Source organism: Phyllopteryx taeniolatus, chromosome 5 (assembly GCF_024500385.1).
Source record: "Phyllopteryx taeniolatus isolate TA_2022b chromosome 5, UOR_Ptae_1.2, whole genome shotgun sequence".
Lineage (NCBI taxonomy): Eukaryota > Metazoa > Chordata > Actinopteri > Syngnathiformes > Syngnathidae > Phyllopteryx > Phyllopteryx taeniolatus.
Window position 1 is genome coordinate 17,038,280 of NC_084506.1, and position 144,179 is coordinate 17,182,458.

The 144,179-nt window shown below is 41.1% G+C and overlaps 1 protein-coding gene and 1 long non-coding RNA gene across 9 annotated transcripts; one reads left to right on the forward strand and one right to left on the reverse strand.

Annotated features, from left to right (window-relative positions):
* Positions 1-28,240: 28,240 nt before the first annotated feature.
* Positions 28,241-110,019, reverse strand: sema3d (sema domain, immunoglobulin domain (Ig), short basic domain, secreted, (semaphorin) 3D). Of its 8 annotated transcripts, none has more exons than XR_009788505.1 (20): positions 95,851-96,454; positions 95,496-95,740; positions 88,957-89,120; positions 86,176-86,238; positions 85,971-86,087; positions 84,616-84,709; positions 84,222-84,350; positions 81,889-82,025; positions 79,324-79,438; positions 77,167-77,236; positions 76,916-77,060; positions 75,745-75,967; positions 74,746-74,834; positions 74,486-74,527; positions 71,795-71,952; positions 68,256-68,320; positions 68,010-68,149; positions 61,605-62,068; positions 46,252-46,277; positions 28,241-29,519 (listed from the first exon to the last, which is right to left on the reverse strand). XR_009788505.1 is itself a non-coding variant. In XM_061773234.1 (19 exons), exons 1-18 carry the CDS (start codon positions 95,880-95,882, stop codon positions 61,649-61,651), a joined length of 2,448 nt encoding a protein of 815 aa, XP_061629218.1. In that variant the 5' UTR covers positions 95,883-96,455; the 3' UTR covers positions 28,241-29,519; positions 61,605-61,648. The 8 variants fall into 8 exon arrangements, 3 of the variants coding, with proteins under 3 accessions (XP_061629218.1, XP_061629219.1, XP_061629217.1); XR_009788509.1 differs by lacking the exon at positions 95,851-96,454 and adding an exon at positions 109,738-110,019 and having other exon boundaries at positions 28,242-29,519; XR_009788508.1 differs by having other exon boundaries at positions 28,242-29,519; positions 88,957-89,117; positions 95,851-96,452.
* LOC133477897 (uncharacterized) lies at positions 68,050-76,926 on the forward strand. The gene is made up of 3 exons (XR_009788510.1): positions 68,050-68,171; positions 74,351-74,381; positions 76,899-76,926. It is a non-coding gene; the product is annotated as an uncharacterized LOC133477897 (long non-coding RNA).
* Positions 110,020-144,179: the final 34,160 nt, after the last annotated feature.

The window sequence follows — 144,179 nt, forward strand, 5'->3', positions numbered from 1 at the left end:
AGGACCTTGAGCGGGGTGGATCTTTGTGGATAAAGAGCCATCAGACAGTGGGAGGAGAGCAGAACTAATCCAGTAGTGAGTGGATGAGGCCTGGCCGGTATGCTAATGTCCTTTTGGGAGCCAGCGTCATGCCAGTCTCTGCTTACCCAACTCCCCTTTGTGGGATTTTCATCACTATGCCAGGGATCTTGTAACGCAATCTGCCATTGCTGAGAAGCAATTGTTGATGAGGAATTCAGACTGAATGGGCTGCTTGGGAATTTACCCCGCACTTCCGCTTGCCATATACTTTGCATGTTAACTATACAGGGGTGTCCTTGATTTACAACTGAGTTCTGTTCCTACGGCTGCAACATAACCCAAATTTGTATGGAAGTCAGAATCCACAGCAGTCTATTAGTAAGCTAAGCTAACGCAGTAGTAAATATTTACATTGTGGACATCGGAATGCCATCATCTTGAATCGCTACACCTCATTTCACTTTTTGTGAAATATGGTCAATCATAAGAGAGGAAGAACATAAAACAAGAAGAATCATGTGGAACGTCATATGACGTGACCAACCCAGAAAACAGTTTTGCGAACTTTCTGTGTGTGCAGTGGTAACTACGATAACTACAGGCTGATGACATGATGGGTTGAATGCGGACTTGCTAGAATATTATTTTCTTCATCACTGGTGTATTCGGACAAAAGTTATACACATCTATATCATTTATTTTTACATATATCATATGTAAACACGAACAAAGCCTAAACAGCGGATGTTGTCATCTTTGATAGGTTTTGAAGACATCTTGTGTAAAACAAAAGACAGTTTCGACGTTTAATATTTCCACATTTGCTTTGTCACGATCTCCTGTCATAGGGTTCTGCCCGTGACTTGAACCGGAAGGAAGTGCTTCATCCTGTTTTGCCGAATGTGAAAGTTGGGTATGCATAACCCCTATAATAACAGGAAGCATGCTGATTCATTTAAAACAGAAAAGACTCTGACAAGATATTGTCAAAGTATTCTTTCCAGTGTTTGTCCCGTGCCATGATAGTTAGAGATGATTGAAAATAGTCACATGTGAGCTGGAACCTATCCCAGCTGACTTCGGACTTCGTCCACACCCATGGACAATTTTGAGTCTTCAGTGAACCTACCATTAATACAAGTAGAAACCCATGCAAGCACAGAGTGAAGCTGCATACTCCACAGAGGAAGACTGGAGCTGAGATTCGAACCAAAACGTTAGAACTCTTAGGGTGACGACGAACCACTAATCCCAAATTGTCTGATAAACTGAGAGATGAACTAAATAGATAAACTGAATAGCACTACTCTTGTCAAAGGATGGACATTCACTTGACTATCTTTTGGGTTATTCACAGTTTAAAGGAAGCAGATTGTTTCAAGGAAGGGGGTGGCCTCTTTCAGAAGTCGCAACTTACCTTACGGTCTAAACTGTCTTGGCCTTCATCCTAGTACATTTCAAAGTGGAGCCTGACAATATTCATTGAAAACCGAAGCACCACACCCAGCTCAGTTCACTTAAAAAATACAGTGCCCGCCTCACCACACCTCTTGACCAAACAAGTGCCCCGACCCCAAGCTTCACATCTTTCAACTCCACGTCCCCCATCTAGCAAAGACAGTACACCAGTCCCCCAACTGCTTCCATATCTCACCACTCTCCAAATTCACCACTCAAAAGCCACTTTCTCAATTCCACCTTTTCTATGGTGTGGCCCCTCTGACCTCCACCTACTCGCTACACAAGCATGGAAACATAATCCTCTAAATGAGAGGATTTGGCTCAGCAAAATCAACCACAAGCTTCTAGACAAGCAAATTAACCACATTTGCCGCCCACCTACCCTTTACAATACCAGCCCACTGAGCTCACCCCACGCATCCACCCACCCAGCTGGAGTTCAGATTAGCCTCGCGGTGGGGCACTTTGGTGGTTTCAGGTAAAACACATGAATCATATTTATCAAGGTCAAAGCTAACGTTCCTGTTAATCAAAGATGTTGGAGACAAAAGCCTTTCCTCAGAATTGGTGCAACACAATAGTAAAGTCATATTTGCAGTAAGTATCTATGAAAAACATTTCTATGCTCTAAATTAATACATTGCAATGAAAAACAGTCATTTGGCCGGTAACTGATTGTGCCTTCTTGTGATGTATCCTCACTCCGCTGTGCAAACTAGTTTATTGTACACCGTTCGAGACCTTGAAAGGGACCGTCATAAACAGAGGACCTCTTATAATGAGAATTGCATTATTTACTATATATTTTACTTGCATCAGCTTGACATTTTATTTTTTTCCTTTCATAGTAACTTACTGTGTTCCAGTGTTGAGGCTCACAAGGTTGTGTACACGAGCATGTGATCGTTATGCCACTCATAGATTTGAGAATAAATATGTTGACTACAAAAGCATATGATTGTGCCACGCATAGCTTTGAGAATGACTAATTTTATGACTTAAGTGTGTGATTCTTGTGCCGCAAATAGCTTTGAAAATTATTTTGTCGACATGAGTATTCGATTTTTGGCCTTTATACTTTAATATGCCACTCAGAGCCTTACCGCACAACACATAGCTGCCAACAGGGGTCTTAATGTTGTGAGTTAATTTGGTGTATATATTGTTTCCTGTGAATCGGAAGAATAAAGATAATGAAATGCAGTGTCTCAAGTAATAATTTCTCATTTGCAGAAATTTTACCACACTTCAGACCTTTGTCCCACTTTTCCAGCATTTCTTTACACAAGCGCTGAGGCGAAGTGGACTTGGCAATTTTATGTCTTCGGGGTTAGAGCCATAGGAGTGTGTGTGTGTAAGGGTATTCTGCAATGCTGGGACAGGGAGGTGATGTTTAACACACTTATCCCGCCGTGTTGTCACTGTCTATTTGTCAAACGATACTAATGTGAAAGTTAACACATTTGCCGCAAATTCCTCCTCACTGAATTCTATATAGAAAGCAGTTGGATTAAATGGTCTCTTTTGTTAGGATGTTTGTGTAAAAGAGCCTATACAGGGGCCATCCTGCCTCTATTACTCTAATTCTACCGCAGAACGTTGGAAAATTGCCGGGTCTACATTCTGTGTTAGGTCAGTTTATAGCAACATGACAATAGACTGCATAAAAGTGTCAGAGTGGATTTTCTGTCTTTGTGCCCATTTGTGGACACCGTCAATCTCAATCCTAAACAAGAACAAAGTGTCCCACTCTGAATATTGGGTTCCACCAAATGACACCAATTATGTATTTATATTGTATTCATTATTTGACCATATGAACCTGCTGTTATAGGAGACAGCTGTGTGTGCAGGGATGGATGTAAAAAGAGCATGTCTACTCCTTGCAAACCACAAACCCTTCCCAGTCCTGACCAGCTCGCCCCAGGCAATGTTGACAACATACAACAAGAGAAACATGTGCATCTTAGCCGCAAAAGCCATGTAGCACAAACTGGGACAAAACAAAACCATAACTTCTCTGACATTGCCGCTGTTAAAACAAATTGTGGCAAACTCTTTTCCACGCCAGCTCTTCAATTTGAGACGACACGCGAGAGTGGCACATGCACAATTCATGACTACATAAACCACACGCTGTTGGTTATTTACTGTTTCTTAATAAAAAATGGATGAAAACTCAGCAAAGACCTCAGAGCCATGAATTAATTACTGCCAACATTCTACTATATGAGCTCCAACACTGAGCCAACCATGCCCTCATCATGGCGACCGCATGCTCCTCGATAGCGTTTGAAGGTCCACGAACAAAAATGTTAACCCATAACTTTAAGTCGCCATTTTATAATTCCAGGACATGTACCAGCATCATCCATCAATATTTCAATTGCCGGGGCTACCTGATTCTCGTCTCCATGGGGATCAACAAAAACATACACACAGGCTCTTTTTGACTGAGTCGCATTTGGCGGTAGCGCCAGTACCCGCAGACTGGCTCTACTTTCCATTCTCAGGGCTACAATGACAGCAGTATTCCTTTTAGTAGATGTGCCACCACTTTAGGTCAAACTACATCAATAATATAAAGATATGTTGATGATAGGACATTGCCAAACCCTTTCCGGTTGTGGTAAAAGCATCACCACATTGGGTCATGTTCTATTTTTCATTATATTACCATAAAATTGTCTCGAACCCACCAGTATAAAAGTGACACCCACTAAAATTCAAAACAATCTGGACTCCCCCCCAAAAATAAGAGTTGAAGAAGCAGACAGTAAGAAAACTAAACTAAAGCTAAAACTAAAACTACAGCAGTTGTAATTGTTTCCACAGAACAGAGAACATATGTCTGAGTACTTATATGTGTTACTGCCGTCTTTATGGTTAATAGCGATGATAATTTCTGTTATGGTGTTTTCTATTGTACAGTATGTTAACATTGTTGGGCTAATAATGGCAGTGATGATGTACTACTTTGACTAAACATTCATGACATTACGATCTATGACTCTACACTCCACTTGCCATGTCTTTGTTACGCTCTTGGAGGTTCACCCGAGCAGCCATATTTAAATCTGGTTGTGAAGCAGAAAAATGTATGGAAACAGTAGGGGGAAATGAATCATAAAGTCCTAAAAAACAAAGCCCTGCTATGTAATGGTATTCTTTCGAGAAGTAGACTTAACACTAGCTTCTCAGCAAACCTGACTGGCTACATTTATTTCCCCACTCTCAACATTGTGGTCGCGGTGGAAGACATACAGCAGCTACTTTTTCTCCACTGTACACCTCTATGGTCACTTTCTATTGGCTTGGTATACAAATTCAGTCTACAATAAAAAATGATGTCTTGCACATCTACGACCTGTCAATGGTAGCAAGCAATGTTCATGTTATCGGACAAACTGTGTCACCTCTTCACATCAATTGCCATGGTATGCCCTGGTTTATTGGGTGGCGAAGGGGGGTTAAAGGCTTTGTCATTAAAAAGCAACACCAAAATCTTGGGATTATACTCCTGCTGAGTCTTTCATTATGGGTCAAATCAAAGCTAGCTGTGTCACTGCATTAAAACTAACCTTCTGTCATGGAATGTCATTGGTTTGAAAACTAACTCTCATCACTCACATCAAACTAATGCAATCAAGGAAAGGATTGATTGATTTATTGTCTGAAACTGGTCATTCTGTTAGTTGACACTTCCTCTATTTGTATTCTCACAATTATTAAGTTGTAAATACTGAATGTCTGTGGATTTTAATCAAATTGATTTTCTTAACTGAGCCGGAACGAGCACCTAATCAGCATCCGTGGAGCCCTTAAACATTGCATTTGGACAACTGATGATAGAAAAGACTGACCTTGTCGAGAGCCGTGGAATCTGAGGGGCATGATCCATCGATTCTCAGTCATCTTTTTTAATGTGGCTCCCGGTGTTAAGGCGAGGTCAAAACAAAAAAGAATATATGTGGCCGCAACCTTCCGCCCAGATTTATAACCTCACCTAGTACCTTGACTCGCACATAAACCCACTAATCTTTGTGTAGCCTTGGACTGTCATGAATACTATACCACCTTTAACTCATTGAACTGGACAAAAGAACCATTTGACCATTGTCCATGTTTACTACACGGATGTATGTTTTTGGGAGGGGCGGCGGGCGATTACTCGAGTTCTTGAGATCTATAGGATAATCGATTCTAATAAAAATTCGACAGTGACAGCCCCACTCGAGTGTTAACACTTCACGGACAAAAACCAACACCACAGTTAAAATGACTGCATAAAGGGCCACAATACAATAAAGCAAAGCAAATTTATTTATATAGCACATTTCATGCACAAGGTAAGTCAATGTGCTTTACATGATTAAAAGCATTTAAAAACAAAGAACAAAAAAACAACATATAAACATTTAAAACAAAGAGGGGAAAAAAACTATTAAAACAGTGTACAGTGCAAGAAATATCATTTAAAAGTGGAAATGCTCTAAAAAGTATGGAGAAAAAGAAGAGTTTTTAACCTGGACTTAAAAACATGCAGAATCGAGGCTGACTTGGGGGCTGACTCACTTCTATTGGCAACTTATTCCATTTGTGTGCAGCATAATAGCTAAACGCTGCTTCACCATGTTTGCTTTGGACTCTGTGCTCCACTATTTGACCTGAGTCTGTCGATCTCAAAGCCCTACTGGGTTTATATCCCATTAGCATTTCATTCATGTATTCAGGACCTAAGCCATTTAGTGATTTATAGACCAGTAGCAGAACTTTAAAATCTATCCTAAAGCTGACTGGAAGCCAATGTAAAGACTTTAGAAGTGGAGTAATATGCTCTGACCTCTTTGTTCTGGTCAGAACCCGAGCTGCAGCATTCTGAATGAGCTGCAGCTGTTTGGTGGACGGTGGTTTCAGGCGAGGGGGGATGGGAGGAAGATCTTGGCGTGGTGTGCGTTGGATTCCAATATTGACAATAGTCTTCATCCTGTCCGTCACACCTAGCAGAGAATTTAGGCTAGGAGAGAGTGAGTTTTGCGTTGGGCTTTGCTACAGGGAGGGGTGTGGGAGATTCAACATGCTGGCTCATCTCATTTGTCATTCGCTCCTCCGATTGTTTGAATGACGCTGATGAATCCGTCTGCGCCTCGTGTCGCCTTATCTCCTGTTCCTCCGATTGTTTGGGAACAACTGCAACTTTTTGTCCTTCAGCCGTGTCACCAAAGCCAGTGTTTTCTTTTTGGGCCACTGAATGACGTACACAGTAAAAAATGTTGGCAACCAATAACTTAATCCCTTGTCTATTTAGACAGAAACCGTCTGCCTTGTAAAGATGTCTGCGCTCCCAAAAAATGCAGACATTGTCAGTGAAACTCACGGATAGTGCAGTACACACTTCTTTGAGCCACTTACTTAATTGACTGAGCCTAGAGAAACGTTCATCTCCAAATCGTACAAGTGGGAGAGGTCCACTAATATAAACCTCAGCATCCAAACATTGCACTTTTGTTAGGAGATCAATGAAATCTCGCTTCAGTATCTCTGATTGCTGCTTGAGAACATCCAGGGCCCCTGTGTGTATAATGACATATTTCACAGTTGGGTGCTGATTAGTGATCTCCATGATTTTTCTTTTAGAGATATCAGACACCATGTCCTTGGTAAAACACAGTATTTTGGTTTTCTTCTCACTGCAAAAACGTTCCACATCCTTGACAGCCCCATCACCAACTATTAACGTTTGGGGTGCCATTTTTTTCCTGTTATTATTATTATTAATCAGTTTATTTGAAAGGGGACAATGCAATTTCATAAAACAGATGAAATACAGAATTAGCCATAAGGCTAGTTTTCATCTGTAGTCCCCTGGCCATGATGTAAAAAAGCAGTAAGATACATCTACAAGACAATATAATACAGGATACATAATCAAAGACTTAGTCGTTTGATTATGAGGAAGGAATCTATGGATTCCTTCCTCATAATCAAACGATTATGTCACAAAAAGTCTAATCACATTATCATCAATGTGATTAGTATTCTATTAAGAGAGAATAAAACCACAAATCATTTGATCATAACAAAAAAAAAACATCATAACATACTTGTCCTTTAGTGTTGGCAGCTATAGGTATTGTATGATTTAGTTTCATACCTTTCAGGAATGATGGGGGATGAGCATTCTAGCCCAGGGTCTTGTGAAAGTGGCTCAAATCTATTTGTAAGTCTGATGTCAATGTTTGCATTGACTCGCATCCTTTTTTCTTGCCCTTCGCTGCAGCGACCATCCACGGCCGCTCACTCGGGGTTGAAGCAGCCCGCAACGCAGGCCAGTCGCATTCCTCGGTAATCTGCTGGTGTTGTGTCCTCCCTTTTAGATGTTGTCCTATATCTTTGGGCTTTGCTCCCAGTAAATTCCAGGGAGAACTGCTGGATGGTCCATTCCCGTTTCCACAGTCCCCATCCGTCCTCTTTGTTGAGATAAGTGGCTGTCTGGTAGCACACTTCAACTCACCATTTTGAGACATCGGTAGAGTGGTTTCATTCCCCGACTGTCCATTTACATCGACATACACTTCAAGACGGTGGATTTTCGTTTCTAGGATTGACATCCTCTGCAGCAGTCCGCGATAGTCCTCAGTGGAAAAGGGAGGCATCTTGATTGCTGGTCTTGTTGCTAATAGCAGGCTTGTGCTAATTAGCAGGCCACACTCACGTAATGGTGAGAGGGTATCAGAAAATATTGGAATATAGCAACAACTGACTGTATCTACAAAAAAAAGTACACTCCCACAGGTTTAAAAATATCCAGGACTCGCTGCTTCTATTTTTGTTTTTGTTTTTGTTTTTTTGTTTGTTTTTTAGAAGAAAAACAAGCTTATCAGCAAGAAAAAATGTAAACAGAAGCGAAGCAAGCAAAGCGAGAAAAAAAGCGTCTGCGCTGTACGAGAGCGAGAGAGAATATCACCAGTCTTTTGCCATGTTCCCAAAACGACTGCAAAAAGTGAAAATCCACAAAAGTCTGAATGAAATTCTGAACACAGATTTCAATTTTATACAAGCCACTACAAGAACAAAATCAGAGGTATTGAATAGACAGTGTTTTGTGTAGTAACTCATTACTAAAGTTAATTTACTAAGTCGTTCTCCAACAGAATGCTTGGTAGCATGCAACTTGCAGTATATTTTAAAGAGAGAAAAACACATTTCGAAGTAGATCATATTGGGGAAGCATTGAAAGACCCTTTTAAGTCAAACTCAGGAAATGTAGCCTCGAACAGTAGTCTTTAGCCTCAAAGGGCATGTAGAGGTGTGGGGCGAGTGGGTGGATACGACAAGCATTACCTGAGGCAAGCGTCATCTTTTTCACTGGCTGTTTTGACTGAGATGAGACGAGAGAGGAGTTATTTTTCAGCCCACATTGACCCGTATAACAAACACTTCCACCAGTTGAGACATATTTGAAAGACCAGATCACAGCAAAAGCTTTTTATTTATTTATTTATTTATTTTATTATAGTGAGGGTCTAACTTCTTTGAGGCCTCGGGGCTGGGGAAAAATTGCACCAATTCTGCATCAATTCATCCAAAGGGAAATTGCAGGTCATTTTAAATTATTGCTGGAAATGATTCAGAGATTGGATGCAACACATCCCTCTCTATTGTCACTACAGCTGTTCTTTTTCACCTTTGCCGAATTAAGTACTTTAACATAATTAGCAACATCAGATTGATCTAAAATCAGACTCAGAATCATCTTTATTTGCCAAGTATGTCCAAAAAACACACAAGGAATTTGTCTCCGGTAATTGGAGCCGCTCTAGTACGACAACAAACAGTCCATTGACAGTGAACACTTTTGAGACATAAACACATTGACCAAAAAAAAAAAAAAAAAACAGTCACTGAGCAATAAAGGTTTGCTAGTTATCTGGTAATGCCGGTACATTTTATTTATGTATTTATTTAAAAAAATGTTTTGACAATTGTGCAAAAAGATGCAGAGTCCTCTAGCACTTAGAGCAGTTCGAATGACTAATATTGCTTGCTCCATGAGAGGATCCGTTCCTTAATTTTCAAGTTTGTACCATTCACAAATACAGCACCAGTGCTAGATTATCAATGGACTAGATTAGAATATGGAGTGCTTTGTCCATTTTCAGCAGCAGACTAATAATAATAATAAGGACTAATAATCCATTTACCATTTTGGATAAAGATTACAAAGCTAATATTTAATCAATTTACAGTAAACACTGCTTACAGAATGTGTTTAACTTAGGTCATGTGAAAAGCATATTTGCACAAGAGCACCTTGTAGTCAAGTGCAGGTCCCTATGCAGATTTTGTGTTTTGGGTCTCACTTGTATGTAGAAGACACCACCAACATTGCTGTAATTTAACAGGCATCACATTACTGATGAGTGAGGGTTTCAGCTGCAAGCCAAAAACTGGTACAACGCTCACGACCTGCAGGAAAAGAATATGGTGTCATTGTATGACTCGCTGAAGTATCTAGTCCCCGCTTTGAGAGAAAAGGCGTTCTATCTGGAGGGAAGAGGCCAACAAAGCAAATCAGTATCTTACTACAGTACTGGTCACAACCTCTTTGTTTTGTTTTTTTTGCTTTAACTATTTAGAGAACCAATACAAAGATAACAGGACATTGCTTGGCCACTCAAGATGGAAGTGCCCCAAACCAGTAACCCTGGAAGGAACCCTTGGCCTTATTTATGTACCTAGATTCTCAAACTTCACTGCTCTCGTCTCACTTACCATTCCCTTCCCCAATCTGTACATCAAAGCACTTGGCTTGTTTTTGCTTGGGTGCCTCATTATGGCACTCAGAGTCTTAAGTGAACTACGGGTGGACGAACATAAAGGGAACCTTTGTTTTCACTGAGTGGACACATTGTAATAATGCTGCCGCTTTGCTCTCCAACCCAAACAAAAGAAAGCCAAGCAAACCACAATGACATCCGCTGCCTTTCTATTCTGGTGCTTGACTCTGTTAGATCCTACACCCCACAGCTCTGCCCCAAGTCAAGTCGAACTGCCCAACCTGCCAGCAATACATACCAGTGTAAGGCATCGCTCATGTCCGCCTGGTTCAGGCCACTGTACTATAATACCATATTTTTTCCTTATCTGTTGAAATCAAATGGACAGGGTGCTCCAGAACAACTCTTAATCAGAATTTTAGGGACTACTGGTATATCAAAGTAGAAAAACCTGTTACAATTTAATTGTATCCAGATCCTTTGGTACATGTTCCTTGTCAAATTACGTTTGTAGTTCTGTGGCAGCCACTCAATGACTTGAAGCTGGTCCTTGGTTTATGATGGTCCCAACATGACAGTTTTAAGTTATGAAGGGTGCACTATGAACTACTTCGCATAGTGGTCTAAGAATGCCATCAGATGGCATAAGAAGACACATTGTTTTTCTTCTGCTTTATTTTTCTGGCTTAAAATATTTACTGTCATTGTTACTTTGCTGCTGCATTAGCATAGGTTACTGATAGACTTACCGTATTTTCACGACCATAAGGCACACTTAAAAGTCTTAAATTTTCTCCAAAATGGACGGGGCGCCTTATAATGCGTCGCGCCTGATGTGTGCACTGAGTTCCAAAATCTGTAAATGTTGTTGTGTGACTTTAATGGGCGCTCCGCTTGACTGACTGGGAGCATTTCATGCCGACACGCTTACGAAGCACAGTTTAAAGTTATCAGTTACGTGGAGGAACATGGGAATCGAGCAGCCGCAAGAGAATTCAAGATCAACAAATCCATGGTTCGCAAGTGGTGGAAGCAGGAAAACGAGCTTCGACAAGTCAAGAAGACAAAGCTGAGTTTCCGCGGAAACAAGCGAGGTGGCCCGAGTTGGAAGACCAACTCGAGCAATGGATTAATGAGCAAAGAACATCCGGGAGAAGCATCTCTACAGTCACCATTCGACTGGGGGCAATAACTCGGAGCTTGCCATCATTCCGGGAGGCTTGACGAACCGCTGGACATCCATGTAAACAGGGCGTTCAAAGTGAAGTTGTGAGCGGCGTGGGAGCCATGGATGACAGATGGTGAACACAGCTTTACTAAGAATAGGAGTTAGCGCCAGGCGAGTTACGCCACAATTTGTGAATGCATTGTGGATGCTTGGGCTAACGTGTCTGCTTTAACGTGTTCGAGCTTTCGTAAAAGCCGGCATCATTTCTGCACAGCAACGAGACTGACTCAGACTATGACGAGAGGGAACCTGGCGTGTTTGATTGAGAACTTGCCCAGCTGTTCATTTAGGATACAGAAGATGAGGACTTTGATGGATTTGTGGATGAGGCTTGATCAAAAAATAACTTGAGTACATTGTTAAATACTTCAATAAAGTACAACCGAACTCAGTTTTGATCCCGCTGCTTTTTTAAAAACATTGTTTTAGCGTGCATGAATGCTACAGTATGGTTTAAGCTAGCGTATGTTTTACCATGCTTGCACCCAATAATACCGTGCGCCTTATGTATGTTAAATACAGAAATAGACCCCGTAACTGAGATTGCACCTTTTAATATGGTGCGCCTTATGGTCGTGAAAATACGGTACATTGCATGCTGACTTGCATATAAATCCAGGTTGCATCCTGAGGACGGCCCGGAATATGGACCCCCATAGAATATGGACCCTCCACCAAAATTTGCACAAGTATCCTGTAAACAGTGTGAAAATAAAACAAAACAGTCATAATGGGGTTAAAATTAGCTGTTACAATGCCCATGTTCATATTTATTAATATCATAATTATGACTTATTATATTATTATTGTATATATTCTAGTATTTATTTATTATATATTATATATTATATATATATACATAATATTTCAGAGCATATTCTGCTGCGGAAAATGGACAAAGCAGTCCATATTCTAATCTAGTCCACTGATAATCTAGCACTGGTGCTGTATTTGTGGGTGGTACAAACTTGAAAATTAAGGACCGGATCCTCTCATGGAGTCCACCGATGTCTGGACCAATCACTCGAGGAGATTCTAGAGTCCCTGAACCAGAGGGTTTGTCGTTCTAAGGATGAGGGTCCAAGTATTTAGAGTCCTGGTGCTACCAGACATTAACCTTGGATGTAGTCTGGACTCCTTTTGGTACCAAGTCCCCAAGGACAGTTCTCAGCTACTGATGGGCTGACTTTGTGTCAAACCAGTAATTGGACATGCTCTCTGGAGAATTGTCCGAGTCGTAAATGCCTTTCTGCGAGGACACCTAACTGGGGGTGAAAACTCAGAGGATGACATGGATAAGCTGAAAAAGACAGACCCTGAACATTCGCAGTGGAGTATACCCTGGCAGAACGAGAACGCCATTTTGAATTGTCGCACAAAATATGACCAAATGATGTAAAATTGGGGGATAGTTACTGTTTGATTAACTCAGATGACAAAATCAGATGTAATATTTTACTGGGATACGAAAAGACAATGGTAGTCACAGCATAATCCATGTTTATTGAAGATATTAGGGGGATTTACAAATGTGCAAAAGAGAGACAGAGACGTATCCTTTGAACAAAGAGTGTAAACGGCTTTTGCTGTATGTTTTTTTCCTTCTTGCTATAATATTAAATCATCTTTAAACTTTCCTAGGTCTCCTAACCAGGTATTAAATAATTTTAGCTAACCCCAATCTAAGCCAAAGTCAAACATCAAATAATATGTTCCTCAGTGTTGCTATACTAGCCATGCTTTTCAATGAATTTGCTGATTTTAAAGTATGAGATAAGATCATCCTTTAATGATAACCAGAGAGGAAATTCAGGCATTTGAGCAGCACACAGCAGATATAGCATACTAAGAAACTGTACCCCGCCTCCTGCCCGATGACAGCTGGGATAGGCTCCAGCACGCCCGCGACCCTAGTGAGGAGAAGCGGCTCAGAAAATGGATGGATGGAAGAAACTGTTACACCAACTTTACTATTTACAACTAGCATTGAGTCGGTTATATATGGATATCCTATCCAGTAAAAAAATAACTTCAAGTAGCTGATCAAAGTTCATATTGGTACATATTTCTTTAGTTCTATTCCAAGCCACCCATCTGCAACAGTTTTTCCGCTCTTCAGAGCATGTTGTTTCCACGCACACCACAGCTGAATGTTTTTGTCTTGTTGCTTTAACATTGGCTGATAAGGACATTGTGCACTGATTCAATGTGAATATGTAACAACCCATAATTGAGAGCACAGTGTTTGCTACATTGCTAAATTGAGTAATTAAACAAACCTGCAGCATTGTATTATCATCCTAAACTCTGTCCGGCTCTCTGTGGTATGCGGTGTGCCAGCAACTGCACAATGTATTGTGTTAAATTGGGCAAACGCTAAATGAAAACAGTGCCTCGATTCATCTGTTTTTAAAGATCAATCTCACAGGACGAAAATTGTTTTACCCCCCTCGAAAAAAAAAAAAATAATAAATCAAAATTTTATGAGTTGGGCAATACTGTTCATTTTCCTTCTGGAAGCTGTTGAGTACAAGTGATCATTTAGTGCCTGACATACACGCACACACAGCCAATCCTATTATCGTCACCCCATCCCATTCCTGCACTCCCTCGGGAAGGTGGTTAGCTCAATAAGGGGGTAGGTTGAGTGACAAATAATGGCACACTTGAAAGAGTCTTCCCCAAACAAAGACCCCCAGGCCATTAGAGCGTTTATGACACCCCGGCCGACAAAGTTATCAAACAAAGTAAATCCCCAAGGACAGATTATGAACGTGTGATGAGGCACAACAAGCATTTTAAATGGCTGCTAAGAAAACTTTTTATCGTAGGCACATGCAGAACCTTAAATTAAGGTATCTTATAACATCATAGCGGTGAAGTTTTGAATTTTGTATTGCCTGTGGCTGAACAGATATTTTATATCAGCAGACCTGCAACTAGACACAGGACGGTTACCGGTTTCAAGGTATACCGGACTTCTAAAAAGTCTTGGTTTCAAAATTGCTAGAGCTTACACTCAGTGGTATGATTTATTTTATTTTATCTCCCCCTACCATTATTGATTCGAGCGTCCAATGAACCCTACGACTTTTGGGAATTTTCCAGATACCGTGGCTTGGTAGAGGAAGTATATGCAAAAACACGTGCTTAAGAAGGGTGGCTGCTATAGGAGGCAATACTTCCAATACTATATCACTTTTACGAAAGCGGCACCCATCACTTTCCGACAAATTCAAAGTAACGTTCAGATCGACGTAATATTTTACAAAAGATGGAGTTGCTATAACTATCCTGTCCAAGTTATGACAATTTTAAATTTTGGACATATCCATACTATGTGTTCTCCTCCATGCCCTCTGAACTGTAGCCAACAGCCAATGAACATATTCTATCTTGCCATATTAAACAGATCTGCAATTCCACTGGTAAATCTCTTTAATAATAGTTGTATGTGGTGGATTTTATGAATTATGTTGCTGTAAACACTTTCTGTTTTGTTGTTCCATGTGACGTTTTCATTGGACAAAGACAAAAGTTAATTGGTGACTCTTCTGGAGACAGTTTGACAGCCTCCAATTAGATGACGAATAATGGTTTAATCCATTCCATACTGTTCTTAGCATAATTCGTCATGATGCGAGCTTGGATACTTCTGAGTTCCAGGACGTTTTTTTTTTCTCTCTCTCTCTGTCAGTTTCTGGCAGCATCACAGAAACTTCAGCCGCATCATGCATTTTTGTTTCTTTGCATAAGAATCTGCAATGCACTGCACTTTAAAAACTAATAAAGACCATCCATTATCTTTAAAAGATCTTCGAAGATGCAGAAAATGAACTTCCCTAAAAGTCAGTGACACTTAAGTTTATAATAGCCTGGCAGTATAGTGCAGTAAAAGCAGACAAGTGTGTGATAACGGCATTAGATAATGTGCTCATGCTTCCCTGAGACACGTCAATTCATCGTAACTTAATTAGCCTTCCCTTCATTAACATTATCTAAATAACATCCTGCTAAAAATTAATGACTCATTTGGCTAATTAGGATATCTTAAGTGAGGACTGAGACAGACTGTTTGGCAACTTAAGCACATGCCAAATGATGGCTGGTATGCTTTGTCCTTCAGCCTCGTGCAGATGGATAAGGATTCACATTTAAAGTGGCACCCAGGAATGTGTGTTTGGTCTGTGTGACAGCATGCGCAGGCATGTCCACGTGTGTGTGCGTCTGGGGTTGGACATGATGCTTAATGCAAAGAAACTGTTCCTAGAGCCTCTGTTTTTCCACACTACCTGAACATACAAAAAATGGTAAACGTGACACATTGGCAAAAGCACGCATCCGGTAGGACGTTTCGGTTCACCGGTAGGACGTTTCGGTTCATCTATGATGGCTCCGCCAACTGAACCTACATTTGGCTCTTGGTAAACTGTGAGGAACGATGACTAAATGGTAAACTAGAGGGAAAAGGAAGATGGAAATTAAGGGATGCAGAGGGAGTAATAGCATCCAGACAGAAGGCATGGGGCGACAAGGGAGAATGGGATCCAGAGATGGAGTGGGGGGGGGGGGGGTTAAGGACAACCACATGTACAAGAACAATACAAAGACAGAGGTTCAAAAACTCTCAAATGTATCAACAAAGAAGTAAAAATACTTCAAAATCAAAGCTGTGAAATTTTTCATGCCAAAAATGGCTCCTTGGAGATTGCATTAATGCTAATCAGCAACTTAAGAGAAGCTCAACAACGATAGAAAACATCATCAACAAACGCCATGCCTTTGCTGAATGAATGATGGCATATCATTCACATTTTTTTAAATATGCAATGTTAATCCGATTCTACTGAGAAGTGTTCTGCTTTCTAAATTGACGGGCCACAGTCACATTGTCTTAATGTGAAGTCCAAAGCTTTGGGGTCATGTTAAAATCCTTTCCAAAATCACAGTCTTCTGTAGAACAAGAACATCTAGATTCTGTAGGGTTGAAAGTTAACCAACGCAATGTCTCACACCAACCCATCCTCCAGTTGTTTATACAGGTGGTCGTCGGTTTTACAACGGTTCATATGGCTTTTCAGGTTGCAACTGACGTGCTATTAACTAGTTTGCGCAGCGACATAAGAATTCACGGCACGAGAGGAAGTATTTTTCATGCTGTAATCTTCTTTTCTGTTCGGCTTGTCCCGTTAGGGGTCGCCACATAGTGTCATCCTTTTCCATGTCAGCCTGTATCCTGCATCCTCCTCTCTAACACCAACTGCCCTTATGTCTTCCTTCACTACATCCATCAACCTTCTCTTTGGTCTTCCTCTAGCTCTCTTGCCTGGCAGCTCCATCCTTATCCTTCTACCAATATACGCCCTTTCTCTGCTCTGGACATATCCAAACCATCGAAGTCTGCTCTCCATCGAAGTCTGCTCTCTCTAACTTTCCTTCTCCTGTCCACTGAGTGCCTGCCTCACCTCTTCAAGAAAAGTTGCACAACTCTCTTCCTTTCTCAACTTCCACCACATGGTTCTCTGTTCTGCCTTTGTCTACTTAATCTTCCTCTCCACCACCAGAGTCATTTTGCACACCACCATCCTATGCTGTCTAGCCACACTCTCCCTACCACTATCTTTACAGTCCGTAAACTCCTTCAGATTACATCGTCTGCACAAAATGTAATCCACCTGCGTGCGTCTACCTCCGCTCTTGTAGGTCACCCTATGTTCCTGCCTCTTCTGGAAGAACGTGTTCACTACAGCTACTTCCATTCTTTTGGCAAAGTCTACCACCATCTGTCCCTCCAAGTTCCTTTCCTGGATGCTAAACTTACCCATCACTTCTTCATCACCCCTGTTTCCTTCACCAACGTCCATTACAATCTGCACCAATGACTCTCTGTCTGGGATGCTCAGAACTACTTCGTCTAGCTCCTTCCAGAATTTTTCTTTCACCTCTAGGTCAGATCCTACCTGGGGGCATAGTCACTAATCACATTACACATAACAAACTCAATTTCAAGTTTCAGCCTCATCACTCAATCTGATACTCTTTTCACCTCCAAGACATTCTTAGCTAACCCTTCCTTTAAAATAACCCCTACTTCATTTCTCTTCCCATCTACACCATGGTAAAATAATTTGAACTCTGCCCCTAAATTTCTAGCCTTACTGCCTTTCCACCTGCTCTCCTGGGGACACAATATATCAACCTTTCTCCTAATCATCATGTCAACCAAGTCCCGAGAGTCCCAACATTCAAAGTCCCCACATTCAGTTCTAGTCTCTATGCTTTCATTTTCTTTTTCTGCCTAATACTCTAATATTGATTGTAATTATGACTTTACTACAGCATTCTATGGACTTGCTCACAAATTCGGCTTGTGTCACTGCCGTCAGGTTGGAACATTGTCCATCCATCCATCCATTTTCTGAGCCGCTTCTCCTCACTAGGGTCGCGGGCGTGCTGGAGCCTATCCCAGCTGTCATCGGGCAGGAGGCGGGGTACACCCTGAACTGGTTGCCAGCCAATTGCAGGGCACATAGGAACAAACAACCATTCACACTCACAGTCATGCCTACGGGCAATTTAGAGTCTCCAATTCATGCATGTTTTTGGGATGTGGGAGGAAACCGGAGTGCCCGGAGAAAACCCACGCAGGCACGGGGAGAACATGCAAACTCCACACAGGCGGGGCCGGGGATTGAACCCGGGCCCTCAGAACTGTGAGGCTGACGCTCTAACCAGTCGGCCACCGTGCCGCGTGGAACATTCTCATTTAAAAAAAATTAAATAAAATCTAATCGTAGATTTTTCAGCAATCTTTTTCATGGGTTTTCAAAGAATACAGGCAAGTCCAAATTTAAAGTCGAGCGCCTTCAGTTTAGTGCTATGTTGTGCCACAACATGCCAAGCTGTACTGAAGAGGACTACTGGAAGAGATGCAGCATAACCAACAGCAAGAAGAGGGCACCCCTTGAGTGTGATACAGTTATCACATTTTGTCATTTTCATATTTGTTGCTCCCACAGAGCAGACAGAATATATGCCTGTGAGTATTGTATGTTCTGTATGTGTTGCCGCTTCGTGTGTGTGTAAAGTAGCAATTTTTTGAAGTTTTAAAATGACATGTAACATATACTAGTTACTGTTAGCCTGTCTGTGGTGTTTTGCATTTTATGTTCATTAAGCTAGACTTTCGTTTCGTTAGACAAAATTTAATAATTTGATTGATCATTTTGGTGTTTAAATACAATGTTTATTTTGTTTTGTTTTGTGTAAGTTCTACAGAAAAATTCAACTGGGAGTGACAAACAGTTTGAAGCAAGTACACTTTACCTCTTATTTGGAGTGTGCTCGTGAGAGTTTTCTTTTTATTTCCTCTGTGATGTTTTTATCCTCCCATTTCTTGACGAGAGAGTTACAGCAATACTTTAAAACTTGTGTTTTAAGAAGTTAAAATATGTTTAAAGTGAGTTCAAACAAATTATATGGTCTCTATATGTCAGATTTTCACCTATTGCTGGTGGGTCTGGATTGTATCCCCTGCGATAAATGGTTCACTGTAATTCCTTATGATGCCAGCTACATTACACAAAACTCCACCGCGACATTTCTTCCAGCTAAGCAGTACCACATTGGCGGAGACCTGATAGTGTCTGCCTCTCGAACAAAGAGGCTCTAGTGAGAGAAATATGCGCAGACACTGAACAAGAAGGATTGTTCATTGGCCAGAACAACCACTTGACTCCCATTTGCTGTGCATGTTGGTGACAGACTGCGCCGACAGCACGTTTCTGCTTAGCCATCTTAAGGCCCAATTAGCGCCAACACTTACCGACCATAACACGCTGAAAGACGGGAAATAAGTGGCACAATGCTTCTTGACATAACTATTGAAGATAGATTGATTGCCTCCACGTTTACACAACGATGATGAATGTTTGTTTCTTTTAGTGTACACGGAATGAAGATCCCCAAAATGACTAACTTGTATATTTTTCATACAATGGTGCTATGAGAAGTTGAATTTGTTCTCTTACCACGTTCGTAACTAAAAATATCTTTCCTCATTGAAATCATTGGAAATGTCAATCTGTTCTAGCGTCCCCTAAAATGTTGTAATGTTTTGATGGGCCTGTATTTTGGCTATTTAGACCTCTATAGAGTGACTCTCTAACATGGACTTAGTATAAAAGTAATGTTGTAACAAAAGCATGTTGGCTTCAATTTACATTTTCTCACTTTGCCAGACAACATTGGCTTTTTGTGTTACAGTCAAAGTGAAAAGATTGATGAAGATGCAATTTGTTTTTTGGGACAACTATCCATTTGGTGTGTGTACTGTATTTGTTGATGTTGGACACCTCCAAAATGATTTACATCCAGTCATTGAAGGAGTGTTTTTATTGCATCATCATGTTACAGAGGCTCTTAAATTGGGTTGCAATTCATCTTACTGTGTGTGTGTGTGTGTGTGTGTGTGTCTGTCTGTCTGTCTGTCTGTGTGCTCACCAATTTAACTGTGGAACCTAGAAGCAAATTTTCCTCATCCAAATGAATTATATTTGGAATAATTCGATACAGACTGAAAAGTGTGTTAAAAGGTTGTTTTTACACGCATTTTAGCATTATTAAGTAGGGCTGAATGTGTTAATTTAAAGGGCCATTTTCTCCAAGAGAAGCCTTTTTTCCACATTGTGTAGAGAGAAAAAAATCCATTCTTTCAGTGTGTGGTTTCAGGATAAAGCAAATCCCAGAGGGGAAGGAAAAATCCAATAAGCAAAACTTGTTTTTACTATTCACTGTTTATTCTTATTGAAGGGAAAAAAAAATTATTATAATTGGAAGAAGGATTTTTCTTAAAAAAACTAAATAAATAATACATTTTTTATATTTTAAGCCCATATTGCCCAGCCCAATAATTAAACGTCATACCGCAGTAAGCAGTCAACCATTTGTCATAAATTGGTCTAAATCTCTTTTTTAAAGACGTTCAAGTTCCTCTGACAGTAACGGTTGCAGTTTAGTATAATATTAATTATACCTTGAATGCAGTGTAAAACATAAACATATACATAACATATCACATGTGAGAATAAAAAAAAATATATTGGGGTGTGATGTTAATTCAGATTTTTCAGTAAGGGACATTTTGTGTTTGTGTGTATTTTGGATCACTTTAGAGATAGTAAAATTATTGCTGTCAAATGTCAAAACAGGTTAAATTTGACTGTGACAATATGTAAGTGTGAAACGTCTCTTTTCCAGAAAATTTTGTTCAAATTCAGATGTTATTATTATTGAGTTATTATTTCTGTAAAAGAGATACTGCTGTTCGCGTCAATGTCGCATGTGTTTGAATTCCCCCTCTCTCATTACAAGCTTCTACAGATTCCATAAAAGCCACAAGTTTATGGGAAAACAGTGAACACTCCATCATTCCATTTAGTGGGCTGCATGCCATCATAAAGAGCCCGCCGACACACTTGCAGTCTCTCCGAGTTACTACCCCCTTATTTACCACACTTTTACATCTCGTAATGATATCTCGTGTTGTTTTCTCACCCCGAGGTGAATTTTCACTTATTGCCATGGTGTCTGTTACAGAGTACAACAACAATACAGTAACTCACTTTACTACCATGGACAAGGGCGTGATGTCTCCACCTTGGCAACATGTGATCCGAGGTAACAAAACAGGCGTTCTATGGATAATGATACACATGAAAACCACATAGGAGTAAACGATGCTTACATGTATCAAATGTACTGTCGATATCTTGTCAATAAGTATTGCAACTTGCGCAGTCATGGGCAGTGTCCAGTGGCAATGAAGTATCTGATATATATAGAAAATAATGGTGGAATGCCCCAGGAGAAGTTTAACATTTTCTAGATAAATATTACCTCAAAAGCAACACGGGACGGTAGCCTCAGGGTTTGCATTTCTGGCATGGATCAAAGTTCTGAGGTTCTGGGGCCGACTTTCAGCTACAGCTTTTCTGTGTGTAGTTTGCATGTATTCCCTGTCCTTGCATGGGTTTTCTCAAGGTTTTCCGGGTTCCTCCCACGTTTCCAAAAACATGCATTTTAGGTTCATTACAGACTCTAAATTGTGCTTGGGTGTGAATGTGAGAGTTACTGCTTGTTTGTCTTTACGTGGCCTACAATTCGCCCATTGCCAACCAGCCCTTTGGAACCCTAGTTACAGAGTACAACAACAATATAAAATACTCACTCTACTACCATGAACAAATGTATGAACAATCCACCTTGGTGAATTGAGAAGAGAGGTAACAAAACAGCCTTTTTTGGATAGTAGAAACTGTCTAACATCAAGAAAACAAACGCACGATAATCTTACTTACAATCTGTCCAGGTTGATTGTATTTCCAGCCACCTGGAGATAGTTTAGCATCTGTCACCAGGACTTCTAAATCACCTTTGTGCGCACGTTTCCTCCTCTAGTTTAAGGTGTGAGAAGTAGACATGTTGGTGTTTATGATACAATCACCTTGGGGAGCCGAGCGTTGACGTGGGCTGCTCTCGAGGGGGTCACAGGCGTTGGCGTCGGGCATGCCCGTCTGATGCCCGCCCCTGTAGGGAGTGAACGGAAGAAGACTACAGGGACAGTGAGAATGTGTAGGTGAGAAATCACAGATGTGAACGCCACCTCTTTTAGCTCAAGCAGAGTCATGTAGCGATTTTTAACAGTTTACCAGATTTTCTTTTACTTTGTATTTATCTATTTAACGAAATCCTGCTGAGGATAAATCGAATGGATTTCAAAAGTAGCTCTACAAAGAAGATTGCAAGACTGCCTAGTGTCAGATTAACTACTTCTAAAGCAGGGATCACCAAACCTTTTTGAACCCGAGCTACTTTTTGGTTACTAATAAATGTGAAGGGCTGTCAGTTTGATACACTTTTCTGAAATACCAAATTTTCTCTATTCAAAATATTTGCGGGCAAATCATCTCGTTTGTCTACACAAACGCTATGATTTGGTCATTGACAATACTGATCTTTGAACTATACTTATTTTTTTACATTTCAAAATTCATGCCAATGCAAGTGTTATTTAAGAGAGAATAGCAACAAAAAGATCACAGGTTAGTGGGGTTATTGTTTTAGATTAGCAAGACAAAAAAAAAAAATCCATTTTACTGTTCTAGAGGGACAGACTGGGAACCAAACCTCCATCATCAGGTTTGTGAAAGACAATTTTGGTTTGGATTGTGTTTCTTTGAGTAATTTAGCAAAACATGATGGCTAACCTGCTAGCTAGCGTCAGCTCTACCTTGTGATATCCATTTTAAAGTAAAAAAGAGCGTATCTGCCATTGTGAGCAACAGAAAAGTCAGTAAATTAGCCAGTCCCTCAATGGTCTTGTTAACTGTCTTAGTTTCCACCATGTCTATTTTTAAATCAACTAAACTGTTGAAATTAAAATTATTACTGGTGTTTCATTTCGATTTGAAGCAATGTACCTCACGGGACATCTTTTCGAATGTCACTTCATACATTCAAACTACAGTGGTGGTGAAGTTTAAAATCATCTTTCAAGCCATTTCCCTGGTTTTCCCAGTCGCTCTGCCTTGGTCCAATGACAGTAATGGTTTGTTTACTAGTACTACCAATCAGTTGTGCAACCCGTGTAATGTCATGTTGAAAAGGTCTGATGTGATGTCCTGTGGTTTCCCACAGATGCACTAGTAGCTGAGGTACCACACTTATTTATTTATTTTTTTTACGTATAAGACTAATTGTTCGCTCTGCTGCCGGACACGCCACATCTTCAACCCTCACTGTCAGTGCAGTTGTCAGTCCAGCGCAGGTCTAGTTACTGCACGTTTTCACGTTTTGGCTTGAGATAATAAAGAGTAAAGGCAGGCCGGGTCAGATTAGAGCGGCCGGTCGGTGTATATTTTCATACAGCTGCAGACTACACTGACGCGCTAATGCCGCCGAGATGCTTCCACTCACTCGAGTGTGTTGACAGGACATACACGTTCTCCATTCTGGCTATTTGATATGCTGACGCCTGACCAGACAGTCTGATAGGATTGCGGAAAATGGCAAGGATATTACACTCTGGACGGGAATTTGTCATGCGAGATGATAATCATCTTTTTGTAGTTTGACGCAAGAAAAACCATGTCAAGGGTAAAGGATGTCTTAACAAATGTAGATACCCTGTCAGAAATTGTTACACCTAGTATTTTTAAACTCCTGGCCAGTTTCTAGTGGTAGTGATGTTTCCAATTTCTATACGGAATAAGTTGGAATTGCCCTGAAAGCAGTGGCGCTCTCCGTGGATCTCTTAGTGTTGCAGTTTAACGGCTACGACAGTACATCAAAATATGGCTGAATTTAGGCCATAAACAGAATTTTGTTTTAACTGACAATAAGAATAGCCAATAATAATGCGAGTTGCTCCATGATGAACCAATTATATGGCATCAATAGAACCATGCCAAGTTAGGTTGACACACAGCACATTAGCAACGAGATGTGCTAATTTGTATAGCCTACTGCTGCAGTGGGACAGCGCTGAAAAAAGAAAAGAAAATGGGTGTTTCCTCAGAAGAAATGACAGGAGACTCAACGGATGACATTGTTGACAAAAAAGGCCTGAAAAGTTTCCATCTGAAAACAACAAATTGTATCCAAGAAGACAGGCTACCAGTAAGCACCGTTGAAAATAAGGGATTTAAGTGGATATTTAAATAAATGGACTCTGGTTACCAACATGGACCTTGGTTTCCTCATATTCGGTTTTCCAATGTAGCCAAGAATTTTCATTTCGGTGCATCATTAGTATAAACGGCGTGTGAAAAAAGATAACGCAGTTCATGGAATGAATGATGAGCAGCATAGAAAAACGCCACCGACGTTCAACTCCAGCCATATCGTTTGAGGTGTCACAAAAGCAAAAAATATTAGCGTCAAAGTCACTGTTCTAGCTTGACAAGTTTTCACAAATGTTCTATTGTAACATGTTACACAAAAATCTTGACAACTTTTCACAAAAAGCTCTTTATTTCTGCGTTTTTTCGTCATAAACCGGTTTGAAAACCAAACCATGTTCTGCTGCAAATTGCTAAAGAATGGAAAGAGCTACAGAACTAACTTTTTTTTCTGGTGAAAGAAGAGTACTCTTTCTTTTGGTATTGTCTGGGTTTTGAAAGATTGGTCAAAATTCTCTGAAAGGGCTGGCAATATGGTGAACTGTGCTTTGAACACAGCTGGCATTGAATCAGTAATTGACACTCCATTTTTTAGCTGTGTCTAATTTACCATATTTTCACGACCATAAGGCGCACTTAAAAGTCTTGGACGAGGCGTCTTATAATGCGGCGCGTCTTATGTGTGCAAAGAGTTCCAAAATCTGTAAATGTTGTTGTGTGATGAGCGCTCCACTTGACTGACTGGGAGCATTTCCTGCCGACACGCTGCTTATATAGAAGAAGGCGGACGTGACTGAGGACAGCATGCGGACATAAAGGGGGAAGGGGGAACGTGACAGAGGAGGCTAAAGACACGCCCCCAGTAGGTATATAGTTCCTGTATGTGCATCGGTTTGGCTAAGGACCTCTGAAAATTGCACCTACAAAGAGACATGCTTACGAAGCACAGTTTAAACTGCAAGCTATTAGTTACGCGGAGGAACATGGGAATCGAACAGTCGCAGCCGTGAGAGAATTCAAGATCAATGAATCCAGGGTTCGCAAGTGGAGGAAGCAGGAAAACGAGCTTCGCCAAGTCAAGAAGACGAAGCTGAGTTTCCGCGGAAAAAAAGAAAAACAAAACGCGGAAACAAGGCGAGGTGGCCCGGGTTGGAAGACCAACTCGAGCAATGGATTAATGAGCAAAGAACAGCTCGGAGAAGCATCTCTACAGTCACCATTCGACTGAGTGCAATAACTCGGGGCTTGCCATCATTCCGGGAGGCTTGACGAACTGCTGGACATCCATGTCAACAGGGCGATCAAAGTGAAGTTGCAAGCGGCGTGGGAGCCATGGATAACAGATGCCGAACACAGCTTTACTAAGACTAGGAGGCAGCGCCGGGCGAGTTACGCCACAATTTGTGAATGGGTTGTGGATGCTTGGGCTAACGTGTCTGCTTGCACTCTTGTTCGAGCTTTCGTAAAAGCCGGCATCATTTCTGAGGAGCCGCACGGCAACGAGACTGACTCCGACAATGACGAGAGGGAACCTGGCGTGTTTGATGGAGAACTTGCCGAGCTTTTCATTTTGGATACAGAAGATGAGGACTTTGATGGATTTGTGGATGAGGATTGATAAAAAAATAACGTGAGTACATTGCTAAATACGTCAATAAAGTACAACCGAACTCAGTTTTGCTCCCGCTGCCTTTTCAAAAACATTGTTTTACGTGCATGCATGCTACCGTATGTTTTAAGATAGCGTATGTTTTACCATGCCTGCGCCCAATAATACGGTGCACCTTATGTATGTGTTAAATACAGAAATAGACCCTGTAAGTAAGACTGCGCCTTTTAATACATTGCGCCTTATGGTCGTGAAAATGCGGTAGGCTATTAGGTTTGATTTGAAGCCTGTAGTTTGTTTGCCCTGCTCCCCACTGTTATTCACACACAGGCCAAAACCCTGTTGTTTACCAACATGCAGACACACATGTCACGAGACATCTAACCTCCTATATTTTATTTCTCTCTCTCTGTGGTCAGAATAACACAAAATAAATGGTTTACCAGCAAGACAGCACGCCATATTTCACTTGAATTATTATATTATTTGGGGCAGGGGGATAAGTCACTTTCAGATCAGAAAAAAAGTTTTATGTCGTGCCATTAAATAAGCCCAAAGCCGACCATCTCACTCTGATGCTTGCGGATTTTAATTCCGCATGCCAATGGTGGGCCAACAAGTCCTGTGATGACAACTTTACAGCCTCGCTGAGCACGGAGTGGGACAGCAACCAGGACGCTAACTTTAGCTTCAATTCTCACACAAATTATATTCCCCAGAACAGATGACGATTGCAGATGTTTGCCATTTTTTTACTGGGTCATCTTAATTGCATATTGGACTGACTGAATAAAAATAGGGATGAACAATAGAGAAGCGCCGCTAACATACATCATGCCAAGTCATAATGAGTTGTTGGCGCAGTACTGTCCTGTTTTCCAATAGAAACATTTATGGGCCAAACAGAATTGAATTGTATTGTTGTGGCTCAGTGAAGTGATGCCTGATGACACATTTAAATATTTGGTCTACATTTCATTGTGGTGGATGTGAATATGAACTGGCTGTGTCGAAAGTGTCGAAATGATAACCTCAATTCCACTTTTGATAGATGATAGAAACAGATCTGATAGGTCAGTGGAGGCGTGCCGCTAGAAGAGTTCACTATTGATTAACTATCCCTTGGTCTGCTGTATTGACATATTTTCAAGTTTCTCTGTATGACCTTGTTGTGTGTGATGACCTTGATAAGTGGGTGAATTGACCAGACTTAAGTTATGTACTCTTTCTAACATCATCCTTAACAGAAAATCTAGCATTTTCCCAAAACCCAGCGATATGGCCACAACTTCACGCTTTCACATAACGACACAGCATCCCACAATCATACTATTAAATGCGTGATTACATCCGTGTCAGGCATCTGGTGTGAAGTAAAAGACAAAAAAAAATTGTCAAAGACAATTGAAAAATTATTGTGAGTTGTCCCTTAAGCCGGCTGCACACCAAGTGATGCAGTGAACGCCAATCCAAAATTGGATTGGCGAACGCCATGTTGTACTTTCATACTTTCCTAACAAATATTATGTTTACTGATACCAAGCGAGATCCAGCCGGCTACCGCCTCGCCACATAAATATATTGTTTTACAATAAAGCAGTGGTGCCTTGAGATACGAGTTTAATTTGTCCCGTGAACACACACGTAACTCAAAACAGTCATATCTTAAATTATCTTTACCTATTGAAATTAATGGTTTATTCTGTTCCACCCTTCCCAAAAATGCAACAAAATGTTTTATTTTTAATAAGAAAAATAGCACTCTATATTATTGTACAGTAATGGATTAATTATCGTCACTGATGGTGTAGTGGTACACTCGCCTGACTTTGGTGCAGGCAGCGTGGCTTCAGTTCCCACTCAGTGACGGTGTGAAAGTGAGTGCGAATGGTTGTCCGTGTCTATGTGCCTTGCGACTGACTGGCGACCAGTTCAGGGTGTAGTCTGCCATTCGCCCGAAGTCAGCTGGGATAGGCTCCAGCGCCCCGTGACCCTAACCAGGATAAACGGTGTTGAAAATGGATGGATGGATGGATTAATTAGTGTAAGGAATTAAACCGTTTTTGTCATATTTTTCGCTTCAGTTCAATAGATATTGTGCTGCTCCTTGTGGTGTGCACACTAACACAGACACACACAGAAGTGTTTCCCAAGTGACTATGTATTCTCCTGTCGTATTAATTGTTTTCTGCAAGGGATACAAAAATATGCCTGTGAGTGTTGTTTTATTATATATCTACATGCGTTGCTCCACCAGTTGTTTAAATATCCGTGGCTTAAAGGATTAAAACACGCAATAACGATGCTTTGGATGCTCTTCATTAGCCCGTCTATAATGTTTTCCATTGTTTATTAACATTAAGCGAAACAGACTTTATTGAGACAAAACTCTGGTCTTTTTAAATACACAACATCAGAATCAGAATCAGAATTATCTTTATTTGCCAAGTATGTCCAACAAAAACACAAGGAATTTGTCTCCGGTAGTTGGAGCCGCTCTTGTACGACAACAGACAGTCAATTGACAGAGAACACTTTTGAGACATAAAGACATTGACAAAAAACAGTCACTGAGCAATAAAGGGTTAATAGTTATCTGGTAATGCAGGTACATTTATTTATTTTTTAGACAATTGTGCAAAAGATGCAGAGTCCTCTAGCACTTAGAGCAGTTCGAATGACTTATATTGCAATAGTCCGGTGAAATGACCATTGTGCAAAGGGCGCCGAGACTTCAAGGAGTGTATGCAGTTTAAAGTGACGAGTAGCGCGATAATCTGGGACAATGTTGATTGTGCAAATGTTGCAGATACTCCTCAATCAGTGTGCAAATGGAGCAGATGCTACTCTGGCATGAGTGGCCAGTATTGGTCAACAACAGATATGCAAATAGTGCAGCGTGGTGAGACTACTACAGTGAGTGCAGGAGTAATATATAATTGGCCCCACAGAAATGTGACAACGAACTCAAGTCAAAAAAATTGCCAGCGTGTTGTAATGGAATTGTAGGTTAGGTGTTTAAGAAGTTGATCGCAAGAGGGAAGAAGCTGTTGGAATGTCTGCTGATCTAGTTTGCATTGATCGGTCTGCTGGTGACCGGGATGTGGAGGGTCTGAGAGGATTTTGCACGCTCTTGTCTTAGTTCTAGCAGCGTGCAAGTCCTCAAGGGTGGGTAGGGGGGTACCAACAATCCTTTCAGCAGTTTTGATTGTCCGTTGCAGTCGGAGTTTGTCTTTTTTTGTAGCAGCACCAAACCAGACTGTGATGGAAGAACACAGGACTGATTCGATGACCGCTGTGTAGAACTGCCTCAGCAGTTCCTGTGGCAGGCCGTGCTTGTACATGTAACATGTACATGTAACATGTAATTTGTTTTATGTTAACATGAAGTTTGAAAGTTAACTTTAACTCGAGTGGTAATAAACGGCTTGAAGCTGTCACGCGTTGATTCAGACGGGACCCAAGAGCAGGCAGAGGCAGAAAGGTTGTGATGAAAAGTTTATTGAAAAGGGTCCTTGAGATATGCTGGCGGGTTGTTGAGGCAGGGAATGTGTGGCAGGCGGTGGTCGAGGACAGGCGGCTGGCTTGCCGGCGTGGTGACGGGAGTCGACTTGACGAGGAACACGGAGGGAACACTGAGGACAAGGAGAAACTCTGGCAAGGTTTTCCGGGTTCAGGCAGGCTTAAAAGCAGGTGGTAACGAGGGCTGATTGGTGACAGGTGCGCGGCCGAGGAAGGTGCTGGAAAGAGAGAGGGGAAGGGAGAGAGAGAGTGAGAGGGCGCAAAGCGCCACCCAGGCTCCAATAGTAGAACTCCAGAGCAGCTCATGAGAGAAGAAGGTACGGGATTCGGACAGGCAGGAAAGAAGGCAAAACTAGGCAGGTGTACGTGTGCAGGATCTCTTTGTGTAAGACAAGAACACGGATGAGATCGAGGTAATAGGATATAAACGGCAGCAGAACGTGACTGACTTCCAGGAGTCGTGGAGTCTGGGACCGGCTTAAGTATGACACTCGCTTGCATCTGGTCCTAGCTCCAACTCCTCTCTTCAATCAACACACATACTGCTATATTGTCTTGACAGCCACTGGGATCAGGCCATTCTTGTAAAAGAGATTTTTGGTGTCAGTGAGGTTTTCCTCGCTAAAGAAAAGGTTTAAAAAAAAAAAAGGGTGATTCGCAAACTGTAATTTGCCTGCGATTGTCCGTCTAGTACAGTCGCAGGTGTGCAGCCGGCATTAAATACAGTACAGGCACTATCACGTCTCAGTAACGGCTGTGATACTACCTCAGAAGTGGAAAATCGAGAAGTTGACCTTTCCATGTTCCATGTTCAATTGTTACTGTACCAGTAAACGTGTAGACACAAAACATGTCAACTAACGAGATTGCACATTGACACTGTGTGGTCCATGTACAGTTTCACTGGTACTTTTTGTTGACAAACACAGTGTTGATGAACACCAGATGTATTACTCTGATTGCCTCTTATTTTCTGATGCAGTGGTTTTTGGGTGTCAGATTGAATTCTTAGCATTGGATCCAAGTATGAGGAATGTCTGCTTGGCCACCAGTCTTCCAGTGAGGCGACATTTTTAGCTTGTTTTTCTCCTTCCCACTGAGCCAAAGTTGGTGTGCTCTTGAACGCCTCCCATCACTCCCACACTCGAGCTCCTCTCCACTCTGCTTGCCTTTATTGTTCAAAGAAGTATAGTTGGGCAGCATCTGCTTGTGGCACCGAGCATACGTGTTTGTCAGTAGTATCGCCACTATTCAGTATTGCATAAGGAGAAAACTTGCACAGTTACCATAAAGCTGATGTCTATTCCATGGCCATTTCGCCAGGTGCTGTGGAGTGTCAGACAAGGTGTTCATTTACACACCAGGAGCTCCACATGGTACCAAGCAGAGAGAAAAAAAAAACATGCCTCTATGTATTGGAGAAGAAACAGAGGGTAACAAAAGAAAGTGCTAAATGTGAATAAATATTTTCTCAGCACACCCGAGGTCATTGGCACACGATGCGACCTCTTAAACACACAACGTAACACATATGGCACTTGCATTCAGCATGTTAATAGCATTCCTTCTCCATCTACTGGCAATAGCTTCAGACATCCCATATGTACAACGTACAAGGGTCTAGTGCATGGATTCTCAAGTAGTTCATCGACATGAACGTTCTGGGTGGTCAAAAATGAATGCAAAATATTGATCTGATATCATAGCTATGGTCATTTGATTGACTTTACTGCTACAGTACTTTGTAGCTTGCGAAAACTTGCAATTTCAATTGTAGTTAATTGACTTTTTTACATGTAGTTACTGTCTTCCTCAATTTCATTGTATTTTCTTTGTACATATACTGTATTATAGGTGGTTTTTATTTTTAATCGTCCCAAATCAGTCTATGAAACTTAATGTTTGACCAGCTACCTAAACTGTTAAATTAGCTTACCTGTCTTTGTGAGTTTTGTAGTGACGGATGAAGTTCAATGTTGTTGTTGTTGTGTCTTTAATGCACGAGTTGCAAACCATGCAGGTCGCCATCCTCTTTTTGCAGACTTTATCGACAACACAATCCTTAAAGCCAAATTTGATCATCTTTGGAGCTTCTTCCATTGGCGTTCATGCAGGTGGCTACGTCACACTGGCAAGTGCGCAACAATGCAGAGTGAGTTGCCAGGTTGGCGCAAATGACCCCACAAAATGTTTCTTAAATTTAAAAAAATAATAACATTAAAAAAAAGGCAAACTGTCTCAATTAAAATGCAGGTTTCCAACTCTAAACATGATGACTTGTCAAGTCGTAGTTCAAGTCAAAGTCAAGTCGAGTCTCTTGGCTGCCAAGTCAAAGTCAAGTCAATTCTTTCTAAAGTATTTGGCAAGCAATTCCTGAGTCATAAAACTGGCAAGAGATGGGGGGGGGGGGGGGGGGGGGGGACTCGAGTCAAATGACTTGACTCGAGTCCCCCCCATCTCTGCCCCCACCAGTCAATGCCGTGGCTGCAGACTCCAAACACGGGTCATCGGTCTGGCCTCTGCACCTGGTCAATGAGAGCAAATGAGTGCTCAGCCGTCGTTTCGGGACAATGGTCGCAGTGTGCGACACCATGGGAGGCCCCCAGACCAACTGCGGGGCCCCTGTGACAATGTCCATGCATCCTGTTGCTGTCAGCAGCCCACCTCCCCGTTTTGCTCTCTTTCAAAAAGAAATTCCGACCCAAGCCCCATTTTTTTTTACTTTCCTTTAAATTTTGCCGACAGCAGTGGTGTCAAACTCTGAGTTTGACACCTGTGCCATACAGCGTGTTGTGACCATGGTTAATGTAACTGTCATAAATGCGTAGGCCGTGACCACCAAACTAAATTATTTCAAGTTCAAATTCTGAGAACGCATGTTTTGGGTCGTGTTTTGCCACAGCAGGAAGCTAAAAATACAAGAGAGTGAACAGAGAAGCTCGAGAAGAACAAAAAATAAATAAAATAACAGGAACATGGGATTCAACCTTGAGCTGTACCTGCACAAGTTTCTTGGCAGCGCTCCGGCAGCTTTCTTTCAACTTTCAGGGATTATTTCACAATGTCAATGCAAGAGCAACTTATTGATTTATTGAATGGTATCTGACCCTGGATGGAAGTGATAGCTGAGATCAAAGGTCCACTAAAAGCCTTGTCTTCTGTGGTTCAATTATTTTGTCATAGTGCTTTTTGACTTTTGCTTTGGTTTTATGATATTTATTGGTTTGAATATCCAGCATAATTTTCCGTCATTATAAATTTTGCAGAAATTATTCTATTTATTTGTATAATACTTGGCACATAAATAGTAATAGTAGTAACATTTTGACTGTAGTATTACGTTAGCATATGTTAATGATAGTGTACAAATTCAGATTCCGTTGTCAGCATAGGAATGGAACTCCTACTCCTGTACTACCTGTACACAGTTTGTTATTAATCTTTGTTTACTTGACATTTTTGGCATTGAAATGTCAACAATGTAGTTAACTTATGGAACACAGAACTGAAACTGAACTGAAAAGGTGTGAATCCCTTGCTGTGTTAAAAAAATTCAGGTTTAAAAACAAAATACTAGAAATTAAAGCAGATATGAATAGGCGAAACTGTAGAAATGTCAGAACTCGTGGATGTGTTCAATTAAGTGGAAAAAAATGTATGTATAAGTACGTATATGTGTGTGTATGAGGGTATAATATGTGTATGCATATCTATGTACGTGTGTGTACTGCACATACACTCATATTTACATGTATAAGTAAGTGCATTTATATGTATGACTATCTGCACAAAGGTTTAGAGGGGTGTGTGCCTTTTTCTTTTCTATGGGATATATTATATGAATAGCCTATTATTATTTAAACATGACTAAGGTCAAAATATATAGAAAACAAGATGTAGGACTACTTTAGATACTAGAAGTTTCTAAGTTCTCTTTTGAACATGTAAATTGTCCTTGACAATGACTATCGATGTTCTTTTTCTTTTAACCCATTTTTTCTTTTACTTTCTAATTATAATGTTTTCTGTTATGTTCGTATGTTCAAAAAACATTCAGTGAATTGTATTTTAGTTGTAAGAGCAAGCATGTGAGACTGCCCTCAACCACATCCTAAGCAAAAAGCTGGGGAGTCTGTGCAAAAACAGGTCATGTAAGCCGTAAAATGTGTTTTTATACGACCCGTTCACCTCTGAGGAAGGGTGGGGGGAGGTGGAGGATAGCCTCTAAATATATCTTCAGTGATGGTGGTTCGTGCAGGTTCCCATCTCTCTGCCCTGTAACTGACTCCATCCTTTCAGACGACCCGCGTCGTAAAGTACGACCGCGACTTCCCGCTGGTTTTGCTGCCAGCCTCAAATGAAGCTTTTAGTGAGGCTCAGGAACACCCTCAGCCAAATTAGCTCTGTCACCAACTTCCTGCCTCCACATCGGATGGAAAATCGTCAGCGGTGGCAAAAGTACTCACAGTCACATAAAGATGATTCTGATTCTGATTCTGACTCTGTAGTTAATTTGAAGTACAGGTATGAGCCCATTATGACAAAGGAGTACAAAGTTGTTGTCCATTGTAGGGAGTAAAAATAAATATCAGGTATCTACACTTTCATCCACCAAATCCATAGTTTTTCCATAGCCAAAAAGGTTGACTGTCCTGAATTGGGGAAGACGAGTGGCGACAAAGCAGTCACTGGAGTCTGCTTTGTGATTAATGGCTGCGAGTGTGACCCTGAACTTGATGGTAGAACTTTTTACATTGCGAGGTAGCCTACGCACAAGCACGCACACACACACGAAATAAATAACTCGTGGTCAGGTGGTGAGAACGTACAGGCTGAGTTATATTGCACCATCAGCCTTGAATTGTAGGTGTTCTTCTCCCCACATTTATTTAAAACTTTGATTCTTCAAGGCTACATGTAAGTCTTGGACATTATATAATTTTAATGTTGAGTTGCCACAGTTTGAAAAGTGCTTGAATGTTTAAGAAAGGGCTAGAAATACTAACTGCCCTGGGATTGGCTGGCAACCAGTTCAGGGTGTACCCCGCCTCCTGCCTGATGACAGCTGGGATAGGCTCCAGCACGCCCGCGACCCTAGTGGGGAGAAGCGGCTCAGAAAATGGATGGATGGATGGATAGAAATACTAACAAATGCATAGCTCACTGATTAGATGTCTACTCGGTACAACATACCATGGTTTCCCTAATTAGTGGTTGCAACCCGTAAAAATGCCGTGTCTTAATTATTCTGTGGCTGAGTCGTCTGAACTTGAAATAGTCTCCTTCCAAAACAAACTGGGTTAATTCCACTTCATATTTTTTATTTATTTATTTATTTTTACATCCTCTTTTATGTTTTCGACACTTATCAATTTTCTATGCTGCTTATCCTCATTAGGGTCGTTGATGTGCTTAATCTTATCCGACCTCGCTTTGTGGGAGAGGCGGAGAACACCAGGGTCGGGACACCAATAGTTGCCAGCCAATCACAGGACACAAATAGCAGAACATAGACATACAAGCATTTGTATTCACCTTCATACCTAAGGACATTTTAGTCTTCAATTAACCCAACATGCATATTTTTGAATCTCGGGGAGAACTTGCAAACTCCAAACACTAAGGCTGGAGCCCGGATTTGAACCCCAAACCTCAGAAGTGTTAGGGCGGACTTGCTATTTTTCTTAAAAACACAAAACCCAAAAAAAATTGTGTGTGTGTGGAATGGATTAATTAATTGCATTTCAAGTCATTTCAATCGGGGAAAATGATTTGATACTAAATTAAGTACAAGCTTGGTAATTAAATGTATCCGTCATGAGTCAAGATACCATTGCATATGCATTAGCCTAATTAATTACCTTTTCCTCTTAGGTTTTTGTTATTAAAACATTTTTTGTTTTTGTTGTATATTTTAAGTAGGTGCAACATTCAAAATTTCCCCACAGCTGTAAGGTGCTGAAAAATCTAGAAAAATTATACAGAAAGTACTTGAAAAGTGAAAGATTTATGAACGCTGTGTTAGCCCGTGCTCTTGCATTTGTTGACGGGCGCTGTGTTGGAATCCATCTTTGGTTCAAGGTGATGTCATGTGGTTAATGTCGAGCCTTTTCACCCATTCGTCAGACGTCTCCTGCGGAACAGCCCATCCATCAGCGGGAGTCAGACCAACTCTTGGGTGGGTTACCTTACACCGCAAATCCCGGGTCTCTTGTTTATTTTTACCCCCTTGTCAACGTCCATTTTACCCCCTTTTCCTATCGATGCATCCAATACTTCCTTCAATCCGCAAACTCGCTCCCCGCGTTGTATCTTTATCTTTTTTTTCTTCCCTTCTCTACTTCTTTCCCCCTCAGGCACCATCACTCTTGTCTCTCCCGCCCTCACACGAGCTGGCCAGTAAAAACAGGAGCAGGCTCATGGGAGCCCATTAAAGACAAGAAACGCAGCTTGAGAGCTCTGCTTGCAGAGCAAACGACCACAGGCGCACAGTTCACCACTGAGCAACAAAAGCCAACTGTAACCTTCCCGTCTACAAGCCAAACAGCACGGAGTACAGTATTAGGAGATATCCAAGTACTCACTTTTCTATCCTTTGGATTCTCCCTTAAAGTCTAAAGATAATCTGGGCGTTTATGAGCCTTATTTACGCCTATTTCCAACCAAAGCCGGGGTCGAGCCAATTATCTAATGGCTCAAAAGCAGCCTGGCCTATACTGACCACTATCAGCATCCGGAAACATCCCGAAAACAAGTCAATTTAATCAAGAACAAAGCCAAATTGAAAGCAAAAAATGTAACAGTTAGGGCTGAGGGAAAAAATTTAATAACTCTGCTAAGTCGACTTCAAAAATAGGTCGACGCAGAATTTCTGCCTTGAAGGTGCGCCGGGAACAAAAAAAGAAAACAAATAGTTCCGCCCGGAACAGTGTTTGCGCTGCCGGAACCAATGTTTCACATGGACATTTATTGCAGACGGACACAGTGTTGGGCCATTGATAAACTTTTGTGAAAAACGAAAGAGGAGCATCTGGAAGTGATTTTTAAGACACTGTTAGATGTGTAATGTACACATAACATGATGTATGGGTGACCGGAATGGTGGTTAGCGTTTGTTTTTTTTTTTACCTAAAATGGTAATTGCTCGCACTCTAATGCTAATCGCAAATGCTAACTGTTTAGCAAGCTGATTTTGTTGTCTCAAATTCTGTACAGAGTTTAGGCTATACCATACACTCAGGACCGACATATGCAGTTTTAGTCCAGAATAAAATACATGTTGGTAGTAAAAAAAAAAAAGGCAGTGATTATCTTTAGCATAATCAATTCTAAAAAGATTTGATTGATAGAAGTATGTTCATACTCATGCTGCTGTTTAGGTTGCAGCTGTGTGTGCAGCTATATTCAGTCCTACGATAGCCCATGTGACCATAAATAGCCAATCAAACTGTTTGTTTACTGAAAGAGATTTGTGGGATTGATGACACTGTTTGGATTGTTCAAAAGTTCGGAAAGTTTTTGAAAATGAATGGACCGACCAGTACTTTTTAATTGTTTCGTAAACCAGCATAAAATTTTTTAGCATATCTTTTATCTATAAATGTGGTAACGTCCAAATAAAACAGATCCTTTGACCAAACATATCCACTGAACTTGGAGCCCAAAACACACAAGATAAGCATAATGAGATTTATCCATGTTCATGCATTGTTGTCTTTTAGTAGGCTGAAAATACGGTAATCTACAACCCCATTCCAGTGAAGTTAGGACGTTGTGTTAAACATAAATAAAAACAGAATACAATGATTTGCAAATCATGTTCAACCTATATTTAATTGACTACACTACAAAGACAAGATATTTAATGTTCATACTGATAAACCTTATTATTTTGAGCAAATAATCATTAACTTTGAATTTTATGGGTGCAACACGTTCCAAAAAAGCTGGGACAGGTGGCAAAAAAGACTGAGAAAGTTGAGGAATGCTCATCAAACACCTGTTGGAACATCCCACAGGTGAACAGACTAATTGGGAACAGGTGGGTGCCATGATTGGGTATAAAAGGAGCTTCCCTGAATTGCTCAGTCATTCACAGGCAAAGATGGGGCGAGGTTCACCTCTTTGTGAACAAATGCGTGAGAAAATAGTCGAACAGTTTAAGGACAATGTTTCTCAACAATTGCAAGGAATTTAGGGATTTCATCATCTACGACCATATCGTCATCAAAAGGTTCAGAGAATCTGGAGAAATCACTGCATGTAAGCGGCAAGGCCGAAAACCATCATTGAATGCCCGTGACCTTCGATCCCTCAGGCGGCACTGCATCAAAAACCGACATCAATGTGTAAAGGATATCACCACATGGGCTCAGGAACACTTCAGAAAAACAATGTCAGTAACTTTAGTTCGGCGCTACATCCGTAAGTGCAACTTGAAACTCTACTATGCCAAGCAAAAGCCATTTATCAACAAAACCCAGAAACGCCGCCGGGTGCTCTGGGCCCGAGCTCATCTAAGATGGACTGATGCAAAGTGGAAAAGTGTTCTGTGGTCCGACGAGTCCACATTTGAAGTTGTTTTGGGAAATTGTGGACGTCGTGTCCTCCGGGCCAAATAGGAAAAGAGCCATCCGGACTGTTATGGACGCAAAGTTCAAAAGCCAGCATCTGTGATGGTATGGCGCTGTGTTAGTGCCAATGGCATGGGTAACTTACACATCTGTGAAGGCACCATTAATGCTGAACGGTACATACAGGTTTTGGAGAAATGTATGCTGCCATCCAAGCAACGTCTTTTTTATGGACGCCCTTGCTTATTTCAGCAAGACAATGCCAAACCACATTCTGCACGTGTTATAATAGCGTGGCTTCGTAATAAAAGAGTTTGGGTACTAGGCTGGCCTGCCTGCAGTCCAGACCTGTCTCCCATTGAAAATGTGTGGCGCATTATCAGAATCAGAATCATCTTTTTTTGCCAAGTATGTCCAAAAAACACACAAGGAATTTGTCTCCGGTAATTGGAGCCGCTCTAGTATGACAACAGACAGTCAATTGACAGAGAACACTTTTGAGACATAAAGACATTGAGAAAAACAGTCACTGAGCAATAAAGGGTTGGTCGTTGTCTGGTAATGCCGGTACATTTATTTATTTAATTTTTTTGACAATTGTGCAAAAAGATGCAAAGTCCTCTAGCACTTAGAGCAGTTCGAATGACTAATATTACAATAGTCCGGTGCAATGACCATTGTGCAAAGGGTGCCGAGACTTCATGCGAGTAGTACGATAGTCTGGGAAAATGTTGGTTGTGCAAATGTTGCAGATACTCCTCACTCAGTGTGCAAATGGAGCAGATGCTACTCTGGTATGAATGGTCAGTATTGGTCAAGAACAGATATGCAAATAGTGCAGCGTGGCGAGACTACTACAGTGAGTGCACGAGTAATATATAATTGGCCCGACAGAAATGTGACAACAAACTCAAGACAAAAAGACAAAAAACTGCCAGCATGTTGCAATGGAATTGTAGGTTAGGTGTTTAAGAAGTTGATTGCAAGACGGAAGAAGCTGTTAGAATGTCTGCTAGTTCTAGTTGGCATTGATCGGTAGCGCCTACCTGAGGGAAGGAGCTGGAAGACCCGGTGACCGGGATGTGGAGGGTCCCAGAGAATTTTGCACGCTCTTGTCTTAGTTCTGGCAGCGTGCAAGTCCTCAAGGGTGGGTAGGTGGGTACCGACAATCCTTTCAGCAGTTTTGATTGTCCGTTGCAGTCGGAGTTTGTCCTTTTTTGTAGCAGCACCAAACCAGAGTGTGATGGAAGAACACAGGACTGATTTGATGACCGCTGTGTAGAACTGCCTCAGCAGCTCCTGTGGCAGGCCGTGCTTTCTCAGAAGCCGCAGGAAGTCCATCCTTTGCTGGGCCTTTTTTAGGATGGAGTTGATGTTGGTCGCCCACTTCAGGTCCTGAGAGACTGTAATTCCCAGAACTTGAAGGTCTCGATGGTTGACACAAGGTAGCTGGACAATGTGAGGGGCAGCTGTGACGAAGGATGGCTCCTGAAGTCCACGATCATCTCTACAGTCTTGAGCGTGTTCAGCTCCAGGTTGTGTCGGCCGCACCACAGCTCCAGCCGCTCCACTTTCTGTCGATATGCAGACTCGTCACCGTCCTTAATGAGGCCGATGACAGTGGTGTTATCTGCAAACTTCAGGAGTTTAACAGCCGGGTGCGTTGAGGTGCAGTCGTTCGTGTAGAGAGAGAAGAGCAGCGGAGAGAGGACACAACTTTGGGGCGCCCCAGTGCCGATGCTGCATGTGGATGAGGTGGCCTCCCCCAGCCTCACCTGCTGTGTCCGGCCCGTCAGGAAGCTGTAAATCCACTGGCAGATGGCAGGTGAGACGCTGAGCTGGAGAAGCTTGGATGAAAGGAGTTCAGGGATGATGGTGTTGAACGCTGAGCTGAAGTCCACAAGCAGGATCCTCGCGTAGGTCCCCGTGCTGTCGAGGTGTTCTAGGATGAAGTGCAGTCCCATCTTGACTGCGTCGTACGCAGACCTGTTTGCTCGGTAGGCAAACTGCAGGGGGTCCTGTGACGCTCTTGAGGTGGTCCAGCATGAGACGTTCAAAGGACTGAAGCGTTTATGAAGCGTAAAATACGACAACGGAGACCCCAGACTGTTGAACAGCTGAAGCCGTACATCAAGCAAAAATGGGAAAGAATTTCACCTACAAAGCTTCAACAATTAGAGTCCTCAGTTCCCAAACGTTTATTAAATGTTGTTAAAAGAAAAGGTGATATAACACAGTGGTAAACATGACCCTGTCACAGCTTTTTTGGAATGTGTTGCAGCCATAAAATTCTAAGTTAATGATTATTTGCTAAAAACAAGAAAGTTTATCAGTTTGAACAGTAAATATATTGTCTTTGTAGTGTTTTCTATTAAATATAGCTTGAACATGATTTGCAAATTGTAATTGTATTCTGTTTTTATTTATGTTTAACACAAAGTCTCAACTTCATTGGAATTGGGGCTGTATTTATCATACGGACAGATTCGATTTTCCAAGGAACATAAAACATCCTTTTATCAGAACCACAAATAAATGTCGTGAAATGGAAAATATTTTGTTTGAAAGGTCGGCTACACAAATTTAAAAAATTTGAGATTTGGACTTGGGCTATAAATCACTCATTTTATTAATTTGCCTGTGATCCGAGCCAAAACCTGCAAATAATGTGCCTGGTTTCTTGTGACACTGCGCGTGACCCAATGTAAGACTTGGAGCCTGAATTCACACCGCATTATTCAATTGAGACAAAATGTTTTGCTCTCAAGTGGCACTCTTGGGATTTGCATCATGAAAGCTTGAAGAGAAAAAAAGCATATGGAATTGGATGTCTTTAGATCGGAATCAGACCTAAATTTTTGCCATAGTATTGTTTCAGTATCTATATCCAGGTATCGCATTGAAGTCAGAGTTTCAGTTTTGTGACAATGGGATGTGTGGCACTTGAAACTTACATGGGAATAGACAGCCAAAAATATAGGATCTAAGCATTGAATCTGAATTAGACGCTTGGAGCTGCAGTGTAAATCCAGACTAGGACACGATATTAAGTGGAAGTTGGGGTTCCATCCCTATATTACAAAACTAGATTTTCTATTTGTAATCGTCCAAACACCGTCAATAAGATAATTTGTCGTTGCTTGGATGAATGTTGTAATCCTGCTTTAAGGACAGCTGCATAAGGTCTAACCTAGGACCTTCTTCCCAAACTCGCCACACACGTGGACAGGATTTCTACCCTCTTGCGAGACTTCGATGTTGTGTGTGGTCTGTAAGTCAATGCCCTTGTTATGAGGTGCTATGTGCTCGAGACGCCCACCTCGGGATTTACATGTGATGGGGCGCGGTGGGGCAGGGGTTTGGGGGTCACAACTGCCAGGTGCTACACTCTCTGCAACAAATGGGGACATGCTTATTGTCGCACAGTGAGAGCGGAAAAAAAGAAAAGCAATAATTAAAGTCTCGGCCATCATATCTAAAAAGGGGTGTTGTGTTACAGCCACCAAGCTATCGTGAGGCTAAGGTTGCCGGGGTGGAAAAAATGGTCAATTGCAGGGTTTTCTTGCACAGGAATAGCATTTCCTCCTTTCGCTTCCGTATAATTGTGCCCTTAGGACAGCATTTCCCTCAATTTCACCAACCCTAACCTAAGCACTATAACCTTGACTGAACAATAGGGTCCTTTAAAGGTGTGACCATGAAACACACGCTAGGTATTCAGTTACATTTTAGAGTCTAATGTATTGGAACTCACTAAACATTGTACAATTTGGAACGGACCAAAATGTTAAGGAGTAGTCGCACAAAAACTTCACATCATAGTGTGACAGTACAGTTGTTTTGGATTCACCCAGTCCTCCCTTGAACGTCACCAGTTGGCTCAAAATGCTGCTGCTCACCTCCTAACTGGAGTACGTAAGAGGGACCACATAACTCTAGTCCTGGCCTCCCTCTACTGACTGCCTGTGCATTTTAGAATCCTTTTGAAGATTCTTCTATTCATTTTTAAATCTCAAAATGGTCTTGTTCCGCCTTACCTCGTTGAGGTACTCTATCCCTCTGCGAAAATCGACAATTATTATTTCAGCTTACTGAGTCACGTGCATTAGTTGTGAAAGTCTTCTTTGTTTGTCTTCATGACTATATTATACTGACCCCCCAGTCGGCCAAGTCGCGCAAACCAAAAGGAGTCGCAACGAATTAATCATGATGCACAAACTTATTAATTCTTTACATTCTATACAATGATGTTATTATTATATGTTTTATAAAATATTATAAAGTGCTCATCTTTTTAAAAAATAAATAAATAAAATAAAAACTTGCGGCACGGTGGGCGACTGGTTAGAGCGTCAGCCTCACAGTTCTGAGGACCCGGGTTCAATCCCCGGCCCCGCCTGTGTGGAGTTTGCATGTTCTCCCCGTGCCTGTGTGGGTTTTAGGATTTGAGATATGAGTGTTTTGAGTTAAGAGTGTGGCCATGCAACAAATTAAACTTGTATCTGTATGCGTCATTGTACTATAGATTTGGCTGTCACCATATTCCATGACTTCTGATTTCAAACTCAATTTGTTGTTAAAAATATATACTGTATAATGACAATGAAATGCAGGGGAAACGGTGTATACGTAATATGATGTGATTATGCAAACAGTATATTTGATTTTTAGTCATAGCGACCCTCTGATGGAAACCATATCTACAATGTGGCCTGCGATGAAAGAGATTCGGACACCCCTGACCTAAGTAATGTAATGATGTGCCCCACGTATATTTCTTGAGTGACTTTGAAAACATGACATCACAAACCAACAATGAACCTGACCTCATGATCATGTTTGCTGTATAAATAGAACCATGTTATATGTAATCATGTCATCGTTAAAGTCTGTAAATGTGCTTGGTGACCCAAATGGTCCGTTTCCAGAGTTAGTGTTTGGGAATGGCTGATCTCAGCGGCACATAAACGCCGCATGCACTTTGTTTTCCACCAGGGGTCCGGCAGGCCGCTCTGTATTAACGCGCAGCAACTGCTGGCTAGCGGCAACCTAATCTGCGCTCTCCTCAATTAATTGAGTTATCACATGTGGCGGAACACGATCTTGTACTTGGAGCTCCGTGCTTTCCTATTGGCTTTCAGTGCTTCATAAAGATCAAATGGAGATGTCTGACGGCACCTGCATGCCTGTGTGTATATGTAATGGAATCCCCTTGACAACTCCCTGGAGACAGGCTCGACACAGAATCTAAGAATAGCCCCTCCCCTGTATGTATTACCACCAGTCAGTGGGACCCTAGTTTCTTTTACCTGGCATATGTACATTATTGAACCTTATTTACTAAGATCCCAAATAGTCGGTGTTCACTCACTGTAACATTTGGCAACAGGTGTAGAAGTGGTGAAGAGAACTGGTGAGACTTTTGCGCTTCAGTTAGCGCCGATGGTTTTTACCATGGAAATATTCAGTGTTAGCGGAAGAGGCAAACAAAAATATTACTGAGTTATAGAAAATAAATCCAACACTTATACAGTTATACATTTTGTGAAAGCCAGCAACTGCATAAAAGCCATGATTTGTTTGATTTAACTCACGCTGAGTGCGTGGGTAATATTATGTTTAAAGCTTTGGACAGCACACTGAAAAAAACTGCCCTGGGAGAGGCCAGCACCAATTGGCACAGCGCACTGAAATGACCCAGATGCAAGGAAATGCAGGGTTTTGTCATAGGTGAGATGGCAGGACTCCATCCGTGACTGGCTCCACATCAGCCATCAGATCATTCAGAAGCTCCAAAACTGCATTGTTGAATAGAGGAGATGTCGTGCACATTTTTTTTTCTGGCATTTCAACAATGTTTACACAAGCGTAAAAGAGCCATACGCCCGTGTCACCTCATTTCACCGACACATATTCCTTACCGCAATAATCGCAGTCATCGTGACACAGACAGTATCGGTTTTCACCTGTCTTTCTGACACCATATTTAAAGACGCAGCCACCACAAGTTGTGTCAGTTTTGTCGAATTAATCTTTTTGCATATAGTCTTTCCAGAATACGTAAAATGACTTGCATGGCCATTTTGCCCGTTTGGCAGACGCAATCCTGGGTGCGCCCAGTTAGTAAATGAGCTTCCAGTGCAACATGCAAGTCTGCGCCCATTTTTTCACACGTAAACCTTTAGTAAATCAGGCCCATATTCTTGACCCACACCATAATCCCCTCCTCCATCTCTAATGCAGAAACATGCTCTCATAAATAAAAGCTGCAACTGACATGCCAGGCATGCGTGGGTTATGATGCTTGGAGCCTACACTCTTATTTTTAGAGTGAGCAAACAGTGGTGCAGTGCTAAAGTTGTCTGTTATCACTGGTGTCTGATGCTTTGAGTTTTAGTTGGTAGGCAGTGAAGAAGGGAAGGAGGTGGACAAACAAGGGGTAGAGAAGGATAATCATCAGGACGTGCAGGTTTGTTTGTTGACGGGTTTCGTTTGGGATGCATGGGCGCCTTGGGCAATGATCTCTGATGAAAGGCTCGAGGTGTCGGGTGTATTTCACATTGATTAAAACTCTTACTGACTTCACTGCCCCAAAAGAGCTCAAAGTGGCCGTCCCAAACGTCCCAAGTGTGGTGGAGTTCCATCAAAATTTTGGTTGAAAAAGATGCCATAATTTATCTTCAGTAGACATAACTCATTCACTGCCAGTCCTCCATGTTAACATAGATATTTGAATTCAACAGCCGTCAATGGCAGTGAATAGACATCATTTCAGCCAGCATCAGATAATTAATGTTGGTACTTTTTATGACACTTTTTCCAACACTTTTGCTTTGATAATAGAAAAAAAGGACACTTGTCGCAAGTTACTGCAATGTACAAAAAAAACACACGAAAAAAACTCTGGCATTGTCCAAGTACATATGGTGTCCAAATACCAAAACAACGTTCATACACTATTAGAGCCCGTTCGTGTTTCAGGTGCAAGGTTGTGACCAGGCACTGAAAGCTCTGTTTCCTCTAGCATGAAGTGCCAGACATTTAACAACAAGAAAGAAAAAGTCAAAAGCAGCTCATACTTTTTTTTTTTTTTTTTTTTTTTTTTTTTTTTAAGAGCCCTGAATAGGTTCATTGAGAAGGTCTATGCTACAGGAGCGGCGGTGTGGGTGATGTTTGATAATCATCCATCATTTGATATAATTGGGTAATTGGGGTAATGGGTTTCCACTGTGGTCCTCTGATCTCATCACAACAAAGCAGCATGAGTGGATTGCTACCTTTTATGTCACACAGACGCGTTGTCCAATAATAGGATGAGCCGCTGGTAATTGGCTATATTTTCATTTTTACTCGGATAATATTTTGGTTGGAATAGAGAGTGCATTGTTGGATCAACACTAAATAGAGAGTGGAAAATCAAACGGAGACATAGGGCACGGAGCATAAGCTATAGCCACAAAATCCAATGATCCATTACAAAAATCATCATCATAAATAATTCCTTTATCAACGTTATTGTGGTTGTAGTTTTCACTGGCATCATATTTTATTTTAGGTTATCTTATTTGACCAGATACCCTCTCTGACAGAATTAATCATTTTAATTTCTGAACTCCTGTTTCCATGCCAGTGTTGGCATCATGCAAAATAACGATACCTGGAGGAGTTGTCTGATGTCGAAGAAATCAAATCAAGCAAACTGAAATCAATCTTTTATACAACGAGACAGAAATGAAGTCTACGAGCAGAGCGGTGTACTCCTTTTTGCCTCGATATGCCATCAGTCAATTCCAGGCAATATAACCCCCATCAATTAATCGACTATTATGCCCAACGCTTTTCCACATGCTGTACAGACACAAGTTATTTATTTCATTCCTCTTGCAGAATTTATTAATTAAACACCAGACGGCCAAACAGGAGCAGGAGCAATTTCCTCTCTTAGATAAGAAAGATATATACCCCTTAGGGCCCGTCTTTCCTCAATGTGAAACATCTTTGGCTTCATTAGCTAAAGTAGTGCATAAAATAAATAACACATGGGCTGTTTTTGCAATAATGATGTAAGTGTTGCCCAGTCAATAAGACATAGATGTGCAAGTAAATGGATGAGATCTGGTTTTGCTTAAATTGAACCCAACTGCCATTAGAGCTTTAATGACACGCCGACTGGTGTGCATCTACTTTTAACACCCTCATCTGCATAAAAGCACCACCCTCACAATACTTGCAGGGGGCGGATGATGGCCTCGCTCTCTGCGATCAATCTCCCTCACCTTTATCTCACACAAGCAGACGCTATCATGCAGACAAACAGGAATGAATTAGCATTAGCTGCCACTTTGCATAAATAGAAGCATGTGAAATGCGACCTCACCATTTGTTGTAAATGACCAGATGGTACTGTAACACAAAAGCAAAGAGAAAACACAAAAACATGTAAAGTCCTGGTCAAAGAATGCCACAAACATGACTGACAAGCTTTCAGAGAAAATATTTTTCCAGTTGGCAAACCAATAGGGATAATCCAAAAATGTTTTTCTACTTAAGTGGAATTAAGATCGTACAATCCATTCTGGAACATTGCTTGGCCTCCAATTATGTGTTTGAATTTTGGAAATACAATTCAAGGATCAAACTTTCTCAATCATTAGACCTTGTTAACTTTGCAGGCCTTAACTGTTACCCTTCTTAACCATCATAGTGTAAAAATAAGAAAAATGGGTCCTCAACTCCACTCTTTCATGACGAAACCCCAAACTTTGACGCCATGCTCCTCCCACATTAGATACCAAATGGATGCTTCAAACATAAATGGCGGACTTCCTGTTGTTGCACTTCGGGCATGGGTCCTTGAGACTTTTTCATGCGTCCGGTTATAGTTCACTGATTTTGTGTGTATTGCTGATACTGGTGTCGGGGGCAAATTTATGTCTAACTTCCTGGGCTTCACTATTTAGTGAGTTTTGGGGGTTTGGGTTTTGTACAATTAAAATACATACAATCTCACCAAAATACAGGGCTAGGAAAAATGTATGGATGAAGTTGTTTTATGTAACATTTAAATTCCCTTCCCAATTCCAAACCAGATTTTGAATGTTTTCTGGAACTCTGTCATTCTTGGCCTTGGACATTTGTTGTGATGTTTGATATGATACAGTATCTCAGAATTTAAATAGATTTGATTTTAAAAATAGTTATTGTGTGTTCCTAGTAAATGAAGTCTTAAAGTGCCATTGTGACACCCTTAAAGCCTTGAATCCGGTGAGGTCTAAACAGATGGCCTCGGCAAGACCAATGAATCTCTTGAAATGACACGTTTCACTGTGAATGTTCTCCCATTCATCAAGAAGATTGCCACTTTCATTTCGTCTCTCTCGCCCCACCCCACCCCCCGCCCACCCGTCTCGGAATATGAACCGCTATAAAATTCACGACGACTCCTACGTGACCGCTGTGTCTGCTGTGAAATATACTCCCTGCTTATTCTCGCCCATAATTCAGTATTAAGCATTGCGGAAGGAGCCATAAAATGTCTGCGAGCGAGGTCGTCCGTCACCTGGGGAGAGTGGTCGAGCCCGATGAGCGCCGCGTCCTTCACGCTTGCCAAAAGTGCTGACTTAGTGCCACTCACTCTGGTGCCGCTCTAATAAATCTATGCATTTTTTAAAATTATTTCTTCAAATAAGTTCAAAATCTGATGACCGTAGAATTGGATTGGGCCCGATGTAGTTAGAGGTCAACTGGTAGGTAGGCTTATTCATCCACAAGGGAAATTCATTGGTTCAGTAGTCTGTGTTGACGTCGCAAGACTTCTCGTTCAAATGGTTCTTAAATATTAAACTCAAATCTGTTGAATTTAAAAGTTAAATACAGCTGAACTGTACTGAACTGATTATTTAGCTTCCCAGTACACTTTGAGACTCCTTTGGTTGCGAATGCCCCAATTTTCAAGTTGTCTGTGTTTATTGAACAGGCCAAACATTCAAGCACTCACAAATACAAAATATAATACAAATCCTCACAAGGAGCTGCTGTAGGCCACAACACACACCCAGGCACTCACATGCAGACGAACTGGCCAACCCATACAAAAAAACAAAATATAACATAACAAAAAAAAATTTGGGGGGGGGGGGGCGGGAATGGATTAATCTTGTTATAATTCATTTCACTGGGGAAAATGTATTTTACAGTATATATATGAGTAAACGAAATTACAAGCTTGAGCAGAGAACAAATTAAACTCATAAGTCAAGATACCTTTTTTTCAAGGTGAAGAACAACATACACTAGCGATAAAAAAGCATTTTGTCATAGAATCTTCTCTAACACAGTCAAACAAGAGTGCATGCTTTTTCAAGGAAATTTAATAAAAATACATCAACCATAAAGAAAATTTGGACATGGCACAAGAAATTCAAAGAGGAAGGCAGAAAGGAAAATGTGTTGCTTATTTGGCGGTGCACGCTTTGTAAAATCAGTTATAAAATTTAAATCTGACTGAATATTACTATTCTGATATATATATATTTTTATTTTTCAACATGAAGCCTTTTTCCATTTTGTTTGCCTACTAAGATTCATATTTAAAATGGTGTCACATTTTTGGGGAACGCCCTGTATAATGTACTCATTCAACATCGGAACCTTCGATTACATTAAATTCACAGTCATCTACCGTCTGTTCAGGGAAGATAACTAAATCGTTAACGAAGAGGGAGGTCATTAAGATAATTCCATTGACAGAGAAGCCCAGGTGTGTTAACCTGACAATTCAGATGGTTTGTTGAACAAAAGAGTCAAAAATACTGTATCTCTTCAAAACATCCAATAAAAATTATGGAAACGAAGCAGAGACTTTTGATAGTGTGGTTTGCTAGGTCTTTTCAAAATTTCTGTATATACACCTGGTTATCCACTTTGGCACCATCCGGGCAAGCAATTGTTAAAAAAAACCTGCAAGGCAGTTTATATGGAGACCAGGCAAGAGAAACAGAGCGTTCCACTCTCATTTTGTTCCCTAACAGCATGAAGCTGGGCAAGATGAATTGGTGAAATGTCAATGTGTATTCGCACAAATCCATCTGTTTCGCCTCTACTTCTAGGCGTTGTACCCCTTTGCGAAAGTCCTGAATCATCCATCAATCCGACAATCAACATAAAATGTACCGACACGCTACGATCAGCGGGTTGCTTTGAGGCTGGACTAATATACATTTTTCATTCCAGCTGTTTCACAAAAAGCTGCAGAAACCTTGACTGCGTGTCAGTGGATGACTGGGGTTGATTACAGGCAGAGTTGGCAAAAGTAGTTTGCCATCAAAAGCCAATTCTCAGTCTTGTTTTTGTTTTAGAGTTTAAGCTGTCATAAAAGCAAAAAAAATAAGAGCGTTAAAGTCACTGCTCTGCTTGACATGTTTCTTTTCACAAAAAGTTAGGTTTCTCCGCCTTTTAGTCAGAAAACTGTTTTTGGTGAGACCAACCAATCTTTGGTAGGTTCAGAGCTTAAATTGTCACAGAACACAATATTCTCTGGATCTTGAAAGATCAGTCAAAATGCTTTAAACAGCTTGCAATATGGGGAACTCTTCTTTAAAAACAACTGGTGGGGAATGAGGTGAGTAAAAGGGTACAGACTGAAATGTACTTAAGCAAAAAGTTACAAATTGTTCTTTTTTTTTTTACTGTCAATTCTGTAGAGATATTCTATATTTTAATAACTTGGCATTGTCTCTGCACACAAAATAGTTTCTCTCTTTTATTAATTTGGATAGTGCTCATACTGGGAAGAAGAATATAAAACGTCAAAAGTAGTTGTTTAAGAGCTAGCTAGTGTTGGCTCAACTTATTCAACATCAAAAGAACGTGTTCTCGTAGCTATGCTAACCGTGTGAACGGAGTAGCAAAAAATGGAAAATTATCGAATGTTCAAATTTTTAAAAATACAGGTTACACTCTAAGCTGGTGGTCTTTAGGCTGGCACAAGACACATTCACCAAAAGTCATTCTTATCTCATTTATTTAATTGAATCTCTATTTATCCAGGTAAGGCAGTTTAAAACAGATTTCCATTTGCAATGGTGACCTTGAAGCAGACAGCAGAGGAAAACAAAGCAAAATACAAATACTCAGACAACAAAGACAGTGTGATATAGTTACAGCTACATAATACATGGTGAATAAAACGTTCAAAACAGGCTAAAAACAGGTCCAGCGTGTTTTTGAAGCGTGTTCCAGTCATTTTGGGCAGAAAATTGAAAAGATGATCAACCAAAAGTAGTGCGGACTTTGGGAATGAAGAGGTTCATAAAACTGCTGGAATGGAGAGTGCGGGTGGTGGTTTGCATGGCGAGCAGAGAGCCAAGATAAGGTGGGCGCTTGCCAATGAGATTCTTGTAGCCGACAACATTAAATTATTTTTTTCAAGAAGACCGTTGTTGGGAAAATATCTTGCTTCTCCAAATCTAGAAATGACGGATCAATTTGCAAATGTAGGAAGTAAAAGTGAATAGTCATAAAAATAAATAGTCAAGTAAATTACAGATACTTGAAAGATTTCGGGGAATGATGCTGACAAGGTAGGTTGCCTGTTTAATGCAGCAGGGAAAAGGTCCCGGCTCTGTTTTACAATCCAGCGTATGCTTCTCAGCATGTTGTTGTTGTTGTAATATTCCAGTTTATTGCCTGTTCTCGTGTTAAACTTTGGACAGACTTTGTTTTACTCAACATGTTTGGCTCAAGGCCCTGCCACATCAATTAAATAGAAACACATTGTGTGTTTTACGGCAAAACAAAAAACAATTGTTTGCTAAACGGCGAGTTAAAGAACATTGTGACGTAAAAATTCAAACAGACCGATTGTGATGGCTCGCTCGGTTTAGCGGAGGCGTAATGCTTAACACACTCGAACACATGAAGTGCTGCAGTTGTTGAGAAGTCAAACATTCAACGTAAGCTTTTCATCTCATGACACTTGTTGAAATTATTTGACCTAAACCAGCATACATCCAAGCGATCATAAAAGTGAGACTTACTGTAAATGAAAATTGCAAGTAGACTTTCCCATGCCATACATTGGTGTTGAAAGCAAAATGTTGACTTACCTTGCAGAGAAAAAGACTGAAAGATTATTTAAAGTGTAAAATGTCAAAGAACTGTTCCCCGCAGTTAATGCAGCATACATTCACATTCTAATAAGAACAGTCTCAAGTCTAAGTCAGACCGACACGTCCTCTGAGCCCGTGCCATAACATGATGGGATAATATATCTATGCATGTATCCACTGAAAATGCCAAGAATGTATACTTGTGTTTTGATAGAGCTTTGACACGGACAAAATGTAACTGCAGGCTGTTTTCAGGGGATACGAAACAAAAGTATGAACTGACTCTGCGACTGGACCATGTGTGGTCAGTGCATCGACGTGGCTGTGTCACGTACATGGTTAGGGCGAAGGCGAGGAACGCAAGGCAAGAACATGGTGGACCCAATTGCAGGGAAGCAGGGAGGCAAGGCAGGAGTGCGGGAATCTCAAAATAATAATATTTAATTCCAAAAACAAAAGGAAAACAAAGATTATGAAAAAGTCTAAATGCTAAATTAACAAAGTCCAAAATCTAAACACAAAGTAACTAAGAAACACTTGAGTGAACCCAAAACAAGAAACAAGACATGACTGGTGAAATACCTGAACGACAATGACATGGCAAGACATGTGACAACGACAATGAACCGACAAGGACTGAAAGAAACCAGGGAACTAAATACAAACAAATTGACGAGACAACGAGGAACACCTGGACAAGACACGAGTGGCTGGAGAGAGCTGATTGGTCGACACAAAGTAGACGAGAACAGGTGGACACAACAACCTAATGAGCACACGACAAACATGGAACACAGGAAAACATGGAACAAAACTAAACACAACCCAAACCAAAACACAGACCATGACAGCCTGGAGCTTTGGGTTGGGTTGTTCCTCAGTGAGTTCATAAATATTGGACAAAGGAGGACAATTTTAGAGGTCTTGAACTTTTTCCGTCAAGGGATGCATCGAGAACATTCTTTACAGTTAGTTTATTAAACATGCTAAAATCGGTATGGGCAAAAAAGTACCGTCGCTATCGGGCAGACTCTCCACGTCTGCAAAATCACTAATTTTCAGGACAACAAAAAATGCTAATCTTGTTGTGCACCACCATCAACACAACACTACCCCTAAATCATGTTTAATTACTAATTTATCAAGCTAAAAAAAAAGCTAATTTATTACGCTGTCACTGGCAGGACACAGGGTCCACATTAATATTCTGCGCTCACGCTAACCCCCTGACCAGGCAAAAAGCCTATAATACTTAACAAAAGCAAACAACTGTGGCTACATGATCTCCCCAAACACTTTCTCCAAGGTCTTAGCCATGAGTGATACAATAAATAAAACAATGCGCTAACTCAGCAGTTCAATAGTCACAAATGTATCTACAGACGCGTATCTTCATGACTGACCAGTTCCTTTTGCACCGAAGCATTACAGCGATCCATTTTAATAAAACAGGCTTACTAAAATGTATCGAATTAACCATTTTCTCTTATTGTCGTCTAGAGAAAAATCCAGACGTACAATCTTGGAGCAGGAGAATGTTGTACGACTACCGCAGAGTGAGGGATGGGCAGTTTTTGCAACACTTCTTAGACAGTTTATATATATAATATATTTGTTCTCAAGTTATTTTCAACACTTTAAATTGGTTATCCATCCATCCATTTTCTGAGCCGCTTCTCCTCGCTAGGGTTGCGGGCGTGCTGGAGCCTATCCCAGCTGTCATCGGGCAGGAGGCGGGGTACACCCAGAACTGGTTGCCAGCCAATCGCAGGGCACATACAAACACACAACCATTCGCACTCACATTCACACCTACGGGCAATTTAGAGTCCCCAATTAATGCATGTTTTTGCGATGTGGGAGGAAACCGGAGTGCCCGGAGAAAATCCACGCAGGCACGGGAAGAACATGCAAACTCCACACAGGCGGGGCCGGGGATTGAACCCGGGTCCTCAGAACTGTGAGGCTGACGCTCTAACCTGTCACCCACCGTGCCGCAAATTGGTTATTAATACATTAAAAAAAACATACAACTCTGGGACAGAACTATAGCATCAATTTGTGAAAAAATTGGAAACGGTCATATTTGGAGATATGAGGTTTCTGCCCGACAGTGACAAAAATTAGATATTATTTATGTACAGGGGGTCTCAATAAATGAGACTATCATGGAAAACTTTATTATTTTCAGTACTTCCATTCAAAAAGTGAAAGTCATGTATTATATAGCTTCATCACAAAGAGAGTGAAACAATTCATGATTTTATTTTTTATAATTTTAATGATTATGTATTACAGGTTCTGTGATGTTTTTCCTATGTGTGTGTGTGTGGGGGGGGGGGGGGGGGGGGGGGGAACACTCTTTAATTATACCAAATTTGATTGCACTGGTTACATTTTTCTTTTTAGCTAATTTACATTTTCCGACTTAAGTGAGCTGAGAGAGGTTTTCGAACCCTCGGACAATAGGACTTGGCTAGCATGGAGCTGAGCTAGCAGGCCACAGGGCATCTGCTTAACCCTCTTCTGTCTTGAGGTTTAAAAACATGATGGGCTTTAATTACTGCAATATGAGTTTTTTAAACAATCACTCCTCCTCTTGACCTTAGTGATTTTCCTTTTCCCAGGATGTCTTGAACTCTTATATGCTTGTTGTTGTTCCTATGCCACCCAAAGTCAAATGCAATATAGCCCTCGGTCAGACCTTGGACATACTTAGTTTAAGATCTATATAATTCTGCATGTCACAAAAGTTGAGGAGAAGGGTGGTCGCGTACGTCTGTATATCAGGAATAGGTAGTCATTACTTGTGGGGAAACAACTATTTGGAGCCCATGCGCACATACCTCTTGTCTGCCGCTACCCCCGGGCTAACATCAATACCGACCGGGCCGACAGCTTCGATGTAACTCTGACTGCCTCCACCCAAGGCCAAAAGGTTCACAGTCACCGCTTGACAAACAAGTACATCGGCACAGCTGTAAATACCCTCTGTTGACTTCTCAATTCAGGTCTCCATCCTGCTGACATGCTGTTTGTGTTGTTGCGCTTCATTTGGACACGTATGATGACATACAAACTGGTGCGAACGCAATTGACAAGTTCCAAACGAACTCTGTCTAACATTCGTCCACTCAACTTGGCTAACTTGGCTAAATCGGCCACAAAAATTGGTCAACTTGAAGATTTCTGCCTTGAGGCAATAGAAAATATTCATAAGAGCATATTTATTATTTAAACCTCCCAGAACCAATTTGCGCCGGCCGGAACCATTTGGCTACTGTCCATTTTTATAGCACAGACACTTGTTGCAGACGGACGCACTGTTGGGCCAGTGAAAAACATTGGCAAAAGCAACACGGTAGCATATGTAAGGGCTTTTTAAGACACTATTAGAAGTGTAATGTACATATAACATGATGGAGAAATGAGCTGAACGGTAAGTAGCGTTTTTTTCTTTTTTATCTAAAATGCTAGTATGCTAATGCTAATTGCAATAGCTAACCGTTTAGTAAAGGTTGATTTTGTTGTCTCAAAATTCTGTAGTCTGTTTACACTCCATACCCACATATGCAGTTTAAGGATATAAGTCCAGCAATCATAAGAATAAAATGCATGTTAGTAATAAAAAATATATATATTTTTGGGGGTGGGTGGGCAGTGATTACTCAAATACTCGACAAAATATCTCATAGAATAATCGATTCTAAAGAGATTCAATAGTGACAGCCCTACTCCATTGCAACTTCCATAAAAGTGCACCGTTTTATCATGTCTTGGTAGCTAACTCTTACTGGATCCTCTTTCGGCTTGTCCCGTAAGGTGTTGCCTTAGCGTGTCATCCTTTTACATGTCATCTCCTGCATCCTCCTCTAACACCAACTGCCCTACTGTCTTATTATCCTTCAACCAATATACTCACTATCTCTCCTCAGGCCGTGTCCAGACCATTGAAGTCTGCTCTCTCTCCACTTTTTCTCAGAAATATCTAACCTTGGCCGTCCTTTTGATGAGGTCATTTCTAATCCTATCCAACCTGAAGGAGTCCTATCGGGCCTTTTTGGCCTGTGGGCCTCTTGAGACACCTGAAGGGTACCGGCTGGCCAAGCGGCATGCAGCTTTGGTGGTCGCTGAGGCCATGGAGAACAACTTCCAGAAAGCGTCGAGGAATGCTCCACCATCCGGCGTCTCAGGAGAGGGAAGCAGTGCACCATCAATACTGTGTATAGTGGGGATGGGGCGCTGCTGACCTCTACTCGGGACGTTGTGAGTCGGTGGGGAGAATACTTCAAAGACCTCTTCAATTCCACCGACACGCCTTGGGGTCTGGGGTCTCTGAGGCGGATTCTCCTATCTCTGGGGTTGAGGTCACTGAGGTGGTTAAAAAGCTCCTCGATGGCAAGGCCCCGGTAGTTCCTAAAGGCTCTGGATGTTGAAGGGCTGTCCTGGTTGACACGCCTCTGCAACATCGCGTGGACATCGGGGACAGTGCCTCTGGATTGGCAGACTGGGGTGGTGGTCCCCCTTTTTCAGAAGGGTGGAGTGCCCTCTCCAGGTCGGGGATGACATCCTTCCCCAAGTGGAGGAATTCAAATATTTTGGGGTCCAGTTCACAAGTGAAAAATGGAACGGGAGAGCGACAGCCGAATTGGTGCAGCGTCTGCAGTAATGCGGACTTTGTATCGGTCCGTTGTGGTGAAGAAGGAGCTAAGCTGAAAGGCAAAGCTCTCAATTTACCGGTCGAGCTACGTTCCTACACTCACCTATGGTCACGAGCTGTGGATCGTGACCGAAAGAACAAGATCCCGGATACAAGCAGCCGAAATGAGTTTCCGCCGCAGTGTGTGCGGGCTCTCCCTTAGAGATAGGGTGAGAAGCTCGGTCATCCGGGAGGACCTCAGAGTAGAGCCGCTCCTCCTCCGCATTGAGAGGAGCCAGATGAGTTGGCTCGGGCATCTGTTTAGGATGCCTTCAGGACGCCTCCCTGGTGAGGTGTTCCGGGCACGTCCCACCGGGAGGAGACCCCGGGGACGCCCCAGGACACGCTGGAGAGACTACGTCTCTCTGCTTGCCTGGGAACGCCTCGGGATCCCCTCGGAAAAGCTGGAGGAAGTGGCTGGGGAGAGGGAAGTCTGGGCTTCCCTGCTTAAGCTACTGCCCCCGCGACCCGACCTCGGATACGCAGAAGAAAACGGATGGATGGTTTGGATGGAACCAAAATGTTCAACCAAACCATTGAATTTAATCTAACAAAAGTCCACTATCATAATGCTAACATAATGTGAAATGCCAAAGATGGGCTAGTCGAAATTAGCATTTATGTTACGGTAAGTATAAACCTTCAAACAACTGCTGCTTTAAAACACTCTCTGCCCACGAGATTTTTTTAGGGCCTGGTAGGGGGCAGGATGAAACGGATCGGTGTGGAGAAAGTGCATTGGAGGTTGCGACATTCACATCCCCAATGGGTGCGACATCCCAAAAACGCCCCTAGGACTACTAATAATAAGAAGCTGATTTGATTATATATTGAGCATTTCTAAATATGCAGAGACAGAAACTATTTACAACTAAATAATACACAATTCATTTTCATAACTCCCCAATGAACCAGAATCAGAATCATCTTTATTTGCCAAGTATGTCCAAAAAAAAACACACACAAGGAATTTGTCTCTGGTAATTGCAGCCGCTCTAGTATGACAACAGACAGTCAATTGACAGAGAACACTTTTGAGACATAAAGACATTGACAAAAAAAACAGTCACTGAGCAATGAAGGGTTGCTAGTTGTCTGGTAATGCCGGTACTTTTTTTTTTTTTTTTTTGACAATTGTGCAAAAAATGCAGAGTCCTCTCGCACTTAGAGCAGTTCGAATGACTAATATTGCAATAGTCCGGTGCAATGACCATTGTGCAAAGGGCGCCGAGACTTCAAGGAGTGTATGCGGTTTAAAGTGACAAGTAGTGCGATAATCTGGGACAATGTTGATCGTGCAAATGTTGCAGATACTCCTCAATCAGTGTGCAAATGGAGCAGATGCTACTCTCGCATGAGTGGCCAGTATTGGTCAACAACAGATATGCAAATAGTGCAACGAAGATGAATCAGTTGTACGTCGTTGATGAATCGGTTTCAGAAGCATTTCCACTTTTAAATGAGCTTTCCTGCACTGTATGTTGTTTTTAAGTTTTTAAGTTGCTTTTTATTTTTCTCTTTATTTTTAAAATGCTTTTGATTATGTAAAGCGCATTGAGTTACCTTCTTTATGAAATGCGCTATATCAATAAACTTGCTTTGCTTTAAAAGAAAGTTGTGACGAAGCAGTTTTTTAAAATAACCATATGTCAATATTTGTTTGTAGGGTTGGTTTTTGTGTTTAATAAATTTAAGTTAAAGAACGTCAAAGTGTCCCTTGCATTCCATCACCGTGTGAGTGTCTTGCAAACCCACTCCAGGGGTCTCTAGGCCAGTCCGATGCCCTCATTACTGCAATCACATCAAATTGCTGCTTTTTGCTTGCAATTTCCTTTTCTGGTGCTTCACTCTGAGCTCTCTTCAAGGAAAGCCCAAAATAATTACTGAAGAATGAGGGTATTGTCTCCATGGAGTGGTTACTGTTTTTGCTCGATATGTGTGTTCTTTGCGGGCCAGTCAATAAATAAACAATGACCACAGAGGAAGTGTGTAAAATATTCATGAGACGCGAAGAATGTTCTTCATAAAACCCTAGTTTGACACTCCTTTTATGCAGTAAAAGGACCTTGACGTGTTAATTATCCGAATAACTGTCACTAAAAACAACACAATGTGACACTATTGAAGTTTGCGTAACTCTGTAACTCATGATGTTTATCAGTTTATTCTAGGAATCCTCTGCGTGATCACATGGTTTCACATACACAACTTTTTTCGGTTTATTTATTTATTTATTTATTTTGACTAAACAAGAGAGCAGCTGGTCCTGAATCATCCCGATGTACAGCGTCCAGGGACCTGTGTTGCTATATCGGGACACCTGGAAAAAGGCCAACCCACCAATTCTCCAGTTGCTAGGATCTAGAAACTGCACACATCTTGCATTTATTCACCAACAACAAGGACAATGTTCAAGTTTTAGGCACACATGACATATTTATTTAAATAGTTTCAACAAAAAACAAAGATCTGACAGTACAAAAATATAATATTGGCTGCCCCTGACATCACAGCCTTCGTGTTTATCATAAAAAGCACTAATTACTGGACATGTACTGGTGCATCTCAACAAATTTTAATATTGTAGAAAAAACAATTTTATTTCAGTAGTTAAATTTTAAAAAAGTCCAACTCTTATATGATTCACTACAAACAGAGTGAAATATTTTATGATTCAATTTGGATGTTTATAGCTTACAGCTAATGAAAATATCAATCACTTCTCAAGTAAGCAAAATGATTTTAATATAGGAATTGGGCAAGAATTGGCCTTCTGAACAATGTTTAATATCAATGAAAATGAGTTTCACTTTTTGAATTCAACTTCTGTAATAAATGAACTTTTCTAGGATATTCTAATTTACAGTGATCCCCCCCCCCCCCTCCCCACACACACGCACACGCAAAAAATTTTTGAGGAAACCTTTCCTCTGTTTTTTGTTGAAAAACCCGTCTATTTACCATTTTGTGCTCAGGCCAAAGCCATGTCTTGTATAAAAATATTGCTTTGGCGCTATCTGGTGGCATTTTCGGGCCGAGCATCTATGTTGAACTGAGGAGAGGAGCTTCCATTTTGTTAGGCCGTAGCTTTGTCTAATAGAAAAAAGTGCCTTGCTGGCATCTTTTGGCAATTACGTACAATATTTTTGTCTGGGTGTCAATTACTCATGGACTTTCACTATTTGCGGCAGAGACGGGGGATGACTGTATTGAGATGCACCTTGTATATTCTATACAAGTTATACAATTATTTACAGTCAGTCATTCAACATGAATGCATTGTCATCCTCAAGAGGAAACAGTTTTCCCATGATCACTAATTTAACAATAGTTTCGAATCTCTCAATGACCAAAGTAGGGATGGGCATGATAATCGGTGAATAAATCGTCAGCCGTTATGTTCATTTTGTGTCACTCGAGACAAAATTGAGTGCACTACTTGGCTACAAGTCATCTGACCTTTAAGAACAACAACCTGACATCAGCTATTGTTATTGTTTGACAGTGTGTAATGTTAAAATAATCGGTAAAAAGGAAACACAGACTAAAAATCGTTGTGGACTACACAGTATTTTCTGGTATTTAAATGGATAAAGGGGCTCTTCGGTTCCCGGCAGTACAGACATAGGACATTTAGTGGTTACTACCTGGCAATGAACTAGTTTGTGCAGATACAGTCATACTGTTTTTCATTGGGTTGTTTTTCATACAATTATTTATTGTAGTTGTGATGTCACAACTGCATTAGCATAGGTTAAAGATAGACTGCAACTCATTTCAACTAACGTATGAATTTGAGTTATAACTATGGGTGGGCGATAGATGGGCAATGAAAATATCTTTTTTATTTTATTTATTTATTTTTATTTTATTTTACGATAACGACAATTTGACAGATATCCTATATATATATATATATATATATATATATATATATATATATATATATATATATATAAAACGGTGTAAAGCTCTGCTTGCTTCCGAGGACATTTATCCTTGACATTGCACAAGAATATGTATGGCAGTATTTAACAATTCATAACTTATGCCCAGACAGGAGAATATGCCAAATCAGGTTTACACAATATTTTAGTTAAGCTTTTTATAAAAACAATTTTTTTTTAAATGTCCAAAAATTAAGATAAATATTTTAAATCAAATAGACAAGTTTGCACACTGTCATACAAATTAGGCTAGAAAACAGCCGAAAGAAATGTAGCTGATGGCGTTGTCTTGCCAACGTTTACTTGTTTTTGTCAAATAGTGGGTGTGTACTAAATGACTCGGCGAGGGTTTTCTGTGTGTTTTGTAGGTTTTCTAATTTTTTCTTTAGCGGAAGTCGTGGATGGATGGATAGATGGATACTTTTTTCATCCCGTGAGGGAAATTAGATTTACGAGCTTCATAAAGTTTTAAACCTTTCCACATGACTAGGTGTTTCTTATGAAGGGTGAAATGGAAAAAAGATCAAGCTTCGCACTTGCGGGCCCACACATAATTTTGAAATGATGAAAATTTAGCAGCCGAAATTGGTAATACATTACAGGGTTCAAATAACTAAAGCAGTGGGTGGGGTGATCGGTGATGGGATAGTGAAATACAGTATTTAGTTACAAACAGCTGTGCCAGTAGGGCTATGCTAGCTAGCTCCTCCGTTAGCCTCACCAGCGTTTGGGATGATTTTGGCAGCGCGCAGTTTTCTTTGTAAGAGTTATCCAAAATGAATGAATCCCCCAGTGAATATACGATCGTAACAGCGCCGTCCTTTCTTTTTGTTTTGCTTTTAAACTGGCCACGCTTGGAAAGCCAGCACGTAGTTGGTAGCCTGTGTCATTTTCCAGTTGGCCAACAAAACGCCAAAACATTCTTTCTTTTGAAGTCCATTGTTTCAATTCACCCACTTTTTCAGCTGCTAAACTCCTGAAAAGGTTGCTCGGCCCGCTAGTTTGAGGGCGAGAGTTTATTTTGCTCGCCACTGAGTCACGTGACTGAATCATGTCCGCTGATTTGGCGAATGAGGACTTTCATGCTCTTCCACTTTTCTCTCCTCATATGCCGTCCATGCACCCATTCGGTTGCTTTCTCTTAGAGACAGAATGAATACTCCTAACATAAAAGTGCCCATCGTTAAAGCAACGTTGGCTATTATATCGAAGGCGATTCATATCGCCCACCCCTAGTTATAGCGCCTCCGTAAGAAGGGAATTCCGTTGTAAGCCTGGGAATCCTGTTACTGGCTCTCAAGTTTGGTCTCCAATTGATGCTACTTTTTAGCTCATTCAAAGCATGCTGCAAAATTTCACACCATTTTCTACAAAGTTGCCTCGGTACTCAAATGGAAATTGTTCCAACTTACATGCTGTACAAATTTGGGTTGTGTAGCCGCTGTCGGAATGGAATTCCGACATAAACTGAAGACCCCTGTTACTGGCTCTCAGGTTTGTCCACCAGATGGCACTACTTTTTGCCCCGTTCAAAGCATGGAGCAAACTTTCACACCTTTTTATTGTGTCTACAGCAACTGAAATGATAACTGCTCCAAATTACATTTAAATTTGGGGAGCGTGGTTGCCAGCGGAACGGAATTCCATCGTAAATTTGAGACCCCATTACCGGCTCTCAAGTTTGTCTACCAGATGGTGCTTCTTCTTACCCCATTCACAGCATGCAACAAAATGTTATCTTGCTACTGAAATGTTCCAACTTACGTACCAATTTGGGGATTCTCAACGTTTTTTGTATGAATTACAATTAATCGATTAAATAATTGGTCATTAACTTTCCGCATGGGCAGTTAGGCTTTGTATTTTTGGAGCATTTTACACCAGAGCCTTAAAAATAAAGTACAAAAAAACAGATTCCAAGTTATGCTGTCAACTGTTAACCTTTCCAATTTTTTTTTGTTGTGTACGGACTCACCTGTCCGGCCCATTTTTCCAGCCCTCTTCGTCGTTCACCGTCCACTACAGTTTGTCAGTCACTCTTTCCTTCTCTCGCTGGTGCCTTCTGTTCCTACTCTTCTTCATTTCCTGCATGTGTTTCCACTTGCCGACGCCCAAGGCTCGGCCGCGGGCCTTCGACAGCCTCTTCTCGAGCCAAAGTGAGTCGCAGTACTCCTCCAGGGAGCTCACGGGGGAGCTCATGAGCCTCAGGTAGTCTTTGTAACGGAGGCCGTGCCGTAGCTCTGTCATCAGGTCTTCACCACCTTTAGGTTTTCGGTCCAGTTGGCCGTGCGGGACAAGTTGCAGTGTGACACGGCGGAGTGTGTGCGTGAAGTGAGTGTGCTCCTGAGCTTCACACTCGTACACGCCGACGTCGGACACATGCAGGGAACGAATCAGGAGGCCTCGGTCCGTTTGTATGACACGGTCGTCCGGCCTGACCTGTGAGATAAAGAAGTTGAAATGGTTACGCTTAGAAGAAGAAACCGAATGAAAATTTAAAAAAAAACTGTACTTAAATAAAGATTCAGTTATAATGTAACAAACTTTAATGCAAATTATACCTAAATAAATGTTTCAAAAGAAACAGTTTTAAAAGATTAAATGCAAAAATAAATACAATTTAAATTTAATTAATAAATGCACTGTACCGGAATAATAATAATAATAATAAAAAAAGTTTAAGCCACTGTAATATTATGCGAAGTGTAATTCAGTGATTTATTCGTGTACCACTAGAGGGAGTCGTAAGCGGGATCCCTCAAGTCTAGTGCCAAACTGAGTATCATTTATTGAGAATTCTCCGATAACAGAGAAAGTCACAAGATTTGCCGCGACTCGCTTTTTTTTTTTTTTTTTTTTTTTAAGCAAGAGGGGTCGGAATATTTGTTAAATATAACAACAACAAAAAAGCTACTTAACTGACGACACTGCATCAACCTATGAATGGGGCCGTTCACAGAGCAAGCTAGTAGTCAAAACCAGTTACTGCGTGTCACAGAACAAATGAGCAACCAGCTTTTATTCAATCACTCAGCATGCTTGGCCCGAACGAAACAGCAGCTGAAACCTGATGACTGAAAATGAAAATAAACTCTGAAACAGGAAGCGCACTGAATTGGGTGCAGTGTCACCCACAGTGTTGGGATCAGCTGTCATGGTGTTACTAGTTAGCAGTGGTTAAGGGTGAGTTCTGATATCCTCTTCTGTCTGCGGCTCTGCCTCATCATACTGTAAATCCCTCGTTCTCTGTGTTGTGGTTTAAATTGAGGCCTTTCACAAGGTTTTAATTGTGTTGCCACAACTCCTTACCGTTTTCCACATATATCGCAAACCCCAATAGCTGAAACCACTCTCTGCCATTGTGTTGATGTCTGAAATTGAGTGACTGACGTACTGTGCAGCATGGGATGCCGCTGCACTTATGCATTATGCACATACCCAAGCGGAAAAAAATACCGTATTTTCACGACCATAAGGCGCACTTAAAAGTCTTAAATTTTCTCCAAAATGGACGGGGCGCCTTATAATGCGGCACAACTTATGTATTCACCACGTTCCAAAATCTGTAAATGTTGTTGTGTGACTTTGATGAGCGCTCCACTTGACTGACTGGGAGCATTTCCTGGCGACACGCTGCTTATATAGAGGAAAGGCGTACGTGACTGAAGACAGCATGCAGACGTTAAAGGGGGAAGGGTGTGCATGAAAGAGGACCTTCAGTAGGTATATAGCGGCGGTATGTGCATTGTGCAAAACATCGGTTTGGCTAAGGACCCCCGAAAATGGCACCTACGAAGAGACACCCTTACGAAGCACAGTTTAAACTGCAAGCTATCAGTTACACGGAGGAACATGGGAATCGAGCAGCCGCGAGAGAATTCAAGATCAACGAATCCATGGTTCGCAAGTGGCGGAAGCAGGAAAACGGCGACGTCATTGCTGAACAGCTCCGACAATGCCGAGAGGGAACCCGGGGTGTTTGATGGAGAACTTGCCCAGGCTGTTCATTTCGGATACAGAAGATGAGGACTTTGAAGGATTTGTGGATGAGGATTCATCAAAAAAATAACAAAAATAATAAAAAATAGACCCCGTAACTGAGACTGCGCCTTTTAACACGGTGCACCTTATGGTGGTGAAAATACAGTAGTTCCCACCAATATTATTATTAATTTCGACAATGCAGTCATGTTCCTGTTAATGATATACATAACCTCAAGTGACTGAAGTATCAAAAATATCAATATTTTGGCTTCAAAATCGATTTTTGAGTATAATGATCTGGTATCGGAAGTATTTTTACAGTACATTTTTTTTCTTCTCTGTTTAAAATGGTTTCCAGGTGTTTCAATAAAAGTTTTTTCACAAAAAGGCACCACTGTATTAAGAGCCTTAACATAAACTGGTTGAAATCTCGGGCGTGACAGAGTGTGAAGTTTCACACCTGAGAATCCCTTTGTTTTCCCACCTTGGTGTGTTAAAAGCAATTGCCGTTGACCAAAAACTGTTTTAATCGTCACACCGTCTTAAATATCTGACTGCAGAATGCCAGTTACACAGCTGCCGTAATATCCCCCACACATTTTATTTTCTATTATGTCAACAAACCCCTAGAGGGATGTGCATAATAGCTTGAGAGCATGTTACATACTGTATTATATTGCTGTACAATGACAACCATTCATGCTAACTGTATGTTTTTCAGCAGCAATAAAAGTTTTATAGCAAGGTATTTCATAAAAACTCTCCTCGAACGACCGTTATTAGACAGCTTTACCACCAGAAATGTAAATCTTTTCACATTGCTGTATGCTCTAAGTGTGCATTTAATGGTAAGCCAACTTGGATGGAGCCAGGACATGCTGTGTGTGACTTCTTGTCATCAAGGTACACTTAGGAGCCACAAATCTCCTATTGGTGTTCCTGTCCGCTTTTGACAACGTACAGCAAGGTAACGACATACAGTACATAATTTCAGCAACTCTCGGAATGTCATCAAAGCATCACATATGAATTTTGAAGCAAGACAGGACATACTTCTTATAAACACAACAGCATAAAACATGTTTCATTGGTTGTTTAAGTAACATTCTTTAAGGAGACATTTGCAATTTGTTTTTCCACAATGTAAGACAATTTCCAAGTGTCTTCATAAAAGATCTCTGACATGCTGTCCTCAAAATACATAAAGGATAAAGAATGACACTTGACTTAATATCCACTTGTCACACTGATAAAATAGGGGCACCCGACAAGGTAACACACAGCACCCCATATTGACAGAAAAAAACGGAATTGTTGTAATTTTTGTTGATTTATTAAAAAAGAAAAACTGAAATATCACACCCACAAGTATTCAGACGCTTTGCTGTGACGCTCTATATTTAACTCGGGTGCTGTCCATTTCTTCTGATCATCCTGAAGATGGTTCTACACCTTCATTGGACTCCAGCTGTGTTTGATTATACTGATTGGACTTGATTAGGAAAGCCACACCCCTGTCTATATAAGACCTTACAACTCACAGTGCATGTCAGAGCAAATGAGAATTCTGCTGCATTTTAGGTTCCAAAGAGCACAGTGGCCTCCATAATCCTTAAATGGAAGACGTTTGGGATGACCGGAACCCTTCCTAGAGCTGGCCGTCTGGTCAAACTGAGCAATTGGGGGAGAATTGCCTTGGTGAGAGAGGTAAAGGAGAACCCAAAGATCACTGTGGCTGAGCTCCAGAGATGCAGTCAGGAGATGGGAGAAAATTCTAGAAAGTCAACCATCACTTTAGGCCTCCACCAGTCGGGGCTTTATGGCAGAGTGGCCCGACGAAAGCCTCTCCTCAGTGCAAGAAACATGAAAGCCCGCATGGAGTTTGCTAAAAACAAAACACCTGAAGGACTCCAAGATGGTGAGAAATAAGATTATCTGGTCTGATGAGACCAAGATAGAAATTCCATCCATCCATCCACTTTCTGAGCCGCTTCTCCTCACTAGGGTCGCGGGCGTGCTGGAGCGTATCCCAGCTGTCATCGGGCAGGAGGCAGGGTACACCCTGAACTGGTTGCCAGCCAATCAAGATAGAAATCGTTGGCCTTAATTCTAAGCGGCATGTGTGGAGAAAACCAGGCACTGCTCATCACCTGTCCAATACAGTCCCAACAGTGAAGCATGGTGGTGGCAGCATCATGCTGCGGGGGTGTTTTGCAGCTGCAGGGACAGGATGACTGGTTGCAATCGAAGGAAAAATTAATGTGGCCAAGTATAGGGATATCCTGGACGAAAACCTTCTCCAGAGTGCTCAGAACGTCAGACAGGGCTGAAGGTTTACCTTCCAACAAGACAATGACCTTATGCACACAGCTAAAATACCGAAGGTGTGGCTTCAGAACAACTCCGTGACTGTTCTTGAATGGCCCAGCCAGAGCCCTGATTTAAACCCAATTGAGCATCTCTGGAAAAACCTGTAAATGGTTGCCACCAACGTTCACCATCCAACCTGACAGAACTGGAGAGGATCTGCAAGGAGGAATGGCGGAGGATCCCTAAATCCAGGTGTGAAAAACTTGTTGTATCATTCCCAAAAAGAATCATGGCTGTATTCGCTCAAAAGGTTGCTTCGACTAAATACTGAGCAAAGGGTCTGACTACTTATGGCTGTGTGATATTTAATTTTTCTTTTTTAATAAATTTGCAAAAATTTCAACAATTCAGTTTTTTTTCTGTCAATATGGAGTGCTGTGTGTACACTAATGTGGAAAAAAATGAACTTAAATGATTTTAGCAAATGGCTGCAATATAAAAAAGAATGAAAAATACATTTAAGTGGGTCTGAATACTTTACGTACCCACTGTAGTGAAGTGAATTGACACCGTTTCGCATGCACAAAGTGTCCCGTAATTGCTGTGCCTGCACCACGGAGGCTGAGGACCCCACCCAATCAATCGAGGGGCAGGATCGGGCCCAGGGGTCCACCCGGGAGTAGCCTGGCGGACGGGACACGTCCCACACCGAGGGACCCCGGGCGGTCCGCCGGCCCCACCGAGACGCCCCGACAACTGGCCACCCGGTGAAAACACCCCATTGTGTCCTTTCTAGCGGCAAACACATGGAATCATCACTCTGTTATTATTTCTGCTGTGTCGGGGGATAATAAAAGAACATGCACACACGCCAGCATGTACTTTGCAAACACTCGTCTTTCTGCTGTGGGGGGGGGCATAAAAAAACAAGGGGGATGGGGGTTGTTAGTGGCCTCTGCACTGCACCTGTCTGTGTTTACTTTCACCCCTGATAGCATGTAGGACTTTGAAGCATGGAGGACATGGACTGGCTCTTTGAGTAAATTGTGAAGAGTACCTTGATTTCTATGTTTAATTTTTTCCATGACCATCCTTGTAACTCAAAACACTCATATCTCAAATCTCCTTCATCCTATTGAAGTTAATGGAAATGCTATTAATCCATTCTAGGCCCCCAAACATACATTATACATTTTTTGTTTTTTTAAATAAGAAAAATGGCACTGTACAGTATTTTACTATATGAAAACATTGAAACATTTCACACAAAACTAGAAGGACTAATACATTTCTTCAATCAGAGTTTTAAAAGTAATGTTCACAGTAAAGTCCTTTTGTACAGCTTACATACCGTTCCTACAAATATAAATGCTAACAAAATATGAAATAATACGAAAGAAAAATGTGCACTCTTTCAAGACTGATTTAAACAATCTTTGCCAATATAAACATATACATTTTTTCTCTGCTGTATTTTTTTCTTTTCAAAGCACAACATTTTCCCTCTTACCCTGAACATGCTTCCTTGGACTTCTTCCCATTCGCCCGCCTCGCACACACCCACTCGCTCCTTTCCCAAATCTGTTCCGAAGTTACAAATCAATGGATAACTCAGTTTGATGCTGAGTAGGTAATTTCCACTGAATAACAAAGCAATTAGTATGAGTAAGTTTCTATTGCGGTCTGACGAACTGCAGATGTTGTTCTGTCCTTGTGGCGCGACACTTCCCAAAGCACTGGACGCTCATGAAAATCAATGACGACTCAATTTAAGGAACTCTTGACTTCCCGATTGCTCTCTTCATTACTTTTTACGACACAGTGGCCTACTGGGAGTTGTTCGTTCGTCTGTATGAGAAGTAATTGGTGTCCCGGGTCAAAGTGCTCCTTTAAACTTCCCGTAAGATCTGCTCTAATGTGATTTGTGTCGGCATTCCGGATTCTGACCTTCAATAAGTCAGTTACCAGACTTCAACTAAAATGAAATATGACGTTTTTAGATGCTTTTTCTTTATTAATTCTGTGAAGTTATGCGCAGTAATGGGAGTCCTCAGGAAGAGACTATTACAAAGTTTGAGACTCTGACCTGCTCCCTGTGTTCCGATCCAGTCCTGCGAACGAACCAGCTGATGTGGGCCTGCTGAGATTTGGGGATGCACTCGAGGAACGTCGAATTGCTCTGCACACCGAAGAGAACTCCCTCCTCCACCTTTCCAACGCCGAGGCCTGAAGAAAAAGCCATCCAAAGGTACAGTATGTTGTTGGTTTCTAATACAACTCTACAAAATCACATAAAAATGAGGAAATCCAAGTCAGAATACAGTCCACGTACTATCCTCTGTATCCCAACACTGGCTGGCAGGGTCTCCGTGCTTGATATCTTGTCTCCTGGCTCTCCTGGGGGGAGGGGAAATGAATTCCTTAAATAAATAAATTATCGAAATCATTCCAGTGGAACTTGGAAGAGAATAAATCGAGAGGATGTGGTAAATAGTAAAGAAGAGCCACATTTGCCGAAGCACTTGCTTGTACCGTTTATTGAACGGTACAAGCACACGTGAGTGTGTTTACTTTCCAGACTCTGAAAAACAACAGCTTTGTCATGCAGCTCTTAAATTGTGACTGCCCAAACTATTTCAGCCCACTACTAACTTGAGAAAACAAGTTGTAAGTTGCAGATGTTTCTGTTGTTGTTTTGGCAGTGATATGGTCAAATTAGTGTCATATGGTCAAATTATATGGTCATATGGTGTTGCACACGCACACACACAATCACTCAGTCTGGTCAACAAACAGCTTCTTCATGTAGTCATTTAAGTGAATAAAGCAAATAATGTTTCTGTAGGGCCCAATGTATGTGTTGTTGGTTTTTGGGCAGTTTAAAATTTAAATGGTGGCAGGTGTGTGTTGATTCCCATATATTATAAATATTATATTATATATTTGGGCGGCACGGTGGACAACTGGTTAGAGCGTCAGCCTCACAGTTCTGAGGACCCGGGTTCAATTCCCAGCCCCGCCTGTGTGAAGTTTGCATGTTCTCCCCGTGCCTGCGTGGGTTTTCTCCGGGTACTCCGGTTTCCTCCCACATACCAAAAACATGCATGAATTGGAGACTCTAAATTGCCCGTAGGCATGACTGTGAGTGCGAATGGTTGTTTGTTCCTATGTGCCCTGCGATTGGCTGGCAACCAGTTCAGGGTGTACCCCGCCTCCTGCCCGATGACAGCTTGGATAGGCTCCAGCACGCCCGCGACCCTAGTGAGGAGAAGCGGCTCAGAAAATGGATGGATGGATGGATATTATATATTTGATGTTCATGCTCTGATTAAAAAAAAAATCATTAGTTACTCACAAGTTACTCTTGAGTATTTTTTTCATTGAGTACTTTCCTACTCTTAAGTAAATTTTTGGATGAATACTTTTTACTTTTACTTGAGTCATATTATTCTAAAGCACAGGTGTCAAACTCTTTTTTTATCTCGGGCCACTTTGTAGTTATGATTTCCCTCAGAGGGCCGTTAGAACAGTGCAACCATATAATGTGTTTAATCAACAAACATTACCATTACACAACAAATTGAGGGATAACTAGTTTTGAAATAAGAAGACAAGGATAATAGTTTGTTCAAGTATTGTTTAAGTTACCATAGAAGAAGGGTTTGGTAACAAATAAATGCAATATCTCAACATTATTGTTTACTATTATGACAATTTGGAATTTGGGTACAGATTTTAGCAAAAATCACAGAAGTTGACTAGCATGATTTACTATCGCAGGCCACATAAAATGATGTGGCGTGCCGCATCTGGCCCCCGGGCCTTGAGTTTGACACCTATGCTCTAATATGAAATCATCCAAAATGGCTACTTTAAACCAAAATGTCTGACTTGCTTTTCAATTTTTGGCATCGGTCCTTGAGACTTTCTCATTCGTCCGCTTGTCATAGACACGTCCACCGAAGCTTATGTGGAGCTGTGTAACTAGCAAGGGGGCTATTTTTCTCTTTATTTTTTTCAACTGACGAGCATGATTTGCTTTCACGGGCCACATAAAATGATGTAGCGGTCTGCATCTGGCCCCCGGGCCTTGAGTTTGACACCTATGTTTTAAAGTAACAGTACTCCTACTTGAGTACAATATTGCGACGCTACCCACCTCTGTTGTGTTTTTTTTTTCCGAGTTCTGGAATGGAATAAGGGCATTTCAATACGACGAGCATGATTTGCTTTCACGGGCCACATAAAATGATGGGGCGGTCTGCATCTGTCCCCCGGCCTTGAGTTTGACACCTATGTTCTAAAGTAACAGTACTCCTACTTGAGTACAATATTGCTACGCTACCCACCTCTGTTGTGTTTTTTTTTCCAGAGTTCTGGAATGGAATAAGGGCATTTCAATACATTTAAATTTCTCGTAACTCAAGGCACCACTGTGCTTGAGAAGTAACTGGCAATGACTGAATGACTGCTAACGCTTCACTGAATGTCTCTTACTGCTCGCGTGAACCATCAAAGGTTTTTTTCCGGCGGCAGTGTTGCACTCCTGGGCTTCGTCATCTTGCGGTGACCTCACCTCCTCCTCCGCCCTTTGTCACCATACATCTGCACACTAAACACTCGCTGACACTGTAAGGTTCAGCTTTCAAAGGGCTGCGGTGCTTCCGCAAAAAAAAAAAAAATTATATCCGCCGGCCCATAACATGATACTCTGACCTGCTAGTACAACTTTAAGGTGATAATTTTCTACATCCCACCATTATTTTCCTGGAAAATACTCAACTTAAAAAGTAGTGTTATTCCGTTGTAGAAAAACTAATAGTGAGCACGACCACACAACAAGGTTTGGAATAAAATAGTGGCAAAACCCTTTCTTTACTAGACAAAGGGATGGTCTGACTAAATGAAGCTCCTCCCCTCAGTTCAACATAGCTCTTTGGCAACGAGATGGTGCCAAAACAATACTTTATATTAGACATGTCTTTGGCCTGAGCATAAAAATAGCAAAACGGTGAGTTCATCAGCGAGCAATGGAGGATCGTTTCCCCTCCCAAATATCAGCAAATAGGCGAATTCGCAAATGCCAAACCGTACATACAGTATGTAGCGGTTCACTGTACAGTAAAATAAACCATTTCAAGACAATTCATTGTATGAGAACTTATGGAAATAGTAATGTATATATTAGAAGATATATATATATATACCAGAAAATAGTAAGAAATATCATATGCGTGTCATGGAAATTATGCCACCAATGTGCCACACAAATGTCACTCAAGTATAAAAATAAGTAAAACTACGACATGTAATACAAAACGCCAACTCAATAAAATACCTTTGATCGAGTAGCAGTTAGCGTTAATGTGATCATTTACTTCTGTGTTTCTGAATTGCACCATATTTGGGGTATTTGAAATTTGATTTAAAATATACAGTATATACACAGTGGACCAGCACATATTTGCAGTTCGCCATTCACGATTTTACCTATGCGATATATATATATAAAAAAAAATGTTTTAACCTTTCCCCAACGTTTGCAGAAATCACTGCTTATTTGCATTTTGTTATATAATGGCAATTACAAGGGAGTGACAATCATTTGCATATTTTCTCGAATCGTAATTTGGCTCGAGCTCCACCAGGACTAGCATGTGTCCACTGTATGTCAAGTGGTTAGCGCATCTGCCTCACATTCCTGAGGTTCGAATCTCTTTCTGTCTTCCTCCCACATTCCAAAACCATGTATGATATTTTAATTGAAGACTAAATTGCTCATTGGTGTGATTGTAAGTGTAAATGTTTGTCTACTGGCAACCAGTTCAGGAATGAGGACAAAAATCACTACGTATATCATCCGGTCCTCACCTCTTGGCCGCAGGGACGTATCTGGAGCACGTGTGTCCATCCCAGGCACAGTGGGGGTCTCGGGCCAGGCAGCACTCGGCGCAGGCTTGGCCGTACAGGTGACATCGGCTGAGCGAAAGCTGGGCCAGACCCTCGCTGGAGCCCACGTACAGCTGTTGCTACACAAGCAAACACAGCATACAGATTTCACACGTTCACCTTTACTATATTACTGCCCATCAGAACAATACAAATGTTCAAACAGTTATTTGCAGAGTTCTGAATTATTGAATGCCGCTGATCTGAACTAAAAACGCTGACCAAAAAAAAACAAAACTTGGTGGGTTTGAGGTTTTGGCGCTAGCTATACCCAAAAAGGTTTAGTTTTTTTTTTTTCCGGTTTCCTTAAAAAAAAAACTACAAATTCTGAATGAATCCAGTGGATTTTGGAAATAGTTGGACAGAGAAGACGGCGAGACAAACTGGGAACCCAACTTCCATCATCAACTTTGTGGAAGACATTTCCTCACAGGTGTGTATAAAATGTTTGCTTGGGTCGGCTAACGTCAGCTCAACAGCGCGCGGTTCATTTCACTGTCAGAAGACCAAATCTGTGCCATTAATCCAAGCAACGGAAAAGTCAGTTGCAGTGTTGCCTTGAGATACAAGTATAATTTATTTAATGACCACACTTGTATCTCAAAACACTTATTTCCCCATTGAAATGAATGGAAATGCAAAACGAGTGTGAAGCAATTTTCACCATGCTTATACAAGAAAATATTAGTTCAGTGGTTGAGAAATGGTTTAAGATTTAGCTTTTTGGTCAGTTTATAGTTCGTTTTGAACCGTTTATCAGCCCGTCTCCATGCAACATGGATGTGAAGTACTTTTCAGAAATTGTGATTTATTTTTATTTTTTATTTTATTTTTAATTTGTTTTTATTATTATTTTTTTAAATGAAATAGCACGTCAGTGATTCACGGAAAAGCAACATCTTCCAGCATTTTTCGGTTCATACAGCTTAGTACTTAGTAACATACTTCAGCTCTATTTCGGACTTTCCGCTGTAATATTATTGTGCTCCAACTTGTCCAAAGGTAAGGCGATTCTTCAACGGAACTTTCAACCCCCCACCCTCTACTCCCTCAGACACGTGCAGGTCAAAATGCTGCCGGAGATTAATGACTGCTTTGATTAGGGTTGAAGTGTCTAGTGACACCCCTGACCTTCTCGATAATGAGGCACGAGGCGGCCGAGAGAGCTCGAAACTAACAGAAAGAGAGACAGAATAGGAAGTAGAACAAGCATGATGAAAAGCGTATGTTTTACAGTCAGAGACTAAACAGGACCCAGTGGGTCAGGGAGGGGGCATGAAAAAACAAATAAAGCAACTTGTTTTGTACCCCCAAAGCAAGTGCTGATGAAAAATGGCAACTCAACAAGTATGCTGACAAGAAACATGAACCGCAACAGCCTTTGACCCCCGGCTACATATTAGGTTCTTGCTTTGGGTTTTAACTGAAAACGTATAAAAACTGTCACTTGACCTTTTGTTTTGCATCAGCGATACTCAAAGTGTGGTATGTGAAAGTTCAGTTGTATTTAACTTTGAAGTCCAATACATTTGCAATTAATCATTAAGAACTGTTTGTTTTATAACTTATTTCGGTACCATTTTTGTTTAACTTATATGGGCAATACATTTTAACTGAATCATTATTTAAGGATAGTTTTCTTTTCTCCTATACAGTATACAAGCACAGTCTTGATTTTAAATATTAAAGCCAAATAAATGCCAAAATGTGATCAATCATATTACCATATCTGTATAAATACTAGGAACGGTGAAGAGGACTACCAATTTTTAACACATTTTAAGGACACACCCTCAGGTTGTGCGATATGGCCTTTAAATAAGGAAATCTGTGATATTTTTGTTTGTTTTGTTTTTGTTTGTTTTTTTCGTTGTTGTTTTTGGGTTTTTTTTCCACTCACAAAATCAGATTTCTGATCCAATCAGACCCCAACCACCCCCCCCCCTTCACTTTTGGAAAAAGAAAATAACAAATTATTCAAATTAATTATTCTGTTATTTTCCACCCTTCTATGATTTTTTTATTTCTCCTGATACCAAGCAAACTTCTAGCCATTTTTTTTCCATCGTTGACTTTCCTCAACTTCCACAGAAATAAACACAATTTTTTTTATCTTGAAATATAATGTTGGAATGTTTTTTATTTTATTTTATTTTTTAATTAAAACCTATATTAACACAGTCCTTAATAAATACAAATTTCAATTTAACATCAAAAAGGGTGGTTCGGCTGACTTTTGCCCAAGAGGAATGCCATACCCTCTCCAGCTCGCTTACACCCTTTTCTCACTGGTGAGGCAAGGCGACCTTGGCAAGATATTTGCGGCGTGGAAGCACATACCTCGGGTCAAAGGTTTCCAACATGCTGATCAATTATTATATTTACAACATATGAATGAACACCATGTCTTCAGCCCGACTGTTGGTATGTGTGTACCCAGTGTTTATTTATTTATTTATTATCACTTGCCTCTTTCAGACGGAACTGAACTGAACTGAACTGAGATGAGGTGAGTTGCCCGCCCCAACCACAAACACACACACACACTCACACACACCTACCGCTCCATCACCCTTGACCTCAATTACAGTAAGATGCAAAATGAAGTCCAACCTGCTTAGAAGAAATCTCCAGACTGAGAATCGGAGTGGGAACCTGAAAAACAAAATAATAATGAGATCGTAATACAATCATTTTTGGACCACTTTCTAAAGAAAATGAGAAATTATGTTTTATAGTCTGTCACTGAGGAAAATTCATCTGCACAACAGCTGCTGGCGTCATGCAATATTGTGTGTGTGTGCATTAGTTTGAGTGCATGACTGTGTAAGTGAACTGGGTGTGTGTCGGTGTGTGCTTGTCTGGCATCAAACCTGGAACACTTGAAGTTCTTCAAGCACCACTTCCTCCGTGGACCACTTGTCTCTGGTGATGCTCACCACCTTCAAAACGGTGCCAGTGTCTGTGACAGAAAGACAACTTCAGTCAAACATTTGTTGTGAAAGGAATTTCAAGCCCTGGAAAGCATTTTTTCCAATATTTAGGCACTTAAAATATATGCTAATTTTTGGGTGGAAGAAATCTCTTTGCACTGCAGCCAAAATTTTAGCACTAACAAACTCAGTCTGTTAATTGTGAGACATTTCAAGCCTCCATCCATCCATCCATTTTCTGAACCGCTTCTCCTCACTAGGGTCGCGGGCCTGCTGGAGCCTATCCCAGCTATCATCGGGCAGGAGGTGGGGCACACCCTGAACTGGTTGCCAGCCAATTGCAGGGCCATTTCAAGCCTTTTATACTAAATTCAAGCACTTAGTCATTTTTTTTTGTTGTAAAAGAAAACTCAAGTCCCTAAATCAATTACAAATCTAATCTAGTTGTTGTTCTCATCGTGAAAATATATTTCAAACTCCTTAAGGTGCTTTATCCAAAAACAAGTACAGTACTTTATAAATTCCATCTAGTTATTCTGAAAGAAATGTCAAGCTCTTTATGGAAAATCCAAGCACTTACAAATTGAATAATTGTTAAGAAAGGCAATTCATAGCCTTTCGAAATCCAGAATTTAAGCAATCCAGTCGTTTATGATACAATGGCACTCCAATCATCGAGTGCAGTGAGCCTCAGTGTGGTACGGGCGCCCTCTAGTGGTATGCATAAGATATACCACATGCATTGAATGTTCAAACTATAACGTTACACTGGTTTAAACTTTTATTTATTATTCTTATTTTTTTTAATCCAGTACAGTTCATTTTTGTTGCTATTATTTTCCATACGCGATCATGTCTTTTCCCCTGGAAAGCACTGTCGATGCTTTCTTTATGGTGCAGGCCCCCCTGGTGGCCCTTTTGGGTAACGATCGGACTCACCCGTCCCAAGGAAGAGAACCTCGTACTGTCCGTCCTCGGCTAAAACTCTGTCCACCACAATCTGAGTGAGGGTGTAGTCCACTCGCACCCGCGTGAACGCGGGCCGGCCGCTCAGTGGGTAGACGGAGTGGAACATCAGCGGGTGGTAACGGATGAAGCTGACCACCTCGTCGGGGAAATCTTTGGTGGTTTTGATGCGAGGGTCGTACGTTTTACTGGGACACTAGAAAAAAAAAAAATGCAGTGGAATACAATGTTATACAATTGAACCCACATGGAGGGGAAAGTACTCGCACACAGTATTTAAGCTGGTGTACAGATACTTGAAAAAAAAAAGTATAAACTAAGATATGTACTTAAGTATAAAAGTAAAAATAAAGTCAAGTACAGGTACCTGAAAATATACTTGAGTACAGTAATGAACTTTTCGTACTTTTTCTCCATTGATCGATTTGTACCTTTGAGTGACTTTCTCCCCAGACATTTTTTGGGTGGGAGTTTGTCACCCTCTGGTGGCCAGAAGAATCACGGCCAAAAGCTAATTAGGCCGTTTTCAAGCCACTTTTTGCTGCAGGGTCATGAAGTAATCAGCTGTTAAATAAATGTCATTAAAAAATTAAAACGTCACTCTGTTCAAAAAGTGTAATTAAATACATAAAATAAATGTTATTAAAATATATATCAACTGCCATCATAGGAACAAAAACATGATTAAATATTTTAAGTCATTGAATAAATATTACAATAAATAATCTCACAATAATTGTAAATAAAAATCAAAGTATAATAAATAAAATATAAATTAAATATTTTACATTTAATTATATTTAAAAAATGACAGTAAATATGAAAAAAGTTACATAAAATATACATGATCTAATTAAAATAACATTAAGTAAATTCAATTATCATTATATGTATAAATATGTGTATGTGTATATATATATGGGGACAAAAACTGTGATACTGTGATTTTGCTATTTTTGGTGAATATATTTGAGAGTAAAATGACATTTTTTATTTTAGTCTATGAACTACTGACAACATAACTTCTAAATTCCAATACAAACATTGTCATCTCGACTTTTTATTTGCAGAAAATGAAAAATCTAAATGTTTTTCAGAGCTGTATATATGATTTTTATTGCCCTCAGTGTGCTGAGGAACTCACCGTTCCAGGACGCGGGTATGGTATCCTCCCCTCATACTCTACCCAGCGGTGGTCTGGCCCCTCCTTGTGGGCGTAGGGCCCATTGAAGGCGGCCCTAATGTCCGCCATGCTGTACACGCACACGGCCGAACCCCGAAAAATGGAGCTGAGGGCCGGATCACAACAGGAGATGCACATTTAAAAACAACAAAACAAACAAAAAATCATAATCACGGAGATGGTGGTGTGATGTGGATGACAAAAGAGCAAACCTGGAGGTGGTGAAGACGGCATACACTGTTGGGTTCTTCGGATCTCTTGTAGGAAGCATGAAAATGTCCTCTATAAGAAATACACACTGTGTTAATGTACTGTAAATGTTCAGATGAAAGATTGATAGGTACAGTGTTTACTTTTTAGTACCGTGGACTTTATTTGTATTTAAGGCAAGCAGCTCCCTAAAATTTACTGCTTCATAACCGTCTGATATTATTGCACCTTTTCCCACTGAGGCACTATATTAGATTATATTAAAAAGTCAGCCTCAATGCAATTTGTATTGCTTTTATTCCTCTCAGAGGAATGCAAATGGGATTCGGATGAATTAAGAACTCCGAAGGGTTCTCACGTCTTGTAAATGTTTTCATAACTTTTTAAAGAGCCGTTACAGAGGTGAAAATGGTGACATGGACCACTTTAGATCAGGGTTTCCTAAATATTTTCAGCATAAAAGACACAGATTAAAAATGGCATTCTTTCGCTGGACCACAATATGGAATTTCTTTTAAGACTTTTCTTTTCTTGAAATTATCTTTTTGGGAGCCTGAACATGGCCAGAAAGTCACACATTTTAGGAGAATCCTGGTGAAAATGTGATTGTTCCCTAACCCTGCCATAACTTTCTCAGTAGCGCCCGCTGGAAAGTTAACTAAAAATATGAGACCCTGACACCAGTTTCACCGACTGGCATGAAATTGGGTGGAGATGTCTATCATGACAGGAGGCATGAAAAAGTGTCAAGAAGCAATGCTCAAAATTGAACAGGATGTTGGCCATTTTGGTTTGAAGCAGCCATTTTGGGTGAATTCCGGGACTTACTAGGGAATTTACCTAAATGAGCACCAATCAGGAGCAAGTAAGGTATCCTCGACAGAAGGCCACAATTAATTTCCAAGCTCTTTGGTATGGCATCAAAGTTTGATAATCATTTTGAAGATTCACCATGAAAAAGCGGGTTTGCAGATATAAAATTGTATTCTTTTGACAAATGAGTTGCCTTTCTGGGAGGTGTCAAAACTCATACATTTTTCAAAGCTTATGTATCCTGGAAAGTTATAAAAAAAAGTCCCACCCGAAACTAGTTTCACTGACCCACACAAACTTGGGTGTCTGTCATAACAGGACCCATGACTGAAATTGGACAGGAAGTTATCCACTTGGGGCAAATTCTAGGGCTTCTTATTTGTCCAACTTGAACTCGGAAATTCACCCAAATGAGCCCCAACCAAAAGCAAGGATCCTAAACAGATCATCTTTAATTTTTTTACCTACGCCATTTATTGTTCATTGCTCATGGCCTCAAAATGTGAGTGTGAGGGCACACTCATCACTGCCCACAGTTAGAATTGTATTTCTTGTGGACAAATGAATTGCTTTATAAAGGCTTGAAATACGCCCGAAAGCTCAAAAAAATTTTGCGAGCGCTTATAACCTGGGGAAAATTTTAGGGGTCCCAAACATGCTCCCTGGAAAAGTGAAAACTCACCCCTGGAAATAGCCCCCTTACTAGTTACGCAGCTCCACATGAGCTTCGGTGGACGTGTCTATGACAAGAGGACGCATGAGAAAGTCTCAAGGACCGATGCCAAAAATTGAAAGTCAGACGTTTTGGTTTAAAGTAGCGATTTTGGATGAATTCCTATTAGGGCAGATGTCAAACTCAAGGCCCGGCCGGGGGCCAGATCCGGCACGCCACATCATTTTATGTGGCCCGCGAAAGCAAATCATGCTACGTTAACTTTCGTGATGTTTGCTAAAATCTGTACCCAAATTCCAAATAGTCATAATAATAAACAATAATGTTGAGCTATTGCATTTTTCTGTTACCAAACCCTTCTTCTACAGTAACTTAAACAATACTTGAACAAACTATTATCCTTGTCTTCTGGTTTCCAAACTAGTTATCCCTCAATTTGTTGTTTAATGGTAATAATATGATTTGGTGATTAAACATTTCACTGTTCTAACGGCCCTCTGAGGAAAATCATAACTACAATGCAGCCCGAGTCAAAAATGAGTTTGACACCCCTGTTAGGGAGTTCGCCCAAATGAGCCCCAATCGGAAGCAGATTTCGAAGACAAATGAGCGATGCTAAATCATCATCATTATCATATCTTTTTCAACAAATCAGTCAATTTGAGGGACATACGTAGCTCATCAAAGTGTGTGTTCACGCCGTCGGGTCCAGGAATGGAGCACACAAGTCTGGCTTTGAGGAAGGTGGTCCATTTGTTGGTCAGACTCCTCAGGCCACCCACGTCATTCTGAAACACAACCACTGTCATCACTACAACAAAAGTGCTGTAAGACAGCTGGACAAACCCCGGTGCAGCCTTTTTACACACTAATTAAATGTTCTGAATGCTACTTACGAGCTGTGTTTGTTGTACTACTACTACTATTACATCCTTTTTCATTTAATGGCATCAAGGAGATGAGGATGAAACAAGGAAGTGCTATATATTGTTAGACCTAATAAAACAATTGATAACATAACGTAGATTGGGAACAGTATTTTGTCCACCGCAAAATTAGGTGCATGCAATGAATTTTAGTTTCATCTGTAATCCAGACGAACCGCCTTCCCATCTGGCTCGCAGCTTTATCTCAAGTCATAAATACAGCTGGCAAGAACTCGCTAAAAGAATGTAGCAATAGACTCTCGAGCGCTAATAGCTAACCGGCTAGGTGGGCTGCTCCCATTTGGCACGGGTCCAGCACACACCAACGGTTTTAAATGAATGTAATCAGCTGTGAATCTGTCTGTACTCCCATCCTAAGTCAACTTTGCTGTAAACGATCAGTTTAATAGGAGGCAAAGTTAAAATGTCAAACTGCAATCCCTCGAGGGTAAAGAAATTGATGACTGATATGGGAAAATGTTAGACAATTAGCAATTATCAGTCATCATCAGTCAAAATATTCCAGAAAAGCTAGACAACATTAAGAGTGCATGCACAAAAGTTGCAGGATGATCATGCTAATTTAACCCCCCTTGTAGAACGTCACTCAATTTGCTTAAAGTCAATCTGTGTAGTAGGTACAGTGTGAGTACAATGTTGCAAAATAGTGATGCCTTTTTTATTCATTGCTATTATCTTTTTGGGACAATTAAAGCGATGTTCTGAGGTCTTTCCCATACGCAAAAACTGAATTCAGTGGTAGAGAGGCTTATGGACCTTTTGGAAAATTAAGCCAGTTTCCCTTAGCATCCTGAAATTTGGTTAGGATGTCTATCATAACAAGATGCACAAAAAGGTTAGGAAAAGACACAGGAAGTCTGCCGTTTTGATTTCAAGTGGTTATTTTGACCATTCCCAAGTTTAGTTCAAGAGATTTTGTCCAATTGCTACGTTTAATTTTAATCTCGTATGTTAGAGCAATCGATGACACTCAATTGTTAAAATCTTTGTGGCGAATCATCACAATTCGCCGTAAAACAAAAATAATAAATAGACTTTACAAGCTGAGATTTTTCCCTTACGTGAAGGTTCCGCCTAGGAGAGATTGCCTCCAAAACTGTTGTTTACTTTCTGTTTTGTTACTTTCTACCACATCCAATTCAGCTTGCAAAATAATTAGAACCGAATTAAACCACACTCAAGTGAAATCCATTATGCTCCTATTGCTTGAGCAAACAGTGGCTACATATGAAAAATAAAATGTTCCAATACAGTGGTGATAGTGTGGTAATGGATAGATATCTAGTGGTGTCTTGATTTACAATTTTAATTTGTCACGGAACAATGCTCGCAAGTCAAATCACTCATATATCAATTCAACTTTACCTATTAACAAAATGGAAACGCCAGCTCCCTTATAAACACTAACATTTTTTGTAAGCTGTTTTGAAATCTAAATACAAACATAGAATGTATAGAAATAAATTGATACTTGTTTTCATAAAACTTACACTGAACTTCGTCTAGTTTTGTTTTTTTTCCGCCACCCCTCACTTCAAGCAGATTATCCATCGTCATTTTAGAAATTATTTTAAAGCCCTTGGCTGGCGCTAAAGCCTGGATGGAATTCCTGATTTCATGATTTCAAGCTTAAATTCAATGGATGCCATTCACCGTTTTCTTTTTTCAGTACTCACATTCTAGGGACTCACGGTTAGAAAAAAGAAATTTGGCAAAATCCCTAAAAACACGGGAAATGCGAGCACCAAACACAACAGTTAGATGTGCTTTCATTTTCATAAATGATTGTGGCCGGATGTTGTGAAGTTCGCTGTCACCATCTATAAAGTGTCTAAAGTTGAATCACGAGTCAAATTTTTGCTTGAAACACAAAGCAAAAATTTGACCAATAAACAACTTGAGGCACTTGTAAATCAAGGTATGAATGTGCCATAACAACAAACGTCTCAATCAACAATTAACAAATGTACAGGATCTCAGTTACTGCACCCTGTTTGCTTTTGTAAGTGCCCGCAGCACACATCGAGGGTCAAAAACATGATTTACTGCCCCTGACAGGAGCACCAAGCCTCTCTTTCATAGGTCTGCAAAACAAGAACGCCTTGAGAAAAGGCCTCCTTGTATGGGAGTTAAAGCACATCTAAAGTGGATGACACAGAGATCCTTATCCTATCAGATAACACCAAGAGTTATGGCTCCTTCTCTTCATGTGTGAGAGGACTTTTCTTTCGCCATGTCTACACTTCTCTAGCATTGACCATCCTCCTCCGTTCTCATCGAGTCTCACTCACCTTGCAAACGCGAGCCACGCGGGATACTATACTCTTGTCGTTGCCTTCCCACGATACCTCCCGGAAGAAAAAGTAGATTTTGTCGTCGTCCGGATTGTAGGTGTCCGCGATGGGCTGTGCCGATATGAACTTGGCCTCTTAAGACACAGAGACAAGAAAAGGCTCTTTTGAGTAAAAGCTTGGGTAATAGCTTTGCGGTATAGCTAGCATGTAGCCTATCATTGACTCTATATCCCACTATTATCCATCATCACCTTGTCATTCTGCTTACTACTTTTAAAAAAGGTAATTACCTGTCTATTTATGTGCATTGTGTTTACTTGGCAATGATTTTCAACCTGTCTGACTCCAGTGTAACATGGATATAATCCTATAATTGGAACACTTAGGATCAAAACTGCCAATGCAGACTAGTTAGCTGTAAAATAAACCAAAATAGGGACTGAGCCCTGCCACAAATAGCAAAAAAACGTGAATAGTTGACACCCTGCCTACAATTTTTTTTATTGCTGTCTGTATTAGTAGTTTAAACCATAAATATACCACAATCTGTGGTCCCAAAACTGTTTACTATCATCATCGAGAGAACATACTGTATTGATACCATTCCATTGTACGATATTCCTATCTAGACAGGGCTTCGATGGTCTCTTGTGTTTCACAAAGAGCTCAAAAACAGTGCTTTGAGTTTTTCATTGACTAACTGGGGATAGTTTTCACAGGGGGAAAAAATTAATACGTGAATTCATGATTAGTAACCTGCAGACTTCCATGGGACTACTGTACTTCAAATGTTAAATGACAAGTGAATTGGAAATGACTCCTAATTGGACTGGCAAGAGAATATTCCAATGTTAGGAATCGTATGCTACCAACTACCAGGCTTGGGGATCTTGGGGGAGGCTAGTCCAAAGTGTCGCAGTGACGTTACGTCAACATTAGCTCAACCGCTGCAAGCTGAGCCAACAACCTTGGAGTCACAACCCAACTGGAACAGCTTAACGTATAGCTCTATGGTGCTCAACAACAGAAGGTTATTGTTAGTTCTGCGGTTAGAAGATGTTCTGCTGGCACACAGGAAAAGAAAGTCATCACCGAATGATGAGCACTCTGTGGCCTTGTCACCGCACACTGTCTAGATACTGTACATGTACAGTATACAGTATATACGATCTATACCAGTCAGACAGAGCGAAAGCCAGAGAGCTATCGTTGGTACAAACAGTTCAGCGGTCGTGAAATGTGGAGGCCATGTGTAAGGATTTAGATAGGGATGACAAATGCTGATGCACGACAAGTCATCAATGGCTGGAACACACTTGAAAGTGGAAACGTAGTGCACCAGAGAAGACAATTCAGACATCACAGTTTACGCCCAACGTGTGAAGTCGACTCTCATGAGAATTTAGTTGGCTTTTGTCCAAAATCGAATGCACTGTCAATAAAATGAATTTTCCAATTCCAAATACCGTGTTTCAACAGCAATATCTAGAGTTTGGAGCAGTAGGTTACACTTGACATTTTATTTATGTTGACGCAGGAGTTTCTGGGTGTGCATGGAGCTAAGTAACAATGCAGTGATGGCCATCGAAAAATTGTCTAGTGGTAATGTAATATACATTAAAGGTGGTCCTCGGTTTAAGTTGGAGTTCAGTTACTATGGCGATGATGTAACATTCTATAATTAACCTATGCTAACGGAGTAGTAAAATGATATATATAGCAAATGAAACATAACATGACAAAACAGTCATTACTTTGGTCACTGAGCATGCCTTCATGTTCTCAACAAAGTACGTCGCTGTGGCCATACGTAGCCTCAAAACCTTTTATGTTGGAATCCTTGTAAACTGAAGACCCCCTGAAGTGCTTACCTTTGTATGATTTTCTACTTAATTCCAAAAACATGCATGTTGGGTACAATGAAGACTCGAAATTGTCCAACGGTGTGAATATGAGTGTTTTTGGTTGTGCGTCTATTGTATTGTGTGTGCTCTGTGAATGGCTGGCGACCAGTCCAGGGTGTATCTCACCCAGGACACCAATGAGGCATAGAAAGTGGATGGATGACTATCGTGAGAACAGGTCAGTGTTTGACTGTGTGTGCGGTTAACAGCGTGAACTTTGTTGCAAACTGTTAATTCCTCAATGGGTGTGATGGCCATGCTCCGTTATGAAGCTCATATAAAAAAAAAAAGTCACGCTAATGAATAAGCGGGCTGTGTCCTCTGCGCTGGAATGCCAATAACCATCCCGCAGGCACAGAGAGGCTCTTTGTATTGGAAGTTTTGGGGAGTGAAATGCAATAAGTTTTCAATGCAATGTGTGTATACCATTGATCCAGTAGTATTCGGAGATGTCTGTGCGAATGTAGTGCTGGTCAGGTGGCGGGCCGAGGGAGCGTGTGAACGTCATGTCTTTGCCCAAGAAGTCCGAAGCAGTGCCAGCATAGAGAAACTGGTCTGGATCAAATACAGCAACAGCTCAATCAGAGATATGTTTATGACAAAACCAAATGTTGATATTCATGCTTGAATATGATACCCCTCCATTAAACTACCCTCAATTTCCATTAATTCCCCATGGCAAATTTCCTATTTGGAATGTTCCACAAATTCCCCACCTTAAATTCTTATGCAAATTTACTAGGAACTTTCTGGAAATGTATTTAAAATTTTCCACCCCTCTGCAACCCCAGCGAGAGTGTCATGTCGTGGCTCATCAAACCTGTGAGGACTGATGTGAATGTCTGCAATGGATCATAAGGACATTTTAATCTGCCAGACTCCACTGTAGCAGACAGCAGCTTGAACACTCCATCCTGACAGACAAAGCAGAATTAGTTGGAACATAAAACAAAAAGGTTGGAGATTTTTGTTTAATAGATTGTTTCTCCCTTGTAATCTATTCGTAAAAATCGTGTTTACTGTTTCTGACTTTTATGATTGAGCTCCATGTTGAAGTGTTAACTGTTCACACATTTTTACAATACTCTGCCATGGACTCCTGCGATTGGCTGGCAACCAGTTCAGGGTGTACCCCGCCTCCTGCCCGATGATAGCTGGGATAGGCTCCAGCACTTCTGCGACCCTTGTGAGGATAAGTGGCTCAGATAATGAATGGATGGATGGATGGATGCCATGGACTCTTATTTTTTTTATTTATTTTTTTTATTTCAATCAGGTCTTCAGCGATGAGTCCAGATTCTAGCCATGCAAGTCGGATGGTAGGTTCAGAATTTAAGAAATTAGGGAGATGGCTTTGCTGATGGTGCCACCAATAGAGCAACATGTTTCCATGGAGGCGGCCTGATGATGTGAGGCGGCATCTCCAGAGGCAATCTTAAAATATTGAGATGAGATTTTTTTTAACCCGTGGCAACTCCATATCGCCGCAGTCTTGGCTCTAGAACTCCATCCACCAAGATGACATTATCAGAGACTACCTCCAGAATGTGGGCGTTGAAAAATGGAGTCATCTGACCTCAGTCCTAGTCAACACTTCAACATCAACTTGGGTATGCTGATCATGCTAGAGTGACCAACATAACCACATTGGCTGACTTGCAATTACTCCTGATTGTAAATTTTCAAAATTTCATCACGGTGCAACATCGCTGTGAAAAGTTTGCATCATCCCCTTATGCTTGGGTATTTTTTTTTTTTCAGAGTCCCAGTTTCCTCCCTCATCCTAAAAGCACCCTTCTTAGTTTAATAAAAAACTCTAAATTGTCCATACAGTTGATTTGTCAAAATATTCCCTGCAATTGACTGGCAAACAGCCCAAGTTGTACCTCGCTTCTCACCCAAAATCAGCTGAGATGGCCTGTTGCTCACCTGCGCCCCTAATGAGGATAAGCGGTATAGAAAATAGATTGTTTCTTGCTTTTTTTTTTAATCAACCACTGTACCAAAGAAGCAATAAACAAGAGTCAATACAAAGAGCAGGATGAGCTGCTTGACCATAAATGCACGATCCACACAGAAGTATAAATTTAATTGGCAAGAAGCATTCTTACAGAGAAATAAGCTACCCAACACACATTTCTGAACTTTGCAGGTATTCCCTGCATTATTTTTTACCTGTCTGGAGCCAGTGATTTCAACAAAGGCACAGCTGGGGTTGAAGGCTCCTGTCCCACAGGCGTAGACATGCGTCAAGTTGTAGTTGTGGAGCACCCTCACGAAGTTGGCACACTCCTGCCGGGACGGGGCAGAAAAACATTCTCAGTAATGCACAGATCAGTGAGATATTTTGAAATAAGCAAGAAATCCTGGATTGACTTACATTTGAATTTTTGCCTGCCAGTTTGCATACTTCCACTCGGTCTCGAGGTGCAGGCCAGTGAATCTGGTGAGGGACAACAAAGCTACTTTAGCATATGATGAGTTCAAGGGCAAAAGCCAACAGGCAGAATTTAGACCAAAAAAAAAAAAAGTGACCTGCCTACTAGCGGACTGTCTTTTTGTTGTTGCATTTTCCTACTTACTATTGAATTCAAAATATTCACATCACTGGCAAGTCTTACTTCATATTTCAACCCTATTTAATGTGTTTAAAAACAACAACAATGTTTTTAGATCATAACTGTATTATCACGGGATAAATCTTGTCATAATAAAAGATGACTTTCTGCCTCCTGTCGTGGCACAACATGAGTGGAATTTTGCGCTTTTACTCTAGCGTGGTAAGCTATCACCTCCGTGTGCGGTTGCAATAAATCAGACGTCGCACAACATACGCTTTCCCTTCGGCGCACCTCGCTGTGTTCACACATGTGTTATAACAGGCTTATGTGCTTAGCGTGTTGCCTCCCCCCTGAAGCCTACCAAGGGGAGCTATCGCCAAACGTTTTCATCGGGCTCGTACAGGCATGCAAACATACCTCCTTCAATGTTAAAACATCTCATGAGTCAAAATGCCGGCGAGGAATTCATACAGAAAAGAGGCGTAAGCCCGTCAAAGAATCTAATAGGAACCAAGATCAATACCCTTGCTTTACTCCATCACATGAGAATCTTATAACAGCTTTAGAACCACACACCTCTGAAAAAGAAGATGGAAACACCTGGAATGCTCACAATGTGCTTTAACATCTTTTCGGTAGGTCTCAATTTACAGAGAGACAGAGTGGTCCCTAAAGGGCCCGAATATGTTCCTTGTAGTGCTAATCTCCCCAGCATCGGTATCAGTGACCAGAGAGGCAACACTTGGGGAGCAGGACGAAGAGTTAAAACAACCAGATAAGAATCAAATAAACACACGGCCGCTCCACTCGCAGGTCAACCTGGGCGGCATTAACACTGAAACATATGGAGAATGCATGTGTGTGTTTGTGTAGAAGTGGTTGTCAAATGGGTATTTATTGAATGTATATGATTTTGTGTTTACATATAATAACCCATAGCCGACAGTCACTTTCAGTAAGCTGTTGAAACAATACTGAGCACATTTCAGTGTAGCCATGTACTGTATACACTGGAACAGAAAGCAGGAATCAATCAGTCCAAACGTAACATAACATGTTAGGGTTTAAATGTCAGGACATGAGACGTTAACTTGCTGTCCTTAATCATGCGTGCTTGTCATAGACAGATGTTATTAAGACCTTGACAGTGACCACAAGCAAGGGTTTTGCATTTCGGAGAATTGGATGATTCCAGTATTCATGGTTCCAGACTTGCCCCACTAAAATTTGAGACAGTGTGCGACCAGTAAATTTCCTCTGCTCTTCTGCTCTACACTTCAGCACAGTTGTTACCGATAATAAACGAGCTGGTTTGCTCGAAAAAAAAAAAAGAAAGGCGGCAAACGCTAAAGAAGAGGGCGGGTCAATGTGTGTACGCGCAGTGGGCAAATGACCACTGTGATTGGCTGATGTGTGAAGAGGCAGTTCTTAATCGCGCAAATCTACCTGTTTCACATAACTCTTGCAAACAATGAACAATGGCGTACAGGACTGTCGGTGCTTTATTTATTTTTTTGTCTCCCCAGTAAAATTAGTGTGCCAGAGGAGAAAAATCCTGATAATACGTCAGAAATATCGAAATACTATTTTTTGGGATGAGTGGCTGTGCGATTTCACCTGGCTGACATTTCAGGAAGACAAACCCAATGAGCTGCAATTTTGCCTACGACACCCACAACACGAAATTTGCTGATAATACTGGCACTAAAATCTTTTACATTTTTACTATTTACGCTGTTTAACTTGTTTATCATGTTTATGTTGGGTCAAAACTTGCACAATAAAGTGTAAATTAAATGGACATGGATCGTTTCGGCCGGCACGGTGGACGACTGGTTAGCACGTCTACCTCACAGTTCTGAGGACCGGGGTTCAAATCCCGGCCCCACCTGCATGTTGCATGTTCTCCCCGTACCTGGGTGGGTTTTCTCCGGGCACTCCGGTTTCCTCCCACATTCCAAAAACATGTGTGGTAGGTTGATTGAAGACTCTAAATTGCCCATAGGTGTGAATGTGAGTGCGAATGGTTGTTTGTTTCGATGTGCCCTGCGATTGGCTGGCGACTGGTTCAGGGTGTACCCCGCCTCCCACCCGAAGATGGCTGGGATAGGCTCCAGCAGCCTGCGACCCTAGTGAAGAGAAGCGGTAACGAAAATGGATGGATGGATGGATGGATGGATCGTTTCGTTCTGTCCTGCATCTTCTGTAGGACCTTCTTTTTAGCAATCCCCAAAACATGCATGTTAGGGTCCCATTGAAGACTCTAAATTGTCCATATGTGTGAGTGCACATGGTTGTTTGTTCATATGTACCATATGATTGACTGGTGACCAGACTAGTGTTCACCCCGCCACTCGCCCAAAGTTAGCTCACCTGCGACCGTAATGAGGCCAAGTGCTATCGAAAGTGGATGGATAGACCTTCTTTGAGTGGGTGTAGAAGTTCTTACAGCTACTCCAAACACTTATGCATCGGCCCAAACAAACTGTCAACCCTGGCAAACGGCCTGCATAGCTTGTAATGTTAAATATTGCTGAGAGAATCATCTTTGCTACCACATTGGCACTCATTCATATTCACATTCCCCTACTGTTGTGTACCTTTCTGGGACCTATGGCCAGGTTGTCGGGGTCAAGCAGGTAGATGTGATCCCTGGCTCCCAGCAGAAGATGACCCCTCTCCTCATCCAGCAGCAGGGAGTGGGACAGGAGGCCATCGGAGGGACCCAAAAACAAGGAAACGCTGCCTGCTTGCAGCAGCTCTGCTTGAGAGAAATGGCAAAAACACAGACAAATGACAGATTCGTTCCACGTTGTGTGGAAAAATGTGGACGTGAAGTCTCTACACAAATATTTCAGCAGGATATTGCTTGGATTCTTTCTCAGCGGAGCAAAATCCCCAAAACAAGCACTGGATTTCCTCTTCTCGAGAGAAACGTGTCTTGGCTTGAAGTGAAACGGTCTAATCCTATGTGGTTCAAGACCGTCACTGAGAAACCGGATCGAAAAAAAAAGATACAACAGCAAAGAGTCTGCTATGCCTGTGGGTGTGTTTATGGATATCTGTATCAGGGTATTTTCACAGCCTGTTCATTGACCATGAAGACATCTCTCAAGTCAAGGATTTACATTCCCAGTGTGCAGATTGAGCGAAGAAAAGCAAATGCGTCATCTCAAGCCATCTGTACCGTAAACTGATAAGAGGCTAAAGTAACTCCAGCTATCTTGACCATCTTGTATCAGATATCATTCATTATCCATCAAAATCTTGCCCTGATGAGCTGTGAAAGGAAGAATTTTGACAAATTAGACCAGTAGATCCCTGCCAAGGAACACCTGTCGATGTCCGTAAGACGAGTGAACTGATCTGGATTGTGTCTCCACAGTGGCGTGTGTCGGGAGGCATGTCAGAAGCTACGTAGAAAGTACGATATCGACATGGTAAACAAAAGAAAGTAATGTTAGGACTTCAAGAATTTTCCATTCTTCTTGGAATGCATCCATTTACTGTATTACAAGACGTCAATCAAACCTTCGAGAAGAAAAGGTCAGGTTTTATGTTGCCCCCATGACCTGACCTCAGATAAGCGGAAGCAGATGGATGGATGGATAGATGATGGTTTTGTGTTTTTCCTCATCCCATTCCCATTGTTGTGTCTAAATAACAGTTCTTTGTTGACCAATTAACAGTCTAAGCTCCCTTCTGTAGGCATTATTCCACCGCAATTAAACGAAACTGTACTTTTTGTCTGAAACAGAGCTTCATATAAAGTTGTACTTCGATTGACAAGTTTAATTTGTTAACTTGTTTAAAAAGTTCATGCGCAGGTTTCCACTTTTTGCCTTCCATATACCTTGTTGTTGCACCTACGTTAAGCCTCCAAAGCTGGGAAATCCAAGGATAACTTTGATGGGCAGTGTGAAAGTAGCTTTCGACAACAAGCAAAATACTATCTGGCTTTAACAATGGAAAATAAAGTTTGAGGCAGTTGTTCATTGAGACTATAGATTGCTGACATGGGACATATACCCAATGATCTAATGCTTAACTTGCCTTAGAAAGTCTTTTTAGAATCAGTGAAATTGTGGATATAAGTTTTCCTTAAGGATTTTACAAAGGAGACCAGTAGAATGGTGACAATGAAGAGTACAGTAGCTGCTGATCTATTCCTCAACCTGACTAAAGCGGTAGACATTTACCGACAATTGGGCCAATTATTTTATTTTTCCTCTCTTACAATTCAAATCGGCAAAGAATTGATTACCAGATGTCTATGAAAGATTATACTAAGTGATAAAATAATAATAGTAAAACAATGAAATACAACTTACAATAAAATACAAAAATGCAATAAAACAATAATAAAAACTTCAATATTTCCAATGGCAAAACCTTGTGTGTCATGGGTTGTACCACAGACTCTGCGACATGCAAATGAATGATAGCCATTTAAGAAGCGACCTAAAGACAGTGCTGTTGAAGGACATAAATGGAGGACCAACTGCTTGTGTTTAAAGTTTGTATAACCTGTCTCACAAGTAATTCACCACAATAAAAATGACAGAGAACTGACTACCAGCACAATGAAATTACCAGATATTCTTCCATCTGTCTTTTCTACTACTTTTTTGTATAATTTAATTTTTTTTATTTTACAGCAGTCTGAATGCCCCGTGGCATCATGTGTCCTTGTCTGAAATGGGTGTGGGTGTACCTCACTTTCGAAAGTAATGCTTTTTCCTCCAGACGTCCCTAAAGGTTTTTACAGACAATCTGTTCAAGAAATTACAAATGAAGTGAATCAAGGGCAAGATGATGATGAACAAATGGAAGGATGCTCTATGACAGGTTTATTCAGGTTACCATGGAGATGAATGCTGACTATGCTCTCAGTGCAGTGTCCTTTATGGCAGTCTGAGGAAAACTCTCATCTTCCAGTGCATCAGTGCAGAACCGTGCCTTGGATAAACTTTGGCTCACTGTGTGGGGAGTCCTGTGGGAGTCACTCTGAAAGGATTGACACTGTGATTACCCTCTTGGTGTGAAGGATTGGAGAGGTTACTAACCTTCAATATTTGAACTTCTCTGTCTCATCCAGTCCTCACAATCCATCTTAATACCTCCTCCTAAGCATAAACCCTCGCACACACAACCACACATTCACAAAAGCAGCGCCACTTGTTCATATCTGTCACCCCCACACACCTCACACTCCTGGCAAAGGAGGGAGATTAGGCCCGCTCACACCATCGGCGAGTGCTAATCTGTTCTGTAAACATGCAGCACAGCGAGTCCTTTTAAAACAGCCTGCCTCCTTAGGACCGTGTTGCACACCTTTCCCAAAGGAATGACAACCTCCTTCAGCAGCCAGCAACTTTTCATTTGGCTCCACTTGCAAGGCATTCACACACACCTTAAGTAAGACATCAGCAAACTGGCGTAGACAGTGTTGATAAACCAAATGTTTTTTGTACACCCATCTGCTGTTGTTATTAAAGTCAGCCAACTAAGCATTTGTACCAGGCATAGCATTTAATTTGAATCCCAACAACGTTGTCTCAGTGCGTAACTTTCTTACATTGACTCGCAAGCACGAGGAAAACATGCAAACTATTAACTGAGGTGAGTGTTAGACCCAGAAACTCAGTTCTTGGAGACAGACATGCTACCCACTAGCTCACTGTGCTTCCCTAGTGAAGTCATAATCTTCTGTTTCCCAAGTTTTCCCCCATTTTTTCTTTTTTCTTTTTCTTTTTTTGGGGGATGAGCATTCTACCAAAGTTCCTGGTAAAGGCATTCATTGTGTGTACTTCTTCCTCCCTCAGTTTGATTAAGGCTTGTCTCCATACAAGTTTGGCATAGGTTTTACGGACAGATGCCCTTCCCGGCTCCGACTTTCCTTATTGATCCGTGTTTGGGACCTGCAATTAGTCGGTCTGGCTTGCTCCCATCCGCAAAGGCCAGGTTACCCAAGTAAAGTAAATATAAAAGTAGATATTTATGTTATATATACAACAATCAAATGAGTAGCAGTAAATACAGCAATAACAGAGCCTGCCTTCTTGACGACGTATTCTTACACCACTGCGTAAACTAGTGCATTGCACTCTGTTCTTAACCTTGAAAATGTCGTACGTCATAAACCAAGGATCCCTTGTAACATCAAGCTACTCAGAAGTAAGTATGGAGCACAACATTTTTAAGGTTGATAGTCAGCTAATTTTGTGAGCAATGTGCACCTGCAATTAACCATGAAGATGACTGGAAAAGGTCACCCGTGACTCTGCCGTTGTTTGAGGTCCGTGAACCAGGGACGATTCTGCTGCTTTGATCACTTTCCTTCAGTGAAGGAGAGTTTTCATGGGACGTTAGCTCCAATGTGATGTTTGAAGAATGTGCAGCGATGAGACGAAGATGTGTCCACTGTCTGACAGAGATAACCAAACATGGAAGTTCTTTCTACTGTCGCAAACTCTGTGGTCTAAAAGGGTATTCCCCTGAGTACAAAAACAGCTGAGCACATGGAAAACAGAGAAAAAGGATGCCAAAATACTGAAGAGTGAACATTCAGATTCTGATTCTGTCATAATGGCTTGGGAAGAGAAACATGAAAGATCTACTGCGGTTTTAAAGACTACCTTAACTGCTGAGTAAACACTACACAGCGCAATCATAATTCCCACAGCTACTTGCATTTTATTTATGGTAGACACTCAGGACATAAATATGGATCTATTTGCAGCCACGTAGGCTTTTGGAAGCCTTTGACCAGGGGAGAGCTCTGTGCATTGGGTCAGCCTCGGTTTACTTTCAGGTTGCTGTGGGGATTCTGTTTTATGAGCGGGACTGAAGGTAACTTGTGTGGTTTCTGTCGGTGATACATAGCGTGAGCGATAAAAAGACTTTGAAGTAACGCTTGTGCTTCAGTCTGAAATGAATAATAAGGCAAGCCATCATTTGGCTTTACCCTGGTGGCTCAAAGCTAATACCCATGGAGAACACAGCAGCAGAAAATGGCTGATATTCACTCAACAGACCAAACCAGACTGCTTTAAACCAGGAAATTGGACTTGCTGACAAATAGCACTGCTCCACATTTCACTACAGAATATGGTCTCAGTACTGTCAAGTGACAAATTATAGGAAAGCAAACAAAGTATCTTGGAAACCAGCCACTGAAGCAACTTTAGACAAGGCCAGTACTATATTGGTGAGGTTAGCACCATTATTCCTTCCTCCGATGTTAGAGGTGGTGACTTTTACAGCTCGGAAACATACTTGTACATTTTTCACCCACGATAAATTACAAAAAAGTCCAAGTTAGCCTTAAGAGCTATATTAGTTTAGACCAAAAGTGGGCAACGTAAGGCCCCTGGGCCACAAACAGCCAGCTCCGTTCTTCAATCTAGCCCACGAAGCATTTACACGATCAAAAAAAAAAATCATTCATTGCATTCATTTAGCTTTTTTACCTAAAATTTGTTAATTAAAATATATTCATTTTTATTTATTTTGCATTTACTTTGTCTTGTTAGATAATGGGTTTAATGATTCATTGTAAATAATAAAATAACAAATACAGTCGTGTCTTGAGATACGTTTAATGGGACCTGTCAAATCATCTTTCACCATTGAAATTATTGTAAATGCCATTAATCTGTTCCAGCCTCCCCCTCCCCCCCCCAAAAAAAAAAAATTGTAATGTCTTTTTTCGTGCGATTTGGTCACCAGGGGGCAGTACAATACAGTCAATGTAATTTGTTAGCCCGTCGATGGAAAATGTCAAACTCATGGCCCGCGGGCCAAATGTGGCCCGCCATGTCATTTTATGTGGCCCGCGGGATCTTGAAAGGTCTTAAAATAAATCAATTGAGCAGTTTACACGTATATTCACCATCAACTACATTTCCCATAATACATCGTTGCCTTACAAATTGCCGCCAGTGATGGTATCTTACCATTAGGTGGTAGTGTACCCGCATCAGTGTAAACCAGGGGTTTTATAAGTGACTCGAGAAGCGTCTACAAATGATCCCAAAATGTCATGGAAGCGAAAAATGTATTCAGATAGAACGCTTTTTCAACATAGATTGGAAAACGAATGAATATTTTTCTTTTGCTGTTTCCACGGGCCTCTGTATTCATGCAGACACGTTTTTACAGTATTCACTATTCGCACATTTCTCATTAGCAGGTGGTATTTCCTTTGCTCTTCATACCAGACCGATTTGTATTTCTAAAAGGCTAACTCTGTCACCAATGTTCTGAGTAGTGCAAAATTGTCAAGCATAGTCATAACTTGGGTTTGGAGGTATTCTTCTTAATTTACTTAAATAGTTTGATGGTTGATTGATGAACAACGCGAGTTTCTTAGGATTCATGTTATAATACCAGGGCAGTAAGTAATAATAAATAGTTATTTAACAATATGTTGAGGAGCATAGTTGAATTTATTTCTATTTTTAGTCTTTCTAATTTTTTTTATTTATTTCTTCTAACTGGCCCTTCAACGGCATCGATAATGCCAATATGGCCCTTGGTGAAAATGAGTTTGACATCCCTGGTCTATGGCATTTTGCATTGTCTTTTCACATTAGGCCAGCGGAAGGCAAAGTTGTGTGGTATTTTTAAACACCCAACGTGTAATTGTCTTTGTTTTATATTTAGTTTGACAGTAAATAAACAGTTTGATGTATGTTTTTGGAAGAATTGTTCAGAATCTGCCAAACTGCTGCTTGTTGTGAAGTGAGTTGAGTTCACTGACTTCACAGCACTCGTATCTTGAATTTCTGCGAGCACTTGTATCACAAGACACCACGCGATTAGAAAATACAATTCAACAATGCATTCAACAATTTTTTGTAGTTTAATTCCTTTTTCATACAGAGAGGGAGATGCATACAGCCTACTATTCTGTCAATCCTACAGAAAAAGGGCATTTTAGTTTCTCCGTCATGCAGCATCTGTAGTCGCTTAGAACATACAATCGGAAATGAGAAGGCCAAAAAATAAATTAATGTAATAATAATAGGGGAAGGTTAATCATACATTGCGGTAAGCACTGAAAGGTTGTAAATAGTGGCCACAGAAGATCAACACCCGAAATCATCATACAAATCAACAGTGTGACAACCCTTACCTCTCTGGCTCAGTTTGACGCGAGGGACACTTTGTTTGATGCTCACTCCAAACGGGATGATGGCCAAGAACATCAATCCCACTAATGGGACTCCTGAATGGGATAGCGCTCTAATCCTGCTGTCTTTCCTGCCATAATTGCTGCCAGACATGCAGCGCCGATTCCCATCTGCATTTGGACTTGGATGACTAGAGCCTTCTTTCGTCATGGCGCGTGGACGGGTCTGCTTTCCCCTCTGTGCTGCCCTGGAGAGAGACCAGTGCATAGGATGAAGCCAGGGAGGAGCAATCATAAGAGTGTGTACGTGTATGTGTGGGAGTCTATTCTAAGTCCAGTGCAGGATATGTACACACACTTTTGTTTGTGACCATTGAGCGGCTTCACCATGGAGCCCTGCAGGCATGTCGCCCTCTCTCCTCAACCGTCCTACCTCGCAGCTCTTCCCTTTTGTGTTGCCTTTAAACCTGTTTGCTCACAACAGAGGTCAGCCACACAAAATAAGTTACACTCCGCTGTCTCCTCCTACATCTTCTTTTCACCCAGATTTAATCCTTGGCCTAATGATACTTGGCAAAGGTTCCAAGCGCTCACCGATGACTCTGTCAGTTCGTCCTTTATGCCCTGTTAAAAAATGGCCCTTGTCCTGTATGGGACTTAAAGAGGCCTCCGGGACATGAACATTAGTTCACACTCAGGGATGAGTGAGATGTATGAATTGGCAGCCATGGGAACACTCGCAGGCTTTTTATCACGAAAGGGCCAAGGACAATTCCGTGAACATGGGGTGATGTGGAAAAAACTGTTTTTGTGATTCTCTGAAGTAGGGATGGGCATGATTAATCGATGATTGAGTAACCGTATAGAAAGTCACAGAATATCTGGGAATCGGGTGGAACCAAAAACTTACAATTAAAATTCACTCTCACATGTAAAGAACAGACTAAAACATTGATATTTATACAGTACCAGTACAAAACTAATTTACCCCTACAGTGTAGGAACCAGCTAGTCGAAGCAGTCTTTCGATGAGTTTTAGATTATGGTCACGTTATCTGTAGACATGCCTCTGTCTTCACACTAAAAGCACTGGACTGCTTTTCACTCTCCACTTAGATTCAGCTACTCCACCCATCACTGCACTTTTTATCAGAAACTGGGATGGGCACTTTTATCTGTACAGCAAGATATGCATTGGCTCATCTTTATAAATCTTGAAAGGCTTCAGCACTTTATTGAAGTCACTCATTCACACAGTTGTTATCGTGCCCCATTTCAATAATAAGATCAAGTACTACAGTAGCTTGCTTTTGAATGTTTGCGCCGTTGTTTCTTTTTTTTGTACCATGTCCTCTTCACATCATTGAAAATAAGGACTTGCCCTGAGTGTTCTTTCCAGAATTAAATTAAGGCTTGAAATGAAATGTGTGTAAAAAAATTTTTGGGTGGAAATACTTTGCTTTCTTTTGCCATACACAGTAGGTGCAGGGACATTTCTTTACACAACTCCAGAGTACCAGGTAGTTAGCGGGGTAAAGCGTAAAAAAACGGCACTTTTAAAAGAGAATAATTGGGTGATGTGTTGGGGACTCCAAAAATACAGTAAATACATTTCACAAGGATACATATAAAATTTGGTTAAGTTTTTTTTCAGGCTTGTTCTGGCCCGCAAACTGATTTATATGTTAAAAGAATAATAAAGATATTTGCAGTGATGAACTGAAATTTCCCTGAAAGATGGACATTTGCTAATTGCATGACTTACAGGGCACTAGTTCAACGGTGAGCATAAAAGTAGAGAAGGAGGGTAAATCATTCATTCATGATTACTCATGTGATTGAATTAAGTGATGTACTAAAAATGAGCAACATACTGCAGTAATCAACATGGTTTGAAGCAGTCTGGATCAACATACAGTCTGACTTCTGATGTTTATTGTTATATGTGGAAGCTGTATTCTTAACAGTCATTGCCTCCTCAACTTTATTGTTGCCAGAGCTAAGTTTCAGCAACAAGTGTTATTCAAGCGATACATTTCACATTACTGCTCAATCATTAGTTCTATGCTATGGGAAATTCCATATCCACCACTCCAACTGCCACCCTCCGTAAGAGCAATTGTTTCCCACTTCAACGAGGAAGTGATATATTCCAGCTACAGATTGCATCTGTTGAATGTATTGAATTACCACATTTAATTACACACCAGCCGGGTTGATCAAACCTGCGTTCCGGCTCATTTGACAGCCATCTGAACCACGAATTAACCTGACAAACAATGAAGTGCTTCATGAACCTCGAGCATACCCTTGTCCTCCCCCTTCAGCCCTTCGCTGCTACATCTCCTTGATTTCACACACCTTCCCTCTCTTGTAAGATAATTAGCCTCTCACTGACCGCGGGAACAAAGTCAAGCCAAACAAATAACGGCGACGTAGCAAGCACGCCGCTTCCGCTTGGAGTCATTGAGAGTATTCTTCTCAGTCTTCTTATGTCAAACTCATTACAAAGGTGATGATGACATTCAGAGCACATTCATTCATTCATTCATTCACACCCACACACAATGATTACAATGTCCAATGGCATGTTGGCAAGAGTATCCATTCCCCCACTTGACTTTTTATTTATTTTCCATGTTCTGCTTTGCGTCGTGGTGTTTGAAAGTTGAGTCGGTTACATTGAACAAGGGCTATGATATCAGGCGCGCTGTCGCAATAAACCAGAGAGGATTAGACACAGATAAACAAACTGTTTAGTTTAAATGACAAATTGAGGCATCTGTTCTGTGCCTGATGGATGGCCAATCAGCGAAGTGGTTGTGTAAGTGTGATAGACAGCGGCATTTCAATTGAACGTCTTTGCACTGAAAATTGTTTGTAAAATGTATTCTTCTAAACTCTGGGACTAAAAAAAAATCTGCTTTGTGACTATCTGTCAAGAACACATCTGCAGGCTGTCAAGTGCTATTTAGCCAATGAGAGGCCTGAAAACGCAAGGAAGGGAGCACATTCTGATGCTCCAACATAGTGAGAGATAAGTTCTATATTTACGCTATATGTACAGTATGCGAACATTTTTTCCAAGTATATTTAAAGTGAGAGTGCAACTTCATGAGACATTTGAAGTTGAAATAAAGACACAAACTGTCTATCCTGTTTTCATGGTACCAAAACACTTTTAGGATGTTGATAAAGGGCCAAAACTCGTAGAACAATGTTTTTAAGACCAACTCATGTTTGCATAGACACGGCCTTGGACTTTTCAGTTTTGTCCAAACCAAAGAAAAGACATAGGACTGATTGTGGAACTGTCCAAAGAGGTGGTATTTTTGTAAAAAAAAAAAAAAAAAAAAAAACAATCTGTAAAAGGTGTTTGAAAACTGGGCCCAGCAGAAAGCCAAACCCCCCCCCCCACACACACACACACACACACACACACAAATTAAGGGATCACTGCAAAGTTTCAGTTTCTCTGGTTTTGCTATTTTCAGGTATGTTTGAGTGAAACTCAGCATTTTTGTTTAAGTCTATAAACTACTGAAGATATAAGTCACAGATACAAATACAGGTACCGGTATTTTCATTTCATTTGCAGGAAATAAAAAATGGTCTAAATGCTATGATAAAAGTGAGAAGAATGGTAGAGTTAATGGTTTCTTCCACGGGCCACGCTCTCACCCCTTTCCACTGAGTTTTCTGGAAATTGGGCAGCTCGAAGCAGACTCAAATGTAAAAGTGCAATGATCGAGAATCAAACGCTGGTCAATCGTTAAAAATTTCTTGGACCAAGTACTTAACCTTTGTCCTTTCCACATCCACCTCACAGTCAAAAGTCCTGGGTTTGAATTTTGACTGTTGACTTTCAATTGGTCTTTGCATTCTCCCTGTTCTTGCATGTATTTATTCTAAAAAAATGTTCACGATTTCTTTGGTTTCCTCCCACAGTCCAAAAACAAACCTAATTGTCCATGGCTGTGAATGTGAGTGTCAGTGTTTTTCTGCCTATGTGTGAGCTACCGGTTCACCCATGATGGTAGAAAACAGATAGATGGATGGACATACTTCGATGCCTTAGATCAGGGGTGTCAAACTCATTTTTGTCACAGGCCACATCGTAGTTATGACTTCCCTCGGAGGGCCGCTACAACTGTGAGCCCATATAAATGAAAGATAACCTCATATACTGTAATTACATACAGTATACACAACACATTGATGAATAACCAGTTTTGAAATCAGAAGCCTATAAAAACATGTTTTTTTTCGACTATTACATTTCTTTTCAAAGTGGGATTGGTAACAAAAAAAATGCTTACAGATATCTCAATGGTTTTACACCAGAACACAATGAACAATTTTGATTTGAAACAATCGGCACCAGTGTACATTCGGGTGGCAGAACGCGAGTGATTACCGCTGACCTGAACTGAAAACAGTGACTAAACTTGTTGTCTTTGTAGTATAGCCGCCAGATGTGCTCCCAAGTTTATTAGGTTGTTTTTTTTGTGTTTTTTTTTTAATCTAAAAAAAATCTAAATTATTCCAGCGGAGCCTGTGGATGAGGAGGATAAAAGGAGGGTATGTCGTAAATAGTTGTGCAAAACTGCCTACAGGCGGAGTAGCCACTGCCTAGAGGCGGAGTAGCCACTTCAAAAGGGACAACCTAAGAAAAAATATTTTATCACAGGTATGTACAAAATGTTTGGTTGGCTTGTCATTGAGTAATTTATCAAAACACAATGGCAAGCCTGCTAGCTAACGTCAGCGCTATCCATTTCAGCGTTAAGAGCACGTCTGTACCATTAATCCAAGCAACAGAAAAATCAATTAGATCCCTCAATGAACGTGTCAACTATGTCTGAGTTTCCGCCACGTGTATTTTTGAATCAACATACCTGTTGAAGTGTGCATTATGGCTAGTGTTGCAATATAGCTCACGGAACATCTTCTTTTCCACTGAAACTTCACACGTTCTATTTATGGCGCAAGGTAAAGAAGAAGGCTAAAATCATCATGCAAGCCATTTCCACTGTTATCAATGGTCAAATGACATGGAAGGGTTTGTTAACTTGCAGTGCAATCGCTTGGGATTTCAACAAATCCTAACTTGATTCAATAAAGCCAGTGTCACAAAAATAGGGTAGCAGCCTAGACGTTGGGCCTCACACAAAGGTGCGCAAAAAGCTCTCTGACGTAATTTGGCAGGAAAAGACACAGTCTATCCAGCTTGACAGTCAATAAAATAGATGAAGAGTGACAGCAGGGGTAGAGAAGCACACAGCTCTGTGCCATGCGAGTTAAACAAATTCAAGTGTTTCCTGGCAGCTCCGGCCTGGAGTCCCCCATGTTGTCTTTGGCAGAGCGGCCTGCGTACGGGCAGTGGGAGCGGGGGTAAACAAACCTGACGACATCCGTGGCAGATTTAATGCCAGACGTCGGAGCGGTGCCTCCTTATAATGCAGACATGGGCAAAGTATAGTGGCAGTCTTCATCTACAACTAAAAAAACAACACACACACACACACACACTGCAAGGTATCGGTTTCTCTGGTTTTGATATTTTCAGGTATGTGTGAGTAAAACTCAGCATTTTAGTTTAATTCTACAAACTACTGAACATATAAGTCACAGATACAAATACATTCATTCATTCATTCATCTTACGTTCCATGTACTGGTATTTTCATTTTCATTATTTGCAGGAAATAAAAAATGGTCAAAATGCTATAATACGTCCATTGTCTTTTAGTCTCTTAATTTTTTTTCAGAGCTGCTGTATATTTAGTGACTTTTCCAAACCGTCCAGCTACTTTTTTTTGCTTTTTTGTTTTAAAGTGACAATGCCAACAGTGGTTGGCATTGCCTTCCCACATTGGAGCGAAAAGGGAGATTTGCCCTGATGAATTAAGAAGTCACAACTGGGAATAACTCACGATATGAGTTAGCAGTTAATGTTCAAAATGTCATCATACATTAAAAAATTAGGGAAAACACACTGCACATTGTCGACATATTTTTTTGTGTGAATGTTGACTAACTCATTACCTGCCAGGTGTTTTTAAAGCAGTTCATATCAGTCCCAGATTTCCAGTTGTTTTAGAGCATTTTGACCAATCTTTCAAGACCTGCGGAATATTTCCGTAACAACATTAGCACCAAGCATACCAAAAAGAAAGATTCAATCTGTTTTTCACCAGAAAAAAATAGTTTATAAATGTTTCCATTCTTTAGTATTCAGCAGTGGAACAACACGCCGTGAGCGACGCTGACTCACTGCATAGCTTGAGTTTCTCATGATCACGACTGCCATCTGCGACACATTTGTCTATTTATACAATACATATACCGGTATTTACTCTGTTCGAGTCTCCGGTGTCTAAACCCGTCCAACTTGTAACGTGTTTTGCATTTCTTTCCCTCATAATCAACACTGCAAGCCTAGATTCACCCCTAAACTATAGCTTCAACTCAGAAGTTTAAATCGAAAGTGATGCAACACTGCCATCAATAGAAATCTGTTGATCATTACAGTGATTTACAAGCCTGAACAAGACCCTCTTCCACACTTACCCGTTGAAAAATTTAATTAAGGAAGACGTCTGTGGATGTAAATCGTTGGATTCCAGCTGCCGACAATAAAGTCCATGGCGGTGAATTAGTTAAAACGAGACAATTTACGGCTTTGTATCAATACATTAAATTAATATGTATCACATTTGAAGTCAGCATGCTGGCATCGCCCTTGACAACCATTCCAGTTTCGCACATGAGAATTTAAAATGAATTGCCCACCCGTTGTAACATGTCACATTCTCCAGTTTACCGTACCATCAACAAGGCGAGGGGCCTTCCCCCGGCCGTCGGTCCGTTCACAATTATCCCAAAATGTAGCCAAAGTCGTTAAAAGTAGCCAAACTTTTTTGAAGGACATTTCCCGGCACAGGTTGTCAAATAGCAGATGGCAGCGAAGCGGTGTGGCCATGGGAATTCTCACACGCAGACCACCCCTAATGAGGCAGTTAGCGACAACCCAGGTGCCCCGTGGCGGACGGCCATTATAAAATCCCTCCATTTCGCCATGACAAGGTGCATTAGCCGGGCTATTTGTCAAGTCCCGGCCGCTGAGCAGACGGAACAACGTGGATAATTGTTCCTAACTCTTGAGACGTTCTTTGTTTTTCTTGGCAATGGTCAGTCACCCCGTTTTTTTGTTGTTGTTATTGTTTTGTTTTCTTTTTGGTAACCTTGCGTTTAAGCATGCAACTCCCCTGTGAGTCGGTGTGAGTTCATGTCTCAGTGAAAACACAAGGCCTCCACCGGGCCACACAACTGGTGTTTTCATTTTAAAACTAGAGATGAGAAGTCTTACACTTTTACATACTTTTACTTACACCTACATGTTGTTTTTTTCCAGCTGTAAATTGAAGTGTATCCTTCAGTAACAAGGGACAGGTTAATTTTAGTTTTGAAAGGTGGGCTCACTTTTCATAACTTGCTTTTTGTATTCCCTGAAAAACATCTCAAAGTGGATTAGTACAACTAATAGAGAAGAAAGTGTTCAGGGTTTTACATCATACCCTGGTATCAAGTCCCATTTCTAAAGGCTAAAGAGAGAGTGAAAAAGCCAACATCGTAAGAGAACGAAAGGTGCTAAGACAGATCGATCACGAGTCTCGCAAGATTGCTGACACTGTTTCTAATCAAAACTGATAAAATGCTAACATGAAAGCAGTTGGTATGCTAACATATGACAAGAACAAGGCGCTAAGGGAGATCACTGAGGCTTTTACATCTTCCCTGGAGTCAGGTACTAATTTGAATGAGAATTGGGAAAAATGCTGTTGATGTGGAAACAACACAACAGCAACCCGAGTACAAAAGGCACTGAGGCAGATCGTGTAAGTCTTTGAGTCTGGTACAACTTTCCATGAAAATTGACAAAATGCTAACATACTGAATGTTGGTATGCTAATATACAGCAAGATAGAGGCCTAACTACAAAAGGTGCTACGGCAGATGGGTAAAAATATTACGCCATGCCCTTCTAGTCAGGAACTATATTTTTAAAAAACGAACAAAATGTTAACAGGCCGCACGGTGATCGACTTGTTAGCACATCTGCCTCACAGTTCTGAGGACCCGGATTCAAATCCGGCCTCGCCTGTGTGGAGTTTGCATGTTCTCCTCGGTACTCTGGTTTCATAGCACAACCCAAAAACATGCATGGTAGGTTGCGTGAAGACTCAAAATTGCTCATAGGTGTGAATGTGAGTGCAAATAGTTGTTTGTCTATATGTGACCTGCGATTGGCTGGTGACCAGTTCTTGCCCAGAGTGAGCTGAGATAGCCGCCAGCACACCCGCGACCCTACCGAGGATAAGCGTTACGGAAAATGGATGGAAATGTTAACATGCGAGAAGTTGATATGCTAATGAATAATGAATAATTTGAGTAAAAACAAAAGTGCATAGGCGGGTCAAACACAATTTAACATCATGCCCTGGAGTCAGCTACTATTTCTCATAAAACTAGCAAAATGCTTACATGCTAGGATTTGATATGCTAACATAAAACAACATTTCTTATGTATAAAGCTATATAGCGACCTGAGTACATATCTGTAGAGTGCTCAGGCTGACTGATAAGGATTTTTCAATGTTATTAATATAATTCCGTGTAGCCAGGTATTATTTCTAATCAAAACAAAATGCCAACATGCTAACATATAGCAAGATAGTCGACAAGTCCACAAGACTGCTTTTGTACACTACGTTCCGACACATGCTTTCTACAACTATTTACTGTCTCCTTTTGATAGCCAATGTGAAGCATGTGACGGTCACGGAGATCAAAACCTCACTCCACGCAATCATACAAAAAACATTTTGGCAACATTGATGACTATGTTTGCTCATTTTGTACCACAGTGATTGGTTTTCTCTGGCTGAAACATCAAGGCAGCACGCATAATGTCATTTATTTGAGAAGTTAACCTCAAACACGACTTGCGTGCGTGCATATGTTTGCCAGGACACGCCATCTGTCTGGTTTTCTCTAATCAGCGTGAATGAAAACTACATTGCCCAAATAATTACAATGTGTGGACATGTCAATGTCAGACGATCTTTGAAGTCGCCCGCAATGTGTAATGTAGTGAAACACATTGCAGTAGATAAGGCCATCGAGCACTTTTCCATGGAAAGTGCAACAGGTCACATGGCCATTAGGGAAGTTTGAATTTCACACTGCTTTTTTACCTTCTTTTAAAAACTATAAATCATAATTGCACAGGCTCTTTTGATCATGGACTGATTTTTCTTTTTTGGGGTGGGGGGGATTTATGAAGCACACTCACGGTGTTGCATGTTTTGCATCACTTATTTCATTACATCACTTGGGAAAAATAAAAAAAAGACCTCACAGGACAAGTTGTGTCCAAAATCAAAGAATGCCCCCATGAGAGTACGTTCCAGTTGAATTCCTTCTGTTATGGAAGGGAAAACAAGTTTTCAAGCAGCACCAAGGAACACTGATAGAATTCCAAACCTCCACGCTCCAGCCTGTCTACGTTTATCGCCCCTCTCGCTATTGGTTAAAGCAAAATACACACAAACGGATTTTTAACATCTTAAGCGATTTTTCAAAGGTGAGAGACCCCACACTCGTGTGTTGACCACACACTTATGGATTTACGATCGTAAATATTGAGCAGGTTCGACATTTACGATTGTTGACCCTGACCGTTTTGCATGGAAATTGTGGGGGAAACAACACCCTCAACACACACAACACCACAGGATACTCGCTCAGGATAATCTTTAAAGACATCTGACAATCAAGCCTTTGCTGACTTTGATTGCAAAAGAATAAAAATGCTAATATTTGACCCGATTGTTGGTATGTGTCTACCCTCCTTAAGAATTTCTGATCCTAAATGTTGAACAGGTTTAACATATAAGATTGTTAGCTGTTTTCCTAGTGGATGGGGTGGAAACATCATTCTTAACACACACATCACAGGCTGATCTTTCAGAGACATTCGTCCGGTCCTTCACTGACTTTGATCACAAGGGCATAAAAATGGTCAGATTTGACCCGATTGTCGGTATGCGTGTACCTCGTCTAAGGATTTGCGATACTAAACAAGTGTGATATCAAACAGCCCAGACTGTTTTGTGTGCAGATCCGGCAGGAAAAATCACTCTTAACAGACCTCAGACCACAGGATATTCGCTCAGGATAATCTTTCGGAGACATCTGAAAATCAGGCCTCTGCCGACTTTTATCACAAGGGAGTAAAAGTGCTAAAATTTGGACAGATTGTCCGTACTTGTGTACTGTGCTTTAATCAGAAAACAGTGAATACTTCAGCCAACACACCAAAACGGTTTAGTCTCGCGTGGCTTTGTTAAAAAATCGCATTGCGTATCATGTGGCACTTTAATCCATAACTCTTTGTCTATGCGAGGCGGGCTGGATATGAAAGTGATACAGTGTCGGGTCAGCAACTGCGAGCTCCAATAGAAATATGGAAGGTTACTGGATCTGGTGTTTATCACAAGAGGTACGACCAACCCAAAGTGGAAACAAAGTTGTATTGAAAACACAGACGCCACGGCCGCGTAACCGAGACGGGGATGAATATGCCAAAAGGCTTTGTCCATGCGGGACAACAAAACAAGTAACACTACACACGCCGAGCAGGCCGTGACCCCGGCCGCGCCGCGCTGAATTTGTATGAGCACGCATGTACGAGCATATGGGCGTAACCTAATCCCGTCCTGAGGTGGGCAGATGGGAGCAGCGAGGCATGAAAGTGCGATGTGACAGCTCTAAGTGCTCTCACTTGTCTGACGATAGCCCAGAGGATAACAGAGCAACACCAGCGTAAGATAGACAAGCACCGGCTCCTTCTATTGTCCTTTTGGTCCGAGGCTGTACCCGCAATGGATATTTTTACATGTGGTTTGCACACTGCATTTTAGAGATTTAGGGTTGGGACTTTTTGAGAACAGAAACTGTTTGCATGGAGAGGATCATTCAGGATATACAGTAGGTTTGAAAAACAAATTATGGTATTAAAAGTAATATTGATTTTGCATTATTAAATACAGTCACGTATGTACACACTGTATGTGTATGTGAGGTGCAGGTATTATTTTTGTGCACCTGTACTCGAGGTTCGCCAACCTCATGTTCTACTCTAGTATCTGTGACTTTGAGTGTGTATGGGGAAATGTTGCTTCGCCATTTTTTGTAAATCGAATTCATCCACCCATCCATTTTCTACACCGCTTATCTTCACTAGGGTTGTGGGCTGCTGGAGCCTATCCCAGCTATCTTCGGGCGGGAGACGGGGTACACCCTGAACCGGTCGCCAGTCAATCGCAGGGCACATAGAAACAAGCAACCATTCGCACTCACATTCACACATACGGGCAATTTAGAGTCTTCAATCAACCTACCACGCATGTTTTTGGCATGTTTTTGTTCTCCCCACCCAGGCACGGGGAGAACAAGCAAACTCCACACAGGCGGGGCCTGGATTTGAACGCCGGGCCCCAGAACTGTGAGGCAGATGTGCTAACCAGTCGATTGATTTCACCGTCCCGGCATGAATCGAATTATTCAAGTTATTTGATTCATCATTGTAGGCGTGTCTGGCACTTTGAAATCGTATTATTTTAATTGATGCAAACAGTTGAAGGAAATTTAGTGGTGGTCTGGTGCTCATGTGAAAGATCAAGATTAATTATTTCCCTCCCAGAGTCCTCTGTTTCTCTTCCACCTTTGTTTTTATTGTTAATAACTTTTCCATGTCTACAGTTGAGGATTATACAGTGCTTCACATCCTGGGAATGTTTTCACCAGACCAAACTGGTAGTTTTAACCCCAGTTGTGTGAAGGGAAAACATTTTTTTTTTGCATGTGGCCTCAGAAAGGTGCATCCTGAACTATTTTTTTCCACAGGAGTAGGCCAGTGCAACCTAGACAGAATGTCTGGCTGCGAGCAATTGGCACCTCATCACTGTGGACTCTGCAAACTTCACAATTGCCGTACATGTGTCCTGTGTACAACGAGGCTAGACTCTTGGGACACCGTGGTTGCGTGGAACCCATTGTGCTGTAGGCCAAACTGAAGGAATCATAATCGCTTATGACAAGAGCCAGCTCCTCTTTCCCATTCCAGAACTCTAATAGAAAGTGGATTAGGACAGAGCATGTTGTTACCTGTCAACACGTCCTCATTTTAGACTATACGGGCGCCATGCGGGGACGACCCCAGTGATGATGTCATTTTTGGAATCATCTTTCTCTTGGCAACTTGTCAAAAGCCCTCAAACGTATCTTTAGAAATTCACATTCTGCCCCCCCGCGCCAACCTCAAGCTCCTCTTAGGGGAGTTGCAGAAAAGCTCGGGGAGTGAACTGTGTTGAGAGCGCGGCGTTCAGACAAAAGCCACTAAAAAGCCTCTCTTTTGCTTTTGTGTGCTACTGCACGGTAAATATTCAACACTTGCTCCTCGCAAAACGAAATGTTTGACACACGGTGACTGTAAGCAGTATTTTGGGGGCGGATGAAGCCCTGCGCAATCGTAAAAAAGCAAAAACAAAATCTAAACGCGCTGTCACTTCAAGATTCAAGGTGTTTATTGTCATGTGCACCATAAAAAAAGTAGACAGGCAATGAAATTCTTACTTGCATGCTTCCCTTCACGAGTATAGAAAAGGTAAACAAAAAAGGTTTAAAAAAAAAAAGCAAAACAGACAAAAAAGGATACTTAACAGACTTCTCACGTATTTCTACACATAACTCTTAGCAATGTGAAAAAGAATATGGAATGTTGATGTGAGTCATCAGACTGGATTTACACTGTAGGTCCAAGTGCCCATTTCTGATTTTAATAATATATTTAGTCATGGTAAACAAGAATGCACAAATAATAACAATATTAAACATTGCGTTTAGTTGGACTGGGTTTACCCCTCCCCCACCCTATTGATTTAAATGAGGGTAACCTCCACTGCGCTGGCCACCGTCTGCAATTATTTATCTTATTTAATGACGACCACACCTCAAATGCAGCATATTTACATCTTATTTAATAGTCTATGCTTTCTCTGTAAATTACATTGTGTTTCGGTGCAGTCACTTTGGCAGATGGCCGATATGTTTTGGGTTTTTATCCTCATTTTGGAAGAGGCCTGATCCCGTGTGTTTTGTTTTTGTTTTTGTTTTTTTGTTTTGTTTTTTCCATATCGCACTGATCCCACTGTGTGTGTGTGTGTTCTGTTGTCACGGAATACCCCAAAACATTATGTAATTTACTCTTCTTCTTTGTCATTTTTCATTTTAAGTGGTGCTCTCTGGCGGAATAATTCTAACGTGGTGGACCAAGTAAACAGCATGTTAATTAAATTATACATGTCAAATTATACATATGTACATGAATTTGAATGATTATCAGTTTTTCAAAGAAGCCCAGTGAGATGGCGAATATTCGGGTATAGAAAGATGAATTTGAAATTTCTCATTCTTTTTCAAAATGATAACTCTTCCTGAAAAGAACCTAGATTAACGGACTTCACGACTCTAGGATCATCTCTGACTTGGATCTGTGGTGGTGGCCTAATAGAAATCATCAAGAATTAACCCTTTTATACGAAATCTGTGTTGTTGTTGTTGAGTTCTGGATCAAAACACAAATCATACGAGTAAAACCTTTATCCCAAACACACAGAAAGTTTTGTTGTTGTTGATTTTTGGATAAAACAATAAACACATTGGTAAGACTTTTAATCCGAAACACAAAAAATGATTTTGTTGTTGTTGTTGTTGTTGAGTTTTTGACAAAAAAATATATAAAGCACATTTGGGTTACCTTTTTTCCCCCTAAACACACAAAAATGTATCTTGAGTTCGTGATAAAAACACATCATTAACACTTTCATCCAAAACACAAAGAAACTCACAGGAATTGTTCACAAGCAACACTGCTGACCAAAAAAAATGTTTATGAGCATCATTAAGTCATGTTTGACTCTTTAAAAGTTGATTGAAACAACTTCGAGCAGTTTGTTAAAAACAATCATGTTAGCTGGGAATGAAAAATGATAATTACTTCTTGAAAGTCATTCTGAGCTTGTGGGGGGGGGGGGGGGGGACAATAAAATGCAGTAAAATGTGCTTATTTCTCCAACTACACTTCCATTAGAATTACATCATCAAGGTTGCATCTTACCTGCGCTCAACTTTGCCTCTCTCACATGCGATACACGGCCGTCCGTGTCACACCTGAACGCCCCTCCACTCTGCTCGCTCCCCTTGCCTGCAAGTCAAAATTGCAAAAAAGAAACGAAACAGCAGCAGCGACAGTTGACACTCCTTCCTCTCTACTCCAAACACACACAAGCGATGCCGTCTGATACGGTGAGCACTTTTCAGCAAAATGTGTCTGCTCCCCTTGAATCCAGCGCTCTTGAACTCTCAGTGCACTCCGAGCGTGTGTTTGCGTGTGTGTGCATGTGTTTGCATGTGTGTGTTGGACTGCAGGCTCGCCCCTTGAGGGACAGACCACTCACTTCTAATTGGGCCCCTAAAGTCAGTGGGAGGGGCCCCTCAGCATCTGTCTAGAGGAAGATGAATAGATAATCTATTCCAGCCCAACAAAAAACACTAAGTCTCACAAAAGTCCCGCAATATTTGCTGGAATCTCACTGTGATATTTTGTGAGGTCTCATGACATTTGCTGAAGTCTCCCAAGATTTGCTGCAATCTCATAAGATTGTCTGGAGTCTCACAAGATTTCTCACAACATTATTTGAAGTCTAAGTTCTTTAAGTCTCTCATTTTTTTTATGACGTCTCACAAGATTATTTTGAAGATACTATATTATCTGAAGTCACATGAGAGTTTCTGAAGTCTCACAAGATTTGCTGGAATCTCACAAGATTTTACTAATTCTCAAAACTTTTTTAAAGTCTCACAAAATTTCCTGAAGTCTCACAATATGTGCCAAAATCTCACTATATTAGTTGAAGTCTCAGAAGATGTGCTGGAAACTCACAATACTGTATTCTCTGAAGTCTCACGAGAGTTTCTCAAGTCTCACAAGACTTGCTGCAATTTTATGGAGTCTCAAAAGATTTGCTGGAATCTCACAATATTCTCTGAAGATTTACGGGATTTTCTGCCACCTCACAAGATTTGCTGCAATCTCAAAATATTTTCTTGAGTCTTAACAGATTTGTTGGAATTTCACAAGATTTCCTGAAGAGTTACAAGATTTTATGAATTCTCCCGAGATTTACTTAAGTATCATGAGATTTGACTGAATCTCATAAGAGCTTCTGAAGTCTCACAAGACTTTCGTGACTTCAAAAATAAAGACCGCTCAAGATTTTTTTTTTACTTTTGAAGCCTATTTTTTTCTGGAAAACATCAAATGGTACCACTTTGTTAACTTGGGCGGTTCCACTGTGTTTTTGTTCCATGAATAGTTGAATAAGTTAATAGTGAGCAAAAAAGAAACTCCTGGGGGGGGGGGGGGGGGGGGGGCATCTCCATTTCCGACCTGCCAATAGAGACACAACCCGAGTTTGACGCCATTTCCATCTCCAGTTTCTTACTTGAAAGGCGAGTGGAACACAGCAATATTACGGATGAGTTTTGTGGATCATCTTTTCCGAATTACTTACTCAATGATCAAAGGCCCATTTGACGATGAAGCAGATGTGGCAGTCAAGGGCGAACTCATATGCATCCATGGACGTGACTGCGAGTAAAGTCTGCTTTTTTGAAAAGCTATGCTTGCAAATGTTACTTTCATTTACAGACTTTAATAGGATAGGTGTAATCAGATTCATGATATGTTTGCAAAGCGGTGAAAAATGTCTGGAAGATTTCAGTTGGAAGTTAACATTTGGCTATTGTTAGCCTAATAGCATAATCCATCCATCCATCCATTTTCTGAGCCGCTTCTCCTCACTAGGGTCGCGGGCGTGCTGGAGCCTATCCCAGCTGTCATCGGGCAGGAGGCGGGGTACACCCTGAACTGGTTGCCAGCCAATCGCAGGGCACATAGGAACAAACAACCATTCGCACTCACAGTCATGCCTACGGGCAATTTAGAGTCTCCAATTAATGCATGTTTTTGGGATGTGGGAGGAAACCGGAGTGCCCGGAGAAAACCCACGCAGACACGGGGAGAACATGCAAACTCCACACAAGCGGGGCCGGGGACTGAACCCGGGTCCTCAGAACTGTGAGGCTGACGCTCTAACCAGTCACCCACCGTGCCGGCCTAACCATGTCATGGTAATCCGCAAAGGAATTGAATTGAGGAAACATTTTGTTTGTTGAATTTGTTGTTTTTTCTTGTTTCCCGAAAATATTCAAAAATGACTTGGGCAATTATGCTATTAGGCTTACAAAATTAGAACCTGAATTATACGAATTTATAAGAAGTAACTATGATTTTTGAGGGGAAATGTATCACATGCGAAATACGTAAGTAACTCTCCTTACCCGGTCACGAGGGCATTGCAGTACCTTAATTGTTTTGATTTCACTTCATTCACGTGGCGGCAATTTCGAAGCTTGGTCATACCTCAAAGTTTGAGTTGTTACAAGAAGCAAAAAAGTCAACCAGGCGATGGTTTGTAACTCGAAAAACTAACTTGGGGCACTCGTAAATCAAGGTACCACTGTGCTCGCTGAAATCTGGGAAATCTAGGATTATCCTTAACTGTATTTTCCCAAGCTATATTTAAGTTCCGTATTAATAATAATTTCCATCTACGTGCTGTGGTTGACCTGCTGGTTTCCTTCCAAAGAGCGTTACATTTTGCAAACGCAGACTGAGATGGCCTCTTGTTGTATGTTTCTCAAGTTCCGTTTCCAAGTGGAGGTCTTGTAAGCTGAAATGCCAACATTGGAACGTACCCCCTGCTATGGAGGGTGGTTTACTGTACATCTTCTTCTTCTTCTTCTTCTCACCCACAGGTGAACTGGAGCATATATGTACAGAAAATACAATTTTCTGCCATGTTTCAATTATGCTAAAATATATTTTCCCCAACTATATTAAATTTCCGTGTTAAGAGCCAACCTTCAATTTAGGCCTGTTTTTCCTGTGCATTTGTATAAATTCCCATTAATTCTCATATGTTTCCAACTCTGAAACATCTTGCAACCCTAATGATGCCTCACTATCTCCCTCGGAAACGGTCGTTTTCCTTCTGCAGGGTGGGACGACTTGGCCTGATGTCTACCAGACAGGAGTGTGCGGCCTTTGTCCCCTGGCCGATTTCTAAATAAACACTGATTTCTTTGGCCCGCCCGGTACATGAACACACACATAGTCCAAATAGACATTTTTTTTTTTCTCAGTTTGGCACAAGTTGTGGAAGTTTCAAAGAGCAAAGTACACACAGGGGTGCTGTTAATAGTGAGCTGGAGTTTTGGAGTTCATTGCTTTTTGTTGCCTGACAATGCACTTTGAAGTCGGAAGAAGCCATTGTGGTTTTGGTCATTTTACAGTTGCGCTACCTTAGAGGAGGAGGTTATGGGTTAAAGGGTTAAAACAGAGTCCTCCCTCCCAGCTGGGAAATGTACCCGGGGTGTGGACTTCCCCTGGAATAACACACACACACACACACAGCAATAAATCTCTGTGTGATGAACAGCGTAGATGACACATATTTGTGAGGGAAATAAATGTGGGTTTGCCCAGCGTTCTCTGTTGGAGTATTGCCTGGATTTGTGCCACTGTGAACTACCACTGCACAAATAAATCCCCAAAATACAGAATTGATGACATTATTATATTATTATTCTCGCTGAGTCTTAAAGAATACTCGTTGTATTTTTTTTGTTTGTTTTTAAAACAAATTAACTCATTCACTGCCACCGATGTACAGTATTATAGGAGTAGAACGTTTTTTTAACGGGCAGGCATGGAAGAGGGTCTCGCTCAGCTTGTCTGTGAAATTCAGGTTTGTAAACCACTGTAATAACTAACAGCTTCCTGTAGATGGTGGCATTGAATCACTTTAGAATTGAGATCAACACAGCTTTTTGGTAGAAGATAAAGATTAAGTGGTGAATCTTGGCTTGTCACGTCACTTCTGAGGGACAGAAATGCCAACAGATTGAAAGTTGGACAAGTTTAGGCACCTCACAATCAAACAAAATATGTAGTGTATGGTATAAACTGAGTGTTGTTGTGGTAGGTAGTTGGAGGTATGTATCACGATCATGAGAAAAGATGTCATGACAAATGTTTTTATACGTTGCGCTTAGTATGTGATTGCGGGATGACAGTTCTTTCTCCTGTGTTGTGTAAAAGGCAAAAGCACATGAATACCAGATGTTCCAGGCCAGCACAGATACTTTTAATTTAGCAGGATCTCTATGTCAAAAGATAATAGGGCCCTTGCATCGGATCTCATTATATCGTGCGAGGGTTGTATAATGTTGTGGTTGCTGTTGTAAATTAATTGAGAGATGTTTGTGGATCTCGGGGCGACTCGTTCCCAGAGCAGCTGTCAAGTTGTTTTAAAATCCAGAGTAAAAGCTCTGTGACAGCCCAGCGAGGGGTTCTTTCATCCAATTAGGCCTCGGTGGGCTTCATCCACAGAGAAAAAGCGAGGGACAAAACTGCTGTGAAGGAAATATGCATTTTTTTCATATTTTAAAACAATTCCCAGATGTCGCTAATAACGTGTCTGTATGATTTAATCAAAATACCACAAAGATCAAGAATTTTAGCTCACTTTTTACGAGACTTTACACTGATCTGAACGGCTTGATCAGATTGGTAGATAATTGTGATCGGCTGTAATGTCTTAATTCGCCCATCCAATTAATGACCTCGTTGGTCAGATCCGCAGATCCGACATTATCGCTGATACAATCTTATTTACTCTGAGGACATTCCGCGCAGCCGGCACAGTGGACGACTGGGTAGCACATCTGCCTCACAGTTCTGGGAACCGGGATTCAAATCCCGGCCCCGCCTGTGTGGATTTTGCATGTTCTCCCCATGCCGTGCCTGCGTGGGTTTTCTCCGGGCACTCCGGTTTCCTCCCACAGCCCGAAAACATGCATGGTAGGTTTATTGGAAACTCTAAATTGCCCGTAGGTGTGAATGTGAGCGCGAATGATTGTTTATCTCTATGTGCCATGCGATTGGATGGCGACCGGTTCATGGTGTACCCCGCCTCCCGCCCGATGATAGCTGGGATAGACTCCAGCATGCCAGTGACCCTAGTGAGGATGAGCGGTGAAGAAAATGGATGCATAGACATTCCGCACTGCCAATGTATCTTTGAAAGCGAAAAGTCGTTAATTTGATTTTCTTAAGAACTGTCGCATGTTTTGTGAGTTTTATTTTATTTCCTGGTGATGCGAATGACACCGATTCGGTGGAAAGGCCCAGGCGCTTTCAGCCGACACATGGACAAATACAAGCCATTCCATTCGCTAACCATTAGCTAAGGCTAATCTGTGCCAGCACTACTTTCATTACAATGATGGCTAGTGTTATGAACACCCATAAAGGCAGGGAAAACATCAATTCTGCCTTTGTGAGTGTGGCGTATGGGTTGGACACAGTGCCAAACACAAATATCGCACTCGGTGGTTTTCAGATGACTCGGATAATTAATAATAATAATAATATATTATTTTATTTTGATTATTCTCGTGAAAATGTATTCCGATTGCTACACGGAGAGCACAATTACCACCGCAGGAGGATGGCTGCTTCGTAAAGGATCAGGCAGGAGGCCAAATACTTTCCCTGTTGGAGGGATTAACGCATGTTATATTGGGAAAACTTTCACTTCTTATTCATGTGTTTGGATCGTGTAAGTGGCTCGTAGCTCACTCGTTGGCAGTTGATACAACGCAGAGGGTTAATTTATAGTCTCCTCTTGGCCGAGAGGGTTTGTGAAATGAGGTGCGAGCGCACAAATGCGTATGTTTTATTAGAAGCCTGGCTGTCTTTTGGTTGTTTAGAGAAAGTTGTTTTTTCATACAAACACTCATGCGGCAGGAGGTCAGTGTGTATGTTTGTGTATGCGAGCATGCAGTACGATCTGTGAGTCATTTCACGCTGTAATCAGGAAGATCTCCAGCGAAAGAGCGCGCTTGCTCACCCAGGCAGCCCCCACACATGCACATTATGAGATCTTTAATGGCACTTATTTGTTTATCTTGATTACATGCAATGCCACCTAACAGACACAAAGCTGGAGGAGCTATTTATCAAGTTCAGGCAACCAATCATGTACCTTATCTCAAGTAGACTAAAAGAGTGAAAACAACCGGCTACTATTTACAAGCTCACTCACAACACCAGTAAACCACACGATGCAAGGAAATGAGTACAGTACGTAAATGCGAAAACCTCATCCCCTGATATTTATATTATACTGTATATAAATAGTGCATCCTAAATGTAGCAATTCTAATATAAAGATAATTTCAAGGTCAGCAGCACTTATGTCACTGTCATGTCGTATTTTTCTCAAGAAGAAAAGCTGTATTATGAGGGGGGGGGGGCGGTCATAATATTAAGAATAAAGTCGCAATTTTACAATTAAAAACAGTTGTTATATTGAAGACACAAAATTTTTTGATATCATAAGAAAAAGTTATGTATAATGTATATATAAAAAATCACATTAATGGACTAGTCAATTTTCCAGAGTTTTTTTTATTAAGTTGTAATATGAGAATAAAGTGACACAAAAAAATATGAGTTAAGTTGTAATTGTTTTATTTAAAATAACATCAGAATATTACATGAAGAAAGAAAGAACCAAGAAAAAAACGAATAGACTTGTAATATTCAGTGAAAAAAATAAGTTGTAATAGTACGAGAAAAAGATTTGCTACAAGATTAAAGTTATGTAATGGGGGAAAAACAGTAATAATACAAGAATAAAGTCAGAATTTTTCAATATTAAGAAAATCTAATTGCTGTATAAGAAAAAGAATGGGTCGATGAATATTACAAGAGTATCATTTTTTTGTTGAAAGAATCATAAGATCACAACAATAAAGCTGAAATATGCATGTGTATTATATGTATTTATCATTTCCAAAAGACCTGGGCGTACACAAACATTGTCAGAATTACAATCTTTTCTCTTATTTTTTTCCTATTTTCAGTCAGGCCCTAATACTTATTTGTATGCATTAAGTCAGTGGTTTAATATGTAAATTGCACCCCTAAATTGTAGAGAAAGAGAACTTGTGGGGTAAAAAAAAACATAATCCTGAATTGTGCTTTCACCTGGGGTTGCCCCCTGGTGAGGTTACAACCAGAAGGTTGAGGTGAGTGCTCTGAATTGTGTCAAGCCCACAAACATTTATAGTACATTCACAAATAATGTGAGCATCCACAACACTCCATATTTCCACATTGTGTACTTCTAACTGTATCCATGCTCTCATATTCACACAAACTGCTTCATATCTAGAATATCTAATCATTATCCCCCAAACTAAATGTTAGCTAGATTTATAACAAACAAAATGTAGTACATTAGTCCATATCGGGCGTAACAATCTGACCTCGGCAAAACGATGACAACAACAAATCAACACATCAACATCAGCACACCGCAGCCACCGCAAAAGCCGCGCAGTCCAATTAAATGCACATAAACAAAAAGGGCCATTTGGGAGTAAACATCCAAGTGCGGAGGAGACGCTCTACATGTTGTTTATTTATCATGTTTTTGGCTTTGTTAGCGATGGCCGAGTCTCTGAGCGTGTGATCATTTATTTATTTACAGCCCTGCTCACTCTCGCACATTGCTGCTTTGTAATATTAACATACGCCACAAAACTCATATTATACAATCAGTGGTGGGGAGTTACCAAGTACAAATACTTTATTGCTGTACTTAAGTAGATCTTTAAGGTATCTGTACTTGAGTATTCATTTTTTTCTAATGACGTTTTACTTTTACTCCCTGCATTTGAAAACAGATATCGTATGTGGGATTTCTACTCCCTACTTTGCTAAAATAGGCTTGTTACCTTTTTTTCAAGAAGCCTAAAAATTAATTCAAACTGAAAAAAACACAGGTTGTTGTTATCATTAGATAATCTAGCTTTTTTTTTTTTATTAATCAGTTTGCAACATTTACAAAGCAATGGGAACGCATTGTTTTGGTTGCATAAACATTGAGCCAACGCTAGCTAGCTCCGAACACCATTTGACAATGTAATTTTCTTTGCTTGTTTTTTGTTGTTGCTATATGTACACGTGGTTCAGATTTGGTTGTAATGGGGGGGAAAACCTCAAGGTACAGTTCATCTCTTGACCCCTGAAGATGAGCAAAATGAGCCTAAACTTTATACTTCAAAGCAAAAAGTCGGTCTTCCTGTGTCGCTAGCGAGCTCTGAAACGTGACGTAACGGGATTTTTCTTCAGTTTGTTGTTTTTGTGGTTGTTGGTATATATACATGATTAAAATTAGGTGATAAGGGGAAAACCCTCCAGGAATAAGACATCTCTGGATCCTTGGAAATGGGTAAATGAGCCTAAAATTGACACTTCCAGGCAAAATGGCAGATTTTCTGTTTTTTTGCGCAGGTCTTCTTAAGACTTTTTATTTTTTATTTTTTTATTTTTTTTTACGTCTACTACTGAGCGACATGCCCACCAAGCTCAATTTTTGTATTAGAAACCACCTACAAAAAGAAAAAACCCAAATGTTGTGAATGTGATTAAAATGTTATTAAATGGTCAGGTAATCCCACAAGTGAAGACGTGCCACTTTCCCTAATCTGCTGCTTGCAGGAGCCAGGAGGAAAGAACCAATAACGGGCGGTGAGGAGGGAGCGTCTGCCTTAGGAAATGGACTGCTCTGTTATCTTGTCCTCACCTTTAAAATTGAATGTTATTTTAAGAAAAATGCAACCCCAAAAAGTTGCTTCATCCACATTGAAGTTCTGCAAATGAATGAATTTGATTTTCACAGCCCCCAAAAAATGTCATAAATGTACTTTCCTGCTGCTCCATTCCGAAGAGTTCATTTCTTTTGGCAGGACATGCACACTAAATAGTTGCGCTGACGTCTGTCTGGAACTCTGACGGGCCCTCACATTCCTCTCTGCTGAAATAAACATGACGTGGATCTCATCTTGATAACGTTGGCGGCGCTTCTGAAGGAGGACCGAGAAGCTCCATAGGAGGACAACGTGTTAATTGGACCCGCAGGAGGACTTTGAACACAGTTAGCAACCTCCTCCCATGTCCACTTGGATGTGTGTGTGTGTGTGTGTGTGTTGATGAAGGGCAGCTGTGTGGTTTTATCGCGGCGACCTCTCCTCCTCTTACAGCGTAAAGTAAATATTCCAATCCTACAGTACCAATCTTCTTTTCCGCTATTGAGTCTTTCAGCTAGATAGCGGGCTTTATCGCGCGTGATATGACAAACAAGACTTGTGATCTTTGTCGCCGTGACTTTAGCACGTCTATCACCAGGCCTGAAAAAGATCAGGCTTTGTCATCTTCTGCACCCTGACCAACCAATCAACACCACCCAACACCCTAACGCAAAAAAAGCCTTTTCACACTGCACTTGATTTTCTTGGTGTTCACTGCACTGAGACAGCATGTTTATTATTACTTCCTCCCTTTTCTCGATGCTGTTTACTGTACAAGTCTGCCAAAATAGTTTTTCGTGGGAAATGCTTACTCGCAGTATATCCCCACTTCTTTGAGAATTTTTGGGGTGTTAATAAAAAATATATATGAATTATTATTATTATTAATGCAATTATAATGGACATCAATTATCCGCGGTTTTTCGCTAGTCACGCTCGGGCCCGGTCCCTATCCCCAGCGAAAAGTCAACTGTAATCTGGTGCAGCCTCCCAAAAAAAACACACCAAAAAAACATTTGTAATGTGTTTTTAATTAGAAAAATTAAGAAAATAAAGTAATAGTGTAATTAAATAGAAGATAATGAAATTAAACAATTTTGCCAAATTGTATGATTAAATTCAATGGGCATTGTGCTACTCCTTCTCTTGTGCGCACCTTGGTCACTTGGGGGTTTATCCACGTTTGCAAGAGGCCTGATCTGATCTGAAGATATCCCCTTTCAATGTTTAATTTGTTTTGTTTGTTTATTTGTTGCGTTTTTTCGGACTCTGCCCAATCGTGCCGATTCAGAGCAAAAATTGAAGTGTAAATTGTGTCACTTGTACCATCCATCCATCCATTTTCTGAGCCGCTTCTCCTCACTAGGGTCGCGGGCGGGCTGGAGCCTATCCCAGCTATCATCGGGCAGGAGGCGGGGTACACCCTGAACTGGTTGCCAGCCAATCGCAGGCCACACAAACAAACAACCATTTGCACTCACAGTCACACCTACGGGCAATTTAGAGTCCACTTGTACCATGTTATGGAAATTCAACCTCAGTAGTGGACATATCGGCGGCACGGTGCACGACAGGTTAGAGCATCAGCCTCACAGTTCTGAGGACCAGGGTTCAATCCCCGGCCCCGCCTGTGTGGAGTTTGCATGTTCTGCCCGTGCCTGCGTGGGTTTTCTCCGGGCACTCCGGTTTCCTCCCACATCCCAAAAACATGCATTAATTGGAGACTCTAAATTGCCCGTAGGCATGACTGTGAGTGCGAATGGTTGTTTGTTTCTATGTGCCCTGCGATTGGCTGGCAACCAGTTCAGGGTGTACCCCGCCACCTGCCCGATGATAGCTGGGATAGGCTCTAGCACGCCCGCGACCCTTGTGAGGATAAGCGGCTCAGAAAATGAATGGATGGATAGTGGACATATCCCCGTTTAGGTCCATCGAACAGGCAGGGAAGCTATTTGGAGAGCTTGAGAAGCATCACGCTGGAAGGTTTTCCTCGTTCATTTTGAAACAAGTCTCACTGGAAAGTCAGGGGGTGATCCACTGAGGTCGCCTGACTTTCCCCAAACATTGAGACAGCTCTCTTCGGGAGATGGAATCAGGATTTGACTAGTTTGAATAAATTGTGGTTGGCCTTGTTTCCTGGGAGGGAGAGTGTGGTCAATCCTCCATCCATCCATTTTCTGAGCCGCTTCTCCTCACTCGGGTCGCGGGCATGCTGGAGCCTATCCCAGCTATCATCGGGCAGGAGGCGGGGTACACCCTTAACTGGTTGCCAGCCAATCGCAGGGCACATACAAACAAACAACCATTCGCACTCACATGCACACCTAGGGGCAATTTAGTGTCTCCAATTCATGCATGTTTTTGGGATGTGGGAGGAAACCGGAGTGCCCGGAGAAAACCCACGCAGGCACGGGGAGAACATGCAAACTCCACACAGGCGGGGCCTGGGATTGAACCCCGGTCCTCAGAACTGTGAGGCTGTGTGGTCAACCCATAAAGCAAAAACAAGATTTAAAAAGAGTTTAAGCCAAGAGGACAGGCACCATTTTAAAGGACACGTGTCCGTTCAACCGACGCACTTACTTTTTCTTTACACTATTCATGCATGTCTGACGGGAGTATCCGTTTCGTTGCATCGGCTCTCGGCACTCGCTAAACAAATCACTGTAAATTGCGGCCGCATCCTGTGTGTTGGCCTCAGCTCGTAAGTGTGTTCACTGGAGCAGAAAGAGCACGAGAGAGAAAAAAGAAGGGGAAGGAGGCAAGATGGACTTCATGATAAACTCACTGCTTGTAGTCAACTCTCAAAAAAACAGTCAAGCTTTTTTGTTGCTGTTGGAAAAACACCAAAAAAACATGATCCTCATTCCTAAATTACAGCCAGTCATTCCTAATAAGAGACATGGCGGCGTAGCACAGACATAGTTGGCCTGTTTGGTCACTGACCGATCGTCCGCTGTTTGTGGGTGTCTTTACTGCACCATTGACTCCGTTAGTGAGTGAGTCATTTCTTTCAGCAAGTTTTCATTACAAAAGAATTGACGTGAATTTTATTAAGTCTCATCGTGCAAGAAGAAGAAGTGCAAGGAGCGTGACTCCAATTTCAAATCTTCAACCTCAGGTGTGTTTTTAATTCTCCAGTTTCTGGACCAGCTCGGTCTCGGATCTCACTCATTGTTGAAATCATTGGAAACAAATTGGATGTGGTCAAGTGCCAAATTAGCAACATGTGCAGTTATTATGGAACTTTTGCATCATTTCCAGTTTAGTTCTGCCATTGTCATAATCCAAGTTTAATGCGAGTCAGTGAAACCCAAGACTGGAAGGAGCAATTACAGCTAATTGGAAACACCTCGCAGCAGTAAAGACTTCAGATAAAAGTTGAGTCTTTTTAAAAAGTGCTTTTGTTGGGGACCAGCTTGGTAGAAGGCAAGGTGGGTGACTTGAGTTTGTGTGTATGGGCATTTGGGGTGGTACTTGGTCCAGATTTGAACCATAAAAAACACCTCCACCTCCATTTGTTTCTAACGAAGCTATGGAAAACGGCACACATCTCGGCGTGCTTCGGCCCAGGAGGAAATGAGGCGCGATTGGTACAATGAGTCAGTGTGGAGTGCAATTGGCACTGGCCTGTAGCGTAGGCTAGCAGTGTTAGCAGCGGTGTCGGTTAAGAGTGGTGCTTATTGACCTCCAGGGAATGCACGGCGTGGAAGCAGGAAACACTTTGGCTCATTTGCCCTACTTGATGTTTTGTAGACCTCGTATTGCTCTGTTAAATGTCGTGGGTCATTGTGTTAACTATATGGAAGAATGTTTCATATTACTCCTCCTTCCACACAGGCTGGTATTACCTAATTATCATGTGTAATAGTCGTCTCGAACGACTGTATCCCCCCCCCCCAAAAAAAAGAAATTTCCAACGTGAGATTTACATTTCTTTTTAAATGACATCTTTTTAAACTCGAAAACTGTTAAATATAATTAACAAATAACAGGTATGCCAACAAACTTCAGCTACTGCTGTTCGGCCTGTCGTCTTGTACGACGTAAAATCAATGAATTCCCACTAACACAAAATGTTTGGCTAAAAAGTGAACCCCCACCTCACAAATTCACCTACCCACAAGGCCAACACAGAGTACTCTCGTTACCATGACATCAACGATTGGCATTGTTTTTTTGTTTTTTTTTTACTTCTATACTTCTATACTTCTAATGATTACTCAGCCTCACTTTGACACTCCTCTAAAGAGAACGTGATCGTCAATGTAAAGGTATTCTAATTAGAATGGATAGGATAACATAGCGATGTAAATCCAGATAAAGAAACGCCCCTATCTGCTTTTCATCTGTGCTAATGGTCCTTGGTGGAGTTTGCGATCGTCTACGTGTTTAACCTTTTGGAATCCCCGGGTCACTCCTGACACATCAGATCTGCTTGTAAATCCAGAGAGTTTTATATTTTCCTTCCACCTGGGATTGCTCATTAGATCGGCACGGCGCAACTGAAATCAAGACCATATGCTTGTCAAAGTACGAAATTCAATTAGCACGCAAAGAGGCTCCATGTGATATAGCATTGAGATTCAGGAGGACGCCGCACACTGTCGTGGACCAAAAACAAAAGGAGACCCGATTTCCATCTGTGATTCCTAAGATAACCATGAATGTATTATTATAATTTCATGTGAGTTTCTCTGCGAGGGGGCACTATTACGGCCTCTCGTTGTGAACTGATGGAGTTTAACCTTTGCTACTTTGAAAACTTCACAGCCAACCTTCACTTGTCTGGACTTTAGCTTGAGCACGTTTTCGCCCTGAAAGTTCAAACAACAACCAGCTGCTCCAATAGCGATGCTTTCTCACGGCCCATGCAGCTTACACAGATGATAACATTAGATCCAAAGCCAAAGACGGCCATCTGATCTGTCTCGTCAAAGGTGTGCGATGATATCCGGCACCATATCATTGAGTCCCTCACACTCTGAGATGGGGCTGCCCGTGGATTGTTCTGTCCAGATGTTCAATTGGTTGGAAATGTGTGGGGAATTTGGAAACCGAGTCAACATCCTGAACATGTTGTTCTGTTCCGACAAGCTCCTGACCAGAAACACCCAACAAGACCTGAAATTATTTCACAGTCACCGCTGAACTGACGCATAATTTTGAGGACTCCGGTGAAGAGCAATAAGAGGTCAGCGACTGCCGAATACGGTGGTTCCTCAGAGGTTCCCTGACTCTAGTTTATTTTAATTGAGATTAATTACATCAGGAATATTTTAATTTTAATAATTCCTTCCAACACCCAACAAGACCTAGACAATCCAACGCGGTAATCTAACCTTTCTAATTTCTCCAGGGTGAAGAAATAAACTTTGAGGAGCCCATGAAAGATTCATATGAGGTCACATACTGCCTAACACAGTAGTACCCTGTGTTATCTGGTTCTAGTTACTCTCAATTTAGATCAATTAAATTAGGCATAACCAGAATAATTTGTTTCAACACCTGACAAGACTTGGAATTTTGGAGATGATGAGACCCAGTAATATTGCCATTCTCATTTCTCCTGGGCTAACGCAACATTTTGAGGACCCCACTGAAGAGCCATATACAAGGTCACTGACTGCCTAACACAGTGGTGCCTCAAAAGTCCACCAAAATTCATTCCCTGACTCTAGTTACCCATAGGTGTCAAACTCAAGGCCCGGGGGCCAGATGCGGCCCGTCACATCATTTTATGTGACCCGCGAAAGCAAATCATGCTCGTCAACTTCCGTGATTTTTGCTCAAATCTGTACCCAAATTCCAAATTGTCATAATAATAAACAATAATGTTGAGATATTGCATTTTTCTGTTACCAAACCCTTCTTCTGCACTAACTTAAACAATACTTGAACAAACTATTATCCTTGTCGTCTGATTTCAAAACTAGTTATCCCTCAATTTGTTGTGTAATGGTAATATGTTTTGGTGATGATTAAACATTTATATGGTTTCACTGTTCTAACGGCCCTCTGAGTGAAATCATAACTACAATGCGGCCCGAGACGAAAAAGAGTTTGACACCCCTGCTCAAATGTAACCAATAACACCCATCAAGTCCTGGAATTCTGGAGGCCATCTGACTCAGTAATCTTACAATCCCCGCTGGGCTGACGCATCATTTTAAGGACTCCGGTGAAGATCAATACGAGGTCACCAACTCCCTAATACTTCGAAAGTTGACCACAAACTGTTCCCTGACTTTAGATACCTTTGATGGAGATAAATTATAGTTGGAATCATTTGAATAAATCGTTCCAACACTCAACAAGACCTGGAATTTTGGAGACCATCTGACCCAGTAATCTCACCATTCTTTTTTCTCCTGGGCTAACCCATCATTTTGGGGAAGCCCCTGAAGATCCATATGTGGTCGCCTACCGCCTATTACAGTGGTACCTCTTAAGTACCTCTACAATCTACAATCGACCTCTACAATCATTTCCCTGATGCTAGTCACCCTTGATTGAGATCATTTCTATCAGGAACAATTAGAATAATTAATTCCAACACCCAACAAGGCCTGGAATTTTGGAGACGAGCTGACCCAGTAGTCTCACCAGTCTCATTTCTCCTGTACTCTTAACACATCAACTTTGAAGATCCAATGAAAGATCCCTACAAGGTCAACAACTGCCTAACACGGTGGTACCTCAAAAGTCCCCCACAACAACATGTCACCTCGTTGACCACGCAAGTCGGACCACCGGGGATACTGCTCTAAGTTCTCTTACCTGCGTGAGGACCCCAGAGTGAATTGTGACCTCATCTGGGTGACTTAATCACATTACTAAACACTAAAGTGACCCACACAGGAAACAGGACTAAAACCAGGAAGTTCAGATAGAGGGACAGCCTGAGGCCAGTCATCAATCATCAACTTTGTGTGCGTGCGTGCGTGCATGTGTGTGTGTGTGTGCGTGTGTGTGCTTGTGTGTGCTTGGGTGTGTTTGCAAGCATTAATTGTTTCCACCATAATAACAGATAGCATCAAAGTTATGAGTGTCGCCACAGCAATAAACATGCAGTTGTAAAAAGACAGGCCTTTTATATGAATTTTTTTTTTAATGAGGTTCGCTGGTGAATTTCTCTATCTCTCAGCTTTTGTAGTTGCTGCCCGACTTCCTGTTTCCTAGGTTACACGTGTCACAGATGCAACGACGGCGTGATATTTTCCGAGTATCGCAACCTTTTGTCCCTCGCAACAACAGGAAGCAGACGCTCAACTATTTGTGGATGCGATGCTGTTTTTAACGGCATTATGTGCAAACAAGCTGAACTGCTTTATCTTATTTGCAGTCCAAAAGGTGATGAAAAACCAAATTTATATACTGTGGTGTACATATTCTAAATATACCCTCTTAGATTTCAAGTATAGTGGCATTAAATATTTATATATGTAGAGAGAGAGAGAGAGAGAGAGAGAGAGAGAGAGTGAGAGAGCGAGAGAGAGAACCCTTACCAAACCCTGCCGCGAATAGCGAAAATCCACAACTAATTGATGCCCAGAAAAAAAGGTTTTCAACAAGATGGCGGTAAAGCACTTTTTCTCTATTAGGCAAAGCGATGGCCTGACGAAATGAAGCTTCCCCTTCATTTCAACATAAATGTTTGGCAGCAAGATGCCACCAGATAGCACCAAAGCAATATTTTTATATGTGACATGGCTTTGGTCTGAATACAGAACGGGCGAATCAGTAAGTTTTTCCCCGAGGTTAGGTTCCCAAAAGTAATCCAGAAATAAACGAATATGCAAATGAAAAACCTCAAATATGCAAAAGTTCACTGGATATAAAATATTTCCACAAAGCATCCTTTTTATCAGTGGATGCGTCATGCCCCTATGGCAAATAAACACCTCCCTATTCCCTTCTGGAACATTCGATAAATGGGTAGTAACTGATTTTATCACATTTCATAGATGTTTTTGCTACATTTCTCCATTTACATTTTATTACAATTTTGTCCACTTTGACTTGACATAAAATGTAATTGAGTGGTTTGACCAAGGCAGAGCGATTGAGAAAACAGGTTGAATGGCTTGAGTGATGCTTTTAGCCTTCTCCTCTACCTAGAGCCTAGTCAGAATGTGTGATTGCTGTCTTGCAATCTTCTCTACAAAACTACAGTATTTACGACATTCACACGATTTAGCCTCCTCAATCACAGGTTCTCCTGAAATGAGATTGGACCTGTTATAGATATATATGGCAGTGAAACCCGAAACAAAATACATTTTTTTAGTTCAGGTCAGCAGTAGTCACTTTATTTTTGCCACCCGGAAGTGCCTATTATTTACAAACATTATGAAAAGGTCTCTCTCTCTCACTCTCACTCTCACTCTCTCTCTCTCTCTCTCTCTCTCTCTCTCTCTCTCTCTCCTTTCGTATATAATCAAGTGTCTCTGCGTCATGCTCACTCCCTCGCCGCCCTTACACAAACAAAGAGCTGACGGCGGCGTTTGCGTTCACATTCATCATTCACGTTTAACTGGAGGAGTCTTCCTCGCAATTCCACCGTCCCGAGGGGCACGAGTAAAGAACGCCGGCTGTCAGCAAAGAGGAACCCCAACACATCTCGGGGCCTGCGCCGTGTGGCATTAGCTGGAAATGAAGTCGATTCAGCTTGTTCTGCGCCGTCACGTTTTGGCTGCGCAGCAGTAATAAATCACATTAATATGGAATGGGTTCAGTTGATTAGCTTCCTGCTTTGGTGCTTATTCACACACACATATGCATACTTTAAGAGCTCACAAAGTTCTTAGTTACATACGTGTGTTCTCTCCACATGCATGAATCAATCAACCGACGCTAATTTCTTCTACTGACCTCTTTGGCCTCGTTTGTTGAGGCTGTCTTGTAATGGTTCATGTAGCACATCATCCCATGTGGCACCTGCTTTCATCTCACCACTCCAACCTCCTGAAATGTGTGTATGTTTGCGTTGTATGTGTTTTACATTGTGCTTAATCCAAGTCACTGTTTTCATCCAACCATTTTCTATTCCGCTTATTCTCATTAGTGTCACGGGTGAGCTGGAGCCTATCCCAGCTTGCTTTGGCCAGAGTCATCAGCCAGGGGACAGGGCACATTTCGACAAATAAGCATTCACACATATTCACATCTATGGATCATTTTGAACCTAAAATCAATTTCCAACAACAGCCTGTCACTGAAGTTGCTTGTCTTGTCTGGAGATGGTGCTGTACCGTAGATGTTGTGGATTGTTGACGATGGACAGAAGCTTGTTCAGCGTCCTCCTTTCGGCCACAGATGTCGGGCTGTCCAACCCTGTACCCACAACAGAGCCTGCCTTGGTCCTCAGTTTGTCCAGGCAAAAACACAAGATTGGGATTTTAACCTCCAATCTCCGAACTATGATACAGATGTGCCCCATTGATGAGGCATGCTGTCAATTGGGCTCAACTGAGTGGACTTCCAATTTCATAATTAAAGCATTCTACATGAAAGGTCCTCATTCACCAGAGGTTCTTATGAACAAATGTCTTCTTTTTAGTCCTACTTAAGAACATTTACACGCAAATTCGTATCCCTTACATACTGTTCCTTTTCCATGCACACATAATATGTTCTAGGGCAATTTCGACCCAAGCCAAGAATATCCTAATAATAATTGTCTATATGAAATTATGAGCTGCGGATCTTTTCAAAATGTATTGATAGCCTGTCGGACATTAATAAATGGATGATTAATCCTGAATCAGTGTTTCAAAGAAAAGGCAAAGTGTTTTGTTTTTTTACAACATATTTGGATCAAAAACATCAACTATCAAAAAATACAAACAATATGATTTCCTATTTTACCTAAGGCATGAAAAAATAAGAGACATGATGATTTTGATACTCTTTCACTGTTTCAAGATTCCCCCATTTCCCTTTAAAGACAATCAGACGGAGCTCTTTTCAAACATCTTCGAGGCATTTGTGATGCAATCAATACAAAATTGCGCTGACGAAACCCGTTTTTGGATGCAGAAATGAATCTGCAAGCACTTAACTCATGGGATGATGTGGCTGTCTTCCTTCCTCAGAGGAATTTTAACAATTGATTTTCAAAAAAAACAAGCCAATTAAAATGTTTTTTAAAAAAAACATTATTTTCACTCGTTATTGTCTAAAAAAAAACAAAAACATCCATACTTTATACGTAGTAATTCATTGAGGAAATGTCCTCGCCTTCTGCACTTGACGTGATAGGCTAAGGTGGAAAAAAATGTGGGCGGGCCAAAATCTGGCTGAAAATCAAAGATTAAATCAGAAAACAAGCGTAAATTTACTACGAAGTCGATTTTGGATCGGGGTTTTTTCTGCAGACATCATTTGGAAGTCTAGAACTATGAAAGAAGTGCCAATGTTGATAGGATTAGCAAGGCCTATAATTTGTACTGTATTTCCCTTCATTTTTTTCTTGATATTTTCCTTCATTCTGCATCCCCAATTCCAATGAAGTTGGGACGTTGTGTTAAACATAAATAAAAACATAATACAATGATTTGCAAATCATGTTCAACTTATATTTATTTGAATACACTACAAAGACAAGATATTTAATGTTCCAACTGATAATCTTTATTGTTTTTAGCAAATAATCATTAACTTAGAATTTTATGGCTGCAACACGTTCCAAAAAAGCTGGGACAGGTGGCAAAAAAGACTGAGAAAGTTGAGGAATGCTCATCAAACACCTGTTTGGAACATCCCACAGGTGAATAGGCTAATTGGGAACAGGTGGGTGCCATGATTGGGTAGAAAAGGAGGTTCCCTGAATTACTCAGTCATTCACAAGCAAAGATGGGGCGAGGTTCACCTCTTTGTGAACAAGTGCGTGAGAAAATAGTCGAACAGTTTAAGGACAATGTTCCTCAACGTACAATTGCAAGGAATTTAGCGATTTCATCATCTACATAATATCATCAAAAGTTTCAGAGAATCTGGAGAAATCACTGCATGTAAGGCCGAAAACCAACATTGAATGCCCGTGACCTTCGATCCCTCAGGCGGCACTGCATCAAAAACCGACATCAATGTGTAAAGGATATCACCACATGGGCTCAGGAACACTTCAGAAAACCAATGTCAGTAAACACAGTTCGGTGCTACATCCGTAAGTGCAACTTAAAACTCTACTATGCAAAGCAAAAGCCATTTATCAACAACACCCAGAAACGCCGCCGGCTTCTCTGGGCCCGAGCACATCTAAGATGGACTGATGCAAAGTGGAAAAGTGTTCTGTCGTCCGACGAGTCCACATTTCAAATTGTTTTTGGAAATGGTGGACGTTCTGTCCTCCAGGCGAAAGAGGAAAATAACCATCCGGACTGTTATGGACGCAAATTTCAAAAGCCAGCATCTGTGATGGTATGGGGCTGTGTTATTGCCAATGGCATGGGTAACTTACACATCTGTGAAGGCACCATTAATGCTGAAAAGTACATACAGGTTTTGGAGAAACATATGCTGCCATCCAAGCAACGTCTTTTTCATGGACGCCCCTGCTTATTTCAGCAAGACAATGCCAAACCACATTCTGCACGTGTTACAACAGCGTGGCTTCGTAGTAAAAGAGTGCGGGTACTAGACTGGCCTGCCTGCAGTCCAGACCTGTCTCCCATTGAAAATGTGTGGCGTATTATGAAGCGTAAAATACGACAACGGAGACCCCGGACTGTTGAACAGCTGAAGCTGTACATCAAGCAAGAATGGGAAAGAATTCCACCTACAAAGCTTCAACAATTAGTGTCCTCAGTTCCCAAATGTTTATTGAATGTTGTTAAAAGAAAAGGTGATGTAACACAGTGATAAACATGACCCTGTACCAGCTTTTTTGGAACGTGTTGCATCCATAAAATTCTTAGTTAATGATTATTTGCTAAAAACAATAAATTTTATCAGTTTGAACATTAACTATCTTGTCTTTGTAGTGTTTTCAATTAAATATAGGTTGAACATGATTTGCAAATCATTGTATTCTGTTTTTATTTATGTTTAACACAACATCCCAACTTCATTGGAATTGGGGTTGTAATATGTTTGATTTTGTTTCATCTTTTAAATATATTAAGACATTTTCTTTTTGCACATCCTCTTTTGTTAATTGTTGTAGTGACGATAGGGGTTGGAGTAGAGTGCCATAAAATGGTGGCACTTGCTTGACGTTGACTGATGAGGGCAACGCTGATCCTCCCTGAGGCCCACATGCCACTTTTGACCCCCGCTGACATCCGCGACCCTTTTCAAAGTCAAAGGATGACGCATATTTTCAGCGACTCACTCCTTGCTAACACAAACTACAGCCTGGAGGCTGTTTGCGGCCCGCCGTCCATTTTTTTATGAGCCCGCGCCATATATAGTGGTGCAAAGAGATAAGAGTGAGACCCGATTTACGACTTTTCTGCGACACAAGCCTTTTTTTTTTTTTTTGGCTTGCGAGCAAAAACTTCAGATACAAGCGTATGTTGACAGTGAACTCAACTCACTTCACGACAAGCAGTAGTTTAGAAGATAGTGAGCAATTCGTCAACCATACAACTTTGTCTTCCGCTAGCTTAATGCTAAGACGCAATGCAAAACACCATAGATGAGCTAACGAGGAGCATCTATGTAGCGGTGTTCCGCATTAAGCAAAGAATATTTGAACACAAACTGTGCAGCAACCTGTAGACAGACAATATAACAATATATTCTTTATCCTTTAAAAAGAATGACTAATATTACTGCAGATTACTAAGTCACTTCCAGTAGTTGTGAAACTCTTCGTTTGTGTCTGCTTGATTGTATTATACTGCCCCCGGTGGCCAAGCAGACGAGAAGGAGCAGCAATAAATTCATCATGATGGACAAATTGTTTAATTCTTCAGATTCTGTTTAATGATGCTATTACAATATGTTTTTAGAAAGTGGAATATTATGGTGTGCTATTTACCTTGTTAAAAAAAAAAACATGATTCTTTTGGGGGGGAGGAGGCTTGAACTGATTAATGGCCTTTTGAATCATTTCAATTGGTAAAGAATAGATGACACTGAATGAATTAAAATCGTATCTCAAGGCACCATTGTACTAAGAATTAACATCTGACACTGCCTGTGGAAAGTGTGGGCGCAGTGTTAAGCTTGTTTCATAAATTCAAGTCGAAGAATTTCAGTGCATCCTTTCCATTTTTCTGTGTGTCCCTTGGAGAAAAAAAGTTTGGACACCCCTGCATGAAGCCAGTGTGTACCCTAACATACAATCCACCCATTAATTGACACATAGTTTAGTTTTGTCAAGCGTCTCACCATTTAACCAAATATGGACACAGGTCTTAAGAGCGGAGCGTTTCGTCTTTGTTGTTTCCACTTCCAGATGTCGACTTTGTGGGAGAGATTTTCTGCACTCCGAAGTCCATTGATGATGTTTTTAAGAGCTTGCTAAGTGTGCTCATGGAGGGCAAAGCGTCGTAAAAAGTAGTCACTTTTGTGCCCGTCATAAAAGAGTCTTATGGACTTCTTTGAGGATGAAGCAGGGAGATTCGCTACGACTCACACACGCACACACTGTAACACATCAATTATATTATCAAGAGTTGTGTAATAATTATAAATTTTATTTAACGATTTTTTTCTTAAAAGTGATTGATTAAAATGTATTCATTCATTTCTTTTTATTCATTGATTAAATAATCAGTTACTGGATTTGTGGTAAATAAAAAAAACTGTAAAATGAAAATCTACCTATACATTTTCAAGTTTCTGTTAACAATATTTGTAATTGTTTATGATTGTAAATAGTAACATTTTAAAATGGGAATGAATTTGTTGTTGTTTTTTTTTTTTTAAAACAGTATGTTTAACCTATATTCTATTGTATTACATAATGTATAATTATTAAATATAACCAATCATATTTAAAAATGAGAAAAGTTAATATTTTCTCATAAAAATAAATGGACACATTTTGCATCCACATTTTATCTCTTTTATTGTATTAATTAATTAATGACAAAGGATGACATTTGAATTATCATTGTTAAATTAAAATGAACAATTTGACATATTTCACATACAAATTGAACTATTTGATTGTGTTAAATAATTGGTTAATCAATTATTATTAATTAGTAATGAAGGAATAATATTTTTAAATGACTGAATTCTTATTGTATAATTATTTTAAAATAAGGATTAGATCTTATATATATGGAATTAAATAATTCCTTCATTTGTTGTAATTACATGCATGATAAATAATGAGGGTGAATTATTTTATTAAAATAAACCATTATACACATTCTTATCTGCACAATTTAACTATTTGTATTGTTTTAAATATTTGTAATTAAGTTTAATTAATTGTGAATAAGAGAATGAGAATGAATTATTGCATAATTTAAATAAACTACTTTACATAGAGCCGCTTTGTATTGTTTTGAATAATTTGTTAATTCATTATCATTAAATTAAGTACAAAAAAATAACAAAAAAAATGCAAATAATTGTATTATTAGAATAAGTTATTATACTTTTTTATTTAACCTCATCTACAAATGTCCTGGCCTATCTTTTTGTTTTAGAAATCAAAAGTGGCCCTTGAGCACAAATGTTTGTCTTCACGATATGGGCACGCAGACCTACAGATCCAAACAGTCCCCCGTTGATGCACCAATTAAGTGCTGCCACATGGAAGTCATCGAGTGTGAAATTGAAAACAGGGCCGCTGTCGCTGCTCCACTTTCGCAGCAATCGACCGGTCGACCTCGCCTCGCAAATCAAGCGCCCGCAAATCAACGTTATCAAGGTGAGTCACGCGAGTCATAAGATAAGCTTGTAAATGACTCCACGGAGTCCATATTCGGCAATTGTCCGTAAAAGCGTCTAAAAAAATGTTGATGTAAATTTGCCCAACAGCTGTGCCTGAGTTGCACTTTTCAACAGTAATTAGCCACGAATGTTCCTTTTTTTCCACATAAGAAGTTGGCACTGAGTTAATTACTCCTGTAATTCCTAGATCAGGACAATTAAGTCATAAACCAAATCAAAGACGAGTTACGAGCAGGGGCAACATGAAGACAAAAAAAGTCAATTTTACTGGAGCTGTGATAAAGCTGGCCATACACGGAACAATTTTAGTTCAGTTTTAAGTTAGTAAGTTAAAGGGAAAATTTGCAATTTGAAAAGAACAAACAAAACACTTTTTTAACCTTAAGCGTGGTGGAGGGGTTGGTTGACTTGGTGATGAAGTGCTGCCTCCATGAGTGAAAATACAATCCAGGCCTTTACTGTCTTGCGTGCGCTTTGCAGTTTACAGTCAACTCTGGGCTCAGCAAGTAGCCGCCCCCTAGTTGTCATTTTAATGAAAACCGTGCTCCGCAGCAGCCCTGCGCTCGTGAGCAGTGGCTCATTTGCACGAGAAAAGAAACATAACGTCTCCATTAATTTCCTACAACCGTCACATTTAAAATGTCATCCCTTTGGTCTCCAAGGACCGAGCCGAGTCGTAATCATCTCCAATAAATCCACTCTTTCATCCTCTATTTCCCTTTCCCCTGTTTTCCTACTGTTCAGTTGTAAATTTCAGGCTCTTGTTTTTGGCTTTGGAGATGCTATTTCTGTCAACAGTCTTGACGCTGTCAAAACATAGCACACGAATTTCTTTCTCATACCCTCCTCCTCCTCCAACGCGCATTAACCTCATCACCCAGGTTGTCAGGTGTCAAGCGGGGAGGGCACAGAGGTTTCTGAGGGGGGGGAGGGGTCACTCCATCCCCCTGAGGCGGAGCTCTTCAAAGGCTAGCTGCGGGGATGCGCACCGTGTCGGGCCGCTTTAATCACCCGCGTTGTCGTTCATCAACGCCCAGCATTGCGACCCTTTCCTTGAGAAGTAATTTTCCTTTCGTCTGGTCGTTTTAAATTCAAGCGGGGTACAGTGAACCGAATACCGAAAATCTGCACATAACTGACGCCCGCACAAAAAGTTTTGTAGTTGCATATCGTTGCCACAAGATGGCGGCAAAATAATATAGTGGTACCCTGACTTACGAACGACCCGCGTTTTTTCGAGATATTAGCCGTTGCTTGGCTGATTCTTCTGTCTTGAGTTACAAGCAAAATAGGGAGTCCACTAGCTTCATGTTAACACATAATTCAAAACACCATAAATGCTAAGGAAACTTGCATCAATGTCGCAGTGGTATAACCCTTTAAGCAATGGATATTTGAGCACAAACAAACAGTATTAGTATGAAAATATGAATGAAGCACTCAAGATGTGGCTCTTGGTTTTCATTCATTGATTTTTAAAAAAACATTTATTTTATTTACCCCATATTCATCCAGGTAAGGCAATTGAGAATAGATTCTCGTTTGCAATGCCAACCTGGCTGCAGACAGCAGAGTAAAACAAAGAAAAAGAAAAGTAAATACAAATAAATATTAAGTCATGTTTAAAGTAATGTAGCCCATATGCTGACAAAACATTAAACAATGTATTCAAACATAACACAGAAATATTGAAAGTAGTAATGTACTGTAAGCATCATAAAGAAATTCAGACAATATACAGTAAATAAATGATGCACTCTGCACAACAAAACAATTTAACAATTAAATAAAAACAATACCATGGAAATATTAAAACTCATCTTTTAACCCTAACCCCATACTTATATACTGTATTTAACAATAAAGTCAATAAAAACTATTAAAATTAACCTTTAATTTATTTGTAAGCATAAAACAGCAAAGTAATGTAGCAATAATATAAAAAAAACAATCAATGTACTATGCATAACAAAGCAAAATACTAAAAAAAAAAGAAATCACATTAAATATCTTATCTCTCAAATTGATGTTAATGTTGATTACATATTTGTTATTGAAGTAATTCTCATGAAATTTGGGAGAAAGAATCCTGTCTTTTGCATCCAGGATTATTTTTATTTTTTTTAAGTGGAAATCAAGAGCAAAAACAAAATGGTTGTGTTCATATTTCCTTTGATTGGAGACTTTCATACCACTCCTGAAGAGCCACTTGGTGTCACTAGTGAGCCTGTGTGAAATCCTTTTGCCAGAAGGCCCTCCCGGCATGTGGCTTGAGACTTTTTCTCCCCCCAAAAAAAGAATCAGTTTGCACAGATTTCGTAAATTGTATCAAGGATCTCACACTAAAGCTCCGATTGCTTGACGCACGATGGCTGCTGCTCGTCATTTATGTGCATTTGTGTACAAGAGTGGGGGGAAAAAAGTGAGAGCCGTATCGACTTGAAACAATAAATACGTAAATGAAGAGCAAGTAATCAAAGTTCAGGCGGAATTGTTCGGGAGGTCATTGAACCGGAATAAAAAATTAACACACAAAAAACACACGGAGGAAATGACTTGAGTTTGTCGTCCATCCATCCATTTTCTGAGCCGCTTCTCCTCACTAGGGTCGCGGGCGTGCTGGAGCCTATCCCAGCTGTCATCGGGCAGGAGGCGGGGTACACCCTGAACTGGTTGCCAGCCAATCGCAGGGCACAAACAAACAAACAACCATTCGCACTCACAGTCACACCTACGGGCAATTTAGAGTTTCCGATGCGCTAAATTAATCACGGCCTGAATAAATGGATTAGCGGGAATGCTCTGCATGTGTGCACACGCGCGCGCACACATACACACAGACACACACACACACACTCACAGTGTTGGGAAGATGACTTTGGAAATGGTTACAATCACAACTTACCCTGTTGAAAATGTAATAGTAGTGTAACTATTTCAATTCCTTGCAAAGTACAGTAATACGTTTGATTACAGGACCCTTGGATGTTTCGTCTAAAAAAATAATTTAAAAAAAAAGTGTCAGCAGACAGGCGGCACGGTGGCCGACTGGTTAGAGCGTCAGCCTCACAGTTCTGAGGTGCGGGGTTCAATCCCCGTCCCCGCCTGTGTGGAGTTTGCATGTTCTCCCCGTGCCTGCGTGGGTTTTCTCCGGGCACTCCGGTTTCCTCCCACATCCCAAAAACATGCATTAATTGGAGACTCTAAATTGCCCGTAGGCATGACTGTGAGTGCGAATGGTTGTTTGTTTCGATGTGCCCTGCGATTGGCTGGCAACCAGTTCAGGGTGTACCCCGCCTCCTGCCCGATGACAGCTGGGATAGGCTCCAGCACGCCCGCGACCCTAGTGAGGACAAGCGGCTCAGAAAATGGATGGATGGATGGATGTCAGCAGACAAGCCGAAGGGAAGATGTATTTTCGGGGTGTAAGCTTAGCTAGCTAGCTGCACGTCGCAATTGCGCCGGATAACCACTGATGCGAACCAAGGTGGGAAGGGCACCCTAGTGCGTCACTGGGCCCCATATTGTCCACGGCTAAAAGATCAAGAAAACTCGAACTCTAACAAAAACAGTTTAACGCTGTATCTCGACAACTGAGTTCTACACCGTTCTCAGTCTTTGCACAGCTTTTCAGCAATTCTCTTCAGACATGTATAATGCATTCGGAAATAAATCTCTGAATTCAGTTTACGAGGTCTTTAAGTAAAGGTGCTGAATCAGTACTTCTACTTTTACCAGCGTCGACATTTGCATCGGTACATCAGTCCTTTACATGAATACAGTTTGCAGCTGTACTTTTACTTACGTACTGAGCGTGAGTACTTTTGCCACCTCTGCATTTTATAGGAACAACAAGCAGTACACACATCTCTTCCCTCCTTTCAAATGGAATGGCATGTGTCCTGCGCCTCGCTGTGTTGTCATGGCGATGTGTCATTTTTCTGCACTTGTTTTTTTTTTTTTAAAGGCTAGGTATGCAGCACACAAGCAGCCGTTGAAGGTGAAGGTTGTTTCCATGTTAACAACACTTCGTCGTGCACAGGATTCCAAAGTACGTCTTCCCAGCGCGGGCTTATTAAGTACGCCTGTGTTTATTATTCTGCCCGATCGATCGCCTTTATGGGGGCCCTCAAAATGCGAAAAAAATGCCCCCCATTTTTGCCGGCGCCTGCAAATGTAATTTTGGGGATCCCATCTCATCTATTGTGGGCGGAGCATTAAATCAAAGTTGATGATCATTTCGAGGATTTGGGTGCGAGGGCGCGTTCATCACTGTTAGCAGCATTAATTATTATTAATATTATGATAGAAGCCTGCTCAGACTTTGAAAATAGCATTTTACTTTTGAGTCATTTTAACCCGCATGAATTTCTCATTTTTTTAATCAGATCCCCCCTCGCTCTTTAATTGCAACACTGCAACAAAGCCAGGCATTAGTAATCGATTAAGAGGAGAACGCCTCACTAATCTTATTTAGAGTTAATGGAAGACAGGCGTGAATAGGCCGGCTTGACTGTCTCATCATCTTTTTTTTCCAGACATATTACACACACGCAGACACAGTAGATATTAGTAATGTCAGTGGATGATTAATTATCACATGTATCGGATATAGCCGAGTTAATACTCTAACAAAGGGGTCTTATGTAATCGACTGAAATGTTGATGTTGCTTTTTCGTGCTGACAAAAAGATAAAATAGCGGTGCAGTTTAGTTAGAGTACCCCGAAACTTGTACAATTTGAAACCAATTTGTGGTGTCTGTCATCACACCTTGCTAGACCTTTTTTCAGCCAGCATCAAAAGGAAAATAAATGGTTGATTGTGGATTTTTGGTCACCAAGTACTTTTTTTCTGTCTCGTGATAGGTGGATATTGCAATAGTCACATGGATGATAAGTGTCGCTTCAATGAAGACAGTGAGTAGTGCTGTTGTCTGGTTGATTTATTTTTTTTGGGGGGGGGGGGGGGGGGGGCTGTTTTTATGTAAAGGGTGTACCAAAAGTCACTATCCCCTTCCTTTGACTATCTCATTTGGACAGATGTGAGGCTTAGGCTTTGTAGTTTTTGTAAGCATGCCTTGGCCATGGCTCGCCAATCAACAGGAGTGTTGCAAAATTGCTGCCAGGCAAGGAGTCTTTCCTGTTCCTGACTGCAGTTCAGTCCAGTGCAGCGCTCCAGATAGTAGATTGTCGTTGGCTTTGCGAGAATGCCTGCTCTAGTAGTTCGGTGTTTACATCAGTTGGTAGGCCTGTTTCGAGAAACTTCTAATAGCTGGAGTAAGGTGCACTTGTTGTTGGAGCAGTGTGATGGCATTAAAGCTTCTCATACTCACGCTGAATTGCAGTCATCCATCCATCCATCCATTTTCTGAGCCGCTTCTCCTCACTAGCCTATCCCAGCTGTCATCGGGCAGGAGGCGGGGTACACCCTGAACTGGTTGCCAGCCAATCGCAGGGCACATAGAAACAAACAACCATTCGCACTCACAGTCATGCCTACGGGCAATTTAGAGTCTCCAATTAATGCATGTTTTTGGGGATGTGGGAGGAAACCGGAGTGCCCGGAGAAAACCCACGCAGGTAAGGGGAGAACATGCAAACTCCACACAGGCGGGGACGGGGATTGAACCCCGCACCTCAGAACTGTGAGGCTGACACTCAAACCAGTCGGCCACCGTGCCGCCTGAATTGCAGTCAGGGACAGAAAATCTTCTTGCCAGGCGGCAATTTTGCATATATTTTTTGTAATATACATGGTACCATTTCTTCTTTTATAATACCTATAACATTTGTATATAGTAAATTGTAATGTTAATGTATTCAGTAATTGTTTACAACTATTTGTCTAATGTTTAGAATATTATATATAGTTATAGTTATTGTTCACAACTGTATATTTTGAAAGTATTATAAAATAATAATTTCTTTTGTTTTGTTGTTGTTTTTTATATTTTTATTGTTTTATTCCTTACATGTTCAAATTCAGACAATCAATCAATCAAAACAATCCGGCAAAATTCAGAACAGCTAGCTCAGACACATTTTGGGAAATAGGGTTAACACATTGTCTTTACAGTTGATCAAGGTTTTATGATGGTGACCGTTGAATAGTGGTCATTATGCGTGTTAAACTTTAACACACACCTGTAACCACTCCTCCATATAAACACAACCTTTTGTTCAACACAAACACACAGAGCCACATCCCCAACAAAATAGAGAGAAAAAAACATGATTATCAAGGCAGGCAGACAAAACAAAGCATTGTGCCGATGAGTGTTTTCCTATTACAGTTGAACAGAAAGCAAATTAGGACGAGGAGCGACTGGATGCCAGGTGCAGTGAAGTGGCCGCTTTGCATATCAGAGAGCTCTGTTACGCTTGCATGTGTTAGCCGCCGCCAAACGAGGGCTCTGCGGCAACACTCACCTATGCAGGTACTCGTGCACAAGATTGAAGGCTGATGTGTGAAACAATCGGACAGGAGGAAGCCCATCTCCATTATCGCCGTTGGCCCCGCCATACATATTCAGATTGGGAGGTCGTTAGCAAATGAAAAGTAGTTTAGCATGACAATGAGCCCGTCAGGTCACCGGAGGAGAGGGAAGGCATTCCAGCCTGCACGTAATTGGTGCAAGACCGCGGGGAGGCAACAATGTACAGTGCCGTTGCCTGAATCTGGCTGTCTCTGTATGAAAGGAACATCTGCTTGCATAATGGGGCCATTGTTATTAGCCCGCGTCTGTCTGATATTGAAATCGGACATACAGATGTTGGTTGCAGAAGTGCAAATATTCCTGGATTACAATTCCTCCTTCATTCCTAGCTATCTATCTATCTATCTATCTATCTATCTATCTATCTATCTATCTATCTATCTATCTATCTATCTATCTATCTATCTATCTATCTATCTATCTATCTATCTATCTATCTGTCTATCTGTCTATCTAGTTAGCTAGCTACATTGGGTGTAAAAGTCTGCACACCCCTTCCAGTTCAAATGCCAGGTTATTCTGATTCGAAAACTGAGACCAGGGTAACTTATTGCTTTTTCCACCATAAATTTGACCTTTACAATGCAATTGAAACAAAAAAAACCATGAGGCTTCTGCGAGAAAGAAAAACAAAATGGCAGGAAAAGCCTAGTAGAACATCTTAACTTTACTTGGAGTTAACCAGAGGCACTTTAAATGGTGGCAGGCATGTGCTGAGTCCTGATTAGAATTAGTTTGAGTGTCATTGTGTAATTCTAAGCACAGCCACATCCCCGATTGGAAGAGGGTGTGTACACCTATGCAACCACATATACTCAGTTGCTTAATGGAGGTGGTCCTGGGTGTGTTGGCAGGCAGTGGTGTGGACGGGTGGCTGGCAGTGGGGAGAACAGGCGGCTGGCTTGGCGGCAGGAGTGAAGGGGATCAGGAACACGGGGAACACTGGGAACAAGGAGAGACACAGGAGTCAAAAAAGGGAACAAGGAACAGTGTGGCTTACTTGAGGCAGGTGGGCCGTGGTACCGCTTGAATTAGCTGCAATACTTTGGCGAGGATTTACGGGAACAGGCAGGCTTAATGAGGGTGATGAGGGTTGATTGAAGACAGGTGTGTGGCTTGAGGAGAAACTGGAACAGAGAGGGGAGGGGAGAGAGAGGACGAGAGGGCGCAAAGCGCCATCCAGGGTCCAAAACAGTACTGCAGGGCAGTACATGACAGTACCCCCTCTCAACGGACGCCTCCAGACGTCCAGTCAGGCTTCCCCAGGTGAGCCGAATAGAAGTCATCCAGAAGAGACTGATCGATGATGAGCTTCCGGGAGATTCAAGACCGCTCCTCCGGCCCATACCCATCCCAGTCGACCAGGTACTGGAACCCCCTCCACGTCGAGGATGCGCGACACCATGAAGGCCGTCGATAATCCGGTTGGGGCGGAGGGCCAGAGGGCTCAGAGCTCAGATGGAGACAGGCTTCAGTCTCCACCAGGAGACGGGGAACGTGGGGTGAATTTTTAAAGACTGTGGAGTTTCCAATTGGACGGACGTGGGATTGATGATATTGGTAATGGGGAAGGGACCAATGAAACGCAGAGAGAGAGCTTCCGGGACTCTGTCTGAAGTGGGAGGTCGTGGGAAGAGAGCCAGACGGATTGACCCACCTTGTATTCGGGCATCGGGGAGCGATGACGGTCTACGAGCTGCTTTTTTGCGAGAGAGAGGACTAGAGGGCGCAAAGCGCCATCCAGGCTCCAAAACGGTACATGACAGTTATCCTCTAGGTCACATTAATGGTGGATTTTTTCAAAGTGCTTTATCTTGGCCACAAAAACTTTGCATTTGAACAGGGGTGCTGAGACTTTTTATATTTACTGTGCCTCTCGCCCAGTCTCACTCTCACACACACACACACACATTCACACACACACACAACTGCTCAATATAACCTTAAAAAATAATCTGTTTTTGTTTTCCCTAAAATTTGATTTCTGATTAGAATAATTTTTTCCGCCTCTTCATTAAAAACAAGAAAAACAAACAAGAGTAATGACATTATTCAAAGTTTTGTTTTGGGGAATTATTTTCCCTGTTCTGGAATTGGCTTTATTAGTCCTGAAACCAAAAACATACTTTAAAAAAAAAAAATCCAGAATCAACTTCCACATAGATGTATGTTTTCGTTTACAGACAAAGGGAAAATAAAATACCTCTCACCTGGGGGGATGGCCCTTTACATATAATGTTTAACACACTTTAATAAAACAAAACTTTTGTCTTGTAAACAAAATCCTGCATACACTAAGTACAGAAGTTACCAATTTTGGCAAGGAAAATAAGTCTACATCATCAGGCTTTAGGGGTGCCTTGTTACATGTTAAAATACCACCCGTACACGCAAACCCATCGCTGATGGGGCTTTTGTACCAGAGGTAGAGAGAGAGTTATTAGAGAGTTAGAGTTAAAAGTCATTTGAGACTGTTTGCTCAGCAGATAACTCCAGTGTGCAGCAGGCTTACAGGAACAAGAAGAATGTAAGAATGCAGTTCAAATGCATGAGCGTTGTTTTCCCCAAAAACTCCTGCCATCCATCGAATGAAATTACACGCTCCACCATCTACAGCACATGCTCTTTTACTACCTTGATATCATCATGTAGGTGCAGGTGCCTCTTATAGAACCATAACCTCTCGGGACGTGGCTAAACGCTGGAAACGTCAACATTGCTTTTGGCTGCTGTGTTTAATGGGAACAGACGGTTTCCCTGTTGAATTTTCTCCACTCTGTCCTGCTCCAAAGTGGACACAAACCATATTTACGAGGATCCTTCGTGTTGCTTTTGAACCTCCACTGCAAATAGGAACATGTTCGTAAGCATGACGTCGGGCCCAGATGTTCATCACGGGCCAAGACTCAACAAGACTGATCAGTAATCAAGATCTACAGCAGTCTGATCCAATTTACACTCAACTTAGAGATGCGTCTCTTTCCCCCAACTTCTCTTTGCCTTTCTTTGTCTTTTCTTCTCTCCCATACACTCTTCTTCTTTTTATAAATATATATGTAATCTCTTTGGTCCGATTTGTCCACGGAGCAGAAAGTTATTAAGTGTCAGAGGAGGTGACAGCATGCTGATGGTTCAACCTGAGAGGACACAGGCTCCTGTGGTGACACGGATTTGCTCATTACAACTGTGTGCATGCGGACACGTGTGTGCATTTGTGTGACAGTAGAGACAGACTCCAAAGGACAGAAGGTGATGCAGGTACTCTAATGTACCTAGTAACTTTGATTCCATGTTTTTTAACCCTTAAACACTTAATTTTCCGTGCACACATAGTATGTTATGGGTCAAGAATATCCTCATAAGAATTGTCTATATTAAATTATGAACTACAGATCTTTTCAAAACGGATTAATAGTCTGTCTAATATTAATAAATTGATGACTAATTCTTAATCAATGTTCAGAGAAGAGGGAAAGTATTTTATTTATTTATTTTTTGCTTTATACCATTCGTTTTTGGATAAAAATGTCTACTATCAAACAATGCGGTGTCTAAGTTTACCTAAGACTTGTGGTGAAAATAACAGACATGGTGGTTTTGATACTCTCACTGTTTGGCGATTCCCCCATAATCCTTCAAAGACCAACACGTGCAAGTTTCTGCGGGAACCTGTGCAAATGTGGTGGGAACAGAGACAGTTCTCGGGACTGTTTCAAGCCCCATCTTGAACACTGTTTCCACTGACTTATAAAAAAAATGTGCACGTTTATTGTCATGTTCTGTCTGGATTGTGTTTTTATATTACTTTTTTGTTCTCAGCTGGCATTTATCTGTGTGTTTTTCTTGTTTCCGTTAGGGGGCACGGTTGAGCTGGGTGGCGTGAGCAAGGATGTGCACACCTGGGAGCAATTGGCAATCAGCTCTCAGTCTTAAGCACTGCATGTACACCAGGAAGACACAGATCGATTCCTCTTGTTTCTTTATTGGAGCCGTTTATTGTTTTAAGCAAATAATCATTGACTTGGAATTTTATGGTTCCATAAAAGCTGGGACAGGTGGCAAAAAAGACTGAGAAAGTTGAGGAATGCTCATCAAACACTTGTTTGGAACATCCCACAGGTGAACAGGCTAATTGGGAACAGGTGGGTGCCATGATTGTTTATAAAAGGAGCTTCCCTGAATTGCTCAGTCATTCACAAGCAAAGATGGGGCGAGGTTCACCTCTTTGTGAACAAGTGCATGAGAAAATAGTCAAACAGTTTAAGGGCAATGTTCCTCAACGTACAATTGCAAGGAATTTGGGGATTTCATCATCTACGGTCCCTAATATCATCTAAAGGTTCAGAGAATCTGGAGAAATCACTGCATGTAAGCGGCAAGGCCAAAAACCAACATTGAATGCCCGTGACCTTC

Excerpts from the sequence above, each read along its gene's own strand:
- sema3d (XM_061773234.1), bottom strand. The coding sequence starts at position 95,882 with ATGGTGAAGCCGCTCAATGGTCACAAACAAAA. Across the intron at positions 74,528-74,745 it reads AAGAACTTCAAGTGTTCCAG|GTTCCCACTCCGATTCTCAG; the intron begins GTTTGATGCCAG and ends TTTGTTTTTCAG. Across the intron at positions 71,953-74,485 it reads TGGAGATTTCTTCTAAGCAG|CAACAGCTGTACGTGGGCTC; the intron begins GTTGGACTTCAT and ends TTGCTTGTGTAG.